At 40.0% G+C, this 107,278-nt stretch overlaps 9 protein-coding genes across 9 annotated transcripts; 5 read left to right on the forward strand and 4 right to left on the reverse strand.

Moving 5' to 3' along the window:
• Positions 1 to 2,012: 2,012 nt before the first annotated feature.
• zgc:101569 (uncharacterized protein LOC449822 homolog) lies at positions 2,013 to 18,509 on the reverse strand. Its single transcript, XM_053342676.1, has 7 exons — positions 18,185 to 18,509; positions 16,617 to 16,787; positions 13,306 to 13,403; positions 12,317 to 12,461; positions 3,828 to 3,977; positions 2,500 to 2,615; positions 2,013 to 2,243 (listed from the first exon to the last, which is right to left on the reverse strand). The coding sequence occupies exons 1-7, from the start codon at positions 18,324 to 18,326 to the stop codon at positions 2,136 to 2,138; spliced, it is 930 nt and encodes a 309-aa protein (XP_053198651.1). The 5' UTR covers positions 18,327 to 18,509; the 3' UTR covers positions 2,013 to 2,135.
• A 335-nt stretch (positions 18,510 to 18,844) lies between these two features.
• Positions 18,845 to 35,595, reverse strand: pdcd6 (programmed cell death 6). Its single transcript, XM_053342315.1, has 6 exons — positions 35,437 to 35,595; positions 30,202 to 30,263; positions 22,245 to 22,289; positions 21,138 to 21,296; positions 20,175 to 20,284; positions 18,845 to 19,556 (listed from the first exon to the last, which is right to left on the reverse strand). Exons 1-6 carry the CDS (start codon positions 35,517 to 35,519, stop codon positions 19,458 to 19,460), a joined length of 558 nt encoding a protein of 185 aa, XP_053198290.1. The 5' UTR covers positions 35,520 to 35,595; the 3' UTR covers positions 18,845 to 19,457.
• Positions 35,596 to 37,982: 2,387 nt separating this feature from the next.
• On the forward strand, positions 37,983 to 49,565 carry rec8b (REC8 meiotic recombination protein b). Its single transcript, XM_053342603.1, has 18 exons — positions 37,983 to 38,038; positions 38,180 to 38,248; positions 38,901 to 39,043; positions 40,265 to 40,340; positions 40,839 to 40,956; positions 42,288 to 42,363; positions 43,161 to 43,228; positions 44,037 to 44,118; positions 44,472 to 44,529; positions 44,866 to 45,058; positions 45,472 to 45,606; positions 46,046 to 46,121; positions 46,581 to 46,753; positions 47,031 to 47,070; positions 47,172 to 47,247; positions 47,392 to 47,493; positions 49,087 to 49,193; positions 49,474 to 49,565. The coding sequence occupies exons 1-18, from the start codon at positions 37,983 to 37,985 to the stop codon at positions 49,563 to 49,565; spliced, it is 1,740 nt and encodes a 579-aa protein (XP_053198578.1).
• A 3,115-nt stretch (positions 49,566 to 52,680) lies between these two features.
• si:ch211-196f5.2 (uncharacterized protein LOC556372 homolog) lies at positions 52,681 to 53,814 on the forward strand. Its single transcript, XM_053342338.1, has 4 exons — positions 52,681 to 52,808; positions 52,902 to 53,001; positions 53,085 to 53,214; positions 53,717 to 53,814. The coding sequence occupies exons 1-4, from the start codon at positions 52,681 to 52,683 to the stop codon at positions 53,812 to 53,814; spliced, it is 456 nt and encodes a 151-aa protein (XP_053198313.1).
• A 585-nt stretch (positions 53,815 to 54,399) lies between these two features.
• On the reverse strand, positions 54,400 to 63,776 carry ipo4 (importin 4). The gene is made up of 30 exons (XM_053342521.1): positions 63,445 to 63,776; positions 63,027 to 63,113; positions 62,815 to 62,894; positions 62,669 to 62,710; positions 62,372 to 62,501; positions 62,024 to 62,203; positions 61,759 to 61,824; positions 61,538 to 61,639; positions 61,328 to 61,411; positions 61,057 to 61,212; positions 60,911 to 60,964; positions 60,508 to 60,617; positions 60,237 to 60,345; positions 59,762 to 59,891; positions 59,448 to 59,561; positions 59,107 to 59,220; positions 58,845 to 58,968; positions 58,478 to 58,589; positions 58,260 to 58,387; positions 58,087 to 58,164; positions 57,926 to 57,983; positions 57,209 to 57,314; positions 56,902 to 57,095; positions 56,757 to 56,807; positions 56,518 to 56,643; positions 55,975 to 56,201; positions 55,738 to 55,870; positions 55,505 to 55,609; positions 55,084 to 55,153; positions 54,400 to 54,935 (listed from the first exon to the last, which is right to left on the reverse strand). Exons 1-30 carry the CDS (start codon positions 63,508 to 63,510, stop codon positions 54,805 to 54,807), a joined length of 3,267 nt encoding a protein of 1,088 aa, XP_053198496.1. The 5' UTR covers positions 63,511 to 63,776; the 3' UTR covers positions 54,400 to 54,804.
• A 5,110-nt stretch (positions 63,777 to 68,886) lies between these two features.
• On the forward strand, positions 68,887 to 71,198 carry nanog (nanog homeobox). Its single transcript, XM_053342552.1, has 4 exons — positions 68,887 to 69,292; positions 69,875 to 70,260; positions 70,404 to 70,547; positions 70,854 to 71,198. Exons 1-4 carry the CDS (start codon positions 68,887 to 68,889, stop codon positions 71,196 to 71,198), a joined length of 1,281 nt encoding a protein of 426 aa, XP_053198527.1.
• Positions 71,199 to 71,803: 605 nt separating this feature from the next.
• tm9sf1 (transmembrane 9 superfamily member 1) lies at positions 71,804 to 80,789 on the reverse strand. Its single transcript, XM_053342591.1, has 9 exons — positions 80,299 to 80,789; positions 78,395 to 78,606; positions 77,509 to 77,640; positions 76,665 to 76,787; positions 76,076 to 76,434; positions 74,935 to 75,089; positions 74,499 to 74,684; positions 73,525 to 73,798; positions 71,804 to 73,026 (listed from the first exon to the last, which is right to left on the reverse strand). The coding sequence occupies exons 2-9, from the start codon at positions 78,599 to 78,601 to the stop codon at positions 72,633 to 72,635; spliced, it is 1,830 nt and encodes a 609-aa protein (XP_053198566.1). The 5' UTR covers positions 78,602 to 78,606; positions 80,299 to 80,789; the 3' UTR covers positions 71,804 to 72,632.
• Positions 80,790 to 80,975: 186 nt separating this feature from the next.
• On the forward strand, positions 80,976 to 87,102 carry fen1 (flap structure-specific endonuclease 1). The gene is made up of 12 exons (XM_053342441.1): positions 80,976 to 81,032; positions 81,492 to 81,610; positions 82,006 to 82,108; positions 82,231 to 82,333; positions 82,711 to 82,774; positions 83,020 to 83,129; positions 83,663 to 83,799; positions 84,139 to 84,205; positions 84,406 to 84,537; positions 84,627 to 84,778; positions 85,300 to 85,414; positions 86,949 to 87,102. The coding sequence occupies exons 2-12, from the start codon at positions 81,529 to 81,531 to the stop codon at positions 87,024 to 87,026; spliced, it is 1,143 nt and encodes a 380-aa protein (XP_053198416.1). The 5' UTR covers positions 80,976 to 81,032; positions 81,492 to 81,528; the 3' UTR covers positions 87,027 to 87,102.
• Positions 87,103 to 90,067: 2,965 nt separating this feature from the next.
• On the forward strand, positions 90,068 to 101,822 carry LOC128382340 (vascular cell adhesion protein 1-like). The gene is made up of 6 exons (XM_053342339.1): positions 90,068 to 90,115; positions 90,363 to 90,743; positions 90,880 to 91,182; positions 91,283 to 91,540; positions 101,072 to 101,377; positions 101,482 to 101,822. Exons 1-6 carry the CDS (start codon positions 90,073 to 90,075, stop codon positions 101,820 to 101,822), a joined length of 1,632 nt encoding a protein of 543 aa, XP_053198314.1. The 5' UTR covers positions 90,068 to 90,072.
• Positions 101,823 to 107,278: the final 5,456 nt, after the last annotated feature.

The raw sequence follows: 107,278 nt of genomic DNA on the forward strand, positions 1-107,278 counted from the left end.
AGAGATTTTGTAAAAACAAAAAAACACTGCCAAACATTTGCTTCAGCATACCTTAGCAGAGCAGATTTTTAGATTTTCAAATGCTCTACCTAGCAGATATTAGTTCATGTTAGCACAGTATGAAAATAACTCTCAAAGGCTTGAGATAAAATCGTAAAATCCTGTGTGTATACTTGTGTGCCCCTGTGAGTGTGTGTGTGTGTGTGTGTGTTAGAGAGGTGACTGACCGATCCAACTCTGAAATAACAGAACCAAGGTTGAAGACACCGTGCTGGGCTGGCAGAGGACCAGCGCGCTCATGGATGTCATTTATCAGCTTTTTTAGTTTATCTTGGACTCAAAATAGCCATTTATATGAATGACAGCGTATTACTGATTTATAACACAGATACTTTGGCTGAGCTGAGTCTGATAATAAAAAAAACAGCCAAAAAAAGACTTCTGGCTCTGGCAATCATCCTATGAACAGTGAGTTTACTCACTATACAGAGGATGTGGATGAACATATCTGAGAAAATGGGTGACTCTTACCACATTATACTGTGTGAATCAGTTTGGAAGCCATATTTCAAACCATTAACCTTGAGCATGTGTCATAAACCAGCTGCTTTCCATTGCCGACTTACTGATTAAACAGGCTGAACACTGCAAATACAGGCTGACAATTATTTTAAAAAGCACTTGCATACTTTTATATGTCCTTAACATTTTTCCTGACATTTAAAGCTGTGTGTGTTTATGTGTGTGTGTGTGTGTGTGCATCCCCAGAGGTAGAGAAAATGATGAGTGTGTATGCTGGGTGAATTGGAAGCAGAGGGAGGAGGAGGAAACATTAAACAGAGGTTCTGTGTCCTGTCATCACACTGTCTAGACAGGACAACTCCTAGAGCTAATGAGGTCTTTGTCTGTCGGGATCTATCTCTTTTACACACACAGCCACACTCACACACACACACATACAGTACACCTCACCATACACCTTGGTCTTAATTCTTCCTCAGTTTTCTTGTGAGACTGTCACACTAAAAAGGTCACACAAGCTTGCACAAAGAAATAAAGTCTTGTATTTGTCCTTGTGTGTGTGTTTTGTGTGCATGACAGACACACACACACACACAAACATACACACACACACACACACACACACTCAAAATTAAGGGGAAGCGTGTTCCAAAACCATAGGAATGCTTACACCTGGCGCAGATCTGACAACGCGCTGAATCTTCTACTTTTATTACACTGCGCTGGTAGGTCACAAGCACATGTGCGCCACCACTCGTCTTATCCGAGTTATCAAGCGTTTTTCACCTGAATCAAAAGAACAATGGTGAGCTGCTGCTGGTTGGATGTTTTTGATGCCTTTTTAGTCTTTTGTGTTGGATTAGTTTTTTGATCGCAGCCTTCCTATAGATCTATACCACACACAAAGTATGTGAATCATTCTCTCAGGATCAATTTTTAAACAGCATATCAAAACAAAACATCCATGATGCTGCACTAATTCTTAGCTTTAGTGTCAGCTAAGATTAAACTGAGTTCTGTTCAAGAGAGAAATAATATAGCTGTCAGTATTTCTGTGTATGTGTTTTGCAAGAAGATTAAAGTTAAAGCCACAAACTATTGGTGTGTAGCTCTGTTCCCAACTACATAATCCTCATCACAATCCAGCCATGTGCACTCAGCTGTATGAAATGTGGGTTTTGTGGACTGACAATAGGTTACAAACCTATGACAAATTGGGGTATTAAATTGCATATTAGACTTAATCTGTTTTCTAGACTTAGTCTGTGAAACATATTTTTGTTTGCTGTGATATGAATTATTTTCATCAATACAGTGTAATATAGCATTACTTAAATTCAGCATTACTTAAATTGAATGAAGTGAATTCACTGCCCATCAATTCCGCATCTTGTTTGTGGTTACATTAGTTTGAGAAATGACAGCTTCTAATTGAAGTAGAGATGGGCAGTTAACTTTATTGACAAGCTGACATTATCAGGCACATAAATTGCGTTTGAAATGTGAGTTATCTGTTTAGAGATGTAACTGTTTATTCCTCAAGATCTGTTGGCTTTGAACATGGATGCAGCAGTGTGTTAGATCACCTGAAAACACAATTCACAAACTACATCCTAGGAGAATTTCCCTCCTCGTCCTGTTCCAGTAGTGAAGCTGGTTGCCCCGGTGATAGCTTCTGATTGGATCACAGGTATTCCATGGTCAATCTCATACTGCATGGCCTGGAAAGGAGGGAGACAGAATCAACCAATAATTACTGATTGTTTATCTGAGAGCTTTGGGGGCAATTTGAGAGGCCAAATGTCAGAAAACAATACAATATGTGACAATATACCACAAATGATCAATTATCTCTCATGCAAAAAATATTTCATGGACACAAAATTACAAGAAACCCTTCAGTACGACAATAATTTACATCAATATCAGTATTCTAATTTATGTCAAATGAAGTTCCCCAACCCCCATCAGGTGTACCTGTGTGAAGGAGGGAGCATCGTAGCAGCTGTAGATGGCTGAAGAGCGGTCGGCCTGCAGACACTGCTGAGGGAAGGAGCTCAGCTGCTCTGCTAACTGCAGGGCTGCCTGTAATGCTGTGGTTGCAACATCAGTCAGTCCAATACACAAAGGATGTACACACGCATATATACACATGTACACATACATTACTAAAAACTGCCATTAATAATTCAATTCTCTCAAATAATCTCAATTCTATTCTACCCCTCTATAATTGCAAAGTCAGCAAGTTTTCAATGCTGCATTTTAGTCGACATGTTGCAGTGCCTCTGTGAGCTTCAGCCATGCCACTCTGCCTCCTCACCCACATGAAAGCACTGGATCACATCCAGATCAGTCCTATGGAAAAAATGACGCATCATGATGGCACTTTGATGCCCTGCGTGTGTATATGTGTACGTGAGCTGCTACTTCTTTGTCGCCTCCTTCTGATGTTAGTGATCATCCCTCAGAGAGGCCAATTAGGCCGAGGCTCGACTGTGGGAAGAGGAACTTCCTAAAAGAATTAAGCTAATCTTTTTCTAAGGAGAGAGGGGAGGGAATAAGAGTTTGAGCCGTGAAGAGCACATGGAAAGGCTTTTTTGGGATTTAAGGCTACGGGAGAATTCGTGCATTAATATAAAAGAGGAAATGCCACATTGAAATGTGTTCATAGCCTAATCCTCAGACTGCTGCTTGAATTAGAAAGGAGCGCACAGTGCTAATGGTGAGTTATAGCTTCAGTGTGGTGTTGGAGCCAAATAAAGAAAACAGATTCACTGGAACAGAAGATTACATATGATTCTGTCTGATCTTGTAGACCTACAAGAGAGTTTCTTAAAAACTATGTTTTCTGGATAAAAATGGGTCACAGGTCTGTTTCTGTGTGGTGTCTACATGACTGGTTGTCACAGTGAATAATGACTCCTATTCCCAATACACACAGACTTCCAGCATTGCCTAATCTGATCTCCCCATTTCTGAAATTTGCCATCAAACATCCCAAAATACTAACTAAATCATGAAAATCACTGAAATTGGTCTACCATGACAGGACATGTAACTATTTTTTTATTGTTTTATATGTGCTGAAGTGGTATCTGAGTTTATGTACCAATACCAGAGCAATACTTTGTGACAACTTGGTTTAGGGATTATAAATATGTTTCAACCCCCTTTTTTAATTAAAAGAAGAGAAATGTGCTGATTTGTTTTGTTACTAGATTAGATGAGAAACTGTCTTTTAACACAAAAAAAGACCTGTTCCTATCCATAAAACAGCACTGATAAACACACAATCTAACTACCTTGACCATCAGGAACAACTCTGTTAGCCAGTCCATAAGCAAGAGCTTCCTGTGCTCCGATTGGCCGTCCAGTCAGAATCAGGTCTAAGGCTCTCGATAGACCAATGAGGCGTGGGAGCCGCACAGTGCCTCCATCAATCAGGGGGACACCTGGAAAAACACAAGATGTTCAGTTTGAACTTCAAAATCTTTTCCGTTTTACAGCATTGTAAATGTTATATTTTTCATTTTTGGAGTGCTGGTTGGATAAAGTGTGTTTTTAGATTATTTTTCACAAAATGCTAGCCTTTTAAAATGGGGACAGAAAGGAAACACAGTAAAGCTTTGCCAATATTGTTTTGACATTCATGCCAATAAAGCAAATTTAAATTTGAATTCAAGTGAGAGAGAGAGATGACATCAAGGGTTACCAGCCAGAACGATGCAACTACAGTAACAAGACCTAGTTTTTACCACCTACTTTCAGACATTTTATAGAATAAGCTACTGACCACTTAATTGCATAAAAGATTGACAGATTCATTGACAATAAAATAATTATAAGTAGCAGCCTCATATTAGGCGTACACATTGATGAACATTTAAAATATCTACACATGGTGTGCTGCACTAATGCTCCACATTTGGAAATTCCTTTTCTGGGATATGTGTGGGGAGAGACAGAGGGGGGGGGGGGATCTTCTTAATTTAACTTTATTTAAGACAAAATTTGACTTACTTCACTGCACAAGGTGAAAGCAGATGTGGGCCACTGTGCCAGTGTATGTGGCTCAGGTTACTTAAAAGCTGTGAAAACAGCCTACGAAACACTTGCAAACACATAAAATACTGCTGGCATTAATCTAGGTTACAGCTGTCAGGGGAACAAAGTTTTGAAATAATTGTACTCCTTAACTGTAACTCTGCTTTCTTTCTGTCAGTACATGAAAACTCAAACTCCTCCTCAGTCTCACCGGACACATTTGCATTATTACTGCGTCCACCAGAGAGAAAGCATGAGCCAAGGGAGAGAGAGAGAGAAAGAAAAAGAATACACTGCAAGGTACGGTAAGCTTCTGGCATCTGTCCTAATTTCTAAAGAGCACCAGCTGGAACTGGCATACTTTCTACCGTTCAGCACTCCCAAGTTCCACGCCACAATCCCGACTCCCTAATTCCTCCAAGTCACTGATTCTATTTGACCGCCCTTATTGAGAGCACATGTGTCGGACATGTTTTCATAACCCCAAATCATCATGCTAGCGTTCAGTTTTTTTTCCTCCCCCCTCTCTCATGAAAATACTGTGATTCTATTCATACTCTGCAAGCTACTCTCTTTGTCCGTGTCGTTCAAATAAATTATTTTGGAATACGTGGAATACCAGTGTTAATACACGTGCGACCAATCCAGGGGCCTGGTTCAGTTTCATACAGTCAGCACATAATGGTGCACTGACAGACAGAAGACTGTGATTAGGTGGGGGATGGGGTGTTACACTGTCTACAAATACCAGATTTCACTCAATTTTTCAGTCATCCCCTGTTACTCGAGCATTTTCTACTGAAATGTAAATTACACACCCTGATCCGCTGAAAAGCAACGTAAATGACATGAATTCCTTTTGCAGAAAAGTAAGCCCAGATCTTTGCGCACAGCACAGGTGTGTGTCTGAGTGTGTGTGTGAGACTCAAGGTCTTCTCAATATTGACTGAGACAACAATCGAAAGTGTTACAGTCAGGGTTTTGCTCTGTGGAGCTTTGTCTTCCACCACATGTAACTAAATACGCACATACATGCACAAGGGTATTCAAATACAAATATGTGCAGCACACACACACACACCCCAGCAGTTGGGAACAATCCAGTGGTTCCCAACCATTTTGTATGACGGACACCCTACAGCCCTTTCAGATGAACTCAAAGACCCCTTAATCAATACCACCCACCATGTCCCAAATGTGTTGATTTGATTTTAAGCTGGATGCTATGAACACCATTAACATTATGTAAGTGGATATGATTAGAATACATTTTTCATACTTTTAAACTGTTATTGTTTAGGCTGGTTGGTCAAGTTTGCTTTCATTCCACTTGGAGTGAGAAAAACTGGACTATTCAACAATTTATTCAACAGTGTAAATAACTATTTCACCTGTTTATTCATTACTTTGAGCTATCTGTGTCACCCATTTATTCTTTATGTATTTTTGTAACATTTAAAAAAATCAAAAAAAGCTGTTAGAAAACAATTTAACAGCTGTTTAAATCAATTTTCCAATACTTTAAACCAACTATTTTAATTGTGTATCCACGGACTCTCAATCGCAACACATAATGTTCAGGTATGTTTTAATATTTTATAGACAAATTGTAATTTTTTTTTTTTTTTGTCAAATTACTTAAGCTACTCCAAAATCTTCCAATGAAATCCCTGCAACTGCAGAAGTACCCTCTGGGGTACACATACCCTATATTGTCAATCACTGCTCTAGTCCTCATTGATTGAGGGTGATCAGTGCAAAGAGTTTCTTCATGTTGTGTCCAGCACTACCTTCCTTAACTACAGCAAAAGACATAAAGACAGGAGACAGACAGGAGGCTGGATAGAAAACAGTGGGAGGCACACAGAGCTACAATGAGGTAAGAAAGACAAAGTCTGACTCAGAGACAGATAGATAAAGAGCCATGTTGACCTCCAGCCTGTCTGTCTTTGGTGCTGGTGTTGGCACCATCGCTATCAGCAACCGGAAGGATCTCCCTTCCTATCCACTGAGCTCGTCTCCAGCACCTCCACCCCTCACCCTCCTCTCTTTCTCTGATAGTCCTGTCTCTGATGTGTCCTGTTTGCAAGAACACCCAGACCTGCGCTTTGTCCCACATGAATGGGAGCTGAGAGGTTGGGGTGCACCTCCTTGAAGTAGTTTGAACTCAAAAGGCATGTTTGGCTTAGAGGAGCCTGACGGAGGCGGTGAGCGGTGGCTTCTGATCATTTATTCCAAGTTTCTCAGAGGGAAATGTTTGGCAGTGATCCTGATACAAGATAATCAGTCATCATCCACCACACCAAAGTTTGGATTTATTACCTTTGGTCTTCAATAATGAGCTAAACATTTGGAAAGGAGCTCTCCCCCTTGTCGTTCAAATCAGATAAGCCCATTGTCAAGACTGAGGTTTGTTATTAACATGGTTGAACATGTGTCAGCAAAGCCCATTGTTTAATAACTACATATCAGAGAAGGTTCTCTTCCCACATCATAGGACCATCACAGATTGTCTGACTGACGTGTGGGAGAAGTCTGGAGGAGAGAGCATTTATCTACTAGTACAGAGATTAATATTAAGCATTTACTTGTGATAAATCATATTGTGCCACGACAAACTGAGAGCCTCTGTGTTTTATTAAAGACACACATGAGTTCACTACAAAGCCCATTACATAAAAAGAAGACAGCTGCACGGGATTAAATCTTCATAATCAAAGAAAGAACATAACATAAACTATGCTTTCCTTTAAAAGTGCTAAATATTATTAGGAAACCAGGTGTCATTTAAAAGAAGTAAATGTGTGTATTTTAAAGTTTCAGTATGAAAAACAGGCTCAAGTCTCCATGTGCTAGAAACTGAATTCCCACCAGCTAAAAATGTGCTGCCCTGTAGATGATCCTGACGGTGGAAAGTAAAATAGGAGAGTTTTAATTTTTGGACCTGACGCTCAAGTCTCAGCGAAGGAGACCACACTCAGCGGGACAGCGGACAGCTACCAATAACATAAGAACAGAGTGTGAAACACGACACACTGAGGTGTTCTGGTTAGCTGCTGGTGCTGCTGGCATCCTCACCACATCAAAGCAAAACCCACGACAATGGCCTCCCATGAGGGTAATGCGATTAAGTTTGATGTGGATTAACTGTTTCCGGAGAACTCCAGACTAAATGGACGAAGGGAAAGAGCAGACCTTCAATCGGAAGCTCACTTTTAAATAATGGGAATCAAGGAAAATAGCTCAGTCGGGCTGGGTCAAAGATGAGTGCTACTCAGTTAACTTGACTTCATGTCTTTAATAGCCGGGGTGTGTGTTTTTTAGCAGTGCCACCAAGGTTTCAAACATAGAATTGAACTAGGAGGGCGTATAACAAGAGAAATCTATAAATCACATCATAGTTTTAACATGATTTGATTCTTCCAGGAGCAAAATCTGCCCCGAAGTCCATAAATCTGAGGCCAGAAGTTACACATTTTTGGCAAAGACAGGTGTAGTCATGCTTTGTCTTTGGACTAACATGAAGCTATTTGTAACTTCCCCAAATCAGTCACATATTCTGTCATCAATTTATCCTCTTAAATAATGTTTGTTGCATTCCTTTCTCTGCACACAACTGCTCTGTCCATTCACTCTTCATGGAAAAAGAAACCTGCAGTTTCAAAAGGAGTGCCGGTTTTGAAGCGGGATGATGTGATCACTGGACTATGTCACTCCATTTCAAACTCACTGAGCAGGTGTTTGAATTGGCCAATGTTATGTCAGCTTTGGACGGAGGTATTACTTCCATTCAACATGTGGCTTCTTCTTCTTCTTTGGCACTACTTGTCTATCCTCCTCGAGGTATGAGAGATGACAAAACTGGGAAGAAGAGTAAAAGGAGGAGATGCTGACACGGCAGGAGGCTGGTGTGTGTAATAGCACAACCTCTATGTTGTTAACATTTAAACCAAAATCCTTGAAAGAAGTATTACTGAACTATTTTAGTTTCCTTTTCCGGTGCCAAAATAACATCAGGGAATTCGGTAAGCATGGAGGTTTTTCATTCAGGTCTCTCGAAATTCAACGAGCAGTAGACACTAATACCAGACTCATGTGACGCAACCATCTCCTCCTCATTTCCTCCTCGGCGGGGCAGAGGGGCCCCAGAGAGGAAGCCACAGGTTCGGCAGCCAATCACGTGCCAGAAAGCTGTCAGATCCTTGTGGTTGCCATTGGCCCACATCAGAGCGGCACAGCGAGCCTCTGAGGGTTTTTTTGACTCCAAAGCCACCAGGGATTCCCTCCGGCGGCTGCCATCTGTGCCCGACCCAAAAATGGTTACAGAATTCAACCATTAAAAGAAAATAATCGCTAAGAAACACAGGATCTTTAAATAAACCGTGTGTCCCACAGAACAGCCGTACCTTTGATGTAAATGGGAAGGGAAGTTCGGTTTTCAATTGTTTAATGTTGGGAAAATAAAATACATTTAAATGCATGTGGCTGTGTCTTTCTTTCCACTGTAAAACCTGGATGTTTTTAAAGCACAAGTACTGATGAGAAATGTCTCATCCTGTGATGCAGCCTCATTAAATCCTGCTAATGCTCCCACACTCAGACCACAATTTAAACTACACCAAAGACTAGAGCTGCCAGTGTATACAGTATACAGCTACGCAGCCTATGGGTATAAAAATGCTGAAAACCCACATTCAAAGCAATAATTACTTTGCTAAATGCACGTCTGAATGAAAAACCACAGCGGTTTAGGCTTAGCTGGAGGAAACAACTCAAATGTGTTGACAAACAAGCCTTCAAGATGTGAGGCAATCAAGAGGCTGAGAATTAATTACTGGGAGGAAATGTGCAACTTAATGTGTCAAAACCGCAGTAATGCTTATTTCTGCCTTCCAAACATAGTTGCAAGCTGATGAAGGAGATTTAGTGCAGGCATGGGATAAATTTCAATACTAATGTGACACGCAGAGTGCAGATTTATGATTTCTCCTGAAAGATGTCACTATGTGTCCAGAGATACACTGATAATTCAATTTTAAATTGCAACCCTGACATCCGTGTCTTCTCCTGTATCTTTCCTAATCTGTATTCCTCCCTTCAATCATACTTTCTCTTAATTCATCTCTTTCAGTTTCTGGCAGACAGCCATTAACTAGCTTGAACTTGAATAGTAATTGCAAGTAACATTAAAGATAAATGGCAAGCATGATCATCCTTCTGGGAGAGATTTCTAACACTTAAGATTTTATAACCTTTGGCAAGACAGCACTACAGTGGAGTCCCTAATTATACAAATACATAACAAGTACAGGACACCTGCATTTAAAAAATGAAAAACAGACTGACAGAATGGGGGTTATAGATAAATGTGGATACCTGCACCAATAAGATACCCAACTTTCTGTAGTTTTACTGAATCCATAATTTAGATTTAAATGAGAAACTATCAGATCCAAGTAAACAAAATTACACATTAGAAATATATATTCAATGCCAGTTTTTGGTGCCTGACAATTTTAAATATTCAATAGAAAAAAAACATTTAATTCAATACCAAAAAATAAATAAAAAATAATGAAGTTTGAGTTCCAGCCCTTTGGTGTAGGCTTGTGCTGTACTTCCTCATTAATATGACGCATTATATGTGATTTGTCACAGGACTAGGACTAGGTCATAAGACGGAAGGATCATTTAGAACAGTAAGGAAAAAGCCTCTCATCTCTGATGACAGGGAGTTAAGGTGGGTAAAAAACATGCAAAATATGGTATAATATCTACAATAATGACAATGAAATTTCACTTTAAATGTAAAGAGATAAGAGTGTGATGGCCTTGAGGTGCTGACTTGCCCTCAGACAGTCTGTGAAAATGGACAGACAGACAAGGGCACAGCCAGGATGCTCTGTTGTTAAATTACAGGCCTGGGACGATAAGCCCTGCATGTTTACACTCTATATCTAGTACTGCCAGTAAATTATAGTACAACAGTCGTATTTATAAACACCATGGGTGTATTTTTAAGTACTCCAGCAGCATTGCTAAAGTAGTGACCGCTATATAAGAGATGCTGCAACGGCCTAACACGAGCCACTTCTACACAGCAAAGCCAACCATGAGTTGCTTGGATCAGGATTAGCTTAAAGTGTTTACAGCAGAGGATCCAAAGTACCACTTGTTCTTTCAAAACTATAGCCAAGTCAGTGGGCAAAGCATGCCAGTTGGCTACGAGACTCCAAAAAGGGAAAATGGTGTTTATGAGGAAATTGTGTGACATAAATAATATGTAAGCCCTGTTTGGCCCCGCAGTGGAAACCTGGCAGTCGGTTGCTTCCTCTTCTACTTATCAAGACTGCCCAGCAGACTCTGGCCGTGATGCCAAAAGGTCACGGTCACTGGTGTTATCGTGCTATGACTCTGTCCTCACACACAAACAAGAGGAGGCTGGAGTGATAACAGAGGACAGGGTAACAAAGTTGAAAAATAGAAACGGCGTTGACTTCCTGGCATTAGAAGACAGATGATGTATGCTTGGATGCAAAGAAAAACACACTGATACTTTCATGGCTGGTTATAATTAGATGAGCGAATACTCATGGACAGAAGGCACTACAAAACCCTGTGAGTCTTGCCTCTGCTGGCTCAATTACTGCAGCAGAACTTTAACCATTTCTACTGCCAGTAGTCGTAGTCAGGGTGACAATATTAACACCGGCAGCCACCATATACCAGAAACTGCAGTCCAAACAGTGTGACTAATGTGACAAGAACAATAGAACAATAAGAACAAGTAGGAAGTATCTGGAATAGTACTAGTAGCCAACAACAGTATGAGCATGAGATGTTAAGAGGAGAACCTTGAAGAAAAACTAATATCTGTAATAGCTAAGAAAGCACTAGTAGCAATACTAGTAGGCCAAATACTAGTAGTGGTAGTAACTGAGGAAACACTTATGTCAGCACTAGTAGTAGTACAGGAAAGCTGTCATCACACCTGCCCAGGGACTGCAGCTGAAAATTAACCAAGATAGCAAATGTGCACTGTCCCCGTAACTTTAAACTGTTTTTTGAAACAGTTAGCTGTTAAAGATGTGCCAGAATGTAGCACCTTTACTACTATGACTATTACCAGCCATACATTTAGTGGCAGTAGTGGTACTAGTCATCACTGTTAGTTTTAATAGTACTATTAAAACTAACTGTGCTACATGTCATAGTACTAGTGGTTAGTAGCAGCATGAGCTAAATGCTAAGACCAGCACAGCAACAATGACCACACTGACATGCTGATGTTTAGCAGGTATAGTGTGTACCCTGTTGGCATGCTAGTTAGGACTAAGCACAAAATACAGCTGAAGCTTTGTTTGGCAGGTTTTTGGTCATTAAGTATTTGGAAAAATTTAAATTCTGACATGATGTTAGCGCTATCAGAAAAGTCAGAGGACCCCTAAATGACTACAGTTCATCTTTAGGTGAACACCTCATGGTAGTCCATCCAATAAATGTTATGTCTAAACCAAAGTGGTGGACTGACAAGACTACTAGAGTGACTTCACGGGTGTGGCTACAAACTGTAGTTGCTTGAATAGCTGGAGTATTACTACTATAGCAGTGATGGTACAAGCAGAGTACTAGTAAGCAAAGAAGTCACAGTATAGTACAGCATAGCATAGGAGTGATGGTAGTGCTAATTACAGTAAATGTAGCAGTTGAATTTATTACTCTGGGTACTATGAAGTGTTAAACATACCAAACCTCCGACAGAACACCCCCATGATGGCGCTCTCCTCCACCACTCTCAAATCTGCCAGCAGGGCCAGTTCCAGCCCTCCAGCCACAGCAAAGCCACTGACTGCTGCTATCAGCGGCTTGGACAGCTCCAAACGGGACGGACCCTGGAGGAAATAACAGGATTAGTACATGAAAACAAACACACACACACACACCACAGCAGATGCAAAGCCAGAAGACCTGAGCCGAATAAAGTCAACATGGAACAAATACAGATTGTAAACAAGGCAGCAACATTGTTTCCTGCAGAAAACACAGATTATACCTTTTTTTTTACCATTTATTTACTCCAGTGTGTATTTCAAACATGTTTTGTGAATGTAAACTTTCACTTTTATGCCTTCTGCCTCCAATTTTTTCCCATGAAGTTTATCTACTAAAAAACTTCCAGATTTTACTTCCTGATTCATTTCTCAAACTGTCAAACAAAAGAGTAACAAATGATCCAAGTTCTGGCTGTCGCTGAACAAATGAAGCACTGTGCATTCTGTGAGAGATGCAATGATATAATTTTCTGCACAGGAGGTCCGCTCAATCCCAAAGACTTAACATGCAATCCAAACAGATTGCATGGAGGCTGCAGTTTCTTATAGCTTACAGTACATCATTCAATTTATAATCCTTACTTTGTGTCAAGTGATAGCAGTGTGTCAAAAGTTCTGGCTTTCTGCACGTGCACCACACATACATACATCTATAGTTATGAAGGCATTCCACTGATGAAACGTCACTCCTCAAACCCAAATCTCCACCACTACCTGTCTTCCCAAACTCTTAAAATATGCACAATCACTACTGGCCACATTTTCTAGGTTTATATTTAATGGAAACCTTTAGCCTTCCCTAAAATCATGAGGAAATATAGATATAACCCTCAATAGCACTCTCTCTCTCTCACACACACACACACACACACACACACACACACACAGACCAAACAGTGCTCACCATCGGACCGGGACCCTTGGTGACATCTTGCTCCAATTTGAGGGAGGCTGTGTGATTGGCCAGCTCTTTCAGATCATAACCAGCGCAGAAATTCCCTCCTGGAAGAGACCACAAAATTACAAAGTATGGCAGCTGGAAAGTCAGAGAGGAAGGGAAAATGATGAGGATGAAAAAAACAACAAGTTGAGCTGCAGTCCGAGGGCTGCAATTTGGATAGCAGCTTGCTTTGGAGCTGGCTGGCACACAAAAGCGTCTCTTCCCTGAAGAGCCTAAATCTAATGCATGGGCACAGATCACCGTGCGCTCTCACACACATGTGCACATACACAATATTCTCATTAATGGAAGACTAACATACTCAAACCGCAGCCTCTTCCACTGGATTCATGTGGTGATTACAACATTGCCCAAGAGGCCTACAAACACTATGTCACAGGCTCAGGCAGGGACTCATAAAATCCTCCTCTCTCGCTGTAATGTTACAGTAATGAAAATGATTATAACGAACACATGTGCCAGTAACACCCATCGACTGGGAGCTTTGATTACAGCTATGGGTCAGCGCAGGGCAATTATAGAAAAACAGTGTGTCATCCTGTTTATGTGACGGAGCTCCCTAAACATCTTTGTCCTGCTGAGAAGAAAAGAGCAGAAGCCGTGGAGAGCTTCATGGAGGAGACCTCAAACATTACTTAGACTCTTACACATTTTGTAAACTGAGATTCAATTTACTTATGATCTGATTTAAAAGCAGTTAGACGTGAACTCTTTTCAGGATTTACAAACATAAAAGTAAAGTAGTTATGTCAGAGATGATGCCATGAGAGCGGAGCAATGAATGACAGACCAGATTCACCCAAATTCACTCATATAAACACATATTTCTGATAGGGACTGTGTAACTATTTCATCATTTCTTTGTTGACAGGCATACTTTTGTGTACTTTTCTCTAAGGCTGTTTTTCATTTTCAGACAGTATTTAGCAACGTTTGAATCAAAATGTGACAATGTGCGTAATTGCTTTGGGTTCCAGACTATTCATCAAATCTCATCAAACCACACCCACACAGTGCTGTTGAAGCAATCTGGCAATTTAGGGTGTTAAACTCTTGATAAACTAATGTTGTTTCTCTTCGCTGCAGCTCAAAAAGAAAACACACAAAGCAAATCATTTTACGTCAAAAACACTATCTGACTCACTTCAGACACATTTTTGAGTACTTTTTCTTTCAGAACAAAGATTGTAGATTTCGTCTACCATTTCTTACAATACATTGGAAGAACATTAGGAACAGTTCTCTTAATATCGATGATTGGCAGGAGGAATGATTATGGCAAACAAAACCTGTTATATCATACAATGAACATTTAGACAATTTTGTGAAAGCAGAGTGTGATTGGCTCTTCCATGTTAAAAAAGGACACTATTCTAGTGCACAAAGGCAGATCCGTATAGAAATGTTTTCCCAGTATTGTGTGGAGGAACGTGAATAACCTGCAGAGAGCCCTCATCTCAACCCTGTCCAACACCTTTAGGATGAACTAGATCACTGACTGTGAGCCAGGCCCCATCACTCAACATCTCTGCATCTGTGGACTCCCCAAAAGTGATTGTTTCTGGGAAAAGATAATTCAGCTATTTTTTTAAATTTCAGTTTTTTGGTAGAAGCAGAAATCTCAGATGGACTTCTGTTGTTTTTTTCAACATTGCTGAACTGACCCTTATCAAGTTACTGTGTAACTTGATAATGTCACAAACTTGGTTCCAGCACTTGAAAGTATGTTTTCCAAATCAAGATAAACTGCATATAGTGAATTTATCTTCCAGCATAAAGACATAAAAATGTGTTTTTATGGTTTAAGAAACATCTAAGAAACATTAAAAGTAGATTGATCTCAGTTCAGCTGAACTGTAGTGACACAGCTGGCTTGACATCTAGATTGTACCTGACCACAAACGCCCACAGACATCTGAATCCCAAACACCCCAAATGTGCAGCAGCATATTCTAAACCTGCAGAAAGCAATTACTCTTAATTTTACAAGTTTAAAAAAAAACACTTCGACACTGAAAAATGAGAGCAGAGAGAGCGATCGTGTTGGTGCTAATTTGAACAAAATGGATTCCTTATGCTTTGAAAAACACTACATCCAACCTGGAACCTCCCTGCTTGTCATCTCATAACACCGACAGGCTGCTAATCACCAACCGAAGGTTACAGTGGAGCAGCTATACAGGACACACTGAAAAGAATGTGCATTGAGACGATTAAAATCACATTAGACATCGTGGGAATCACAGAAGAGACACTTTTGCTGGAACGACATACTGTGCTCCTCATTGCTAACCCATTTAACAGGAGCTAATTAGGCCCCGCTCTGTAACACACAGTCTTTTCAGTTCACAGCTGAGATCAGCGGCACTCAGCGGCAGTCATCTGGAGAGACTCCAAGCTGTGAAGTACCACAGCATTAAAACAAAGTGTATACTTGTGTCTCTTGAGGCCACGGTGCACTTTCATACAGCAGAAAGGTTGATCCAGGTTGAAGACATTATTTCCACTGAGGGAAGGAGTTCATTCAATGTGTGTGATGATTATTTTTAAAAGGTATTAAGAGCTACGGCATGATTCTGGCTTTGGGCAGCTGACACTGTGCAGGCCACCTCACAGGTGTGCCTGTTTTTTCTGGGTGTGCACTAGACTGGTTACCTCTGCATTTCGGCAAGATCTGAGGAATCAAAGGAGCACAGGAGGGAAAAAAGAGACACAGAGGAAGAGGATGATGGAGAGAGTCGGGGTCATAAGGAGAAAGAGGAGGAGGATAAAATGGGGATGGTAAAAAAGAAAATGGTTCAGAAATTCCTTGACAATCCCATGACTTTCCATAACTGAATCAGAGTACTTCCATGAACCAAAATCTTCTTCCTGTCTGGTTTGCAAGTGTTTTCCAGGTCAAAATTAATAGTAAAAGGGCTGGTGTCCTCAACTAACTTTCCAAGGCACTTAAACCAATTTTCTGATCCTTATCAAAGTTAGATCTCTCAAAATATCATGAGTCCAAAAAATCCAATTACCAGCAGGAATCCAGAAATGTGAAAATATGAAGAAGAAAACACAGAACTTAAAGAAAAACTGATGTTCAAGACAGCTATTTGGCCTAGGATGGAGTCCTATAATCCCACACTATAGTACTCAGGTTCAAACCCTTTATCTAAGAAATATGTGACTGAAGGGCCTACGAGCAAGCCATTAAATCCCCGACACCCTCTATGGAGCAAACAATATCTCCAGTCTTGTCATTCTCCTACCTTTCCCATGAAGGATGGCCACATTCAAGTCTGGGTCACTGTCAAAGGCCTCCAGCTCCTCCAGCAGACGCCTCGCCGTCTCCTGGTTCACCGCATTACGCACCTCGGGCCGGTTTATTGCCACGGTAACCACAGACCCCCTTCTCTCTGAGACCACAGTCTGTCCTGCAGCTAATGACAGAGAATGAGAAGGATGCGCAGACAGACACCGACATGGACCACAACATTTAGAAAGAGGCTGACCCAGAGACATTTAGAGAAACCTCACAGTAGGAGGGACAGACGTGGAACGTAAATTGTCTCATGTGGACGGATTTGATAACAGAAAGTGACATAAAATGAGACAGTGGAAGAGATGAGTTGAGGCCCTGGCTCTCGCTCTGTCTCTGTGTGTGTTTATAAGTGTGTCTGAGTGTGCCAGTGTTTGTGGCTTGAGGTTGAAGCAGGCAGTTGACCTGACATTGTTTAGGGTCATCGCAGGGAATCCAACTGTTATCCACAGCCAGAGGCAACTGCACCCGAGAGAGAGGAGCAAGGAAAACAAAGCTACTGGACGCATTAACCTCGTTTACACAGCCTATACTAAAGGAGGAGAGACTGCTACACAAAACCTAGTGAAGTGAGGTCAGGTGAGATGGGGGGAAAAAATACAATTTGTCCCAGGCAGTTCTTTCTACTCTGCTACACCTCATACAAATAATTGCCTGCATGTTTCCATTTTATTTCACAGATGCATTTTAAAACTTTAGCTCAGATTTTAAGGCAACAGGAAATAAATCCCTGCTTTAAGGATCACAAAATTGGTAGTCTTAGAATATTGTTTATTTATATGCACTTTCAGCAAATGATCAAGCCAAAAAAACCCTGTTTTATCTTGTCAAATGACTTTTTATATAATTGACATCACTGTAAACGGAATATCTGAGGTTTAGGGGGTTGATTAAACTAAACAAGCATTTTTTAGACAACACTTTGGTCAGTCAACTATATTTTGACATTTAATGGACTAAATTAAAAAAAATGAAGATATTTGTCAGTCACCACCATAGGAGAGCGACAATAGGCCTTTTTTGCAGGTCACAACAGGGAAACAACAGGTGGGATTAATCACATTAATCTCAATTAACACTAATGGCTGCATTCCTTTTAGGTTTACCAGTTTCAAGGCTTTTGTATTGTGACAGCAGGCTCAATGGCAAGGCTTAGTGGAACATTTAATGGAGCTCAGCCTTCATATTAACATTAATTACACTTGTGTTCTGGTTAACTGGACTGTGAAAAAAAGGTTTATCCATTGCACAATAAGTGAAACTTGACTATGAAAACTGTCAGGAGTGGGAGGCTTATTGGCTTTTTTTTTTTTTTTTTTTTAATGAAGTTTACCTCTTTTTTGTGCTCTGTGTTACTTCAGAATGAGATTATCGTGCTTTGAAGACCCACCTGTAGTCCTGGTATTCATTAAAATTGAAGACTACAGGTTTCCGCAGGTGTGAAATGTCTGAGCTGACAGTGCAGCCTCTACCGCCCCCTATTGCCATTAACATGTCACTGCATGTTTCCACACAAACCTTTTCCTGTGTCTTCACCCTGAGTTGTTGAGCTGAAGGACTTCAGTGCCACCAAACTCGCTTTGACTGACAGTCCGGTGATTTTAGTCGGAGAAAAGGCGGCTAAAACCGGCGTCCACGCCCTTGTATGTTTCAGAGCCATTGTTAACACTTAGGCTTGAAAAACTCAGAAGCTCTCTTAAGTTACAAAACAGTCGACAAATAAAGTCTCAACTACCGCATTTCTTAAAAAATGTACCTTGAAATGACCGTAGTATTTCTAAAAATGTACTTTTTTCGTGAAGTACGCTAACTAACACAACTCTGGTAGGAAGGTGCAACACATTTAAACTCCCCTACAGAAACAATATACAAGCTCCTGTTGGTGCATTGCGGTGGTAAAAAGCGCAAACATACAGCAGAGGGCGACATTGAGCCAAGTTGAGTCAATTATCTCCCTCTGCAATGCAACTGATGCAACCTGCAAGAGGAAATAAATGAAAGCATAACTCCACATTACTTTCTTTTTTGTTTTGTTTTTTAATAAAAGATTTTTTCTTTTGTGTCTTTTTTACACATTTTAAGGCATCATGCACCAAAAAATAAGCCATACTAAAGGCATTATGCTTACCCTCTAACAAAAATTACATGTTCTAACATTTGCTGTTAAAAATAAGTTCATACAAATATGGCATGTAAGCTGGCATGTCAGTGAATCTCGAAGCAGAACATCACCTGCTTTCACAGTATTTGTAAACATGGCTTTGAGCAAAATAGAGCTGAAGAAAAGACAAGAGAAAGGTAGAGCATGCTTCAACGTTGGGGCTAAATTTCCCTGAAAAGCATGCAATCCATCTTAAATCATATTTACAATGCATCATTTTACTCTCAACAGAGTTCTTTTTCTTTTCATTGTATCAATTAAAGTTAAGACATTAAAAAGTTTATCGACAATAACAGACAGACTGACTGACAGACAGAAAGACAGATGTGTCCATAATGACCCCAGAGTCCCTAACACAGGCGTAGTTCAGATTGGTCAAACAAAACACTACAAGATTTTTTTTTTTTTAAATACATCAAGCATTACAGTTGCACCTCAAGACAAATGCAGTCTTCAGTAAAAACTTAAAGGTTCATCTAAGCTTCATGATATCAATCATATAAATTTGTGTGAGACAAAAATGAAGTTTAAAAAAATCTTGTAGTGTCCACCATGGTAGACATCCGGGAGGTGCCCCTGGCTTTGGCACAGTTGTGTCCAGTTGTGCTCTTCTGCGGTGGTCCGTGTGCGTTATACTATATTGAAGACCATGGATAGATACTGTTCATATGAAACCTGGATCCAGCCATCCTGGTCTGTATCGTATCGCCTGAACACATCAGTCAACCTCTGTGGATACAAAGAGCAATAAGAGTTAGTTACACTCTAAAAACAAACTAATTTCATATTGCTCCAAAGTCTCTAAATGTAGAAATGTAAACACACTGTGCTGTAAGAATATGCTACAGTAACAGATACATCCTTAGATTGCACTGGATATGTGAAATGTTGTCGATATACATTTATTATAATATGATGTCATAGATTAAAACTGCAAAGGAAAAATGAACATTGAAGCTACAGTTAATACCTTGATCATGGCACTTGAAACACTACTGTTAAATTACTGTCCTACTGTACCTGAGGAGCTGCTCCTGCTATTAATAAAGGGCTGCAGTCACACATGACTGCTTCCATTATAATTGCATGTGTGAAATTAGTGAAAAGGAACAAACAGCCCCAAGTGGAGCTTCCCTAAACGATTAATAATCTAAAAGGGAAGACTGATGTATTTTTCAAATGTGTATAATTAAAAACTGCTCTGTGAATCTTATGAATACAATAGTAGCCTTCATGTGATGTGACCAAAGGACATCCTGTACTTCTGTACAATATGTGCATACATCTGGTGGTTTATGCACATTCATATAACAGAATAAATCATATTGTCCACAGTTTGTCTTTTACCTGTAGTACAATACAGCACTGAATGAAGTCATCAAAGGCCACCTGTCCCTTCCTCTGGCGGTCGAACTTCTCTATCAGCGTACAGTAGAACTGTTCTGATAGACGATAGCCTGCACACAACAGCAAAAAGGACATAAACTTAAACTGCAGGGTTATGAACCCCTACACACCCTTGAGAAATCAAACATGACTTCGGTCTCCGCTTGTCTCTGCTTCCTCACAGTGCTCAGAGAGGGACAAAAACTCTCAAGTACAAAGAGGTCTAGCCATGTAATGATATGCAAGTGAATGGTATGTTTGTTTAATTGATGTAGAAAGCATCCAACTCAAACACAGACTGAACACTGTTTTGTTTACTTTCCACTTATGTAGCACATGAGGAGATTAAAATTCCTTCTATTCTGTTATATTTTTGTGCACACAAATCTGCAGCTTTCATTCACAGTTGCTCTAATTAGTGGAATCCACAACCCTCGTTCAGTGCAGAAAAGGCAACCGCAGTTCACCCAAAGCTAACATACTGCTACAGCAGCCTGTCACAGTGGATCCAACAGTTTATTCAAAAAGTGTAATATATTGTAATGTACTGCTTGTATGTTCATGCTCTCTCCTCTCCAATCAGCATCAATATGTTGCATTGCTTCATCGGGAAATTCTGGCTCGTTGCAATAAAAATGATATTTTAAAATAACTATAATACACAAAAATATTGTTAAATAATGTTAGTTTTGTGTGAACCATTAGTGCTACTGTGCATTGAATGAGGATTTACATTTGGTTTGGTTTTAGAAGGATGACTGTGAAATATTATGTACTACATGAGTCCATCCAAACACACACAGAGCTACTGAAAGGACTAAATTTGACCTTTTGACTCAGGGAAAGGACAGTCCGAGAGACAGTCAACGGAGCCCTGCACCACAATGTACAAACTCATGCATCGAAGCATACTTTGCTGCTCACCAAATCCAGTCAGCGCCTGTTTGAGCTCGTTCTTATCGATGAAGCCGGAGTTGTCCCTATCGTAGGTCCTGAAGATGTTCTGCCAGTCTGTGATGTACTTCCACACGCCGGCAAACTCATTGAAGTTCACGCCGCCTTTATTTTCCCTGTCGAACATGGCTGAGGAAGAGAGGGGGAGAGGGGTCGAGGATAAAGTCTTACCATTGGTATTTTATTCACTCCCTGTTTGTCACACATCCACACACACACGCCTGGAAATTGCAGTTGGGACTAATCCTGTGACATGAAAGCCAGCGTGGTGTAGTTTTAAAGCACTGTCAGAGAACAGTGGAGTGAGGAGTGTGGGTCAGAAAGGGACTGCTCACACTTCACTAACCCCTGCCTCATAAGATTGCGGTACAACACAGAAAGAAAACCCCCCCAGTCAACAATCCACTCCTCACCCCCATGAGGTTCAATCCAATTACCCCCCAACAAAAGGGAGTGTTATCACAGGATATGCTTTCTGCTGGGGGACTATTAAACAATGGATTTACTGCTTATGGTACAGTGGGAAGGGGAGGCGATGGAATTATAGGGATTTACTCTGCAATTCACACAACAAAAAAAGAATAAAGTGCATATGAGGTCCTGAGAGAGACATTTTTAACATATTTATATTTAAAGTGGAAGTTGTAGCTGAAATGTGCCAGCTTTAAATGCTAAATGTGCTAAGATACAGCCTGCCCTACAGTAGTATATTTAAAAAGCAGCCAACCTTGCCCTCAACTACATTGCTGAATTTTCTAACCTCAACTGAATATTAAAACCATCTTAGAGGTGTAAACAAATCAATATTTAGAGTCTGAGGCAATCGACAGCTGCCTTTTGTGACAAGGTTTCCCATTTCCTCGCTAAAGCTCTCTCCTCCTCTTTTTATTGATGGCTGCAGGTTTCCACTAGAGTAGACATTACTGATGCCAAAGATAAGTTTGTTTCTGCCTTTAAACGTAATGAATTTATCCAGTTGTCATGGTAACGATGCAAATAAACAACTTTCACAGACAGGAGTACAAAAGTCAATTGTGTAAAAATGAGTTGGGCGTGGCACTGTCAGCAGTTACTTACATATTATGGACCGGACCGTCACTGGGTTGAAAGGAGTCCATGTGCCTGAAAGACAGAAGAATACCAGTTAAATAAAAAACTACCAGCCTACTGAGACAAGCAAGTTTTTAGCTGAAGGAACTAAACATATTTACAATAACTTATATACATATATAGCAATTTAAAGACAGAAGAAACTGTGCAGGTCATAGAGCTCCACAGGTGACAATCATGAGAGACTTTAAGCTTGCAAAGTTTTCAGCAGAGATTTGTAAAGCCAAGTTCAGAAGCTGAAAGCAGCTGTGGTTAATGTAGTTTGTTTTTTTTGAACCATTGTGTTGAGATCACAGCCCTAATTTGTCATTATGTCAGAAACAAATAAACAGTTCTTGGCTTAACAATAACATTTTCTCAAGATAAGTATAGTTCATGGTGCCTGTATTTATTTTGTTAAGACTATTATCTTATGATAGCATTATAAACATGTTATCTTGTGTATAATCGTATACTCATTGATTAATCACTTTGTTATCTTGGGCTTCTGGGACATAATGACACTGTTTTATGCAGACTATGACAGGGTTTCGACCACAGCTGAGGTGGTGAGCCAACCAGATCTTGATGCATTTCACTGTGATTCATTTAGTCACAAAATGCATTCACTAATTTAGTCACTAGTTTGTGGTATTTGTGGCATTTGCTGTGTGAAAAAGCATGTTTGCACCTTTTTTTAACCTGGTTATTTCATAAAGCTGTATTGGGGATGGTGGCACACCTGAACTATGACACTATGATAATCTTGAAGTTATGAGACATTTACTGTAGATATGACCGAGAGACATCACTCTTTTGGTCTTCAGTTTAGTTCTAGGTACAGAAAATGAAGTCCCATCAGAGGACGGGGACATTTAGTGATTGACAAGTAATCAGCATCATCTTCAAACATTATGTCAGCCAGTGCAAGACTATTAAAATTAGGCGTATATGATCCATCATCTGTCTTCTGGTTCATTGCCTGCGGTAATATTTTAGTTGTACATCACTTACTTCTGTTTCATCGGATGACATTTTGTTGGTAAGTAAAATGAAAGGACGAGCCACCATACTAACAGTACACTGACAAGAATAGAGGATAAAAGTATCCACCAGATGACTGAAATCACATTAAGTAGTGAATGGACAACATGTGGATGCTCTGTAATTGGACATAGAATCCATGTTGATGTTAATATGCATACAAAATGGCTACTTTTCATCTTTAGCTCAAACGTCTCAATTATATGTGAATATAGCTGGAATTTATATGGTTAGAAAAGACTGATGGGGCCCGAAGGTAAATGTGTTTAAACTTTATAGCCTGCTTCACACACTCGCCTCTCAAGGCGCTGAGATTTATCTGGACATCTCAATCCTTGCTGACTCACCAACTCAATTTATTAGAGAGGTGGACAGTTCAAAGCCAGAAATAAAGGATGAGAGAGTGTGGGAAAATGCAGATAAGACAGACAACAACATGAGAGGACAAGAAAACACAAGCAGGAGAAGAAGAGGAAAAACCAAGACAGGAGGACGAGAGATTGCCAGATGAAAAAAAAGCAACAACGCTAGCTCAGAGCAAAACATTTGCGGCGTCATTTTTGTTGCAGTAGCTTTAACTAGCTAGCCTACTTTTGCTGACCTATGATTCCTCTCTGCAACTCTATCTGCAGAACATAAAACTGCATCTGCAAAATTTTAATATTTAGTTGGCGTAGCGTTGAGCCTGTTTCACACTGTGCTATTCCTGACTGCTTACTTTTGAACTCCTTCCACAGTTTAGCTATGCCAGCAGGAAGTAAGTTTCTAGCGAGAGCCACAAGAGCTTAGATAAGGTGCTCTTTGAAGTAAATCACCTCATCTAAATAAAAAGGCCCACGAGTTAAAAGGAACTCAGAGATTCTGTTTTCTTATTGATTGATTCTCAATTATACTTTGCCCATATCAAGAGTTCAATTGACTGTAAAAGGAGCAAACATTAGTTTCGAGGTTTGGTGAATTGTACAAAGATTTTGGGACACAAAAGATGTACAAAATAAGATTTAGCTTCAGTGTTCCAAGAAGACACCAGACATTTCCTTCCCTGTTTCTTGGTTTGGTTTATTGATGTGTGAGGCTGTCTGGGACTAAGGGTGGAGCTGTTCTGGGACCTGGCCCGAGGCTCTTACTGGAGCTGGGGTTTGGGCCAGAATCCATATTTCTACCCCATCTATTGGAGTGCTGATAGAAAGCAACAAACAAGAAGTGTCATAAATTTATTGATGCGAGTCCAATTTTGTCGAAACAAGTCAGAGTAACTGCTGTGTTTATTCACTGTAGTGGAGTCAATGAGTCAAACCTCATGTCTCCTATGAGTTTATTCAGTAAAACAAAACTCTTGTCTACACTGATAACTATACAGTAGCTCTGGGATGTGCTTCACTAACTGTGAAAGTTACATGTCTACACAATGAGACTTCAGACATCTGATCGGTCTGTAAATGCTTCTTGCGTAATGTGTAAATCCTGCCAGACACTTCTCCCAATGCTGCAATACACTAGCAGTGAGACTAAGCATGACAATGTTGGCTTGCTGATTGGTCCAGACAGAGATGTTTTGGAGTTAGTTTGGTTTAGTATGCTTATACTAAACCAAACTAACTAAAATTAGCTTTAGGCATTCATGTCTCCCTCAAGATTAATTGTACTAACTTTGATGATCTGCTTTTACACTGAGCATTTTCCTCTGATGCCGTGTCTTGGGACAGCAGTTCTTATACATGCACAAGCATTTCAAAATGAACATCTTCTGTTCATTTAATCCTTTTGGTGACACATTGAGCCAAAATGAATCTAACTGCCACTACACATTTAATAACGCTCAAAAAAAGACTGGAATTATTTTATTTTACGTATGACAAGTTACTGTATATGAGCTGAGGTCTGATGTAAGAAATCCAATCATGTCTAAAAATGAATCGCTGATAACTGTATTGTTGTGTCTTGTCTCTAAGATCATGAAACTTCAGGGAACTTAAGCAGAAGAAAGTGAAGCGAAAAGGAGAACACACACATCATGTATAAATGTTGTTCCAGTATTACAGGCAGCAGAAAAATGACCAAAGGCAGAGCAACGAGGAACAAGCTGTGACCTTTCCAGCCACACCGATTCTTCTACTAACACACACACACACACACACACACACACACACACACTTTTCACACCCGTAGCTAGCTGTGAGGTCACCAATGTATGCCAGACAGACTGCGGCTGCCCAGTGTGAGGTGGTCAGTATGGTTAAGATGTTTGTGTGCATCAGTGTGTGTGTCTGATGGCCGACTGGGACAATGCACCCTCTGTCCTGTGCACACACTGGGCTCTCTCACTGGTGAGCTCAACTGCCAGTGGTGAGGTAGAGAGAGAGGGAGACGTGAGGAGGAAGAGGAGGAGGAGGAGAGAGCGAGGCTGCTGGAAAAACAGAGCGTACTGACCGCAGTATACACACACACGCACACACACACACACACACACACACACACACACACACACACACACACACACATACATACACACTTAACGACTGTGAAGGAAGCAGTGAAATACTTGTATGTACACATTTGATATATGAAAGCCTATATGGACACAGACTTTTACACACACCACTGAAATGTTTAACTGTATACCTTAAAAGTAGTTTCAAATTTTAACCAAAACACAAACAAGCTGCATCCTGTCCAACCAAGGTAAAGATTTCATAGTGACATGTAGAAAAATGTAAAATTAAGGTAGGACAACTGGGCCTCCATCATCACCTTCATTAGACATTCGATTTTCTTTTCAATTTCAAATTTAGTTTTTTTATTTCTGTGAATGCTGAGATTGTGCAGCACAAACACAATATCTCATAACTCCAGGACTTAGCCAAACCATTCACATGTGTCATAAAACATCAAAGTTAGTCATTAACCAACGGTGTTGTCACAGGATCATTGGTCATTCTGTTAGTTTTGTCGCTGCCAGACAATAGCGATGTGTGTGACAGTCCAGCCAGCTTTTCTTGAGGTATCCAGTTTCTCATAAATAGAACTGTTGCCTCAGACCTGTAGCTAAAGATAGCTTTTTTGCAAGTGCATTAAGCATTTGGCTGAAATTGAAGATTAATAACAGCGAGGAGATATTGAGAAGCTCTACACTGGCTGAAATCAATACTCACTGTCCATCTAATTTGGTTACACTGTAACCGGGCTCAACTAAAAGCTACAAATACAAAAGTGTAAAGGTAAGAGCTATTGAATGAGCTCTGAGACTCCTGCCATTCAGCCAACGCTGCAATCTGCACAGCGAGCGAGCGATCTCTCGATCGTGTCAGCAATTTTACTTGCTATTACTGCTCCTACGCACTTAAATAAATAACTCAAGTAGGAGTGTAAATCTGTGTGTGCAGGCGAGTGGAGGAGCATGACGGCTTGCTGGTGTGATGTCGACTCACTGCTGAGCGAAGAGAGGCCAAAAAAAAATCATATTTATAGCAAATGGCACAGCTAGAAGGCATACGCTCAACACAGACATGCACATACACTTCAGAGGCATCGAGCCAATCGGCATCTCATCAGGGATGATACACTGTCACGCCCAGGACTGATAGAGAGAGGCAGAGAGAGAAGAAAAGAGGGAGGACAAACGGACAGAGAAAGAAAGGGAGAGTGGAAAAAGTGGGGAGAAGTAAGGGAGAAGGGGAGAGAGACAAAGAGAAAAAGTTAGAGCGAGAGAGGACGGACAGACAGAGGACACAGCAGGCACTGAGCCTGTGCCATATCCTCCTGAGGAATGTCGAGATTAGAGGAGAGAGGAGAGAGGAGAGGAGAGGAGAGGAGAGGAGAGGAGAGGAGAGGAGAAGAAGTCCATCTTAAAAAGTCAGAGACAAAATAGAAAAAGTGACATCATCTTACATTGACAGCAAGCATCAAAATTACTTGATAAAAGAGAAACTGGATTAGAAATGGTAAATATTCCGCCCACTGTGTTGGCAGGTTTTTTCCCACTTTGGGGAAAAAAAAGGAGAAACTCAGCAGAAATTAGAGGACTTGTTATAATGGACATCTCTGCAAAGTAGGACAGAAACGGGAGAGAGAAAGGGCTGACAGACATCAGAGACGCAAAGAGTGAGGGATTGGAGGTAGCACACTGAGAGGAGAGATAAAACGAAGAGAGAGAATATGGTGCAGAAACAGCATATGTGGGATAGCAGGATGGAGAAATTAACAGCAACAGCAAAGCCTCGTCCTCCTACTCCTCCTCAGCCTCATGAACTCGCTGCACTCTGCTCTCCGGAGGGACTGGGGGGTAAAAAAAGGAGAGGACAGGATAAAAGGTAGAGGTAGATGATAAAGAAAAAAGGTCAGGAGGGCCAACAGTGGCAGGGCGGAAAAAGCATGGTTGATGGTGTGAAACAGAGACAGACAGACATGGACAGAGACAGAGAAACAGGTTTGGTGGCTTTAGTGAGTGAACTGCAGGACAGGATGTATTGCAGTATGTGTTCAGCTCCACTGGCTCTGTTTCATATCACAGTGAAGCTAATGAACTGGCGGAGAGTGGACTGGGAAACCTGCTGTTCACAGGCGTAAACTGCGCGCAAATACACAGCAAGGTGCACATACACACACTGTGATACACACAAACGCGCACAAACACGCCACGCCTGTAAAAACAGAAAAGACTACCTACTGACCCTTGGCATAAAGGCAGACCAAAAAAATAAATCACACATACTCATACATGCATGCATGCACAAACACACACTCACACACTAATCAGTATGCTGAGCCTGAGCCACTGCGCAGACTGATAACAGCTTCTTTCACTGCTGCTGCTGCCGCTGCCGCTGCTGGCTTCCACACTTCTTTTTTTTCCCTCTGAAGTGCCCTGATGGGTTTAATCTGCTCCAAAAAAAAAAAAAAAATTAAAAAAGAAATGTTGGGCCGGGTCTCAGAGAGCAATCCAGCCATAAACCTGATGGGGGATTATATATTAATGAGAAGACAAACATCAACCAGCACTACAGTTTCTCATTAATCATTACTGTATTTCAACACTGCTTTCTCATTGAGAGCAAGGTCAAGAAGCAGTGCTGGTGCAGTGTTATGTGTGCCATGAAAACAGATATTTTACCAGTCTGTTACACTCTGGCAGCTCTTCTCAGTTCAAGCAAGTGTACAGCTGACTTCACTTGGCAGGAGTTGAGCAGAGACGATGACCTGTATCATTTATTCAACACCTCTCTTCAAACTGCCTCGCGGAATCCCAACTATACTTTTTTTTTTTCCCTAGGAAGACCCAGTGGGAACCGAACCCTTAATCCTGTTTGAATCCTCCTCATCCTGAACTACAAGGGACGGAGAGAGACAGCGCTTCCATCACTAGCAGCTGTAATCCTCAGGTTGTGTCCCAGGTTCTTTTGATGCTCGTCTTTTGTATCACTCTTCTGTCTTTCTCAGATGAACAGAAGCACAGAAAACACAAAACATTGTTACAGTCCACCCCCTTAGTTACTGTTGCTGGGGCAGCGTTAAGATCCAAAATTTCTACCAATTTTTGAACTAATGAATTCTCAGTTTTGTCAGCTGAAATCACAAACATTTGCTAAAAGCTCTGTAGTTAGATAGTCTCCGAAAGCTAAAAACTAAAGCCTAAATCTGCACGTCCTAAGCACAAAATCAACATTCTTACCATATCTTGAACCATACAGACGTCCTGATGTTATCATTTCATTCTAGCACACGCTGCACAGCTCACATACTTGGAAAATAATGACAGAGATTAAAATTCAAGCTTTACTGCTCTGTTTTCAAATAGCATGTTTCGCTTTCAGTATTACAAGAAAAAGGCTGTTAGGATAAGGACTAATGAATGTGTTTAGCAAATCTCAGATATGATATAATAAATAATATGTACATTTCCACAAATCCAAAAAAAAGACTTGCTTGTATTGGCCTACACTCTGATTCAGTAGGAGCAGCTCCCACCATGATGGCACCACACAGTGGGTGTGCTAAGTAAACTTTTTTTTTTTTTTTTTTTACATAATCTTTATCCCCATAAATAAATGTAATGTGAGATAAACCATGCTGTATTACTACTGTACATAGTAGCTAGTTAGCTGGACATACTAATGTTTGCAGCTCATGTGCATCATAAACCAATTTGCCAGAGTTTCAACATAATGGAGAAATCCTAATCTGAACAGGCCTGGCTTGCCCAGTAACTGTTGCTAAGGCTAGGGTTGGACGATGGCTGTTCAGGGAAGAGGTTTAATGAACAGTTTGGTTTATTCAACAAAACTTCTTTTGTGACGTCCCTTGATGGAACTCTAGTGTCTCCATTTCTCCACTAAGTGTAACTGTTATGACAAGAAAAAATTAAAAACATTTCTCAACATGTTGGGACTGTGCAGAAGTAGGTCTTTCAAGTCCACACCCACCAGCTATTCCACACCGTACCATTGAGCTAATCTCAGGGACACTGAGGCAATATGAAGGATGATTTCTTTGAAGCTACTCTGATCAACTTTTCACCTGCTTTTTTGTTGGACTGCGACAAAAATAAAACTCCATTCGGTTTTTTTTATTCACTTCATCTGCCGCTTCGGGATAAAAATAAAATCCCAATCCACTGTCTGCTTGGGCTTGGCAGTTGCTTAAATCAAAAGTGGCAAAGAGTAATGGTGTGTAGCGAGGAGATGGGACAGAGACTGAGAAATAAAAAAATAAAAAAAGAGGAGGCAGTGAGGGAGTAATACAGATGGTAAAAGGCAGAGATAGAAAGGAGAGTGAGAGGTGGATACAGAGGAGGGCATTAGCACATGAGAGACAGAATTAAGGGGAAAGACATAAAAATGGGCGTGGCTAAACACAAGAAAGTAAAGATAAGTAGAGGGCAACAGAGTGAGACACATGTACGCACCATTCGATAAGGCCTGCTGGAGCTCTGAGTCTGATATCACCCCACTCCGGTCCTTGTCGACCCTGGGGAGGAAAACACAGATTAGAAACAGCTTGCATTAACCATTCCACACACCCACACACACACACTCCAACACACAATAGCAGCAGCACACGCCTAGCTGAAACTTTATCCTCCTCAGCACGTGTTAGTATTTCAACAGTCCACTGAGAATGAATGGAGCGCTATGATCAGGACACACAAGGCAGCTTGTACACTCACAGTTCCCTGGAGACCAGGCAGACAGGCGGGGCATGTATGTAGGTGTGTGTGTGTCTGTGTGTGTATGGAGCAAAATGAAAGTGAATGTTGGCAACCACACAAGTAGCTTCTAGTGCTATGTATAGTCTCAGATTGCACAAATCTTGCTGTGCAGCATTCTTTTTAAGTGATAAGTGAAACCAAAACTAATAAAAACAGCCTTATATTTCAGGTAAACATTTTTTTCAAAGGAAGTGTAAACCCATGACATCAGATAAAAAAACAGAGGGTGTCTGGCGGTCTAGCAGTTATGTCACATAACTGTGAAGTCCCTCGTTCGATTCTGGCCAAGGACTTTCTATAGCATGTCCTCTCTTTCAATAAAGAAAGTGAAATAAAAGAGCTCCCAATGATTATCTAGCTTAACAGAATCCTTCACTTCATGGGCTTAGAGTTCAAACAATCCATCAGTTAATCATTTAGTTGTTCAAAGCATTGATAGCAGATGAATGTTTTTAGTATTTTTTAAGTAAAAAATGCCAAAAATGTTCATTTGCTTCAAAATAGCTAAGATTTACTACACTTGTCTACGATAGTAAGCTCAATAGTTTGGGTTTTGGACTGTTGGTCAGACAAAACAAGCAATTAAAAAAAAGCTTGGGCTGTTTGGGAAGTGTAATAGTATTATTAGATTTTTGGGAAGTATAATAGTATGATTACATTTTAATTGTTTTCTGACAATTTATAAATTAGATTATTAATGTATTCATTGAGAAAATAAGCAACAGATTGATTGATAATGATGATGGCAGCTGGATTTGCAATATCACACTTGAATCCATCTTGTTCAGCTTCAGTTTATGCGCTTGAATCCAAACCACCACTGGTTCAGACCAGTCAGCGTCCTATAAGGATTCTCTTGTGATCTCTGCCTCACAAGGTTATACAGATGGCTCATCCAATCACCTGCAAAGTATTTTTTGAAAATGTCTGCTCTTTTCTTAACAGTTTCCAAGGATGACTCCTCAGATGGTTCTGTGTAACAAACCATCTGGTGCGTCAGGTTTGTTTTGGGGTTACTGATGTGAAAATGGTTTGGGAACTCCTTCTTGAAGAGAGGAGTTTCTTTCTAACTCTGTCAGTCTTAAAAGGAAGAACTGGAGGAAAGTGCTATCTATCTCGGGGAGGTGTTGACTCACAGGCAAACATAAAAGATGTTGAGAAAGCAGCACTTCAGTATCTAAGGGTACAGCAGGTCATACAAAGGTATGAATGAGCTGTCAAATTATTATGTAGAAAGTCTTTAGCTTGATCTTGGTTTTGTCTGCTTGAATGGTTCTATAAACACCCTGGTAGTTTTTTTTCCAACTTCTAGGACTTAAATCCTGAATATGTCATCGTCTCCTGACAAACATCTAGCTGTTTTAGCTTATGAAAAAATAAAGATAAAGATTAAAACTCAGATCTAACTTAGCAAGTCTTTTTCTGAGATGCAGACACATAAAACACAAACAGATTGGTTGGTGACACAAGTTAACGGTCTTCACAGTTATGAAAAGTAGCTTAGTCAAACATCCAGTGACTCAGCTGTTCCTTAGCAACCTGACTGGCCTGACTTGTTGACGTAGAACTCACTCAACAAACACACTCTGAATTCCAGCAGGGAAGAAGAAGGAGGGGAGGAGATGGGGGAACCCCCCAAAGAAAAAGAAAAAACAGCAGTGCTGACTTTGTGGGCTGGCCTTCTGCTTCTTGCTGCAGCACTTAATTTGAGGCCACATCTGAATATGTGCAGCCTTGTAGCCTCCGAAGCTCTCTGGCTCTCTAAATGGAGATCAACTCAGCTATATGTCTGTGTGCACTCCTCACTTTACATTCACCCACATAAATAAATAGAAATGCCATGAGGCGGTGGTATGCCTCCACTAACCACTCAAGTTGCAGTTTACATCTGTCTGTCCAGACATACATCATTTTTGTAGTGAAGACTTTAAGGAAATGTAATAAAATCACCTCAGTTTCAGGGTGGGAACTTAACACTAGTGTCACCCATTTAGGTAAAATATGATCACAATCTCCCCTTCTGTTCCTGAGTTATGGTGTTGAATAAAAGTGTTTTTTCAAAATATTATATGTCACAGTAAAGTTGATCCTTAACCTTTTGGATGTAAAATGTCATCAGTCATTTTATCCTATTACACATCTGTGTGAAATTAGCGTATAAATTCTTGAGACTGTAAGTTTGAGCACCAAATTCTTATCAGTTAATCCTTGAGTCAAAGAGGACCTTTGTGTCAAATTTGAAGAAATTCCTTCCAAGTGTTCTTGAGTTATTGCATTTACAAGAAATGGGACATATGTATGCGCAACACGAAAACATAATGCCTTCAGCCATGGGTGTCGCCAGCTCCAAGGCTTAAAAACAAACATAAGGAGACCTGCTTGGTCTCATTTGGGGAGAAAACCAGCTTTCAGTGCGCTTCCATAAAGGAGAGCTTTGTCACAGTGAAGGTGAGGGGTGGTCGGGTTGGTGCAGGCAGTGGGGGTACCCGGCCTTCACCAAACACTGATAGATTAACTCAAAGAAATATGTGTGTGTACAGTATAAGCTCTCCCCTTTTCTCCTGCCTCCCCTTTTTTTCCTCCAGCTCACACCCTCACTCCCTAAGCCTCAGGTTAAATTACCTTGCCAGACTTCTTTACTACATAAAGCGAGCTGAAACAGTGAAAGCATCATTAAAACTTCCTCTCGCCTGCGGCACAGACAGTTAACCATCTGGCCGTTCCATCTTCACGCAAACGCAGAACTTGTAAGTAAAACAGCAGGACAGCACGAAACACTATGGTTTAGTTGGGTACTTTGCTCAGATTTTCCCATGTTTCACTGTTTCCTATTAAGCAATAAGGTTGGAATATGACTTGTGGAACAAAGCCCGCCCGACTTTCCACATAAACTATCCAAAAAGTTAGGTGATGTCACCATGCTCCACTGCTGCTTTTTTCCTGTTTCTAAATGTATTGATCTGCTTTTTTTAAGTTGTTGATCAAACTATGGGTCTGTTTCAAGGACCACATCAAACTACAAGTTCTAATTTGATACCTAACACATAGGAATCTGTTGTGCTTCCAAAATGTTCAGTATTCACTCAGCAGTAGCAGACAGCGGATGAACATGTTGTTGTGCTCGCATAGCAACAAATCTGCATTGTTGATCCAAATCCAACTCAAAGCCTGCTGCTGTTGACTCTTGAAGGGCTGAAGCATTTTTGTCATACTGGCGTCATTCATTAGAAAGAAGGCAAAAAGGAGAGAATGTCTTCTTCATGAATCATCCAAGTGTCAAGTCATGGGAACGAACATATTTACAAAATAGACCCAATTTAGAGGCAAACTATACATCACAACCATTCACCACGCAAAAAAACAGCTGGAGAATGAATGGCTCTTTCTCTTCTACTGACATGACACATCCGCCCAGGAGAAAAAAAAGCAGAGTCATGATTAGACAGGATAAAAAAAGAGAGAGAAGCTGAATGGATTTTTAAAAATAAGTGCAACACCAACACGGTGAGTCATGGATCGGCAGGTGTGTGAGCGTGCGTGACATACAGATTGAGAGGCCTCCCTCCCACATCAATGACTCTGATCACATGACTGACTGAGGGGATTCCAGCACTTCCCTGCCAGATATTCACAAAGAGAGGCAGCAGATGAGGCGGCACAATGCTCATGTGAGAGATGACTGTGTGTGTGTGTGTGTGTGTGTGTGTGTGTGTGTGTTTGTGTTCATCAAAGTCATATTGTTTGTATTTGTGAGTCCAGTTATGATGACTCCGTATGTGACGGGCATGAGGAGCACCATCTGCGTGATAGTGGATGAAAGATCATGAGAGGGAGACAGAAAAGCCAAAGACATTTATGAGACAGAATGTGTAGATCCGACCTGCTTTCCGAGGGGGTTTTGCGCCACCCATAAATAATTTGTTAAGAGTGTTTCAAGCCTTGGAATGCCTGCAGCATCTCGATGTTGTGAGAAGAAAGCAGGGAGAAATCCTCTGCAGTATTACATAACTCTATAGGTTACTATTACCACTGAACACTCATCAACTATTTTCCTCTCTGCCTACTACTGTGACCTTCTTCGCTACTGACACACTTCTGACTGAGTGTGGAGAAAATGATCACTAATGATAGCTTACAGTCACCTCACATTCTGTTACATCAGGATGAGGAAAAAAATCACACAACCCCAGACAGATTATCTTCTCACCGTGGAGCATAGCTTTACAATGTATTCATGTCAGCCTCCCACAAATAGCTACACACTGTGTCATATACACTCACAATTGCCTTTCAGGGAAACCCAATATCAAAAAGGATTTTTCTCTGCTCACTTGGTGCAGGAACAGACAAGCAGCAGTGAAAAGACACATTCAGGAAGTATTCTCCCATACCTTTTTTTTTTTTTTTTTTAAATGAAACATTTTAAATTCTCTCTCTTTTTTTACCCTTCAAGGACTCCTGGAGGTCCTTGGACCCCAGTTTGGAAACTCTCACTGCTGTAGGAGACAGTTAACAGATTGAGCCAGCTGATTGCCTGTCAGGACAATTGAACACCAATAGAAATGCAGCTCTGAGGCACTGCTGAAGGTCTTGTAATGCAATGCAATCTTACGTGTGTGACGTGTAATTACTATAGGCTGCATGTAATGTTTCCAGGAAGCTCCACTCACAACTGAGAGGTACAAATCACTGATAGTCTTGCGGAGCTTTGTTCTCAGCTAAAAAATAAATAAATAAGAAAGTCATAAAAGACAACAGAGTTAAAGCAAAGAAACGAGCTGTCAATGAAACATTTTGTGTCAGCGGTACCACCCTGTCTCACTCTCTCCTTCCTCTCCGCGCTACAGACGGCAGCTTCGCTTGTCAATGCGGAGCAGAGTGAGAGGCAGGCCGGGTAGAAAGGGGCGAAGCAACCCGTCTTTCTCCACTCACCTCTGGAAGATATTCCACAGAAAGCCCTGGTCCGGAGGAGCGTTAATGTGCGGAGGAGCTCTGTACGGACTGTGGTACGCCATTTTAAAGGGAAGAGTTTGTCAAAAAATAAAAATAGTGGTAGGAAGAGCGGACAGTCTGTGTTTCCTCCTGCCGTAGTTTTTCTCCCTGCTTCAGTCAGTCGAGACGTTCACGTTGAGAGAGGAGTGGCCAAAACTCACCGCCTCCCGCTAGCACGCTGACGTCACATGTTCCGCTCCTTTCAGCCCGGTAAAAATAGAAACTCATTATAGGGCTTACTTTATTTTCTCTATATTCAGAGCAGTATTCTCAAAGATCCCCTCCAGATATGTTTAAAGATGTGTGTAAAGTACTCCACTTAGAAAATTAAACTGTGTCTGATGTGGTTTTTTCCCCACCAAATAAAGTTAAATTATCTCATTAAAATCCTTAAAATTACATTTCTCCTTCTCCCTCATTAAAAATTCCATAATCTATGAATATGCAAATTGTGCTCATATAATTATAATTAATAAAGATGTAAGTAGGCTACTATACATGAGATGTCTTTTACTCCACTGTGATGTATTGGCACTGGAAGTTTCCATCATAGACTGTATAAAGGTTTCCATATGACCAAGGCTGGATTAATACCGCCAGGGGCCCCTGGGCACTGCTGCTCATCCCCCCACCACCACCCCACAAGTAATTTATGTTCCTTTTTGTTTTTACTTTCTTTTGGCAGCCCTGATGGGCTTTTTGGTTATTGCCAGCGTTGTCCATTTTCCGCTAGTTGATCATTGATACAATCTAACCACAGTGTGTCGTGGACTACTAACCCATAATCACTTACCCAGACAGTCAAAAATAAATAAAACAGTCAATCATGAGACTTGATTTTCTTGGAAACCATTTTCATTGTATTCTGACTGGATAACACTGCTGTCAGGTGGAAACCTAACTCCATATTTTTCATTGTGGACATGTCAGGTTTATAAACAGTGACTATAATTATCAAGAGAAAGGGTCAAGCCTTGTGTAGTTTTGCTGTGGAGTCCGACAATAAAAAAGTGCAAACTTTTTTTTTCTCCCATCATTGAGGGCCCCTTTCTACTCAGGGGCTCCTGGGCACTTGCCCAGATTACCCATATGGTAGATCTGGCCATGTCTATCACACTTGTGTAAGATGAATAATGGACCAGGATTGGCTTTCAAACTACTTGCTATGTTACAAATCATGCTGGCAAGCCCACCGCTTAAAATTACATTTCCAGTATCAATCTCTGCACAGACATCAAAATCACATTTTTGAGTGGAGGGGGCCTTTAAGGAAATAGCCTGTACATGTTTTTTTAGTTCTTGAAAAAAAATTCTCTAAACCCTAACCTGCGCTAAAAACAAATCTGGCACTGACATAATAACTCTGCTTGGGGCCCTTTGACCTTCTAGTGGAAGTGACATAGGCAGTAACAAAATCTGGACACAAGTGGTCAGCTCGAGACACATAAGAGACAGGTATGAATGGAAAAGTCTCCCAGCGGTCCATTTGTGTTCAGATCACAGAACAAACATTTAAAACCAAGTGTAGGCTCAGTGAGTTTCACAGAAAGAAACAAGATGTTTGTAGACAAGTCTGAAAATAATGCACCCTAAGTATTCAGATTATTTGCGTAAGTAAAAGGAGCAATTCTATGAAAATAGTCATTATAAAAGCACAGAAGTATTATAAACTAAATGTACCTAAAATCAGAACATTTTGTCAAAAGACCTCAGCTGAAAGTTACCATTTCAATAATGACTACTTTGTTATTATTTCATATAAGTAACTGATGATTAAATATGTGGATAAATGTTCAAATATTCATAGGAGGTGCTGATTCTGTTTTGGACATGAAACCTGACTTGAATTGTACGACATTGAGTTTGTCATTGTTCTAAATGTTAAATAAAGTTGCTTTAAAACATGTGAGGGCAGCACAGACCATAAACTCTTTTTTAAATTCCTGAAAATATTTAGTATTCAGGAAGGATTTTTCATCTTAACCCTTATTATCATTGTCATTTATCATTATGTAGTGTGTTCTATTTTATTAATAATGTGGCACATTGAGTTTCGCTTTGAATGAGAAGTGCAGTACAAATTTAATATTATTATTAATTACTTCACCACCACTGCGAATTATCTACAGCAATCAGAATAATTTGATACTTTCACTTATAGATACAACTGTCTAAAATATAGGATAATGCTGCTGTGTTTTGTGCATAGACTGTTGTGTCATTATTAAGGTCCATCTACAAACCCCAACTTTTTAAAGTACTATTACCATCCACCGAAATATCACTTTTCTAATTTTTCCTGTATTGCTTGAATGCATCACAAGTGTTTATTTTCAATTTGGTGAATCTCGGACGCTGATTGGTCCGTTGCAGTTTGACGCGGGAAAACCGTGGCTGAGTTTACGTTTATATTATCTTTCCATCAGGTTAATTACTAAACCTCACATTTTTCCCGAAAGTGTCTGCTATATCTAGACTTTGTGAAAATGTTTTACTACCCAGATGTCCTCCGCCGCCATTCTGGATGCTTTTCCACAGTTTGGTGAGTTAATACCAGCTCTTTAGCAAATTTAGAAATGCTAATTTATAGTGAGACCGGATTAGCTACAGGTAGGTAATTTATTAGGTTTAAATATAGGTTTATTTCTGAATCTTACAAGGATAAATGTGTTTTGTTATCCAGGTTAGCAGCCACCAGAGGTATCAGGGTCACTCGCAGAGAGCTTCTCAAAGTCAATGTCAAGCGAACATGGTAAGAATAACTTCATGCTATCCACAGTCCAACGACAAACATCAGTTTATTTGTCTGGTTTAGTTACTAGCATTCATGATTGATTGATTGATTGTGTAAAGTAGGCCCTCTATTGCTGGTTAGTAGATCATTGTTAATTTTAACAGCTCGTTCTCAACCAGTCTTCAGGCTAACTCAGTTGATGTAAAGCTGTTCTCACCCACTGTAATTTGAAGATAAAGAGATAATGCTGAAGTTAAATTTTTGTTTTGGGCTTAAGGGATAAGTTAAGGGAAATATAAGTATTGATTGATATTGATAAATTAATAAATTGTAAAAGGGCAATTTCAATGTTTTTTTTCCTGATCTAGACCACATTAGACTAGGTTCCAGATCAAAAACCACTAAACTAAGACTTGTCAAATCTGGGTTAGAATAACAAGGAGGCGCCAGAGACTCTTTAAAACACAGTCTCAGATTTGTGAAACCAAAATAAAAATGTTAAATGGCAAAAGAAAAGGTATGAAAATATGACCTTTCTTTATATTAAGACCTAAAATAGCAAAATAGTGTTATATCCTCTACGTCCTTGACTGTTTTGGGATCTTCAGCATATTGTTTGAGATGACATACAATGTTTGTTTTTCTAATTTGGTTTGTTACACTTTTACAGCTTAGACATTTTGGACTATGTGACAGCTCAGGTCCCTGCACCACAGCCCAACCTCCCAAGACCTCGATTCTCTCTCTACCTGTCGTCCCAGCTACAGTATGGAGTGATTGTAGTCTACCACAGGCAGTGTGGCTTCCTGCTTGGTGAGAGAAATGACAAAGTGGAGTAGAGAGAAAATTGGTCCTCAAGTGCGACAATTATGCACACATATTATATTGTAACTTACTGCAAGGTTAAAAAGAAGATATGGGGGTTGTGAGAGGAAGAGACAAGAAAATAGGGACCTTGCTTCTCTATCCATTGTAAAACCCACATATTGTATGTTCAATTACTCTTGCAGTAGTCTCATTTTATACATACCAGAATCAGTGAGTAGGAGTGAGGTAGTTTGATTAAAACAGGGGATCTGTCTGCTTACTCATGCAGGATTTGCAGACAATTCAGGCAGTAAGCAGCATAATTTTCTGTTTAACAAGACAAGTTATTTCCTGTCTGACGGCTTTCCGAGGTGAGATCAGGTTAAATGTGAAAATACAGTTTGTTCAACTTGAACTAAACACAACAGACAAATCATTTCTGTCAGCTGTAAAATGTAGAGATCTCAGAAATGCTCTTCTGGTGTAAAACCTAAACAGTGCTTTCATCATATATCTGCGTTGAGCATGTTTTCCAAATCCCTCGGTTAAGTCCGATTCAGAATCCAATACAAGCTTGATGAAAGCATTAGCATCAAACACAGCTCAACAATCCCTATTTATCTGGTCTTAGATTACACCCCGACACTGATGTTGCATCCAACAGATTCACAATCATGCTGCTGTCACAGTTGATGAAACAGTGAAACACAATGCAGTAATGATAAGCAGGAGGAGAGGCCAAGAAAGCAACCACTGTTTATTGTCTACAGCGGTTGCTGGAAGCAGCAGTGGCATTTCATTTCATCCATCAGTAGAATAGCAAAGAAGCTCCCAAGGCTGTCACAAACAATACAGCATGCCTTTCTGTGACATTCAGAGCTTTGATAAGGACATTAAACTGTAGATTTTACAGAACAGTACAGAAAACAAATCCTGAAAAATGTTTCATTAGAAGTTTTATATTTGTCCAAATTAGAGTAGAAACCTTTATTACAAATGACTATAAACAAAACCTGTGGTGATCAATTAATAATGACGATGCCTCAACCACTCCATTGCTGCCTCCTTGTGTGATGAGAGCAGGTAGAATGGACATATGGTCACCATCCTTACATTTGTCATAACCAAAGTATAACCTTTGATTTACACGTCTATTCCTCTGCTTTGTTATAATATCGCACCACTAATGTTATTTGTGTGATAACTTCGCAGTTTTCTGTTTTCCAGATGAGGTTCAACAAACCGTTGACCGCCTGCTGCGCTCCAAAGGATGCAAAAGTATTGACATGGCTGCGTCTGACAGGTCCGCGCACAAACACACACCTTAATCATGCGCAGTAGAAGAGAGTTTTGTACCTCGAGGCGTCTAAAAGTTGAAACTGTGCGGGTGGTGAACGTGTTTGTCTGAGCTCAAAAGCTTCTGGTGGAATATTTATGAGGGAGATTGTTTGGGGGAATAAAGACTTTGAAAAGGAGAAGATAGCGTTTTATTGAGTGAGTGATGAACAAATTGAGCTTCTTTCATGTGGATGACTTCGTAAATGTTTAATAAGCCAAGTTATGGAACAGCAGTAATATATGAGCTCTTTTCTCTGCTGATAAATTCCCTTTCCACATTCTACAGTTTAGAGATGCTGTGGGTCAATCTTGCACCAGTAATATTTAATTAACTTATAAATCCATGAAACTAATAACACAGATAAAAGTAAGCATAGCATTGAATTAGCTAGTGCAACATTGAAAATGTGTGTAATGTTTTTATGGTTTTAACAGTATCTCTCGCTCTGTCTCTATCTTGCAGACTGGCCTTGGACATGCCTGACAACCTGCACATGATGGAGGCGGTCGAGGGAGCTCAGGATCCCTTCTTTGGTCTCATGGAATCACAGCAACTCCCCAGTCCCTACAAAATACTCCAGGTGCTGCACATCTACCATGGACATAGATATATACACATTAAATCATACAACCATAAACTGCACATCTGTTGTTGCACAGTATAGACAACACAACTAAACATGAGCAGGTTGGATGTGGTGAACAGTGTTTGCCTGGAGCAGCAGAGTGTTAAATAAAGCTGTTACAGTAATAGATGACATACCCACAACTCATTATAATTGTAGTTTGATGTAACCCAGGTACACTAGATACTCATGAATCTAATAATATTGTACCTTCAAAATAAAAGATCCAAAATGATAAATGTCTCAGACAAACCGCAGTTTTCAGAGGAAATATTATCACGTCTGAAGAAAACTAATTAATGAGAGAAAGACTTTTATTTAAGACCATTTGAGACCTGTAGCTCTTCTTTTTCAGCAGTGCTTAAACTTTTGATGTTCAAAACAGCAGCAAAATCATGTCAGAACACTTGTGGTAAGTGGTTTAATCTGACCACATTCAGCACTAATGCTGAAGTGTTTCTAACCACAATCCAGATATAGAAACTACATATAGCATATGGTATGTAACCTCTATATAGCCACATAGCTCAACCTGATAAAATGCGCATTTGTGACATTTGATACTTTTCATTTTTCAGAATGAGTCACTCCGTCATCATAAATAGTGTCACAGCCTTACGTACACATGTGTAGGTGTAGGTCACTCCCATTTAAACACACAACATGTGTAATATCCCTCCATACAGTCCTGTGTAATTCTTAGGTAAAGTAAGTCCTCCTCTCAAAGTGTTGTTAATCTGGTTGCACTTTGTCCTCTGTGTGATCTTTCCCCAGAGGAACACAATGTGTGGTTTAAATCAGGTGATGTTGATTAAAGTAAAAGAAAGTATATTAAAATGCCAAAATGTTAGCTTGAAGCTATATAGCATGGTTGACAATAGTATTTAAATGTTATATTGGGTGTTATCATGTAATGTGATCAAGTTTAATCATCTCTAACGGGCTTTCAGGATGCAAATTAGAAAGCAGTATTCAGTGTTTTACTCATGAGGAGCATATCAGGTATCAGAAAGACCTCATTAGGGAGTCACCCGTATGATGTAATTCACTACAGAGGTCCATGCAAAACCAAAGCCAAGCAAAATCCACCTTCTGGCATACAGAGGCAAAAGAAGAAAAAGGGAAACATTATTCATGAATTAGTTTGGCTTTTAATAATCCCAACCTCATGTTTAAATAAAAGGCAGCATTCATCAGGCTCAGGTCATGGACTGGAATTAGAAGTTCGAATAAGTCTGTTTCTGTGTCAGTCTTGTTATATAATATTTGTAATTCTGTATTTTTAGCCCGGGTTGGTGATAGCAGAGGTGGGTTCACAGCACTCCCTGGTGCCCAGTCCCCACACCGCACTCGACAAAGAGGGTGAGGCCCTTAATTTGAACATTTGAAAAAACTGTTACTGTTGCTGTGTCACATTTCAGACGCTGCCTCCTCTTAAGCCCACATCACAAGACCAAATACACAAGAACAGGTTAAACATGGCTGTCACATTCAAGTTGCTCCAAGAAACTTTGGAGGACATAATCCTTTTTTTGTGTTTATGTCCCAGAATCTTTTTCTAGCTACTCACTTGTCCCATTTTCCACTGTTTCATTTGGAGGATGAGCAAGTTTAACCTACTAGCCTTCATTCCTTGTTAGGCCACACCCTTGCAGACCACATGCTTTGAAAGAGGCATTGCCCGAAATGATACACAACATACTTACTATGTACTCTTGTGATTATTTAAATTAACATCCTTACTTACTTTAAATAAGTACTGTGCATATTCTGATTTGCAGTAGAAGTTATAAATGCTGTATATACTTATAATCTGTCCTCAAAGGTTTTTATTAATGGGTCAGTTCATTGTCCATAATTGCATTTTCTTAGGATTTTGGCACAGAGAAGTTGCTATTTCCACTTCAGTTAGGAATAGGAACATTTTGAATGAACGCTTTGAGAATGAATCTAATTTTATCTGCACATGTTGAATTAAAAACGCATCAATCCCAGACTCTACCCAGAGCCAGACTGTTTTCATCATCATCACAGCCTTCTTTCTCCTTAAATCCATCATTCGGTCCCCACAAACACCAGGGACTCTCAGCTAGATTCACATCCTCCTTCTGCTACAAACATGCTCAGCTCTTATTTCCTCTTGCTGCGTTTCAAACCAGGTTTCAGGTCACCTCCAGCTGCCATCACCCTGAGAGAGAAGGAGCAGTTTGTCATCACCACTGCTGAGGTAAACCTCTCTGTCAGAGTCCAGGCACAGGAAACATCCCAGTCATCATTTTTAGGTACAGCAGGCATCCTGATGAATCATTGAGATGGGACGTGGAGCATGTGCCCACAGCATCTTTAGTTTAGGTCTTTGTCACAAGTTAGCTGCTCACTTATTGGACTTGCACGCTATGTGACGAGGAAGTAGCTTTGAAGTCAGCACAGATGCTTTATTGCCTAATGCATTGTGGCAGTGATATATAGTGTATAGTTTATGTAGTGTATAGTTTCTGTTATTTTTATATATAATAAAATGAAATGAATGGTGCAGGAGAATGAGGAAATCAAATTCCAGATGTCTCACTGACTGCCCTGAATTTACCTCTCAATACATACACAGTGCTTAAAAGAAAGGAGGCCTTTATTATCTTAGTCACGAAATGCATAGAGTTAGTCTGAACACTATTAGCCTCCTCATTCTGTCTTAGCAGCGGATAATGCTCCTCCTGAAACATCAGTAGCTGATGAAGTCCATCTTGCCCTTGATAAGATCTGGCTTAATTACATCAGGCTGCACTCTGTTTGTTTACAGAGAGATAGGGCTCATAATGCTTCTGTCCTCTGCCTCCGATTGTCTGCCCCTTGGCTTCAGTTTTGCTATGCCCACAAAATTATTTTGATTATTTTTTTTATTGTTTCTTTATTTATCCTTCTGTTTATGTCTTTGCTGCATTTAATATCAATTTATTACATTATTACTCTAAACAGACCAAACTTGAATTCTCCAGCTCTTCACTCTTTAATTGTGTCCGATTGTCTTTGTCTTCCAGTATTTTGAGGGAGATGAACTTCCTGAGGCCACAGCAAGAGAGATTGACTTGCTGATGGATCAACCAGACCAGTTCCGCGGAGGTGTGTGTCTCAGTCTTACACATACCTGCATTATAAACAGTGCAGTGTGTCCTTAATATTTTATTTATTTAATTGCACTTGATTTAAGAGCCTGTGAAGTGTGCCGTTTCTCTCTCTAAAGTGTTGGCATCTGTCAGCCAGGTCCAAGTCTTTGTGCCACTGCTGTAAATGGGTTTAAAAAAAAAGTAATTCTGACTCGATGTGAGTGCTCACTACCAGAGAGAAATAGGTGTATTAAAACAACAATAAGACAGGATTATTTGATTGTTATTTTAGGGAAGATGTATTTACTTAAGCATTTGTTTAAGTGTTCATGTGTTGTGTTAATTTCACCTTGTGTGTGTGTTCAACAGAAGTGGAGGAGAGGGGGAGGAGCGGGGAGCTTGAAGGAGGAATGTCTTCTATTGACCAGTGAGTATAGTGGAGAAACTGAAAACTGAAAAATGCCTATTAGCCCTTTGACAGTTACTACACAGCACAGAGCTCAGATCAGAGCCTTCAGGGCATTGCTTATGTCATAGTGGTACCATCAGTTTGCCTTAAGTCTTTAGTTATAGTCAAATGACAAACAGTCAAATATTGACTAAAGAATAGTGACTTTCTAGTGTTTCAGGACTTGTACCATAGTGACTAAATATTTAATCTTCAGCCAATCAGTATATTTTAACTTTTGTGTCTACAAACTGTCACAAGGTAGGTAAATATGTCAGATGCAGGTAAGAAATGTAAGCGTGTGTGTGTTCCCAGGCTGAGAGAGACAGTGGTGGGAACAGAAAGGGACAGTGAGTGGCTGCTTGGCGACGAATTGGGTCTACCTGTGGAGGTTCCCGTAGCAGCTGCTGCCCTAGAGACGACCCCGCTGCAGGTTGTTATGCTAGCCTTATCCTCTGAGGTATCTGAGAGAGACGGAGACAGAGCCACACAGAGTTCTTATAACGAGGTGAGAAAGAAAGTGAAAGGTTGACAGTATTTTATGCAAACCAGTAATTATTTCTGTGATTGCTGTACTCACAACAAAAACACACCTCATGACATGGCACACCCTATCATTACTACAAGGATGTATTTTCATTATCTCTGGTGCATCTTTGAGTTGAGCTGCTGCCACAATTCTGACATGTAGGAAACACTGAGGTGACAGTCACAAAGTGCCTTTTGTCGTGTTTGCTGTTATCAGCTTCAATTTACATTCCACAAAGTGACTCAGGAGCTACTTGTTTTGTTTTGGAAACATGGAAAATGTAATGGAAAGCACTTGTGGGTGTGTCAGTACATAGATTCATCATTTCCAACATGTGCGACATCCAGGACTGTAAACACTTAAAAGTTGTGTGTTTCCCATTCTGCCATCAGGTGGTTGTTCGTCCTATCAGGAAGCCTGGTGGAGGTCGCAGGCGCCAGCTGGTCTTTGCAGATCCTGAGGTCCAGATATCTGACAGAGCCATGAAGGAGCAGATTGAAAACCCACTGGCTGAAACAGTCAACCTGGTAGAGAAGCAAACAGAAACCACACCTCTGAACAAGCTCACTGGATTCAAATGCAATATTTATGTCATTCCAGTCATGTATGCACAGACACATATAAATACACATTTGTTCAGCTGGAAGGGCTCAAGGCCCACGGGCAGTGACGATTGAATTTTTCTAGTCTTTGCCATTCTGTAATCAAAGTGTTGCCATCAAAGTGTCTATTCACCAGGGTGTCCGTTAATTAAACTCCAGCTCTCCGGCTCTCTTCCTGCTCTCTAAGCCCACTGGAATACAGCCCATTGATTTTATTTCCTTCCTTCCTTCGTTATTTCTGTAATATCCTCTGAGACACTATCAATAGCTTTTACCACTTCTCTCTTTATCCAGTGTATACTCCAAAGCAAGAAAAACTGTTTGAAACTTCACCATCCAGCTAATATTTTGTTCTTTCTCTCAGTCTGAGGTGTTGTTGGACTTGCCTTCCTTGACCAAGCGTGCCTCTCCTGCTCAGCTCTTCAGCGCCCCCTGTGGATGTCAGTACAAAGTGCTACACCCAACCACTGAAATGTCCATAATGTTTACTGAGTATAAACAACATGAACAGTGGAATCCCAGATAGACATAAGGATTGTAAAATAGTATAAACATGCAAACAAGCAAAAAGGGTAAACAAAAAGAAATGAGAGGAAATTCATAATTTAAAAAAGCCTAACTAACAAATGCCATATGAAGTATACAGTAGCATCTAAATAGTACAAATAGAACATGAAATGTCATATTTGGAAACCTTGAAAAGTGGTTGGAAATTATAAAACTTTTTTAAAAGATTTTTTACTGATCAGCCTCTGAAATGCTGCGTTAGTATTGATTACTTCACTTCAGTGTCACTGGCTTTTCACAAACTTCTATCATCAGCTCTAATATGAAAAATACTAAATACTGAACACAACCTGTCAGTGTGATGAGCACTCTTCTCTCTGACCCATCCACAGCACTCCACCATGCTGACCTCCACTCACTGTGGAAGCAGTGTGCCTCGCTCACTGCCCTGTCTGGATGCGAGAAAAACCAGAGGTGGGAGGATGAAGAAGAGGAGGATGAGAAGAGAGAGGATAGAGAAATACTGAGGACAGAGAGGAAGAGGAGGCACTCGAGCATGAAGGAGGTGAGTCTTAGTGAAGGTACAGTTTGAGAGGAGCAGAGTTCATGAACAGCACTTCTCTTGGTAGCACACCAGTAAACAGCATTGTATAATAAACACATTTACCAAACTCTGAATCTAAAAGGTGTATTTGTGAAACTGTAGCTATAACAATCAGGTCTATCCATTAGCCTGCTAGCCTGTAGTAGTAGCCTGCCAACTCAGTGTTCAGTTCAGTGGTGAGACAAATTAGATTATCAACCTCCTTCCTATTTCATGAGACTGTGTTCCTCTCTCTTAGATACCCAGTGAGTCAGAACCACAACCTGCAGAGGGCTCATGTAAGAATGTATTTATCATTATATTAGTATTTCAGTACATGTTTTGGCAACACATTATTGACTCTGTGCGTGTGTCTGTGTGTCTGTGTGTGTGTAAGCAGCTGTGTTAGATGTGATCTTGGACATGTCCAAAGAGGAGAAATCTCTAAGCGATGTAATCACTCCAATCAGTAGATGGTAAGTCTCAGATCAATGCAGTAGATAGACGGACAGCTGGACGGATGAGGAGATAGATCACTCAGTGTGTCTGTGTCTGTGTGTGTGTGTTTGTGTTTGTGTGTATTTGTGTGTATTTGTGTGTGCTTGTGTGTATGCGTGCAGGTCTCCGCAGGAGGAGGCCCAGCTAGCAATGGAACCTATAGCAGAGGAAAACATTGAGATGCCTGAGGCTCAGACTGACGCAGAGGGCAGGGACATGCTGAGGTACTTCATATGGAAACACACACACACTCAGAGCATAAATAAGCTCCCAAACATACACACTGAGTCGACAACAATTTCCTCTACATTACTCTCTGCTTATCATCAGCCTTTGAATGCACATTTCAAACTCACTATGGTGACAATGGCTGGTTTAACATAAAAGCTTGTGGCTTCATTCTTTGAGCTACTGATTGAAGAAAATCCTGGGAACATTCTTATAGGATTTTCTTCATCCTGACTGCTGAGGAGGATGTATTTGGTCCTTTTTGAATGCCACAAACTTCAAACTTCCAGTTCCTCTTAATCCCACTAGTGCTGTGTTGAGTTGAGATCTGGACACTCAGATTACAACATTGTTGCCAGAATCATCCTAAGGAGAGGAGTGTTTGTGACCCTGATTTAGTGTGTGTGTGTGTGATTAAAGGTAAATGGGAATAGACTGCTGCCATGAACTGTAAAGCAGCACTGCAATAATGCACAGGCAAATATTTGTCTTTCACTCACATGATATTCAGCTGGTTCTGATGGCAATAAAAACTCCACACCTCTCCACCACCAATTTATTCATGCAAAAAACTGGCTATGTGATGTTTTTACACACTCTCTGTGGCCTTATTTGCTACTTCTACACTGTCATTTGCATATTTGCGTTCTTCCTGTTTGCTCGATCACAACATGTTTGAAGTGGTTTACATCTACTATGTATATTACTGAGATTTTTCTGTAATCTAATATGTAATCTAACAGCCTGAGACTTTCAGCCTGGCGTAAATGCCTAAAAGGTGCAGTCACAACATTTATATATACAGTACATATAAATAGTCATTTTGTCCTTTCACAGTGAAGCTGTTAGGGTAGGTGATACACTCGCTGCCTCCAGCATCACAAGTTGACATCCTGAGAAGTGTGACATCTGCTTTGAAATTCAAAATAGAAAACAACCAGCAGGCCTGAGTGACAGACACATTTCCTTATCAGAAACTCCTCCACCAGGCTCAGACATTGAAACTAAACTGTCCCAAATGTTGCGGTCACCTTGGATTGAATGGATATGAAGCAGTTTGATTAACAGTAATTGTCTAAATCAACAGTGGTTGTGTGTGGGAACCCTTAACCTGATATGGCCTCTAATGTTACATTTTGACTGGATTCACAAGTGTGAATCTGTTTTAAAGCATAGTGAAAGGTGGAGGCGACCCTAATGCTAGCTGCTAGCTTGATTATGATGATGCATATACAGTCTATTACACAGGTGAGTTATATAACAATTCAACCCCTGTACAGTTGTCATGAAAGGAGGAATTAGGTATAGACACTAAAAGCATTTTTTTGTCCAGGAGTGTTAACATGTTTCTGGACGTTCTGTCATGGGGTCTGTGGGCGTTGTCTCACTTTTGGAGGCAGCCTCGAGTGGCCATTTGAGGAACTGCAGGTTGCTGCTTGTTTTAAAGACGCTGCAATTATAGCAGCAGTAATAGAGGCTCTATTTTTTTTAAATGTTTATTTTTTATCAGGCTTCATTTCAAATAATACCCTTACCAGTTTTGAAAAGTCCTTGGTTGAATCCTGCCATGCTGTGTTTGTGTTTTCCAGCTGGGTCTCATCCAGCCTGCAGAGATCTGGAGAAGTCACCTTCGACTCTCTGCTGCCCCCGAAGGCCGACCGCACCACTGCAGCTCACACACTCTACAGACTGTTGGGTGAGGAAATCAAAAGCTGCTCTTATGTGAAAAAAACACATGATTCAACAGAATGATGTTCCTGCTCATGAAAATGATATTCTGTAGAGTAATAATGGCTTAGATATTGTTCAACAATCTCAAACTGTAAGAATTGTTTGTTACTTACAGATGCAGATGGATTATAGCTCCCTCTGTCAATGAAAACACAGATATCACTGGTGTCAGTCTGTGTTTAAATAGAGGTTCTTCTTTGACTTCCACATTCATATTTAGCCTATTTTCTTCTTTCTCTTTTCAGAGCTGCTGTCTGCCCGACACGTGACTGCACGACAGCCCGAACCCTACAGTCACATCACCATTAATCCTGCAGCACTCAGCATGACTGCCTGAACACACACACACACATACGTACACACACACCCCCTCAGTTAATTAAATCCTAACGGACTTTACATTTTTTTATTCTATGGGGATAATGAATGTGATCCTGTGACCTCTTAGTAACACTAGATCATCACTTCTCACACTCTCATGCTACTTTTAATTGCAAGAAAAGTTGACACGGGTTAAATGTTTTTTATATAAACTGTTAAATGGCTCAGGAAGGTGAAACTTTGATCTATATCCCATTTTTACCCAGCATTTTATGGAATGTTTAAAATATTTTAACCATTTTAATGTGGTTCTGATTGTTCATATGACTGTATTTTTAAATATTTATACCCATTTAATTTATTATTGTTGCATTACTTGATGTACTGTTATTGAGGTTTTAAACATTTACACCAAGCAAGGTTTTATTATACACTGAATGGCTTTTAATCCTTTTTAATGATTTTAAATTAAACATTTTTATTCTGTGTATATTTATAACTTACATTTTTAATAAAAGCTCTAAACATATTCAGACCTGAGAAAATGTGTATTTCTGTTGCTATAAGTTATTATAAATATATAATATAGAAGTTATTTCAGTTATATTCACTAACACTGTATTCTTTACTACTCTAAACTTCATTTTACTTTGTTTATTTGTTTATCTCTTACCTGACACAGAACAGTCAAAATCCAGAGTGAGCTCAAGTGTTTATAATCATCCTGGTGATTAATGACACGACATGAAGCTTGACGTTTGTTGTTCTGGCCAAAAAAGGCATCAGAAAAACTGCGGCAGATGTGTATATAGGAGTAAGTCCGTATCCATGTGGCACCTCGCTGTGACTGAGAGGCCTGAGCTGAGGTCAGTGCTGCAGTCAGGGAGCAGAAATCCCAATTTACATCAGCATAATGGAATGATAAGTTTGTTGATACTACCTGTGATACATTCTGGTTACAGTGCTACACCAGGAAACCTCTTTCCACTGCTTACTTCTGTACAAAAACACATCTGAAACTAGTTGAATACCTTACACACTCATCGTTGCTCTTTTTCAACTGGATATCACTCTTCCTCTTCATGTTTATTCACCTCTGGCACAAACCGGGGTTACAGTGGTCTCCCTGTGATGCCACCTCCTCCTCTGCTACTGCAACCCTGGCACTGCAGGACAGAATGTGATTGTGACTCAACAGTGTTTACAGACAGAGCAGAGCCACGGGCTGGTTAGAGAGGCAGAATAAAAAGCTACATGTGTGATTCTGAAGATTACAGTACAGGTTGATAAAAATGCCCTTTCTTGTATAAATGTGTCAGTATCAGAGTCAGATGTAAATGCAGCACGAGAGTCAGTGACCCCGCCTGTTTTAGGCCGACAGCCCCCGCTCGACTCTTTACATTCCCGAAGCTTTACATCATCTGCATCCCTCCACAGTGCTGACGTAAAGCTGGTGTCTGTGTGAGAGGATTTAATGTGGCTGCCCATGGAATGTAACACACTGAGTCCAGACTGCTAGTTTAGTGGGAAAAGATCAGTGCTGTACAGGAACACACACACACACACACACATGTATGTTTGTGTCTTGTCTCCATGTGGGTGTTTCCATGTAAACTGTTGTTTGGATCCTCAACATTTGAAGGGAAAACAAGGCAATATAAAACTGTCAATGTTGTTTTTAGTGGCTATAGACATTAATTCAGGTGTGATTACTAACATGAATAAAATCAAATCATTTTTTCATACCTGTTCTGACCATTTTTCCCACATGCATGCTTCCTTCTTCATGGTTAATGGTTAATAAAAGACAAAAAAAAAACATTTAAGTGAAAATAGCATGATTTATGTCCTTCCCTAAGTTTCGTGTTCAACAGCTGTTCCTTTAAGTGACATCACTGAGAGGAAATAGCAGCATATAAGAGTTTTGATTTTTTTTTTTTTGTTTCTTTTAGAACATTTTTCTTCCTAAACCTTATTCATCAATCATAACATATCCACCCTGTAGCATGAAGACTAAAACAAAAACATTTTTAAATCAAATTTTCAAAATCTAGAGATAATTTTGCCCTTATTAGTTTGAATCATTCCACATTGTCCCAGTCCTTGGTGTAAAATTACATTAAAAACAATGTCCGAGAGTGTAAAACATGATTAATTGCAGCTCTTATGTATTTTTCAAGCTATGAAACACAAAACACTATGCCTGATTATGATCAACAATCTTAAAATTCCAATAAGGTCCATGAAATGACCCTTGTAGCAGCTACAGATAAAACATTTTTCAAAAGCTGGAAATATGGCGGTGTGCTGTGAACGGCTCATATATCACCCTCCTCTTCACCTCAACTGTCAGAGACATGAGAGAGAGAGAGAGAGAGAGGGCACAGGAAGGATGATGGGTGGAGGTTTGAATCAGGTGGACAGGATCATCTCATTATACACACTAATAAATCTGTTGTCCACACAGAACCTGGGAGTGACCTGCTGAAATTTATACCTTTTAAGTAATTATTGTAAATCATAAAGTGTTCAGATCTCAGTTCACGACTTAAGTGGCTGAATTGTGCTGCTAAATCAATTTACTGACTTCAACCACACACACACACACACATGCATGCACGCACACACCTGGCCGTGCAAACACCATCATCCGTCCATCACCACTCGTCCTCCCTGACAGTCTAATAAACCTCACATCTAAGCGACACATAGCACACATTCACACCGGCTGCTTATATGAGCCAGGAGGGCCGAGCACATGTCTGTATGCATTAGGAGCACACACTCTCACACTTTCCAGAGGCCTTTTGTCATCAGAGGAGGCAGAGCACTGAATCATTAACCCCCCCCCCCCCACCACCACCCTCGGAGCAGAGTGGAGCAGCCAGTATCTGCAACACCACCAGCTGCAGACAAAAGGTGCAAAAGATATCCAGCATCAGTCACTGAGATAAAGGCCAGAGATCATACTACGAGCGAGGGGAAAGTAATACATCAGCTTCTTTTTCTGAGATACTGATCAGTGAGTCACGCTGGCGGCGGACGAGAGCAAACGCTTGCCGGTGGAGGGGGAGGCCAACGGTGGAGCGGACAGCCCAGCAGGCAGGGACTCCCCGGGGCCGCTTGGAAAGATGGTGCGAGTAGAGCTGGAGTGGGATATCCCCATGTCTGTGACGCTGCCCATCCAGGTGCAGCCCGACCCGGCACACCAGCCGTTCCCCTTCCTGGACACTACACTGGCTGACCTGGGCATCGAAGAGTGAGTCTGATCTCAGTGTGTGATCGTGTGTGAAAAAGCTATTCGAGTTGGATTTATGACTCTGTGTGTGTGTGTGTGTGTGTGTGTCTTTAGGTCAGAGGTGAAGGAGAGGGTGGTGTGGGTGGACACCAAAAAGACCCAGGTGAAGAACAAGGCAGGGAAGCTGAAGGAGAACGAGATCACCATCCTGGAGGTACAGTTATCAGTTCAGTATTTTGTTTACATGAAAAAGAAAAGAGGAAAGAAAAATGACAGCAGCATATTTCTGTCTCATAGGTGCGAGTGAAAGCTCAGAAGCCTGGAGAAAAGCAGCTCCAGGAGGTCCTGTACAGCACTGAAGCCCATACTGACCGCTCCTTCTGTCGCACAGGGATGGATATTCTACCCTGGAAAAGCAGATGTTCAGGTCTGATCGCAGCTTAAATCTTTAAAAATATGAGCAGTAAATGTTACATCTGTGAGGATTTTAATAGAACTGTTAATGTCAACTCTCAATCGCATTTCTTTTACTATCTGGCTCAAGAGGGAGGAAAATATTTCTGTATTTGCACAACCAGGCCCCCCAAAAGTCACTCAGCGCTGCCGCAGCCGGCAGCAACCTCTCAGATACGGGTGAAGTGTCAGGCTGATGCGGATCGCAGCAGTGTGTCAGAGCCTCGGGCGGTGAAATGAGATCATCATAAACCATTCCATCAGCGTCTGAATAAAACCTTGAAATGCAGCAGGAATTTTGAGAAAATCTGGTCTCTGTCCGTAGAATTAAAGGCTTCTGGTGTGAAATTGTATATAGTTTTTATTTTCATAGCTGCTACTGTATGAAGATGTTTCAGATGTCATCATCAGCTCGCACTACTGTGGTGTATGTGGCGTGTTATTTAAAAAGACGTCTCTGTGTGTTTGTGTGTCAGGGGAGAACGGACTGGAACCAGTACAGATGACTATGGCACTGGATCTGGAGAACCAACAGCCTAACGCCACCGAAGCCCAGGAGCAACGGGAGATCTGAGGAGCAAACATCCAAACTGAGTGCGAGCCATTTGGATATTCCCTCTTTCTTTTCTTTTTTTTGTGGCTTACCAAAATGCTCAACTAGTCCACCCATGTTCTAGCTTACATGTATTTGGAGTGTTGTCAGTTTCTCTACAGCAGAGGTGATGTTTAGAGCTTGATGTTAACTGCAGGGAGCTAGTGCCAGCATTGTAAAATCTGCTAAATTTTTGCAGCATTTGTAAAAATCTTACTTGCACTTGTCAGATATGTATTGTATAGTTTGATACTAACAGATGGACAGGTGAAATATGTGCTGCATATGTGATAGGCTGAGCTGCTGAGCATTAACCGAGTGTAGTGAGAGAGTAAGAGCTGTTTTTTTTTTTTTAACAACAACACAGTGTGACCTATTAGTACAGCACGTCCAGTTAGTCAGTGAGCTGTGGGGCCTCTAACTTGGAAGAATTCACACGAGCATACAGCTGCAGTGTTGGCCCATTAGAGAAACTACTTTGTAAGAAGCAGATCAATCTCAGGGTGAGGTGGTTAGAGGAGAACGCTCCAAGTTTAAAGTTCACTGACTTACACTGAGAGATGGGAATGAAATATACCATTTATCAGGACATCAAAATCATTGCTTCACACTCAGAGAGCAAAGCCAGAAGTGTGTTCAAACAGTGGTAAAGATGGGACAGCAGCAATTCATAGTAGCACTTAACAGGTGAGGAAACAAATAACAGGAAAACAAACACAATGGAACACAGGATGGTTAACCGTAACTCTTAAAATAATAAAACTTCAACATAGCATGCACATAAGCAAATAAATTAAAAGTTAATACTAAGAAGCACAACTGCTGAATGTGGTAATAACAGAATGCTTCAAGTGCTGTATTTAGATCATTTTTGGGGGAAAAGTCACAAATTACTGTCCCATTTACCAGCTACAGTATAAAAAAATCATTGTTTGGCTGGCTTTCACCCAAGAGTGGAAGGACATGTGGGGGCTACGAGGAGGTGATGGCCGCACTGAGCGTGGCCTGCTGCTCTCCAGGAAGTGAGGTCACGGCTGCTTGGAAGTCTGAAGAGTGATGCTGGGTGAATTCTTTCATCAACACAGCCAAAGCGTTCTGGGTTTCTGTGGAGAAAAGACAAAGTATAGAATACTAAAAACTCAATGAAGGTGATGCGCAGTACTTTCTCTGTTTTTTATAACTTAAGACGCCCAAACAGCTTAAGCACTCCTGAGTCATTCAGTTCAGCCTGACTCCAGCTGTGACACTCACCGTTATCGACGTCTTTGTTTCCCAGGACGTGACTGGAAGCAGCAACTATGGGCTTCATCAGCTTCACAATCTGAGAGGGGAGGAAAACAAAGTATATGTTAACATTGTTCAGCACTGGTGTCCAAGATCATGGACCAAATACGCGCAATGTCTGAGAGTCCACAAATTTCAAGCATGTGATGTTTGTTGGCTTTGAATTAAAGGTTTATGTTTGTACATGTTGTTGTCGTTTTTATGTATTACTGTAGCTCAATCAACAAGTTTGCTTAAATTCTTTAGAAAAGCATGATGTGGAGAGAAACTGTCATTCAGAATTATCCTAAATATCACATTTAAACAAACCTGCTACAAACAGTTTATGGAAAGACAGAAAACACATGAACAGATATTACTGTTTATGTAGATGGGGTTTGTACTGTACCATAGCAGGACTGTGTTTGTAGAGCATAGCCAGGCAGCTGAACACAGTCTTGTTCTCCTCCAAGTCCTCTTTGAGGGGAAGGCGTTCCACCAGAGCTGGCACGACCTGTCAGAGAATGCACCATGTGACTCGACTGAATGCTCAACGCACAATCTAAAAAAATGCTACTTCCAAAACAAGCATAAAATACTTTATCACTGTAAGGCAGGTGAATGACTGAGCTGTAAATGTACCTGCTCCAGAGGTACAGCCTCCACGTTGCTCAAGATCATCCTGCAGAGGGCAGCACACAGGTTGTCGATCACCCTGAGGTCCGACTCTTTAGACAGCATGTTGGAAAACACTGACAGCATCATGGGATAATCTCTGGAGCACGTTTCACTAAGGAACAGCTTCATTTGATGTTCATCTATTATTGTATCCATTAATACACACAGAAACACACACACAGACACGGGTAAGAAGGATACGATACTACGATGGGTCCAGCTGCCTGGGCCAGACATCCCAGTCCAAACACGCTGTTGTTGCGAACCTCGGGGTCACTGTCCCTCACTCCAGCAACCAGGACGGGAAGCAACCGATTGGACAGTCGGCCTGCTACTCCCCGGCCCCCGGACACGCTCACAAGAGCCTGCAGGATCTCTCCAATTGTTCCCACTGCAAAGGACCTGTCTGCCACTGTGCATGAAGATTTCTTTTGAGGAAAAAAAGACAATTAATTTATGTGATAAGAAGCCAATAAGAAGCTTTATTGATGTAAAGAACCCGAAGACACAAAGTATTCTTGTTTCTATTAAATCATCACATTTTCAAGCAATTCAAAGCTACCTCTTGTATTTAAGCAACTAGCCAATGTTCAGATGTTCAATTGTCCAGTGAGTCAGAGTTCAACCTCTAAAAATGAGTCTGCATTTTCAAAGAGTTCAGAGCGCTCCCTCCTTGCTGCAGTATCAAAAGTTGAAAATAAGCTTCTGTTAAACTTGTGTTTCTGTCAGCGGGTACAAACTCACAGCTTTGCTCATGATGAGAGGCAGGAGGTCGTTGAGGAATGGAGCGAAGCTGTCAGCAGGCACAGAAGAGGCCACCAGGGGAATTCCCTCACCAGCAAACTCTTGGAGCATTGCATCATACTCCGCCTGAAGCAGACAGCACGTCAGCAGAAAGCACACTGAGTAAAATCAACAGGGCTGTTGACATGATTTGGAAATAACTGGTAAAAACGTTTTCACTTTGACTCTGATCAGTGTACCTGTTGGTCTTCATCGTCGGCTTCATCGCCACCACCATCCTGACATGCGGTCTGAACAGATGGAGGAAAACAATGCTTACAACATCTTTCACCTGGTAAATATGTGACATTTATTACTCTCCTCATCAGGCTCCAATGTTCTCACCTTTTTCTTGAGCACATCACGGATGGCGTGGCTGACCTCCTTGAGGCGTGCAGGGTTTTTGAAAGCCTCCTCCTTGCAGGACTTCATGACATGGTTCATAGTTTCCAGGACGCCCATCACAACCTGCCGCTCATTCTCTGTCCGCACTGTTTCCAAGAAGCAAGGCAGCACCACGTCCAGCAGCTTCAGCAGGGCTGGAGGAGAGGCACAAGTTTATTTTATTCTTTAATAATCTTTTAACATCTTTAACATTTTCTGGATTTCCTTTATATATCAGCAGCAGTGTTCCAGAGAAGAAAGGCTGTACCTAAATGGTTGGCCTCACTGGGATTCTCTTTCCACACTTTGTGCTGAGATCGACAAAACTGGCCCATGGCTCCGAACGCAGCCCGGCGGACGTCCTCATGGGGAAACTGGAGAGCGAGGGAGAGTACAGAAAAAAGGGTCAAGTTACAGCCCAGTGGGTAGTGTTGCATAAAGCAAACAAGTGAAAGCACAAATGACAGGTCAGTGGTGTCACAAGAGGAGAGAGCATCCAACCAGTGGACATCCCGCTATGACAGCAATCACCTGTCCCTCTGAAGCACCCTTAGGCAAGACATGAATCCCCAGATTTACTCAGGCTTTCTGGACCAGATGCACCACATCAACTATTAAAATATACTAAATCTGATTCTAAATCTGACAAAAACAAAGAAATAGTAAACATTTGTTATTATTTTGTACCAAAGGAACACAGCTTGGAGAGTGGTGGCTTGTGTTCATGAAACCTGATAATGATTGTATTACACAATCTTTTGTTATACATCTTTAGTGCAAAAGACAGAAAATGAGAAATGAACAGAAATAGGACATGTTCAAAATTCACATTATCAATCTGCCTACAGACATTTCCATTTATAAACAGACACAACCCCGCAGAGACACGCTGTATGCACTAACACAGACCACAAAGTGCCCTTCACGGCTCATTAACCAGAAAGGGGTGATTGGGCCGACCAGCCAGCCAGCCAGAGTGACTTACATCTCTCATCTCGTAAACCTGCTGGAAGCTGGACTCCAGGAAGGGCTGGAAGACGGCGCTGTCAGGGGAAACCACCAAACAACGTTAGAAGAAAATACATTTTCTTTAAATTCATGGTTACATTATATAATTGCTACATCTCCTGCAAACATCTCTATTACCCAGTGTTAAGGGCAATCTCTCCCAGTGCATCGCAAGCATCCTCCTTCTCATCGATGTAAGCATTTTCCACACTGAACCTGAGAGATGGATCAAAGTCAACAGAGTGAGAGCTGCCTTCTTGCAACAAGGGAATTGAGAATGTGTGTGTGTGTGTGTGTGTGTCTGTCGCTACCCTGCAACATCATGGATGTCTGTCTCAGTCTCATCTTCCAGAAAATCTGAATCTTTTTCTTCTTCATTGTGGTCATCATCGTCATCATCATCCAGTAAGACAAATGTTTTGTCCTCCTCAAGGTGTGCCTAAAAAGATGACGAAGAAAGATGAAAAGTGAGACATCATGTGGACAGACGATAAAGTTGCTTTCAGTGTGTTGACTGTGTGCTTTGTACCGTGATGCCTTCATTGGACTTGAGGGCGAGCAGCATGACTGTAGTAATGGCAGTGAGATGGGGAATCAGGCAGTCCGGGCTGACGGTGGACACAGCAGAGTATAGACTGTACCTGAAAGAGAGAATGACAGAGAGACATGAAGAACAGGTTATGGTAAAAATTTGATTTATTTGGATATTTATTCTGTTTTGTGCCAATATTTATGAATAACACAACAAGACAAAGAAACAACTATGACTGGGTAAATGCAGGAAGTTTTTTTTCATGATTATGGAAATTAAACCTCTCATTGAAATCAATTTGGTTGTTTTGACTTGTTTATGTACATGGTCTGGTCCAACTGAGTAGAATCATAAAATGACTCACGTGCAGCGTCTCAGATCGGGGTCATCAATGGTGTCAGTGAGGTTGAGCCCGAGCTGAACGCACTCTGCAGCAAGAGGACTGAACACATCTTTGCCAATGGTACGGGCCAGCACAGAGAGGGTATCTAACAGCAACAATGAAACAAAATCAACACCCATGCATTCACATGATATTTCTGAAGTTAAACTAACTATATGGCTAGATACCAGTGTATGGTAAGACATTTTGCCCGTTTTAGATCAAATCTGTGGGGCTGACCTACCCAAGGACTGAGTTTGCAGAGACCTCATTTCCTCTGTGGTGGTAGTCAAGAAGCCCTTCAGGCTTTCAATAACTGGAGGGAAGTAGGGCACCAGCAACTCCTTGGCAGCATTGGCTGGTAAGACACAATGGGGCAAGAATTTAACAACATTTTTGTTTGTGAGCTTGCATCTTAATGGGAAAAACCAAAACCTACCAAGTGTATTGCTTAATTTAAACAATCACTAAAAAACCTACAAAAATTGTGGTTTCTGTGATGTGATGGTGTTTGTTTAAGCGTTATCTTCCTAAGTACACCATAAAAATTGCATTAATGGTTCCAGTGAAAATGTAGTTTCCTACCTATGGCACCTATGGCAGACACGGCAAGTTCTTTTATCTTGAGGCTGTCGGTGTTGTTGAGGGCAGACAACATAGTCTCCATCAGGGTGGGCAGGTAGGGCTCAATATCTGCTCCTGTGGAAAGAAAAAGACAAAAAGAGACAGAGCATTGAGTAAGTTATTGAGTGAGTTTGTGGCAACTTGGAGGAATATCTCAAAACAAGTTTGGATTATTTGCTGTAATTAATTGATCCATGTAATTAGTGTGCCTGGAAAGTTCATGTCTATGGAGGTTTTACTGTAAAAGTATAGCTTAAACATTTTTTCCAGCTTACCCAAGTTCTCCATGAAGTTCTCCAGGGCATAAAAGGCTTTGGTGACATGGCCGACCTTTGACTGGTTCAAGGATGACAGGTAGCCCAGAAGCAAAGGCATCAACTCCTCACAGTACTTACTCACTTCAGGCTGAAAGGCAGAGGTTGAGAAAACAGAGTAAATAAACAAGCGATAACTGAGAAAATTTGCCTTTAATATTGAGTATAAGAATTATTTTATTGTGTAATTCTTTAGATTTAACAGTTTTCTAGAGGTCTTTTCAAAAGGGAGTTGATTTAGAGAGATCTAAATATTGTAATACAGTTTTGTATGCACATCTTCTATACAGTTTCAAACTTGAACTGGTGTTGACTGTTTGACAATTCCAAAATATAACTCACTCCTAAAAACGATACATATTTTCAAAATGCTGCAAGCAAGCAAAAAACACAACAGTATTTACTATTGTTTTGGTTGCTGTGATGCCTGACTCACCTGTAAATGTTCAGAGAACTGTCCGAGGGCGAAGAGGGCGGCACTGCGCACCACCTCACTACTGTCAGAAAGACTCTGACACACTGTCTGCAGCACTGATGACAGCATCCTGCAGTAAAAGACACAGGTAAATATACTCAAATCCTGAGGATCGTTAATAGTCAGAAAACAGACTGATTTTGTCCCCTCATAGAATACATCTGCCATGAGAGAAAATAAATGACAAAAAATACACACGCACACGTAACTTTTTCAATTAAACTGGACATACTTGGTGCGTATGTGATCAGCACATCCTTCAGCCAACACTGCAAGACACATCAGACCGCCCTTCCTCTGATAGGGGTTTTCACTGGCAAGGCAGGTTTGAGTGAGCGGCATCTAATGCACAAAATAAAACATAGCACAAAGTCAAAAAGCAGGAACCTGAGTCACAGCAGGTACTCTGGGATTCTATCATAGGGATATTTAAACCTGAATTAAATAACTCTGCGGAATGTGTAATGGTCCTTTTGTTGTGCCAAACCACAAGAGAAATAACTAGTCATCCAAAACTGCTTTAAGATTTAAACATTTATAAGGATCCAAACTAAAAAACTGAAAAAAAAAGAAAAAGTAATTTGAGCCTCCATTACAGATTTGTTATTGCTCAGATCAGCGTCGACATAACTTACCAGTTGCTGGAACAGTTTCTCTGGAGGCATATGGAGTGCCATCGTGTCAATGATCTGGAAAAATACAAACAATTCGACAGGTTAAATCTTATATGTCAAAGTACACAACACAAGGACATCAATATAATTCAATGACTTTTCCCCACCTGAGCTGCACAGTGTTTAGGATTGTCATTGTCGGTGCCATCACCACTGTCATCCTCTTCATCCTCTGGGTCCTCCTCACCAGGCGGAGGCACTGCAGTCAGCACAGGAAAAATGGCCTGTAGGATGGGGTTCAGCAGCTTCTGCTTCAGCACAGTCTACAAAATAGAGGGGAAGATAAAGATGGTTTCTATATTATTAAATACAATACTCATTTCAAACTGACAGATAATTATAGGCCACTGGTTTATAGTAGAGGAGGGATCACTTTACCTTGCTTTTCAACTTGATGAGAAAGGCAATGCAAGAGAGTGCTTTCACTCTCACAGAGTCAGTCAGTGCAGTGTCACTGCCCACCTGACACAAACACACATGCCAACATTGTTAAAACTCTCTTGTATGTCACTCTCAGTGTCAGATACAAAGTATTTGTTAGTTCAAAACACAACTTCAAAGACAAAAAAAAGGCGGCTTAGCTCCCACCTCAACCCAGAAGCGAACCATGTCTGCAACATGAGGCACAATGATGGACACCTCACTCTCCATGAGCTCATTAAACACCTCCATTGCCTCACTGGCTTGGCTCTGTGCAGACGCAGACAAACCCAGTTATTTAAAAATGTTTCATACAAACTGTTTAATATATTTGACCAACTGTAAAACAGCTGAACTTAAGTACATTTTATAAACCAGTTACAGTTTACCTGGTCTGCCTTTATGAGGTGTTTCAGAGCAACAATTAGACTTGGGATGATAGAACGCATCTGATTCTGTTGGGAAACAAATTATCAGGAAAAAGTGTCAATTACCAATTGCACAGTTTACAGAGCTTAGACTACAGATGGGTTCAACTTCATTTGTAATGTATCAAAAGGCAATGCATCAAAAATATAAACCTATCCCACATGTGATGGTTTAAGTATCTATAAACTATCAGATGTCAAAGGGAAAACCATAAAGCTAGCTCACCATCTCTTCAGAGCCAGTGTATGCAGTTATGGCTGTGAGGGTGAGGATGCAGTAGTACAAGGCCGTTGGGTTGTTGTGGTCCTGCAGTACAGTGCTGAACAGCTGCAGCAGCTGGCAGTAATGAGGCTTGAAAGGTTCAGGGTTAGACTCCATCACCTTGTTCAGCAGCAGGAGGCCAACCTGGACAAGGACAGAAGACAAATATGTTTCTAAATTAGTGGTTTGCGAACTTTGTACTTTTTTTGTAGTTAAATGTGTGAAAGCTGAAACCAATACTGACAACACAGGACATGATAAAAGTACAAATAATCCTTGTGTAAATGCCTAGCTGTGTCATGAGTGCTGTACCTGTCTGTCATGAGGATTGCTGCTCTTGGTGGACTCATTGAGGAGCTGCAGCAGGGCAGGCCAGCGGTCTGGTGTCTCATGTTTGACCATCACTGCACACAGTTGGGACAGTGAGTGCTGCACGGTGTGTCTGCAACACAGAAATGGATAGGTATGGTCGGATTAGTTCAGATCTGAGATTTAGATGTGTATAGTTTTGTATGTAACATCACATCTGTGTCAATTTAATTTACAACAAACTAAATCTGGGACATTTAAGACAAAGTAGTTTATCACTGTATGGAATGAATGGCTTACTCTGTTTCCTGCATGAAAGCCTGCAACACCACTGCCTTCAGGCTGTATGAAAGAAAACAACACCATTTTACACTTAATTTCAACTATACCAACTGGGTTTAGTGTTATGATACAAAGAATGCTTCAATGAAAAGCAATGAGCAAACCTCTCTCGATCATTAGGACTGATTTTCTTCCAGTGCTTCTTCACTCTCAACCGCAGCATCACTGCAGCTGACTGTCGAATCTAAGAGGCACAAGATGTGAAATGGTTGAGCTACACAGATGACAGGACATCCACTCTGGGAATGATACTTGGATCCCACATGATGAAACAAGCATTAATCTCTCACTTCCCACTCAAACACACACACAATACCTGGGGGTTTTGGGAGCTGCTCATGACTGCACAAAGAGCTGGGATTATGGCTGGGTCTTTGAAAGCCTGTTTCAGCTGGGCTGTGGCCTGAAAGGGGACAAAAGAGATCACATTGAGTAAAGACTGTCTGTCAACTACAGAATAGCAGACATCCAAGGTCACCAATAGAAACTAAGCCTTGATTTGGCTTTTTAAAGAGGAATATTAGCACTAAGTTATGTCAGTTAATTTATATTTGTTACAAAAAACTGTCCTCTGGTACTAAAAATGGTTCAGCCGTTAGCAAACGTTAACTTGTCTGTGTTAACGTTACTTAGCTAACTTAAGATAACCGTTAACAGTTGTTTTTCAAACTTGTCACCTGTTATGTTAATTTAATATTAACTCTAAGTTGGACTAAAGTTATTTATGGCGTTACCTGCTGAATAACTGCATTGTCAGGCTGTGTCAGCTGTGACAGGATCTGCTCCAGTTCCTCCGTCATGTCAGCACCGTTGGTTAGATCTGTTGCGACCGTTAATTTGTCTAATAAACCAGGATAGCTTCAACGTGTCTTCTCGGTGTGGCAGTCAACGTGTCCCAGCGTAAGCTACAATTATCAGATATGTAAACAAAACTTCTCCGAGCGAGTTTAAGCGTTTGCTACCGAGTTTGCCGTGGAAAACCTCTTTAAACTAGACGGAAGCCAAAGGGGAGTGGGTCTGACAGCTTCGAGGTTCTAGCTCGGGCTGGTCCGTTGATTCCTCAACTGTCAGCACGCGGGGCAGAACCGGCCAGAGTTCCATGTGAGTTGATTTAAAGGACCTGCAGCTAACAGCTCCTTCAGTGTGAGGGCCACAGCGCCACTACTGGTCCGGAGGATACACTGCTACAATTTCACATTGCAGCAGATGACTGCCGCTAACTTGATTTGCAAGGTTGGGAAGGTTACTTTGGAAATGTAAGAGGTTGCAGATTACTAGTGACCCTATTTAAAATGTAATAAGCAATGTATTTACATATGAATATTTTTGTATTACTTTTAGAACTTCTAATGAATGTTTTCAACTGTAAGTGTAAACTGACATGATGTATAAGGGGGATCATTTTTTATACAGCAAGATGTATCTCTCATAAAATGTACTCATTAGTTCATGTAGATTTGGGAATATAAAATAAACATATGTCAAAGTCAAAAGTCTGGCATGGGCTTAATTGGTACTGTGAAACCATTTAAGCCCACGTGTGCTCCAAATAACCCACGTCATACAATATACAAAAAAAACTATTGATCTGGAGGAGGATGGAAAAGCCAAAGACAATGCGCATCAAGATCAAGAACTTTATTTTCCTTTTGTGCTTGCACACTCTAGACACTTCACACTTCACACTTCTCTAGAAATAAAAAGAAAGTGCATACAACCCTATATAAAGAGAGAGTGAGAGCATTGTAAATCAAAAATCCTATATAGAAGTGTAGATTGCATTTTAAATTGCACAAGTATATTGCACAGGCCCAGGAGACAATATAATATGATATGCTATGAGGTAGGTCAGGACATCAGTTCATTTTGTTTTGGCCAAGAGTCTCACTGTGGCAGGGAAGAAGCTCTTAAAAATCGTGTTCTGTTTGTGGTGATGCTGTCCGCTCGTCTGTGTCTGAGATTGTAACTGCAGTGTTTGTGTTTGAGCAGGGAGTGAGCTGGATGTAATGTGTCTCTGATGATTCTCTCTGCTCTTTTTTGATAGTGCTGTGTGCATCAGGAGCAAATAGCAAAAGCAGCTCCTGAGGAGGCCCTAGCTAAAGAGCAAAGAGTTAATTCTCAAATGACAGAATGTCTGGAGCAGGAGCAAAAAGAAAATGCTGCCCTTAAGGGCGCCTTAGAGCAGGTAAAAGAACTGAAAGAGAGCGAAAAGCAAATGATGCTCTTGAGGAGGCTGTAAAGAAAGAAAGCTGAAAAAGACAGTCTTTGTAGTGAAATTGAGCCCCTGAAGACACAAACTGCTAATCTTTCAAAGTCACTAAGACAACACCCGGACAGCAAACAAAAAATTGAAAGGAAAAGTGTAAAAGATGGTGGCTTATTGCAAGGAGGACAAGACATTGATTGAAAAACTTGAGAAGCTCAAGCTTAATTTGGAAGTGTCCTCTCTTTAGTGTGAAAAAGAAAAGGACAAACGTGAGAAGGAGCTATGTGTCAAAATTAAGGCACTCAAGGAACTCAATCCTTGTGCCTTAATATTCAGCATCTTCAAGGCAATACTGAAGCCAAAGACAACAGTGTTTACTCAATGCAACAAAAAGTAGACCAGTTGGAATCAGACCTTAAGGAGAAACGGTCAATGATCTGTAAACTTCAGAGGGAGTGTGATCATGCAGTCTCCCAGCAGCAGAGTCTGACTCAAGAAAACTTACAACTGGCTTCTGAGAACACAAAGCTGCAGGATGATCTTAAGGCTGCTCTAAATGAGAATAAGATTCTCGTAAATCATCTTCAGCAAGCCAGAGATGATTACAGTAGGAATAATGAGGCCATTGTAACAGAAAAGGTGCAGTTCAAGAAGGCGTTGAAAGAGGTGCAGATGCTAAAGGCAGAGCTCAAAGAGAAGAATTCAGCTTTGGAAAACAGTCTATTGGCTGAAAAGTATTTGAAGTCTTCCCTTGAACAGGAGAAGAAGCGCTTCGAGCAGACAGTTTCACAACAGCAGGCTGGACACAAGCCTCCACTGTTCCTCAATAATCAACTGAGAGGACGATGTACACCCTCGGGCCACATGACGTATGACAGACACTGTGGATAGAATATGCTAATGACAGGGCTAAATACAGTGCTATGGAGAAAGAACATGACAGAATTAAGTCTCAAAACTGCTCTCTTACTGACAAATATGATGAACTTGTGTCCAAAAAAAATCGCATCCACGCTGACAATCAAGAAGCCATAGTTAAGCATCAGAGCACAGTGTATGAGCGTAAAGCGCGTCAGTCATTGGACGAGATGAGAGAGAAAGGGCTTGAGGACGCTCTGCTGCGAGAGATGAGAAAAAGCTCCAAGTTGCAGCAGAGAGTTGATGAAGGAACAGGCCATCTGTAAAAAGCACTGTGTCGAGCTCAAGGAAGCTTTGACAAAGTAAATACAAATACTGGAGGAATGGCATAAATTGGCTGTGGCTCTCCAGAAGGCTGAAGACTGCAACACCAGGCTTCAGGAACAACAGCAGGCAGAGGCAAAGTACCAGTTCAGACAACTCTATGACAAGTGCCAGTGCGAACAGCAGAAAACTGCCCTGGAGGAGAGTAAAACGGTTCTCAACGAACTGCAACAAAACTACACTGCTCTAGGAAGGAGGCACAGTGACATCAGTTCCAAATATTGTGAAGCCCTTACACGCCACAACACCCTCCTACTGAGACAAGATAAGATCAGATATGCTCAGCTACAAGGAAAACCCCACCAGACCTCAACCCTCCTCTACTGAGCTGCACAAAACACCCAAACCAGACTCAATCCTCCTCAGTACAACTTCATTTTTGATCATCCAGGAGATCAACAAACACGTACTGTTTATTGATCTTAATGTAGCTTTTCAGTAGGTAGCCCCTCTTAAAGTATGGACTGCTGACGTAAAAAACAGGAAACTTTTTTCGTAAAACTTTGGGATTGAATTTTGGATTGTAAAACTTTAAACCTTTTTGTAAAACTTTAAGCTTTCCAAAATCCAAAATTGAAATCCAACATACAATCCAAAATTGAATCCAAAATTTAATCAAACATACAATCCAAAATTCAATCCAACATACAATCCAAAATTCACCCCCGCAAGAATTGTCACCTTATCGTGGTGGAGGGGTTTACGTGTCCCTGTGATCCTGGGAGCTGTGTTGTCGGGGGGCCCTGGTAGGGTCTCTCAATGCAAATTGGTCTCAGGTGATGGACCAGACTAAGAACAATTCATAGGTCCCAATGAAGCGACACTCAAAAGCAGGTGAAATAAATATGAAAAGCTACTCCTGTGTGTGTAATTTTCTTATATCGACTGTATAAACAATTTAGTATAGGTCAAGTTTTGCCCACTCAGATGGTACTCCTATAGAGGCAGTAGCCTCTACCTTGTGATCAAAGCCAATCTACAGTCTTCTCAGCACATACCAATGCTAATTTTCTGCATAACTATCCACGCCTGCACTGGCATCAATCCCCCTCCTGCATGTCTTCAAGTTCACACAAACACACCCTGTCCAGTGAGAGATCAGTGGACATGCTAATGTGCCCATTAGGCTTACTGTTCTCACATCATTTCACCTCTAACTGAATCATTAACACATCAATACGGCCGAGGAGGGGGAACACAAACAACCATTTTGAAGGTAACACACAGTCTAATCTAATTCATCTTTGTGAAAAGGATTGCAAATGCAGGTAAAAACAAATAGCGCCAACATTGCCAATCCCACTATACAGAATGGGGAGGAGGAGGTTGGGGGTGCTGTCTGTGCATGTTTGTGCTGTGTGCACAAATGAAACAGTTAAACATATTTGGTTTTAAGTGTGTGGATGTATTACTCATCTCAGACAGCAAGCAGTCCTTAGATTCATATATGGATTTCTCAATCATTAGCAATAACGCTGACTAAGAAGTATCAGTAGATCATAAACTATTCATGCCTGAGACCCAGATACTATATTTAGTCTATTGATCTGGGACTGAAGCTCCTGGAAACATAATTAATCGTGCCAGCGGGTAACTCAACAGTCTCAAGGGTTAAGAAACACAGAAGCATATGTGTTACCATCAGCATTTTAAGGTTATTTGCCGACTTATTTAATAATATCTATATTATGATAGCCCTCTTTTTATTACCAACATGATTTTAGTTGGGGAAATAAAACTGCTGCTTTTGCACTGATGCTGGCTGGATTTTAGCTTGCTTGGGATCCCAAGACTGGTTTAACCCCACAAAGCCTGTATGCTGAAATATAACAATACATGCTGTGCGATCATTTTACTCAAATTAATTTAGGGACATGCAATGTAAGTCTGTTATCAACTGAAAAATAGCTTTAAAAGACTGTATAGACCTTAAAACCAGATTATGACTTTCCAATCTAAGCCTCAAGATCAGTTAATAAAGCAGGGCCCACCTAAAGACCCTGATTAAGTCAGGGGACAAGTATTGTGCTTTTGTATGTAAAATCCTGAACCAAACCACATTCAATCACATTACCACAAAAATGATCACACAGTGTATTTGGGGACCTCTGGGGCCCCCAGGGTGACTCATGTGTAACACTGTGTAGCACTGAACTTGATCTGATCTGTTTGTATTGAGGCAACATACTATATTATGATATTTGGTGTATCTACATATATTGAATATATGAACATATTCAATATATACACAGCACTGTAATAGTGGCAAAGAACATGGGCTAATTTAAAAATGGTCTGCATTTAGTACTTACTTTTTTTTTTTTTTTTGTGAGTTTCCTACAGACCTGATAATGAAGGGTAAAGGGAGGGCTAGTTGGTTGCAATCTACAAATTCACCACTAGATGGCACTAAACCCTGCAAACTGGCCCTTAAATGACCAATGAAATAGCATTTATGGGGCGTTACTGCTGCCCATGAAAGGTGAATAAAAGAGATTGGCTCGAATAAGCGCCCACCTACATCCCTGCCCACACCCACACACGTCTTTATAAACAGCCTGGACATGCCGCCTCAAATTTTGTGCGTTAATAGGCTCTGCTTTTTTTAACTGGACAGGTCTTTGTGTTTTAATTTGTCTCCTCAGCGCTTAAAGTGTTGTCCTGCTAAATTTTCAGCAATTTTAGCAACGTTTTTACATTTTTATCAAGGGAGACAACTGCCGGAGAAATGGCAGACTGGAAGACGCAGGTGACTTACAACTACAACCCCTCTTACCATGCGTACGCCTATGGCCTCATGTACCAGCCCGGGCCCGAGCAAAACCACGGGAACTTGGCCGCCTGGGGCGAGGCTGGAGTCACGGATTTGAGCAACTACAGTCCTGGGGTGACGCAGTCCCACTACACCGCCTCCGCCAGGACCCGGGAAGAGTCTCCGCCTGGCAGCCCGGAGCAACACGCCGTGAACGCACACTGTCACTACCAGGGCTCCGGCCTTGTCTACCTCGGTGAAACCCAGGCAGGTCGTCTGCTCATGGCCGGACAGCACCGTGCTGCCTACGATACGCGGGCTGACGAGGCCAGGCGGGCCGGGAGCGACTCGACCAGTGACTCGGAGGCGCACACCTCCCCAGGTATGCAAACCATGAATGTTTTCCACTATGCTAACCTGACACTAAATTTAGCAATTGTTGCACCTTTTTTAGTTATTTACTAAAACTTTATCATGTGTTGGTGTAAAAGCTTACATCTCCCAGTTGGCTGCTTAAAGTGAGAATTTCCTCCTCCAGTACTGGCCATGAAGTCCAATTCGGCTCCATTTTGGTTAAAAAAGGTTTTCAAATGTCCCGCCACAAAATTTTAGAGCGAGCACCCGACAACGCGTCAGCAGCGACATCTCGCGATATGATTTGAGAATGGCACAAAACAACACAATAGCTGTGTTGAATGCACTAATTATTTATTGTATTGTTGAGTAATTATGTTAAATACTTCTTCCAGTTCACTGCGCTGGTAAGTAGATCCCAATCTCTCATGTTAACTCTAAAGTTAATTTGGACCCATGATCACATGGGATGCAGCACAAATTCAATATAATGAAAGTAAAACAATGGCACAGGACACTGCTAATTTAAACTAAAGATGGAAAAACAGGAGCTACCATGATGTTCACATTAACCATCTAGATTTGTGCTCACTCACTGACCCCCATTCAGATTCCTGGAGTTCTGGCAGCAGCCGAGAAGGGAGTCTCCCTCAGGCGGACCCTGCCACATGGGCCAAGAAAGATCTCGACGACGAGGCAAACAGCCGGAGCCCAGATGTCGTCGAAGAAGTATCCAGCTCTCTCACAGAGGAGCCACGGACCTTTGCTGTGACAGGGAACAGTGACACCAACAATGCCACCCCTCTACATGTGCCCTACACTGCCCCAAAGAAGGCAAGCACTACTACTAATGTAAATAACGGTAAAGGAAAGGTCCGGATTGCCTTCTCAGAGAGTCAGATGAATGCTCTTGTTCAGCGCTTCAGTGTGCAAAGGTACCTCACCCCAGCTGAGATGAAGAACCTGGCAGACCTCACAGGGCTGACCTACAAACAGGTGAGGTGTTAGTTGTGTGGGAGAATAATTGAGCTCCATGCACAGTTGCATATCCTCCCTTTTTACCACCTCAAATTACAAGCTCAAAAAACGGAATACGGACATTTTCTAATCAGTGGGAATCTGCTTTGACTTGCTTGTAGGTGAAGACCTGGTTTCAGAATAGAAGGATGAAGCTAAGGAGACACCAGAAAGACACTAGCTGGGTGTCTGAGCGCTACACCGCCAACAAGGGCAGCCCAATTCATGGAACCATCTTCACCAACATCCCCACACATATTCCACCTGTAAGTACACAATTTATTTTGCAGTTGCATGCATACATATACAACTCATTTCACCGTTGAGCCTGAATTGAATAGGAAAATACAATAATTGTTGTGGAATCATAGAGTTGTCCTTCCCAGGTGTCCTGTTTGTTAATAACAGAGAAACAGCGGTTTGGACATAGAGCAATGCGTCCATAATGGAGGCCTAACCATAGTCTGATTATGGCCTTAAAGGCGAGACGTAACACTGTCACAGTCAGTGATTTACTGTGATATAGGAGATCATGTAATTTTGATATTAACTATCATATTTTTGTGTTTCAGTATCAGGGAGAGGCCAGGCCCCAGCTCAGGGAGCATTATAACCAGCATATGATGGAGGCAGCCTTTAAGAAGACCGCTCCTCAGAATCTGGCCTTCTATCTGGCTACTATGGGCAGCACTACTGGAACGGCTGGCTACCCCCCCTGGTCCTCCAGCTCATCCCAGAACGCAGTGCCCCCCAGACCCCAGGCAGCTGGCTGGTCCATGCCCCCAGGCGTCAGCCATTATGAATTCAACCCAGCCAGCAATGCTGAGCTTGACACAAGCTTTGACAGCAAAGATGGGAAGCCTGTCAACAGCCACAGTTCCCTAAATACAGCAATTGCACATAATGCCAGCCAGTAGTACCTATTGGAGCTAATGGGCATAGGAGCTTTTCTGTAGATGTTACCTAACAGCCATGTTTATATTCTTCTTTTCAAGTTACTTATTAACTGGGGGCATTTTTTGCCAGGCTGGGTGTACATATGCCTTGTTCATACTCCTGTTCAAAAGTGTTTTACTTTTTTACCATGAAGTTTTATTTTTATATGCAACTATTTAATGTATGTTAGTGTGTTCTTTGTGCTTGGTGATACTAGATGGGTCCAAGTTGGATGTATTCTTTGTATTACATAGTTTTTTGGAACCATATGAAGTACTAATACAGATCTGTGCACACATTTCAATGCATTTTTTTTCTATAAATACAGCTTACTTTGGCAAATTGTCTTTGTTTGACTTTGAGTGTTTTGTTGAGATGATGGTAAAATCTTGATATACACTTACTGAGTTGTCCTTTATTGGCTGCACAGCTGGGGTTAATATGACGATTGTGTCGTGATTGACATTTAACACCTACTATAGCCTTAAGTTCAACATGCATTATTTTCAATCAGCTATAAAGCAGTACAGTAGACAGACCTGTATAAAGAACTCTGCCAAAGGAAGATGCCCAAAGGTGTTTGGTGGCAATATTGTATTAAAAAGCATTTATTGAAAAGACTATATTTACATCAGAACCAAAATCACAGTCAATGGTGACCATAGAATACAATGACAATATTGCTCCCATCACCAACATAATGCAACATCTCTTCAATCTACAAGGCATCGTTCCTCTTATTCACTGCAGGGCTATGTGAAGCTTGACAGGGCCAGTGCAAAACATTACTTTGTCTATTACATTTGAATAGGCGGGCAGTTTTATATATGTGGGGGTGTATAATTGCAAGTAAACACTTGCACTGCTGCATAATCAATCAAAAGTGGAAAATGAATCAGTTGCCTGCGTGGGTAACCAGTGAAATGCAGGAAATTAGGATTGCAGATCCTGCCAAGCCTAAATAGACCAAGTAGGAACCAGAGCACATGATGCCGCACATCTGCGTCATACAATGAGAACCCATTCACTCATACTGTATTTCAGCAAACATTTTACCCATTCACTCCTGATAGGACACAATCATCCCTTTGTATTGTAAAATTCCATTTTATCCTTAAATATAAACCCCCCCCCCCCCCCCTGCCACAATCTTCATCTGCCCATCCATTCAACCAATGATCCCTTATTCCAGCAATGACAGCTCTTTAAATTCAAATTAGCTTCTGTCAACTCAAGGTAAAGGCCCCCGTTTCTCCTCCCATCAATACCATAGGAGGTGTGTGTATGTGCGTGTGTGTGTGTGTATGACTGAAAGAGCAAGGAGGAGGATGACGATTGTCCATGTGTGCTACGAGAAAATGTGTATTTAGAGCTGTTTGTGAATGCATCTATGTATGTATGTGCACATTTCATGCCTAGTCCATCTTGAGGCTACGGTAGATGTAACGAATAAATGCAAGTGAAGACCAGAATGACACACTGCCCAGCATCAGCGAGAAAACCAGCGCTGTGAGCAGAGAGTAGCCGAAGAACTCGGTGCTCTGTACCAGGCCGCTCATAGAGGACCGGTTCCGGTAGTAGAAAACAGAGTAGACGAAGATGAAGAGGCCGGTGGAACCGGTGCTCAGCACGCTCCTCCACCACCACCGGTAATCCTCACCGGACAGCAGGAAATAAGTAAGGGCCACAGAGATGCAGGCGCCCACAGATAGGAGGATGGCGAAGACGCACAGTAGGATACCATACAGAGTGTAGTGCTCTCTGCCCCAAACTGTGGCAAAGATGTAGTACAGCTCCACTGAGATGGCACTGTAGGAGAGAGGTGATGAAAAAGAATGAATAAGTGTCTAGACAATGACCTGAAGAGACTGCAATTTAAATCTTTTTTTTACCACTGGAGTACATAAATCTGTGCAGATGAAAGAAGAATCAACCACATCTCACCGGGAAAACACTTACTTTACCAGTAGTGCTGACTTAGAATTCAAGGTGAGCCATTTAGTGCAAACATTTTAAGATTTCATGCATTATCCAAACCAGTCTAGTGCTGAATAATATATGGTAATGCAGTAGTTAAATAGCAGAACCCCAAAAAGAAATATATTCAAATATAGGTCCATAAATAATAAACATTTTAACAAGACATTTTTCTACATTAAAACTGTTGAGATAAGAATAAATCCGGATTGCAAGCCCTAATTTCCTGTGTAAACTCTGTCTCTGTCTTCCACTTTTACATCCATGTGTTTTTAAAGCTTTATGCTGTTATATTAAAGCACCTCTTTTCCAGACATGAAGACAGCTCACCTGAATGGCAGGAAGCCGCCGATGGCCATGTGTACAGCTGCGTGTTTGTACCAGGGCTGTGTAGGGATCTGCCGGGGGATGTTGCGGGTGCGACAGGGGGCCTGGAAGCTGCCGGCTCGGTTCTTTCCCACGATTCCGCCGATGACAGTGAGGGGGAAGCCCACCAGTACCCAGGCTCCCAGCAAGAGGAGCACGGTGGTGGCTGGCAGGGCCTGGGTGGAGCCGCTCCACCAGTGGATTGAGTTCACTACGCTCCATGTCAGGAACAGGGGAGCTATGGCAATGAAGGACCAAGTGAACATAGATTATGATGAGCATTATTTAATTACTCCAAGTATGAGTGTTGCTAAAAATGACTTGAGATGACTTATAACACCTTCTAGTTTAAAATTGCCAGAGGGTTCAATCAACCTAATGCAGGAAGCACTGAAATGTGTTCTTAAAATGCACATACAAGTGATTTAAGAACATTTGTGACATTCATTAATATTCTCTTAAGTGCAACAGAAATGTTAAGTGTCGTACATGACATGAATAAGTTACCTCTGCCTTCATTTAGTGGGCAGAAACACTTATTTGATTTATAATCATAATTCCTAATCTGAATTACATTTGAGTTTAAATATCAAACAAAAATTAACAGAAAAAACATAGAACATGGAGCCTCATGAACAGGTGACATTCATCACTTTATTTTTCTCTTATTGCTTTGTTCACAATAAGAGAAAAATACATAATAATCATGCAATCATCAATTTTGTGCCAAATTCCTCCCTTTATATTATTATCTGAATTTGAACTGGCAGTTTTAATGACAGGTGGAAAGTCTAATGATGAGAGGAAAAATGTAAGTTATGATGAGGAAGAAGGATAGAGGATAGATGGAAATAAATGGTGGAAAAGTGTAAAGAAATGGTTTACTGGGAACGAGCATGTCCCCAAGTCTGTTATTGAAGCTTTGTGATCGGACTCACCAGAGAAGAGAGACGAGGTGAGGATGATGTTCCACACCCAGCGCTGGCCGTTGATTTGTGTGTAGAAGCTGCACGAGACGTAACCCGACACACAGCTGGTCAGAGCGTACAGGACGATGGCTGCAGAGTTGATGGCACCGTGGCGATGCACGTTGAACATTCCGAGTAATGCCATGACAATGATCGCTATAGGAACGAGGAGACATGAGGGTGATCAGACTCCTGTAGGTGAGCTCTGTATATGTAACCTTCATGTGTATGCTGTTATCACGTTAATTGTGCTGTACAAAGATTGTTTACAGGTCAGTGGTGCTCAGAAAACAGAACAATGGTAGCCCCTGTTACTATTTTGGAATTCAACAGACTTCTGTGTTTGTCTGTATCCACTTTGAGCCAAGTGTGTTGCCATCTTTGTGTGTAATGAATGAGTAATCACCTGTAGCAAGGGTAAGGAACTGAGCCCCCACTCCCAGCACGGCACATAGCAGGCTTTTATAAGGTGGAAACCTGAAGACGTCAGTGTGTATGATCTTCCAACCATTGTCTCCCTGGTCCAGATCATCACAGCCGCCCTCCTCCTCCACATTGTACCTGCAGGGGAAAGAAAAGTGATTTTATCTGGATGTTATTTGGTAGTCAACAAGCAGAAGCACTACAGGAAAACCACTCAACCCTCACACATCTCAGCGATTGTGTTTTGTGCTGTTCTGTATCTATATTATTGTTGGGTTTTATGTAAGGCCCACTTAGGGAAGGACATTGCAAATTAGTCTGAAAATGCTTATGGTATGTGCACTGAAAGTAGATCGACAAAGCATTTCTAAGTTGATGTAAAATAAGAATAAAGAAAGATGAAAAGACTGGGCTAATTTGCAACACTGCAACAAGAAAAAGTAATGTTAAAGATGTTTAAGTATCTATACTCCCTTAAGTCTGCAACCGGGCTTATGTATAATTAGCATGAGCAACAAGAGCAACTTTTTAAAGACCTTTTAATTGCTACCTGGACATGACTTCTGCTTTGAAAACAAAGTAAACCAATGAAGCTGAGAAAAAAAAAATAGCACAAGCATAATTAATAAGGGTTATTATTATTTTTATATTATTCATCAACTGACCATATACAGTAGTCCATAAAATGTAAGAAAATAAAAAAGTGAAAAATCGCCATCATAATTACCAAGACGACATCTCCAGAAAACATTTAAACAAAAATATATAAAACCAGAAATCTCCAAATCCCGCATTTGAGAAGCTGGAACCAGCAAATTCCTACATTTTCTGTCAGCTGACTAATGAAGTAATCGTTTAATTGATGCCAAAATAAAATTGGCGAACAAAATTAGCCATTAAGGAACATTCTATGAAGTAATGCAGACAGGATGCATATTGCACTCTAGCCTCAAAGACCTATCACAGCCTTTATGTGTCATAGCTGGCTCTTACTGAAGGTGCACTGAAGTCTTTATTAGCCACATTTAGTACTAGTAACATTTTCTTTTCATTATAGTCATGAAATATAAATATTCCAGCACATTAACGGAGAAATAACCATTTTGAGCTGCTTGCCAACTGACCTGGCGAAGTCATTCTTAAGGACCCGCATGAGGATGATGATGACGAAGCCCAGTAGTAGCACCACCAGTACCAGTGAGTTGATGATGGACAGCCAGTGGATCTCCAGTGTTTTGGGGAAGAACGAATAGTCTCGGAGGCGCTCGCCTCTCCGTGAGTGAGGGAGAGGAGAATCGAACCAGTGCACGCTGTAGGTGTGGGTGACCTTCACGCTGCCTCCGCCCACGCCGACTCCTCCCACCGCTGCACCCGCCCCCTCCTCCAGGGGAACGGGTTTGACGTCTTTCACTGAGACGTTGGCAAAAATCACTGAGTCGCCGTTGTACTCGATGTTAAAGTCTAGATGAGTCCACAAACCCACCTGTTGGAGGCGAGAGAGGAGAGAAAGGAGAGAAAGGAGAGAAAGGAGAACAATGGAGACAGTGAGAGGACGGAGCGAGTGATGAAAAGGATGACTGGTCTGTGAAAGCAAGTGTGCTTCAGCAGAAACAGGAACTTTGTGTAAAAGATAAAATCTTTAACACACTTCTCTAAGTCCCTAGTAGGAAACATAGTCAGTCCACGTGTGCAACAGATAGTGAGAAGCTTTACCTTGTGGCTGTGAGGCAAGAAGCCGCTCTCCTCTATATATCCCACAAACCCCCAGATGGGAATGTCATCCAGGACGAATTCAAAGTAGTACAGCTCCTCAATGGCCTCACGAAGCTCATCCACCTAGCACACAAGAAACATATCCAGGGTCACAACCCATGCACTGCAATCAAGACTAAAACTTCCAGTGCAACCATTATTTTAAGGTATTATTTAATCAGGCTAGTCACAAAATAAAACACATAAAAAAGACAGCTTTATTTATCACTAGGTTGTGGGCTTAATTCAATGAAACGTTTCTGATTGACTTTCTCTGCACTGTCACCCTTCTCTGAGTCCACACACTATACTGTAGCTGCTCAGGTGTGACGGCACACACTGCACCAGATCCTGAAACTGATACACACTGTGATGGCCATTTAAAACAACACCTTGGGGCAAGAAAAGCAAGCGCGCCTCAATAATGTGCAATATTCAAATAAGACTTTGGATTTCCATTTGATTATTGTTGTTCATGTAGGAAAAGTCTGCATGTTTTTTAGCCTTATCATGCTAATTCATTGCCAATTAGTTTCAAATCAAGTATGAAATGATGAATGCAATAAAGACAAGCATATTAGAAAGCTTGATCAAAATGACCTTACAATAAAGAATATATTTAAAAGGCACCAAATTCATGTCTTTAAAATGTCCACCACCCAGTGACCAGTTTATTACACACAGATGTTTCTATTTAAATCTATTAAAGCCACATTGAGCTGATAGTACTGAGAGTTAACTGATGATGTCTGGTAGTGTAAAAAGTATTGAGTTTAACGTGTTCTGTTTCTGTGTAAATAAATACCTGTTTCTCTGAAAGAGTTAGCTGGCAGAGCGTTTTCTTCTCCACGTTCTCTTTGAACCGGATGTGATATAAAGACTCTGCCATTCTGTCACCATCCAACACTTCACCCAGACTCAGAGACTTGTGATGCACCTGGAGAAGAAGAGTGACAATATGAGTGTTAGTTGGTTATAATTTGGAGTTCCAAACAGCATATAATGCTACCAGTCAGTGAAGAATAAAACTAACCTGACTATAATCACACTTTGTCATTGCATGCTTGTCTTAACATGTGGGCAATAGGTTAGTGCTATTACATATTGGGGTCAAACTTCCTATATGACTTTTCTTGAAAGGTATGAGTCATGAATCTTAGCATCTTTGTGTAATTGCTCAACTGCAAAATATTAACAGCAAAAAGATAGACACGTAAGTCTAAAGTTGGTCACACAAAGTGAACATTTCTCTTATCATCTTGTGTCCCTGATTGTACAATAATATCTTTTATGTCTTTTTTCTACATAAAAGGGTAGGGTTTTTTCATGCTGCATTCATCAAAATGGGTTCATAGATTATGTGGAAATTCTGCCAAGGCCTCTTCTAATAAGTCTCCAGATAAATAAAGACTCAAAGTACAGTCCATCACGACTTTAGGTCCCACTCCATCATCATCATCTTTTACATCAAGCCACAGAAAAAATAATGCAATTTCAAAAGATCCTATTTCTATCATTTGAATCTTGGAACTCTCACAAAAGTCCCTTCCAGATAAAAAGCATTTTTTTAAAGGAATTATTCAGGTTTCATCCTTACATTACTGTCTAAATTCTGCATGATGGAATAATCTCTGAGTCATTTGTGTATTACAGCAGCCCATTAGTACACAGTAAACACAACAAATACTGACCTTGTCCGGCCTGCAAACAGGCAGGGTGTAGAAGTGATATGTCTCCTGGGGGTTATGATAAGGGCCCACTTTGTTGACATATAGAGTCACGTTGTCCCCCTGCTTGTAGCCCACTGCCCAGCCTGAGAAAAAGCACAGGATCAAGACGCAGTGCAGGCCCATCGTCCTCTGGCAGCCACCAGGCAGGTGTCCTATTCCACGCTGCATAACCCCTGTTGCAGAGAGGGACAGTTCATCAGTTCATTTTGCACAGATGTGATTTAAACTGGACTGTCTGGACCATTACTTACAGTCTGCATTTCAAGATGAGGAATAAGCTCACATTCATGCTACTTTCACCGTATTCATATTTCAAGTGGAATCAAGGATATTATGCCACATCACTCCCTCAATATTCAAACACACACAGCAGAACATTTTGAAACACTATACACAATATAATGTATCAGTTTAATTTTTATTTGCCTGATATGAGTTTGTGAGTGTAGATTTTAGAGAGTGTTGCCTAAAGATCTTGTTTTAGGTTTTTACACTACAGGACTTCTGGTTATGATGGTGCAACACATTTCAGAAAGGTGGATTAAAATCATATTTCTTACAACATATCAAGAGCATTTCTAAGTGCATGCTAAATGTGCATGCTCATGGAGAGAATGAAATGATGAGTATGACAGTGCAGTTGTAATGTTCCCCTTTTCTCTCTGCACTAGCAGTATGTAGACAAACTAAACCAAAAATGAATGATCTACCACATTGTGTATTTAAAAGCATTAAAATAGTAGAGCCATACAAATTTGGTTACATGTCTTGTCCTAATCCTTCAAAGAGCCAAGTGGCTATGATTGCTTTTGGGGCAAGATATTAAAAGATACATTTTAATAGCGGATCAATAGTCAGTCATGATCTTGCATTTTAGGTCAAATAACAGCAACGGAAATGCAATCTAAACCTAGATGATAACATTTTCTACTGTCTGATATGCATAATCATCCTGACTATTGATGTTAACCACTGCAAAAAGTTTGAGATGTTTATTCTGAATCTATTTACCTCTGAATAATGTGGATTATTTTAATCAAACTGTAATAAGACTGTGAGGGGTGAGCTGGTTTCATACATACATCTGTCCTGTATCAGATCTCTGTTGAGTTAGAGAGAGAAAAAAAAAGAGGGGGAAGTCTCAAGAAGCTGATCTCTTGTAAATGATTTCCTGGTATGCCTCCTCAAAGGGGCATCAGAGCAGCTTATCTGGGCTTCCTGAACTTTTTAGTGCCAAACTCTCATTTGATGAAACTCTGCCAAGTTTAGGGATGTAATTTAACACATCATTCAGCTAAATAAGTAACAACAGGACAGACTGAGAGCTGAAGCCAGAGCAGTCATGCATTAATGAGCCATTTACAACAATGTTTAGTGATATTAGTGACAACTAAAGTACACCATTCTCCTGCTGTTATTGTTTTCAAACCATTTTATTTTAGTACATTTCCATCATTTTATTTCTGCCGTGCATTGATAACAAATTGTTTTATTCTTATTTATAATTTTCTTTGAGTTCATTGTCTGCACTTGTTCTGTCTTATTACCATATGTGAAGCACTTTAATCTGCACTAACCTGTACGAAAGGTGCTACACAAATAAAGTTTGATTGATTGAGTGATTGATCCATAGATCGATTGATTCCCCCTTTTCACTGGAATTAAGAATAAGAGCAAGGTCATGTGTCAAAGTGGCACAAAACGCAATGCACATTATATTAGTTTTATTATATTTGTGGAGAGAAACGTCACCACAATGAGGGGCCTGACTGTTTTTATTATCAAATAAAACACTACATCAACACTTCTCCCACCCACAGACGAAGACACGAATGCAGACAGAGCGTTGGTCTGATCTGCTCTACCTGAATCTCTGTAGTGTCACTTCAGTTCCAGCGGTGCAGAAGCAACAAAACCTGTCTGTCCGCCGGATTCCTCGGACTCCAGGCCCCGGCGGTCTCCTCTCTGCGTCGATACTGGAGCTCAATCTGCTGATTTACAGCGACACATCTTGGTGATGCAATGTCCCAACGTATTATACATTCATTGGGCTCTCCTCCGGGTACACCAAGTACTTTTTTTATTGACACATGAGACCGTGTAAGAAGAAGGGGTGCGACTCCACGTCACCTTAAAAAATAAAAATAACGACGGCTCGGTTGAGTTTTCCGGAGTGGGCGGAGAAACAAAAACAAAAAAAAACACACCTCCGACCTTACCGAATAGCACCCGGTAATATTTCTCCCTCGCGTACAATTTAAAATGACCATATGTTAAATTGGTGTTTTACTGCCACCAAAAACCATGATTTAAACGGCTTGAATCTCTACGTGTGTTATTCTGCCGTATTGACCGGATTTCCTCCAACCTTCAATGAACCAATCGGATACTTGCTTGTGACCACTCAGACCAGTGTAATCAAACCCGCAGAGTCGATGCGTAGCTCTTCAGCGTCCTTCCTGGTCCTTCTCGACACAGTGCTCGACAGATTAATAGGTAATGTCTGCCATTTGATTGCCCGCGAAATACACGCATTTCCCCGCGACGGAGACACAGGGGCATTAGTGTACGCAGACTGCCGTGTTAAATACTTAAACTGGTGAGTCCACATAAACAATAACAGTTTTACCTAAGCTATTACTGAAAGTCAGAGATGTCATTAGTTGCTATGCGTTGTATTTCCACACGAAAGGCGAATGAACTGAGTTTTAATACCTCCAGCTAACTGTACAGCTAGCTTACATTACAGGGCACGCTCTTTATCTCACACACCAAATTTCATTCAGGAAACTGACAATTTAAGGTAACACTGCCTTACTGTAAATGCACACACACGCAAGATTATAGCTTGTACCATACACAACCCATCACTAGTAGATTGTCTTTAAATTGCTGTGCATAATAACCAAAATGTAAACTTTTGTTGTTGTGTATGGTTCCTACATGTCAGCGTGAGGCTTTAACCCAAACTAACCACAATTGCCAGTGACAGAGGCCTGTAGAAAAAGTAGTCGGGACTGTGTGTGTATGTGATAAGAGAACTGATTTTGTTTTTCAGACTTTGGTGATTTCAGTGTGAGCTGTAGCCTATCACTATGGGAATACACGGACTTGCCAAGCTGATTGCTGACCAGGCGCCTGGTGCTATAAAAGAACAAGACATCAAGAACTACTTCGGTAACTGGTTCAGGTTCCTCTTCTACATATTGATTATGTGGCCTGCATAGAATGAGGGTGAGATCAAATGAAAGGTTATTGATTTTCCTCAGATAAACTGGGTCATTACTGTATTAGAGGGTGAATGCAACAAAGGCAAAAGATAATGGAGGGTAATCAGCCTCTTTTTGCGACTGCAGGCCTGAACTTTAGGAGAGAAACTGGAACAAATCAGTTTAAAGACACCCAGCCCATAAGAATCAGCTATAACTTGCATTATACTGTAATGAATAAAGGCTTACAAAAACAAGGCTATAGATTTTTGATGAAAGCATTATTCCTAATGTAGACACTTTGATAAAACGTGTTGTTTTGAACACAGTAAATAATTTAGCTCCTGTTCTGAACTTTTGCAGGAAGGAAAATTGCTATAGATGCCTCTATGTGCATCTACCAGTTCCTGATTGCAGTGCGACAGGATGGCAACGTGCTGCAGAATGAGGATGGAGAGACGACAAGGTGCAGTAGATCCCCTGCAGTACTTAAAATTCAGACCAAAAAGACATAGCAGGAGACACATTAGATACTTTGTTGGCAGAAGGCCTGAAATATTAATGCTTCTTACTTGCTCTCTTCCTCAGCCACCTGATGGGAATGTTCTACCGGACAATCCGCATGCTGGAGCACGGCATCAAACCTGTGTATGTGTTTGATGGCAAACCCCCACAGATGAAGTCAGGAGAGGTTTGTGTGTTTTCTTAATTCAACTGGTGCTGTTTTTTTTTTTTTTTGCATGCCGTCATTGTGGAAATGGCAATCAGATTCCAAATCTTGTCAATGTGGTTTGCGCTGCATCTAATTAATCTGTTTCACATGTCAACCAAACATTGTGGTCAGAACTGTGACCTTTTTTATCAGCATTTCTTGTTGTGTTGATGATGCTTAAGTCTTTTTTTGTACCATGTTTAACCATGGTATCAGTCTCTGTATTCTCTTATGTGTTTGATAAATCAGTAAACACAAAGACAATCTAAATATCTGTATGATGAACCATGTATTTTGCAAGGGGCAATCCATATCCTACGTGTCTTACTCTGTCCTTGCTCTTCCTTTCACCCCAGCTGGAGAAGAGAGTGGAGAGACGGGCGGAAGCTGAGAAGTTGCTTGCACAAGCCCAGGAACTGGGTACAGTTAACTAATTTGTCATAGTTATCCAAAATAATAGTTTTGAGTGGTGAGAATCTGGTTTTACTGAGTTAGATTTTGCACACGTAGATTTTGCTGCAGATAACAAGATGAGTGTGTTACGGAAAGTTATTAGGAATGTAAACCAATCAGATCTCAGGTTGACGATGAAATCCATTTTTTTTTAAATATAATAATATATATTGTGTATTAATATGTTTGTAAAACTTCCTGTCTCAACCTAGGTGAACAAGAGAACATTGACAAATTCTCCAAGCGTCTGGTAAAAGTCACTAGGCAGCATAATGATGAGTGCAAGAAGCTGCTGACCTTGATGGGAGTCCCTTACATCGAGGTTAGATCTTTGTTACAACTTCTGCTAGATTTTGTAATATTTCCTTAGTTGTATTGACAGTCACAATGACTCCAGTAAATGATTTAAAATAATTATTCACTGGGTGATGTTTTTTCAGTTTTCTAATCTAATCTTAATAGTATATTGTATCTGCATATTTCGGTTATCTCATTAAGTGTAAAGGAATAATAACCCATACCTATTCCATTGCGTGTAGTCAGCCCATTTAAGATGTATAAATGGGCAAAAGTTTATCTTTTTATTGTGCCACAAAGCATGGACTGCTCATGCATTATGATTTGCAACCATGGTAAGAAAAATATTGTTGTTTTTTGACATGTGAAAGTGAATGGCCCTAACCTTCAATGCATCTGGAGAAATGTTTAAGTAAATCTGCAGTTAATGTATAGTAAAGTTCCTGCTTTGCAGTATGTAAAAGGCTAATTTTTATTTTCCACATGTCAGTAAAGTCAGACATTACAGCAGCTCTGGGTGACTGACTGGATGAAATGTAATGTGATATATTTCTGCAGGCTCCATGTGAGGCTGAGGCCAGCTGTGCCGCTCTAGTGAAAGCAGGCAAGGTCTTTGCCACAGCAACAGAGGATATGGACGGGTTGACCTTTGGGACGAACGTCCTGCTCAGACACCTCACTGCCAGCGAAGCAAAGTAATGTTGCACTCACATCTCTCTGTTACTGCATCACTGATATCTGCCGCTAGGCTCTATAGAAGACATGTTTGGTGACTGGATATTTTCCTGTTCTCGTGTAACCTTTGAACTAATATTATTTCTATACCTGACAATGTGCAATCACTATCATTATGCTTTATTATTCATAAAAATGTTAATACTGTTGCACAAAAGAACATAACTATCAAATCAATCAAAGCCTCTAACAGGAGACAATGTGCCCAATGTTAAAAATAATTTTAATTGAATTTAATGGCAGTATATTTCTATATGCATTTGATAATACATCAAAAACATGTATGTATTTTTTTTTAGGAAACTTCCTATTCAAGAATTCCACCTTAGTCGCGTCATGCAGGAAATTGGCCTGACAAATGAACAGGTAAAGTTTTTTTGTGAGAAAGGTGCAGAACATTATACTGTAACATCATGTGATATTTTCCATCTGAGGTAAAATTCAAGAAGCATTTCCTCTGATTTTAACATGTTTATTTAGCAACTTGCAACAGTTTAACAGAAATGTGTATGTCACACCAGGGGTGACTTTCTTGTAACAGTTTCTCTCTCTGTGGTTCGTCCCAGTTCATAGACCTGTGTATCCTGCTGGGCTGTGACTACTGTGGCACCATCAAGGGAATCGGCCCCAAGAGAGCCATTGACCTGATCAGACAGCACGGCTGCATCGAGGAAATCCTAGAAAACATTGACTCTAATGTAAATGGATGTTTCCTCAACCCTGAAACCCATTATACAAGTTGATTTGGTTCTGAGTTTCAGTGTTTTTCTTGCTTACCTTCATGCAGAAGCACCCTGCTCCAGAGGACTGGTTGTACAAGGAGGCCAGGGGCTTGTTTTTGACTCCCGAGGTGGTGGATTGTTCCACAGTGGAGCTGAAGTGGAATGAACCGGATGATGAGGGACTGATCCAGTTCATGTGCACTGAGAAACAATTCAGGTAAAATATCAGCAGCCTCACTTTTAATGCTGATGGTTATACAATATTTGACCACAAGGCTGTGCTGTTGGTCATGTAGAGGCAGAGTTTATGACACTGGAGTCACGAGAGCACATAACCTTTTTGGCCTGGACTGCTGAGCGTGATAGTGGCTGGCCGATTTGCTTGCTTGATGTTACATCATCTGTTGGCCAAAAGCCACAGCTTCCTGTATCTGTTTCTAATTAAAACCCCTCTAGTATTTCACACACAGTCCAGCGATATAATAGGTTTTGGTGTTGTTAGATATGATATAACCCCATGTCATTTAGTAATTTGTGTTAATGTTGTACTAACGCTCTCCTCTCCTGTGTAGTATGTCCTCTGAGTCAGAGACATAACAGATATGCGATGAGTTGGTGTTTTTTTACTGTGAATCCCTTTGCACACCAGCTAAATCATGAATGATAGAAATGGCATTGTCTATAAGGTAACATGCAACTTTTCATTTATGATTTCTTTATTTGTGTGTCTGTGTGCAGTGAGGACAGAATCCGTAATGGTTGTAAGAAGATCTTAAAGAGCCGGCAGGGCAGCACACAGGGACGACTGGACTCTTTCTTCACTGTCACAGGATCTCTTTCCTCCAAACGGAAGGTACATTTAGGAAAACTACAATACATCTGAATACATGCAAAGTAACAGGATGATTGGTACAGTGATGACATGTGTTTCTGTGATGATTGTTGATCTGCAAAGATGAAATCAGGAATTCTGTATTAATACATGATTTATTCATGCCTGGTTTGTGTCTGCATGCATGAGACAATGACAAAGATTTGCTCCAGAGCACAAGGTCCTTATAGTCTTACCGGTAGATCAGATATCTCCAGTAAGCATCTTCTGGGGCTCTGCCAGCTATTCTGGTCTGATATTAGTCATTGTAGACATGTTTTTCTAGACAAGATAGCTTGAACATCCAAAATAAGACTGCTAGACTCTATTTAAAAATAAATACAAACATCTTGCGGTCAGCGCACAGCGGATGGCGGGCATGGCGCATGTGTCTTTGTTAGTTTCCCCTGGCGCAGTTGTCATTTTCTCGCCCTGCGCCCACGTTGTCTAAATAGAAAATGCACTTGCACCAGTCTGTGCGTCTATGGGCGTTTTGGTCTCAAAATGAGGTGTGGTCAGGCGTGTTGGTGGCGCGTTGCTATTTTGAGGCAGAGGAAAGCGATTGAGCTACTGACCAAAAAAAATCAGGTCTAAAGTCCCTAGCGCATATTTTACTGTTATTTAAGGGGCGCATCATTAAGAGTCCAATATGCACCTATATAGGCGGGTGCGCAGCGTGCAGACACTGTACCTGTTATGCACAACGACGAGCAGCAGCACACAAACATGCACAGCATTACAAATAAAAGACCACAATGTGAATTCGTATTATGATGTACATCAACATATTAAAAATACATGTCATATTAGTTAGTCATAATATTTATCAGAATTAATTAATTGTAAAAAATGGAGAGTGCCGCTGCGGACAGTCCTAACAACCTATGAAAGTCTATAGCCTCTGAGATGCTGCACAGTGCCATTACGCATAGTCACTCACTGTTTATTAAATCAGCTGATGACACCAGGCTGCTGCAGTATAACCACACACACCTCTACACTCATCAGACTGGTTGGTTATATCTCCATATTCTTCCTTTATATGAATTCAATGTGAGGTTAGCAGCTCATCAGCCAACTTTCCTTTCAGCAAAAGTAACTCATGTTATATTATTGAAATCCATTGCTGGGTAAATGCGCTGTTATAATAGCAATCCGCCAAAGTGACAGCGCTCCTGTATATTAAAGGGAATGGGAGATGACACTCGGTGGTTTAACGCGTGTTACGCCCAAAACACGCCTATGATTAATAAGGGGACTTAAGTCCATCCTTTTTAGACCATGCGCCTGGCTCAGTGTCCGTTTTTCCGCCATTAAAATAGCAAAAGTGGATTTGGACCCGCCCAAAAGGCACTTCCGCTTCACGCCATGCTCTATAGATCATTAAAATGGGGCCTACAGTGTCTGAATCTTTGTCTAATCTGTCTTTTTTTTTTTTGTACATGTGTTTTTCAGCATTGTTTTTTTTGATTGTTGGACTCATGGGTTGTTTGTTTTTTTTTTAAATCTTACTTAGGAGCCTGAAATTAAAGGATCAGCTAAGAAGAAGCAGAAGACTGGAGCTACGCCTGGCAAATTTAGAAAGGGCAAATAGACTGAACAAAGTGCTCTTTTTATTCCTATGGGAAGTAATTATCAAGACAAATGAAAACCTATTACATAGAGTTTAAAAAAAAGAACAGGTGTGACAGGAGGAAGTTGACGTGACTTTAAGGTTAAAAAAAAAAAAAAATCCAAGCTACATTTTTAGTTTTACTTTGTATGTTAGGGTGAAAGTGTGTTTTCTGTTATGGAATAAAAGTACTGAATGTTTTGTAAAGAAATGTGTTCTTTGCCTGATAAATCAATCATTTATAAAATGTATAATTAAGTTACACACAACTGCTGTCCATAATATTTTGTTCCCCTCTCGTCGGTTGGACAAAATAATAGGAACACTTGTTTTACTATAGTGAACTCCAGTACACCACCAGCAACCACAACCTTAATAATAAACAAAGTAGAATCATTTCTAACGGTGTCAACAATTCTGAAATTTAGAATTAATGGCAGTGCTGTGGATTGCATTAGATCATGCAGTTGTTCCTAATGGAGTTCTTGGTCAGTACATTGGTACATTGGCAGACAATGCAAACCTGTATACAGAATATTCTTATAGCTGCATTTGAAAGAACACATACATGCACATATTTGCCTATCACTTTACATTCACCTGCATACAACTTCCTCATGGTGGTTAATAGCTTTTAGTTTCCCCATGATGTCTGATGTTTTGTGGCCATAAAAGTGAGCATGAAACAAGAATTCTGAACATGGGGATGTTTATCTGTGGCTTGTTATCAACTAGGCAGAAGTAATAAAGACATGAGGTAGGGGATATATACAAATTAGTCAAGGCTGAGGAGTACAGAGGGAAGGTTGTTTAGTTGCTTTGCAGTAGGATTCTCATAGCGTCTACACATAGCTTTCTGCAACAAAATCATTCATTGGTAAGTAAAATTTATATTAAACCTTAGTGCTAAGTGCATCATTTTAAAAATATAAGTTCTGTATATATCTGAATTTCTGATTTATATGCTGCTCAAACACACCAGTTGGTATTTGAAGGTAACAGCAGGAATGATGGTTTGGGATGTTTTTGCCATGGTTCTGTCTGCTTTCATTGTGTTTTCTGGGTTTTTATTGTGTCATTAGTCCTGCCTTGTTCTCAGTATTTTCCCCAGCTAATCAGCTCCTTTCCTATTAACCTCTTTCATTCGCCTCGTTCCCCTGACCTGAACTTCTTCACCATCTCATCAACTGCTCCTCATCCCCTCGTCAGTTTAGATTGTATTCAGTTCACTCTCATTTAGGCCTTTCCTGTGGCATAGATTCTGTTCATTTATAATTCTGCTTTTGGATCCTGTCTGCATGCCCTCAATTGCATTTGGGTCCACCTGCTCTGCTGTATTTGTGACAGTTATACAGCCAAGAAATATTCTATTAAGGAGAAGATGACTGTGATCTGAGTACAAGTGGATTATCAAGGGGGAAAAAAGGTAGCTACAGGCAAAAAAGAGGACTTCTTGTAACCCTCTGCAATACGATACAAAATGTTTTGGTCTTTGGGTGTCAGACATATCATGTTGGTGATGCTTACGAAGCAAAGGCACTTATTTAGGCACATGGGACACAAGCAAACAGGAGGCTCATTACAAAAATAGAATGATATTAACATGAGCAAGAGCAAGAAAATAGAAATACCTGGTAGGTTATAAGATTAGCAAACCATGCTAGTCATGAAAGATTTAATTGGATTCCAACTTTTTGTGAATAACTTCTTGTTAACCCTCCTGTCGTCCTCCCGGACCCCCATCTCTCTTTTGACTGTTCCTTCTTTCCTTCCTTCCTCCATCTTTCTTTAATATTTCCTTTGTTCTTCCCCTCCTTCTATACTTCTTTCCTCACTTCCTTCCATCCTTCCATGCTTCTTTCCTTCCTTCCTCCCTCCTTTCCTTCCTCCCTCCCTCCTTACTCCTTTCCTTCCCTCCTTCCTTCCTTCCTTCCTTCCCTCCCTCCCTTCTTACTCCTTTCCTCCCTTCTTACTCCTTTCCTTCCTTCCTCCCTCCCTCCCTCCTTACTCCCTCCCTTCCTTCATCCTTTCCTCCCTCCCTCCCTCCTTACTCCTTTCCTTCCTTTCTTCCTTCCTCCCTTCCTTCTCTCATTACTTCCTTCCTCCCTCCCTCCTTACTTCTTTCCTTCCTTCCTTCATTCCCTCCTTCCTTCATTCATTCCCTCATTCCTTCATTCCTTCCTTCTTTCCTCCCTTCCTTGACCTGAGGACAACAGGAGGGTTAAATGATATCTGAGCTCTTCCAGATGTAATACACTGCTCAGTTCTCTTAGCCACATCTCAAAAGTGAGCATGAACTCCTCTTTCCACATCTTGAGAATAGCCTTTTTTGCCAGTACCATAATAAATAAGACTGCTTGTGATTGAAATTTATCAGACCACCATTCTTATCTTTAATGTGACCTTTATAGCACAGAGGTCAGCAAAGACATTGTGGTATCTATGCAAAACATGTTAATATTTTCATCTGACCAATTGTGTTGTTATTGCAATTCATGTGGTATATACTATACATTAATAAAGCAGATTAAGCATACAGGCTTGCAATGAGCTGAATGAACTTGTCATTTGCAGAGTTTCAGTAGGTTTTTTATAATATCTGACTTCCTGTCTCACAGGATATCCGTGACATAAAAAGTGCTTTATTCTCTGAAATGTGGTGTCCAGTAGCTGTGTAATGTACACTTAGAGAAGTTTAACAGAACAGGGAAGTTGCTCACAATCTGCCGACATTTACAAATCGTCTTACTTCAAATCAGATTTATAAGACTATCCCTCATTGTTAAACCGTGGGCTTCTTTGGTAAGGAACACTTTCCTTTTTGTCTCTTTCAACAGGAGTGTTATTGTTCTTGTTGTGTGTGTGTACTTAACTGGAAGATGCATTATGTATTGTATTCGTATACTTATTTGAATTAAACTGACAAACAAACAAAAAAACGTCACAAGTCACACAAGTAAAAGAAAATGACAAAACTAACAGTTTTATTGTGTTTGCAAATCCAGGGCCCAGGTTTCCTTCTGTGAATATGTTGACAGTCAACATGTTACTGAGTGTCTTCTTTCTTCCAGGTGAGCTGTTTGTTCACTCACTTTTATTTTATTTTTTTATACATTTACAGTCTGAAACAAAGCAGAAAGATCAGCTACTTCTTACAACTGTTCACATCCTGACTGCAAAGTTAAATGTTTTATTTTAAAATTGTTACAAGACAGAAAAACATGCAACATACAGCTGCTGAAGTGTATTTATTGTATCATGAACCATCTCATCATGGAGATTTTTCTACTTTATCTTAATGATGATCTGATCTCACAGGTGCTTTGGCTGATTGTTCTGAAAAATCAGACCTCTTCATCACTGCACCGCTGAAGATGGAAGCACTGAGTGGATCTTGTTTGCAAATCCCGTGTAACTTTAGAGGTAGATCAGAAGGACAATTTTATGGTGGAACAGCCATTGGTGTGTGGATTAAAAATGACCACGATTTTGGCTCCTATCCAGAAAATGTGATTTTCAGAAGTGATCAGACTGATAACCCCTATCCAATGAACATTACTGGAAACCTGAAAGAGAAAAACTGCACCACTCTATTTTCCAATTTAAACACAACATATACAGACATATACTACTTCAGAATTGAGAACGGGCCACCCAAGGCAACAGCTATTTGTGATCCTCTTAATATAACAGTCACAGGTAAGAGTTTTCATTCCTTTGGATGTTTTTTTTTTATTTTATTTTTTTTAGTGGTCCAACATTAACCTTCAAAAGGCCACATTGAGGCATTTACTGTATTCTTTAGTGTAAAGTGTGTGTTTGATTTTAAACACAGATTCTCCTCCGATCCCAACAATTGAAATCTCAGGTGAGCTGAAGGAGAAGGAGTCTGTCACTATAACCTGCTCAGCTTTCACTCCCTGTCCACACTCCCCTCCTAAACTCACCTGGAATCTCCAACAAGACGCTCACAACACAATAGAGGAGAACACAGATCGAACCTTTACCACTAAAATCCAGAAGACCATCACTCTGTCTGACAAGGATGATGGATACACCATCACCTGTTCTTCCATCTACTCTGTGAATGAAGGACACAATAAGTCAGCAGAGGGAAAAGAGACTCTCAATGTTTCATGTAAGACAACCAGAGTTTGTTATTGGATCCTGTCAGCACATGATGATTCATGAGATATCAGCTGATTTTTAATGAATAACAATAATCACATTTTCTTCAGATGCTCCTAAAGACACCTCAGCAATGATCAGTCCATCAGGTTTGGTGTCACCAGGTAGCTTGGTGAACCTGACCTGCTCCAGCAGAGCCAAGCCTGCCGCCAACTTCAGCTGGTTCAAGACCAACAAAGATGAACACATGAAAGTATCTGAAGGAGACTTCTACAGCTTCAATGTGACAGATGGAGGAGTTTATTACTGTTTGGCCACAAATGATTTTGGTAATCAGTCGTCATCACAGATCCATCTGATTATTAAAGGTAAATGCAGAACTGTACTGTATCCAGTAGTGGAAATTTGGAAAGTTAAATACAATATTTACTGATAAAATGGTTGTTGATAGGTCTTGGGAGCATCACATCTTCATAAAATGTAGGTCCAAGAAAACAGGACAGAGATTTGTGAATGGCAGGAGCCTTGATAGAAAGAACAGAAGACAACAGGTTGATATTATGTAAACGAGACAATTATGACTTTGAATCTTAAAATGGTTTTATTTCTGAAGGAAAAGAGCCTGCACAGTGGTGGCCAGTTGTTGGAGGGATCATTGGATTGATCATGCTCATTGGTGTGGTCGTTCTAATTTGGTAAGTATTTCAAATCAATGTGACATCCAGATTAAAACTAAGTGTAACAATATAATGGAATGATTTATTGTACTCCAAACTGTTATTTCTGTTCTTATTTTTAATGTTTCTGGATCATTGTTAGACCGAATGTCTTAAACATAGATGAGAATCTTGCAGTCTGTTTTAATTATAGGACGTTATTGGAAATGTATTTGTGGAGTTCTACGGGGGTTCTATATTTGAGTCACTATTATTGGGTTCACATGCTGCCACAAAATCATATTATGCACAGGCAGAGAACAGATTTTCACTTGTATGTAAAATGACACTATTCTTTTTTTCTTGTTTATCAAATTCAGACAAAATGCCCAAGGGTCTAAATTATGCAAATCATTGTCTATCTGTTATGATTTTGGGATGTTATAGAAGAAACCTCACTTGCCAGTTACATCAAATATCATTTAAGAATCTTTATGCATTTTGCAAACTTTTATTTACTTTTATAAACTTGCTGTTATGTATTTATTGTTATTATGTGTTTATGTCTTCCAGGCAGTTCAAGTGTAGGCATCCAACTTCACAACAGACACAGGTGAGAAATACTGAAATATACAATACAGAATTGTGTTCTGATCTTGTTTCATATTATTCATAGTGGCTGTATCTTTAATATTTAGACTGGACTTAACAGTTGTGAAAAAACACAGGAAATAATATGAAACATTCGATCAGTAATCTACATGAACAATCCACTGTTGCATGTACAAATGCAAAGGCACAAGAGTATTGCTGATTATTTTTCAGCGTTTTTGGGCACAAAAATACAATTTTCTGTTGTTATGTCTAATAAAAGCAGATTATTCTGACAATCTCTACTTTACTTATTTTGTGATCAACATTTTTCTTTTATCATAAAAGTACAAACTCAGTCCACAAACAATCCACTGAAAAAGAAAAAGCATTACACAACCATGTATCATATATAGACAATCTATTTCTACTGACTTCTAAAGCTGGACTGCTCCAGGTCTGATATTACTGAGGTATGGAGGCATGTGGGAGGGTGGGAGGCCCTTATTTTTAGCTAGTCCCTCATGGATGCAGCTACAGTCTTAATAGAACAATCAACCAGAGAGTTATAAATACATGTCACTGTCCTTTGAGAACCCTATCCGGGACCAGTCCAGGCCTCCATGGGGTATTCTGGCAGAGGCCTGTCCCAGGGCACCACATATGTCTTCATGCAGACAGCCTAGAGGTGCCTGATAAATCATATTGATCTTTAATATTTTGTCCAGCCTTGTTAAAAATATTGCTGAAAATTGAGACACATTTATTTTCCCATCGGGTGAATGTAAAAAGTTCCCCACCTGAATGGAGGTGATAATCATTCCATAATAGAGATATTTGATGAAATAAACCTGTTTTGCCCATTTCTGTCATAAATTCAGGTAGTGGCACTAAGAGGATCATAAAAAACAAAAATGAATCTTCAGGAAAAATATTAATTTTAACAGGTGAAACTCTGCCTTGTAAAGAAATCCCATCTCGTCAGGTCATCCACGATCTTCCTTTTTATGCTCAAAAAACTTTGAGTGGGCAAATCTTAATATTAAGGTACACATAGGATGTTTACCACCAGCTCTCTAAGTAAATCAAAGAGTTTTAGGACCTGTGGTAATGATGTCAAATATTAGAAATAAAAAAAATACTGTCCAGATTGGTCTATGTTTATGGGAGATATTGTGTCACTTTCTTTAATGGACTGAGCCAGGGGATAGAGGAATACAGTAAAGTGAAGGGGTTAACAGGAAAATCTTGTGATTAACATGTTCCTGTAAGAACATCTTCACTTTATTATATTAGTGGGAGCTGAGTGGAAGAATGAGGTGAATTTAAGGAAGTGTATTAATGTTCAGTCCTCTAGCTCCTCACAGCATGTCTTGTTTGGTCCATTTTTCACAGAGTCTACCAGTGGAACAGCCACCTCCTCAAGAACCAGTCAGAACAATAGAAGAAGACATTAAATATGGAGAAATCGACTTCTCCAAGCAGAGACCTCAACCACCCTCAGTGCAGGACAGTGGACAGCAGCAGGATACAACATATGCACAGATCAAAGTGTCTGAGCGACCAAACTTAAAACAGACTGCTGATCTCTATGCTGAAGTGAGGAAAAAATAAGTGCATGGACATTTTATTATTATTAGCGTTTATATTATTATTATTATTATTGTTGTTGTTATTAGGACAATGAAACTCAAAACCTGTACATGGTTTTTCAAGTTTTGGCAGTATGTGTGGTGTATATACATCCCAAATGATGTGCATTTACCTTTTAATTGTTGATTAAGTGAAGATGAAGAATTGTTTCAGCCTTCAGCATTTATTCATTGCATTTTAATAACAGGCATGACATGCAGCTAGTGAAAATAAGTCATTTTAATTGGATTTTTTGATCTCATGGGTTAGGGGTTAGGGTTAGGGTTCTTTTATGCTCAGAGGCAAGGATAGCAGCATTAAATACATTATATTAATTGTGACTTTTTAAATTGAAGGTGATGACACATATAACAGGGCACACATTAATTATGTCCCCTGCAAATGATCACTTTGAAACAGACTGTTATGTGTTTGAGGTATTTATTTAGAGTTAAGTAGTTTAGTTACAATTCTTTGTGGCAATATTTGGTAGAGTGGGGCTGTTGTTAGCAACAGAGTGAATCTAAAAATAGATTAAATAAAAGTATCTTCACACAGCCCTGTGGGCAGTCAAAGCTTTTCATTAAGGCATCTGAAATAAATAAATCAAGAAAAATTGCAGTTGTGGTATTGTCTGATTTAACTTAAGTCTTTTTTAGTTTTTTGTTTATATATTTACACAGCCATCACTCATTCAAATCATTTATTTCCAGTAGAGCTCCATGGATACAGGCTTTCAGTCGGTTAATTACATAATCCTTTAATTAAGCCTTCAGCCTTGTCAACTGTATTGCTACCCATGTTTGATTTAAATATTATAGCACCATCTTGTGGTTAAATCCAAACAAACGGACCCAACCAAAAGAACAATCAAAAAATAATAATTCCAGTACAGCTTCCAAAAAATTGTTTAAAAGCTAAATAAAGACTTAGCTTGTAAGAAAACACCATAGCTGCATTCAGTCCACGTTGTGATTGTGTGTTTAATTTATGTATTCAGAGGGCTTCACATTTCAAAAGCAATAGATTCAAGTTAGATTGCCACTTCGCTTATTGTAATTCAGTTTCTCAATGCCTTGGAAGCATGGACTGGAAATTTTGTGGCTGGGTTCTAAAAATGTTTTGCTACAGGAGAAATTAGATCCTGTTTCCTCATAGTGCTTTGTGCTCTGAAATCTGAATTTTCAACTGTAGCTTTGCCTCCCTCACAAACATCAAGCCACTGACATTTCAACATGTAAAAAACCCCACTGGTGGCACAAGTGATACTTCCCTTTACATGAAAGGTTTGTCCTGAATAGGGAACCTGAACACTTTAGTACAGGCTGTCTTATTGCAATGAGTGGCATGAATAAAAATGATAATTCAGATTATTTAGGGACTTTAAGGCAGTTTCTCAAGTCTGAAGATATTAGAATGGTAGACTTGTTATTCAGTTTGTCTAAATGTGAGTCTGTAACTGAAGTGCTATATCTAAAGGCTTATCATTTCTTCTGGTATATTCCTGTAATGATTTTGATAGATACATGAATTAATTTATTTCAGTTCTTTAAAAATTGAAAATTGAAAGAACATTTTGACTGACAGGAAGGATTAGCCATATAAATCTGATGCCTTTAGAGTTAAAAGTACTTTCACTCCACAGTGGATTAAATGCTTCTTTGCAGACTAGTTCAGCAGGATGTTTCTGCTCTCTGTTGAATTCCTCAAAAACATTAAATTATCTCACCTGGAAACATGGGCTCTAAAAGATTTAATGAGAAATGAGACAATTCAGCTAATAAGGGTGATGCAAAACACTGAGAATTACAAAACAGAAATGAAACACCAGTTAAGAGTTTTACAGTACTATATATACTACCCACTTTCTTATGATCCAATATGTCTAAATTACATCATGTTTTGTCTGTGGGCCTTGACAATAAGTGGTTATATTGAAGTACTTTTGATTTTTCTGACTGTTGAACAGCCACACCTTCCTGTGTTATGGTCCAAAAATACGTAGATCATTGGTAAATCCACCTCACAGGCCCATTGTATTTAGTAATGGTCTCCTAACAGAAAATGTATTGTATACAAGACAATAACTGACTATAGTGAATGCATCAAAATTCAGAGCAGATACAGTAATGATACTCTATATAGTGTTCTGTGGTTATTCGGAAAAACTGGAAGAATTCAAATTGAGTTTGAACAACTTGATCCCAACTCTAACCTTTCACATGAATCACCTTTTTAAGATGTTACATTAATCAAAGATGGTCACAAACTGTAAACATCTATTTACACCAAGCCCACTGACACGGACACTTTATTGATAGAAAGTTGTGTCCATCTGATATCACTATGGTTTTCCTTTAAACCAGTTCTACAGATTGTAAAAACGTTTCTCCTCTGACAGAGACTTTGATACAACGTTGCCCTTCTCAATAGACTGATTGCTTCATTCATGAGTGATCACTTCTAGTTTTTGACCTGTTTTGAATTGGACATTGGCTTACAGAAGCTGCCCTAATACCCATGATAATTTGAATTCTCCAGATTGTTCATGTACTCATTGCAATCACACGATCCACACTGATGAGTTCAGGCATCTCTGTTCAGGAGACCTTTCATTTAAAGGAATGGGGATGTTTCACGCTTACATGTCCATCTGGCTTGATGTATGTGGAGAAGACAAAGCAACAATTGAAATCCAGATTTCATAGTACAAAAGCATTTTTATCAGACAGTATCTAACTGTATCTAAGGAACACAGTCACACAATTTCCAATCTATGTCTTCAAGGCAATGAAAAATTTAAACTGTATTGGAATCTGTCTCAATTATAATAATGAACAAAGCAGAAATACAGCAAAAAATATATTATCAAGAGAAGAAAATTTTAATTCAAATATGAAAATGCAGTCTACAAACTTAAAATCTGATCTATTACTGAACTATAAAAAACATTCAATGAGGAAGTGTATGATGGTTTATGTTTCATATATATATACAGCTACTTCATGTGACCTATTAGCATTAGCAAGTCTTGTGTTCACAATGAAATGTTTGTGCTTCTGCTTCTTGTTTCTCATGGATGACTAATGGATGACAATGACAGCATATATTCCTCTTTACCATTTACATAAATGACACTGCCTCTTTACTGAACGACTGTCAATACCATCTTTATTCATACAATGACGCTACTGTGTATTTTATCACTGATTCTGTACAACAAGCCACTGAGGACCTGCAACTTTCTTTTAATGCTCTTCAAGAAACCTTAAATGAATGCTAAAAACAGATCAAACTCAATTCATGCTGTTTACCCTAGACAGACAGACAGACAGACAGACAGACAGCCAGCCAGCCAGATATTGATAGAAGTAATTTGCATACATCCACTACAAACAGATCAAACATTGATGGAGTAACTCAATATAAATACCTTTGCCTGTGGCTTGATGAAAAATTTACATTCAAACATCATATACAAAATGTTATCAGTAGTCGCTGTCAAAAATTGACTTCTTTTACAGAATCAGTATACATCATTGTGTATTATATGATGAAGTTTGTTGGTTTTCTCTCGCAGAATGGTGTAATAATCATTGCTATTTATTTATATTTAGAGCCCTGGTTGGAAAACTACTACACACCCATCAGTGATGCTGGATTGGAACATTGCAATGTATCACACTCACACACATGGCTTATGTTTAAGGTCATAAGGTTTGGAAAGTCAGCCTTTTCCATCAGAGCACCATATTCTTGGAATAACCTACCAACCTATGGACAGTTTAAAACCCTGATTACTAACCTCCCTGCTTCACATTTTAACTGTTTGACTAGAGCATCTACCAGTTAATGTCCAAATCAGAGTATAACATATGTGATGGCCCTCTTAGTATTCTGTGAGCTTGTCTGATGTTTCCCCCTACACAGAAAGAGTGGATGGGAATTGTTCTTTTCCCCAAATCATTGTAGTTGCTATTTTTACCATGTTGTTGACTCCAGATTTTAAACGGACAGTGAGGCTTTGGAACCTTAGATTAAAAGATTACCAAATAAAGAAGACAAATTTAGGAAGAACAAAGAGACTGAACATATGACTGACAGGCAGACAGGAAGAAGCTGAAACAATGGGAGATTGTATGAAATCATTAGTTTGAATACACAACTGTGTATTGTGCATGACCAAATGTGATTTGAGGGTTTGATCAAAGTGTTTTTCTAGTTTTGAAACACGAGTGATGAAGGCTTTAGTGAAACAGCACTGCTTGCTTTTACATGAACACATTTGAAGGAGTTAATTGATAACTGGAGAGCCTATGCATGTAAGGCAAATGCAGTACTTAACCCACACCAACTGGACCTGCTCTGTCAACAGTAGTCTTGAAAAATAGGAAGTTCACTTGAATTCATATAAATATCACGTGAGAAGTTGTTCATTTTGTCAGTTGCAGTAAATCTAATTTTTAGTGTAAGATCTTGTTTGATGTGGCTTGATTGGTAAGGAAATCTTTTTTTCTTTCTTTTTGTTTACTCATTTTGCATTTTAGCTTAATCTAATTCGATTATTTTAATATTCCTCACAAACAGAGCTAAAACATGGTTCATATTTTATTTCTTCTGGTTTGAACTTAACCTCACAAAATCAGTGGCTACTTCATCACTTAGCTTTGGAAGCTCAATAACATGATATTTAAAGAATGAAATGTAACTGTGTTTGTAAATCCAGGTGATGAGATTGATGGCAGCTCTGTCTATAAATATGTTGATAGTCAACATGTTACTGAGTGTCTTCTTTCTTCCAGGTGAGCTGTTTGTTCACTCACTTTTATTTGGAGACATTACTCAAATCATTTACAGTCTGAAACAACTTGCAAGAGCTGAATGAACTTGTCATTTGTAGAGTTTCAGTAGGTTTTTGTAATGTCTGACTTCCTGTCTCACAGGATATCCATGACATAAAAAGTGCTTTATTCTCTGAAATGTGGTGTCCAGTAGCTGTGTAATGTACACTTAGAGAAGTTTAACAGAACAGGGAAGTTGCTCACAATCTGCCGACATTTACACATCGTCTTACTTCAAATCAGATTTATAAGACTATCCCTCATTATTAAACCGTGGGCTTCTTTGGTAAGGAACACTTTCCTTTTTGTCTATTTCAACAGGAGTGTTATTGTTCTTATTGTGTGTGTGTACTTAACTGGAAGATGCATTATATATTTTATTCGTGTACTTATTTGAATTAAACTGACAAACAAACAAAAAACCTTCACAAGTCACACAAGTAAAAGAAAATGACAAAACTAACAGTTTTATTGTGTTTGCAAATCCAGGGCCCAGGTTTCCTTCTGTGAATATGTTGACAGTCAACATGTTACTGAGTGTCTTCTTTCTTCCAGGTGAGCTGTTTGTTCACTCACTTTTATTTGGAGACATTACTCAAATCATTTACAGTCTGAAACAAAGCAGAAAGATCAGCTACTTCTTACAACTGTTCACATCCTGACTGCAAAGTTCAATGTTTTATTTTACAATTGTTACAAGACAGAAAAACATGCAACATACAGCTGCTGAAGTGTATTTATTGTATCATGAACCATCTCATCATGGAGATTTTTCTACTTTATGTTAATGATGATCTGATCTCACAGGTGCTTTGGCTGCTTGTTCTGTACCTCCAGCCCTCACCATCACTGCACCACTGAAGATGGAAGCACTGAGTGGATCTTGTTTGCAAATCCCGTGTAACTTTAGTGCTAAAGTAGCAGAAGAATTTGATGGCAGCAGACAAACAATTGGGGTGTGGATTAAAAATCATCTCAGTTTTGGCACCTATCCAAACAATGTGATTTTCAAAAGTAGTCAGACTGTTAACACCTATCCAATGAAAATTACTGGAAACCTGAAAGAGAAAAACTGCACCACTCTATTTTCCAATTTAAACACAACATATACAGACATATACTACTTCAGAGTTGAGAACTGGCCATTCTTGGCAACAGCTGTTTGTGATCCTCTTCATATAACAGTCACAGGTAAGATAGTTTTTTTCAGTCATATTGTTGTTTAGAATAAAAAGGAAATCAGTTGCAGCTTTGGTCTGAACAACAAACACCATGGTCCTAACCTTACTGTGATATTAAATATGTGATGAAGACAAAGTGAACTCAGCTGTGGTGAAATGTGAGAAAAAAAGCCTGTGAACAGATAGTAATTGGTTTGAATGTCCTGACTCACAGCCGAATAATACTTTAATATTTATTAATTTCAAACAAAACTTCACGACTATACAGTGAAAGTCCCCAAACTTTTGTCATCTACTGTTTTTGCTTGAAAAGGGAAATCAATGAAGTTATTTTTACTCCTCCATATTCATGAATGAATGGACAAAATATGTGTTAGTTTGCTTAAATTGCTGATTCTGACAGTCACAAATTCTTAATTTTTTTCTTAACTTTCTACACAACTATACAGTGAGAGTCACAAAATTGTCATTGTCTACTGCTTTTTGCTCGAAAATTGAAATCATTTGTGTATTGAGTTATTTTCACTCCTCCATATTTATTGAAGAACATAATCTAAATGAATTAGTCTTGCTGATTCTGACAGTCACTGTCTCAATGAATGTTCACAATACTCAGTGTGGTTTTTACAAATTGGTAAAGATTTGGAGAAAACATTAAATTATTTTCAGTTTAGCTGCAAATAATATGTTGGTAATAAGGTCATTTTGAAATAAAATGTTTAATTTGTACCTATATATTGGTAGATATTGCACTGGCACAACATTAGCACAAACGATTATACTATAATTATGGAGTAATGCCACTGTACATTGTGGACTGTATTCTAAATGATTACCAAAACATCTTTAATAATATTGTCTGTACAAATAAATAAAGTAATTGTTACAAAATTGTCATCCACTGTTTTTGCTTGAAAATGAAAATCAGTCGTGTATAAAGTTAATTTCATTCCTCCATATTCTTTAGTGTAAAGTCTGTGTTTGATTTTAAACCACAGATTCTCCTCCAAGCCCAACAATTGAAATCTCAGGTGAGCTGAAGGAGAAGGAGTCTGTCACTATAACCTGCTCAGCTTTCACTCCCTGTCCACACTCCCCTCCTAAACTCACCTGGAATCTCCAACAAGACGCTCACAACACAATAGAGGAGAACACAGATCGAACCTTTACCACTAAAATCCAGAAGACCATCACTCTGTCTGACAAGCACGATGGATACACCATCACCTGTTCTTCCATCTACTCTGTGAATGAAGGACACAATGTTAAGTCAGCAGAGGGAAAAGAGACTCTCAATGTTTCATGTAAGACAACCAGAGTTTGTTATTGGATCCTGTCAGCACATGATGATTCATGAGATATCAGCTGATTTTTAATGAATAAAAATAATCTATCACATTTTCCTCAGATGCTCCTAAAAACACCTCAGCAATGATCAGTCCATCAGGTTTGGTGTCACCAGGTAGCTGGGTGAACCTGACCTGCTCCAGCAGAGCCAAGCCTGCCGCCAACTTCACCTGGTTCAAGATCAACACAGATGGACTCATGAAAGTATCTGAAGGAGACTTTTACAGCTTCAATGTGACAGGTGGAGGAGTTTATTACTGTGTGGCCTCAAATAATGTTGGTACTCAGTCATCATCACAGATCCATCTGATTATTAAAGGTAAATGCAGAACTGTACTGTGTCCAATAGTGGGAATTTGGAAAGTTAAATACAATATTTACGGACAAAATGGTTGTGGATAGGACAGAGATTTGTGCCTTGATTGAAAGAACAGAAGACAACAGGTCAAAAATATAAGATGATTATAACTATTGTTACTTACAATTTATTTTGTTTCTGTAAAAGTAAAACAGCCTTATAGCCCTGCACACTGGTGGCCAGTTGTTGGAGGGATCATTGGATTGATCATGCTCATTGGTGTGGTCGTTTTAATTTGGTAAGTATTTCAAATTACTGTGACATCCAGATTAAAAAGTAAGTGTAACAATATAATGGAATGATTTATTGTACTCCAAACTGTTATTTCTGTTCTTATTTTTTTTAATGTTTCTGGTTCATTGGTAGTATTAGATTTTTGACATTTTACTTTGATATGGTTGATTATTCAATTTTGACCAAATGTCTTAAACATAGGTGAGAATCTTGCAGTCTGTTTTAATTATAGGACTTTTTGTGTTATTGGAACTGTATTTGTGGAGTTCTATGGGGGTTCTTTATTTGAGTCACTATTGTTGGGTTCACATGCTGCCACAAAATCACATTTTGCACAGACAGAGAACAGGTTTTCACTTGTATGTAAAATGACACTATTCTCTTTTTCTTGAGTTTCCAATATCTGACAACACAAGTGTCTAAATTATGCAAGTTATTGGATATCTGTTATGATTTTGGAATGCAATAGAAGATACCTTACTTACAAGTTACATCAAATATCATTTAAGAGTCTTTATGCATTTGGCAAACTTTTATTTACTTTTATAAACTTGCTGTTATGTATTTATTATTATTATGTGTTTATGTCTTCCAGGCAGTTCAAGTTTAGGCATCCAACTTCACAACAGACACAGGTGAGAAACATTGAAATGTACAATACAGAATTGTGTTGATCTTGTTTTACATTATTCATAGTGACTGTATCTTTAATATTTAGACTGGACTTAAGAGTTAAGTGATTAAATGTGAAAAAACTACATGAACGTCTACATGAACAATCCACTTTTGCATGTACAAATGCAAATGCATAATTGCTGATTACTTTTCAACATTTCTGTGCAAAAATTAAGATGTTCTGTTGCTATGTGATCTTGTGGCTGGCTGCTGGCTCAATAAAGGTAGGGATTGGGTAATATCATAGATCTTAATAACTCTGACCATCTTGACATAACATGAGTGCAAAATCTTTGATCAGTGAGCATTCCTAAAACATATGCATTGCACGGGATCTGAGATTGGCATTGGGTAGTTAGGACAAAGAACTAGTTTTGTCTTAAAACATTAGACAGGCTTTGAAAACACGCAGAATCACCTTGAAGTGTATGAGTTCATGGGCAAGATTTTTAGAAGCAATATTTAAATTGGACCATACTGTTTTCCAATCTGGTTCCACACCAATACCATGAAATACCTGTCCCATATCCTTCCAACCGCCAATGTCTTAATGTAAAAATAAAGCAGAGAGTTATAAATACATGTCACTGTCCCTTGAGAACCCCGTCTAGGACCTTTACACACCTCAATAGGGTGCTCTTACAGGAGCCTGTCCCAGGGCACCACATACTGTATGTCTTCATTGCAGATCTTAGCCTCGGAGTAGTTTCAAGTGTACTGCTTCATAGACTTCAGATCCATGATTTCCCTAAACAGCAATGGTCTAATTTAAATAACGCAATAGTAAAAATTAAGATTCAGGACAGTGTTCTGGCAATATTTATTATCAAGAAGCACAAAGTCGTTCCTTGTCTTTCTCTAGTTTATTCAGTCGTCTGCAGACGGACTCCTTGCTGTCTCAAGCGTGGGATGGCACAGCGAGCCCGGAGCAGAGGAAATAGTCAGATTATATACAATACATTATCTTGTGAAAGGATGACCTTGTTCTATCATCAGAACAATATAAGCACAATAGTCACATCATAATGTGTGTACAATCAGGACAATGGTTACTCAGTAGATCATAACATACATGATGTTCACTCAAAGTTCAATGATGTTCACTCAATCAGCATTTCATGTAACATAAGTGGTCAGCAGATTATGACACACACATACACCTAATCATACGACATAGGGAAGGCCTCCAATTGAGTTTACTTCTTTGTAGGTTCTAAATTTGATTCAGCATGCTTTACTCACTAGATGAACTACCATATGAGGAAATTCATTTCTGTGATACATTTAGGTGGTGACACTTTTTGACAACTGAAACTCTGCCTTGTGAAGAAATCTTTGTTTTTATGCCCCCAAATTCTTCCTGATTTTGTTAAGAGTGGAGTAATCTGTATGTCATGGTATGTAAAGGTTGTACAGATAGGGAGCAGAGCTGAGTTGAATTAGTGTTTATCGCATTACTCAATATAAGAAGGGTAGATTTAGTCCAGCTGATTTTGTTTCCCACCAGCTCTCTAGATAAATCAAAGAGTTTTAGGAACTCCAGTAATGATGTCGAATATTGGAATAAAAAGAAGGTAATCATCTGCATATAATGAAAAATACTGTCCAGATTGGTCTATGCTTATGGGAGATATTGCGTCACTTTCTTTAATGGACTGAGCCAGGGGATAGAGGAATACAGTAAAGTGAAGGGGTTAACAGGACAACCCTGTCATGTTCCACAATGTGAAGGAAAAGCTTGTGATTAACATGTTCCTGTAACATGCTCACTTTATTATATTAGTGGGAGCTGAGTGGAAGAATGAGGTGAATTTAAGGAAGTGTATTAATGTTCAGTCCTCTAGCTCCTCACAGCATGTCTTGTTTGGTCCATTTTTCACAGAGTCTACCAGTGGAACAGCCACCTCCTCAAGAACCAGTCAGAACAATAGAAGAAGACATTAAATATGGAGAAATCGACTTCTCCAAGCAGAGACCTGAACCACCCTCAGTGCAGGACAGTGGACAGCAGCAGGATACAACATATGCACAGATCAAAGTGTCTGAGCCACCAAACTTAAAACAGACTGCTGACCTCTATGCTGAAGTGAGGAAAAAATAAGTGCATGGACATTTGACATTATTATTATTATTTTTATTATATGTCTTCTCCCAATATGAAGCATTATTTCAGCATTTAATTTTTTTCATTGCATTTTAATAATAGCCATGGTGCACAGCTAATGAAAATACATAATGTCAATTTGATTTTTTGATCCAACATTGTCCACATCTTTTGTAAACATTAAATCATACAATTTAATAACGACATTTAAAAAAAAAGGATACAATTTATATTATGCTTAGAAGCAAAAATGACATCAATAAATACATTATACTTTTTTTTTTAATTAAAGGTGATGACATGTAAAACAGGAAGTAAAACTGCACTCAGTATTTGCATCATCTCATTTGATATTTAAATGCTGATGAGTTTAGGTTGCCTCCCTCTTCTAGATTATTCACAAGATATAAGTGAATTTGGTTCCAAATACAAAGCAACTGGAATTGTTCTGTTGTGAGGAGAGTGCCTAGAATAAGCCCCCCCTGAGGGTTTTTGGCACGTCTCCATCACATTTCAAGTTGCCTATATGTGTATAATCTGTATCATTTGTACATGTGTAAACTAATCAAATATATAAATAAATAAATAAATAAAAAAGAAGTCTTGGGGTTTGGTTTAGCAGATGAAGTGAGACATCTCGCTTATTGTAATTCACTTTCTCAAGCGTAGACTAGAAATTGTGTGTCTGGGTTCTAGAAATGTTTTGCTACACGAGAAATTAGATCCCGTTTCCTAAAAGTGCTTTTGTGCTCTGGAATCTGAATTTTTGACTGTTGCTTTGTCTTCCCCTCATTCATTTCAGCATGTAAAAACCTCACTGGTGGCACAAGTGATACTTCCCTTTACATTTAAGGTCCTAAACAGTGTAGCCTAAATTCCTCCTTGTTGGCCATGCACTCATTGCAATGACACAATCTACACTAAAGCATTCAGGTTTCCCTGATCAAGACAGACCTTTAATGTAAAGTGAGGTTGTTTTCATACTGAAATGCACACTTGGCTTGATGTATGTGGGGTAGACAATACAACAGATGAAATTTAAGATTTTGTAACACAAAAACTGGAAACAGGATCTAAATTCTAGAAAAACATTTTAAGAACACAGCCACACAATCTACCCTTCACTTTCAAGGCATTGAACATTTTAATCTGTCTCAATTATAATAATGAACAAAGCAAAAATACAGCAAAATTATATGGCCAAGAGAAGAAAATTACAAAACTTTAAATGTAAAGTCTGATCCATCCTAAACTGTACTGAACTATAATAAACATTCAATGAGGAAGTGTGTGTGATGGTTTTATTTATTTTCACATGAGTGGCAATTCAGCTACTTCATGTGACCTATTAGCATTTCATTTTGTGTGCAGGGCTCATGGATGACGACATGAAATGGGCTGCTGCAGTGATCAGACTTACTGGTTATAGCCTACAATATTTAACCACTAGGCTGCACCATGTAGGCAACATAGAGGCTGGATGTATTGTTTTGTCATCATGTAACTGCATAAGCCTTTTAAAGATAATATACACCTAATTGTCCCCAGGGACCATTTATCTTGGCTCAAACATTGCATTCAGCTGTATATAAAATACAAGGTACATACAATATACAGTAGATACATAATCTCTGGACAGACCAATAGAAAATACACAAATGTACCTCAGTACAGAGTTTACACTGTTCCTTAAATAATAGGACACAATAATGAGTGGTCAGTAAAGTGGAAAAATATATGGAACAATTAAAACAATAAACAATATAGGTTGATAGGTAGGTAGAATAGGTTGATTGGTAACTGGAGAGCCTATGCATGTAAGGCAAATACAGTAAGTAACCCACACCAACTGGACTTCATCAGAAGTCTTAAAATAGGAAGCTGAGTCTAATCCATATAAATATCAAGAGGGAAGTTGTCCATTTGGTCAGTTGCAGCAACTATCACAGTGAACCATTTTCAGTGTAAGAGTGATTGGTAAGGCAATGTTTTTTTTTCTTTTCTTTCTTTCTTTCTTTCTTTCTTTCTTTCTTTCTTTCTTTCTTTCTTTCTTTCTTTCTTTCTTTCTTTCTTTCTTTCTTTCAATTCTTCTGGTTTGAACTTAACCTCACAAAATCAGTGGCTACTTCATCACTTAGCTTTGGAAGCTCAATAACATGATATTTAAAGAATGAAATGTAACTGTGTTTGTAAATCCAGGTGATGAGATGGATGTCAGCTCTGTCTACAAATATGTTGACAGTCAACATGTTACTGAGTGTCTTCTTTCTTCCAGGTGAGCTGTTTGTTCACTCACTTTTATTTGGAGACATTACTCAAATCATTTACAGTCTGAAACAACTTGCAATGAGCTGAATGAACTTGTCATTTGTAGAGTTTCAGTAGGTTTTTATAATATCTGACTTCCTGTCTCACAGGATATCCATGACATAAAAAGTGCTTTATTCTCTGAAATGTGGTGTCCAGTAGCTGTGTAATGTACACTTA

Source organism: Scomber japonicus, chromosome 21 (genome assembly GCF_027409825.1).
Source record: "Scomber japonicus isolate fScoJap1 chromosome 21, fScoJap1.pri, whole genome shotgun sequence".
In the NCBI taxonomy this organism is placed as follows: domain Eukaryota; kingdom Metazoa; phylum Chordata; class Actinopteri; order Scombriformes; family Scombridae; genus Scomber; species Scomber japonicus.

Coding starts and splice junctions, on each gene's coding strand:
- zgc:101569 (XM_053342676.1), bottom strand. CDS start 18,326: ATGGCTCTGAAACATACAAGGGCGTGGACGCCGGTTTTAGCCGCCTTT. Junction 12,462..13,305: donor CCAAGGGTCCCGGTCCGATG/GTGAGCACTGTT, acceptor TATTTCCTCCAG/GGTCCGTCCCGTTTGGAGCT. Junction 3,978..12,316: donor GGTGTTCTGTCGGAGGTTTG/GTATGTTTAACA, acceptor GTGTTTTTCCAG/GTGTCCCCCTGATTGATGGA.
- pdcd6 (XM_053342315.1), bottom strand. CDS start 35,519: ATGGCGTACCACAGTCCGTACAGAGCTCCTCCGCACATTAACGCTCCT. Junction 30,264..35,436: donor CTGTGGAATATCTTCCAGAG/GTGAGTGGAGAA, acceptor TTTCCTCCCCAG/GGTCGACAAGGACCGGAGTG. Junction 19,557..20,174: donor AGTGCTGTATTGTACTACAG/GTAAAAGACAAA, acceptor TTGTATCCACAG/AGGTTGACTGATGTGTTCAG.
- rec8b (XM_053342603.1), top strand. CDS start 37,983: ATGTTTTACTACCCAGATGTCCTCCGCCGCCATTCTGGATGCTTTTCC. Junction 38,039..38,179: donor GGATGCTTTTCCACAGTTTG/GTGAGTTAATAC, acceptor TTTGTTATCCAG/GTTAGCAGCCACCAGAGGTA. Junction 44,530..44,865: donor GGAATGTCTTCTATTGACCA/GTGAGTATAGTG, acceptor GTGTGTTCCCAG/GCTGAGAGAGACAGTGGTGG.
- si:ch211-196f5.2 (XM_053342338.1), top strand. CDS start 52,681: ATGGTGCGAGTAGAGCTGGAGTGGGATATCCCCATGTCTGTGACGCTG. Junction 53,002..53,084: donor ACGAGATCACCATCCTGGAG/GTACAGTTATCA, acceptor TCTGTCTCATAG/GTGCGAGTGAAAGCTCAGAA. Junction 53,215..53,716: donor CTGGAAAAGCAGATGTTCAG/GTCTGATCGCAG, acceptor TTTGTGTGTCAG/GGGAGAACGGACTGGAACCA.
- ipo4 (XM_053342521.1), bottom strand. CDS start 63,510: ATGACGGAGGAACTGGAGCAGATCCTGTCACAGCTGACACAGCCTGAC. Junction 63,114..63,444: donor ACAATGCAGTTATTCAGCAG/GTAACGCCATAA, acceptor GTCCCCTTTCAG/GCCACAGCCCAGCTGAAACA. Junction 56,644..56,756: donor CCGACGATGAAGACCAACAG/GTACACTGATCA, acceptor TGTCTGCTTCAG/GCGGAGTATGATGCAATGCT.
- nanog (XM_053342552.1), top strand. CDS start 68,887: ATGGCAGACTGGAAGACGCAGGTGACTTACAACTACAACCCCTCTTAC. Junction 69,293..69,874: donor GGAGGCGCACACCTCCCCAG/GTATGCAAACCA, acceptor ACCCCCATTCAG/ATTCCTGGAGTTCTGGCAGC. Junction 70,548..70,853: donor TCCCCACACATATTCCACCT/GTAAGTACACAA, acceptor TTTGTGTTTCAG/TATCAGGGAGAGGCCAGGCC.
- tm9sf1 (XM_053342591.1), bottom strand. CDS start 78,601: ATGCAGCGTGGAATAGGACACCTGCCTGGTGGCTGCCAGAGGACGATG. Junction 77,641..78,394: donor CTGTTTGCAGGCCGGACAAG/GTCAGTATTTGT, acceptor CTTCTTCTCCAG/GTGCATCACAAGTCTCTGAG. Junction 76,435..76,664: donor TCTTGCCTCACAGCCACAAG/GTAAAGCTTCTC, acceptor CGCCTCCAACAG/GTGGGTTTGTGGACTCATCT.
- fen1 (XM_053342441.1), top strand. CDS start 81,529: ATGGGAATACACGGACTTGCCAAGCTGATTGCTGACCAGGCGCCTGGT. Junction 82,334..82,710: donor CACAGATGAAGTCAGGAGAG/GTTTGTGTGTTT, acceptor CTTTCACCCCAG/CTGGAGAAGAGAGTGGAGAG. Junction 84,538..84,626: donor TAGAAAACATTGACTCTAAT/GTAAATGGATGT, acceptor ACCTTCATGCAG/AAGCACCCTGCTCCAGAGGA.
- LOC128382340 (XM_053342339.1), top strand. CDS start 90,073: ATGTTGACAGTCAACATGTTACTGAGTGTCTTCTTTCTTCCAG. Junction 90,116..90,362: donor GAGTGTCTTCTTTCTTCCAG/GTGAGCTGTTTG, acceptor CTGATCTCACAG/GTGCTTTGGCTGATTGTTCT. Junction 90,744..90,879: donor TCTTAATATAACAGTCACAG/GTAAGAGTTTTC, acceptor TTTTAAACACAG/ATTCTCCTCCGATCCCAACA.